Raw genomic sequence first — 132,760 nt, forward strand, 5'->3', positions numbered from 1 at the left:
TGAGTTAGTTACGGAGGCATGCACTGAGGAAGCAAATGTGGCTGTGGTACCGAGTTTGTTTCACAACATGGTTGAAGAGCTTCAGAGCAGAGGAAATTGCAGTGGGAGTTGCAGTGGGAGAGGGACTCCCTGAGATTCTTGTAGACAGAGGAGGAAAACTTCTTCAAGGGAGGCATCCTTGCAAGAGGATTCGCAATAGGGTTAAAATCAACAAGGTAAAAACAATGACTGCAGATGCTGAAAACCAAATACTGCATTAGTGGTGCTGGAAGAGCACAGCAGTTCAGGCAGCATCCAACGAGCAGCGAAATCGACGTTTCGAGCAAAAGCCCTTCATCAGGAATAAAGGCAGTGAGCCTGAAGCGTGGAGAGATAAGCTAGAGGAGGGTGGGGGTGGGGAGAAAGTAGCATAGAGTACAATGGGTGAGTGGGGGAAGAGATGAAGGTGATAGGTCAAGGAGGAGAGGGTGGAGTAGATAGGTGGAAAAGAAGATAGGCAGGTAGGACAAGTCCGGACAAGTCAAGGAGACAGTAACTGAGCTGGAAGTTTGAAACTAGGATGAGGTGGGGGAAGGGGAAATGAGGAAGCTGTTGAAGTCCACATTGATGCCCTCGGGTTGAAGTGTTCCGAGGCGGAAGATGAGGCGTTCTTCCTCCAGGCGTCTGGTGGTGAGGGAGCGGCGGTGAAGGAGGCCCAGGACCTCCATGTCCTCGGCAGAGTGGGAGGTGGAGTTCAAATGTTGGGCCACGGGGTGGTTTGGTTGATTGGTGCGGGTGTCTCGGAGATGTTCCCTAAAGCGCTCTGCTAGGAAGCGCCCAGTCTCCCCAATGTAGAGGAGACCGCATCGGGAGCAACGGATACAATAAATGATATTAGTGGATGTGCAGGTGAAACTTTGATGGATGTGGAAGGCTCCTTTCGGGCCTTGGATAGAGGTGAGGGAGGAGGTGTGGGCACAGGTTTTACAGTTCCTGCGGTGGCAGGGGAAAGTGCCAGAATGGGAGGGTGGGTCGTAGGGGGGTGTGGACCTGACCAGGTAGTCACGGAGGGAACGGTCTTTGCGGAAGGCGGAAAGGGGTGGGGAGGGAAATATATCCCTGGTGGTGGGGTCTTTTTGGAGGTGGCGGAAATGTCGGCGGATGATTTGGTTGATGTGAAGGTTTGTAGGGTGGAAGGTGAGCACCAGGAGCGTTCTGTCCTTGTTACGGTTGGAGGGGTGGGGTCTGAGGGCGGAGGTTCGGGATGTGGACGAGATGCGTTGGAGGGCATCTTTAACCACGTGGGAAGGGAAATTGCGGTCCCTAAAGAAGGAGGCCATCTGGTGTGTTCTATGGTGGAACTGGTCCTCCTGGGAGCAGATACGGCGGAGGCGGAGAAATTGGGAATACGGGATGGCATTTTTGCAAGAGGTAGTGTGGGAAGAGGTGTAATCCAGGTAGCTATGGGAGTCGGTAGGTTTGTAAAAAATGTCAGTGTCAAGTCGGTCGTCACTAATGGAGATGGAGAGGTCCAGGAAGGGGAGCGAGGTGTCAGAGATAGTCCAGGTAAATTTAAGGTCAGGGTGAAATGTGTTGGTGAAGTTGATGAGGATACTGTGTCAAAGGATGGCCAGCAGATATGTCACACAGTCCAATCGTGGCAACTGATGGAATCTGAACACAACGAAGAAACCTGTTATTGAAGCCAGACTCAGGAATGATGACCATGAAACTGTCAGTGATTGCTGTAAAAACCCAGCTGAAAGAAATCTGTAATGTATAGCTGGTCTGACCCACAATGTCACAGAGTCAGAGAGATCTACAACACAGGAAGAGACCCTTCAGTGATGAATATGGGCAACACATCACCTAATTACTCAAACTCTCTTGTCAAGATGAAGAAGAAGGTTTATGTTAAGATGAGATGGGATGGCTCAGTTAGGGCGCTTGAGACTTACAAGTTAGCCAGGAAAGATCTAAAGAGAGAGCTAAGAAGAACCAGGAGGGGACATGAGAAGTTGTTGGCATTTAGGATCAAGGACAACCCTAAGGCTTTCTACAGGTATATCAGGAATAAAAGAATGACTAGAGTAAGATTAGGACCAATCAAGGACAGTCGTGGGAACTTGTGCATGAAGTCAGAGGAGATCATAGAATAGGATCATAGAGTCATAGAGATGTACAGCATGGAAACAGACCCTTCGGTCCAACCTGTCCATGGTGACCAGATATCCAAACCCAATCGAGTCCCACCTGCCAGCACCCGGCCCATATCCCTCCAAACCTTTCCTATTCATGTACCTATCCAAATGCCTCTTAAATGTTGCAATTTTACCAGCCTCCACTACTGCATTTGGCAGCTCATTCCATACACGTTCGACCCTCTGTGTGAAAAAGTTGCCTCTTAGGTCTCTTTTATATCTTTCCTCTCTCACCCTAAACCTATGCCCCTCTAGTTCTGGACTCCCCCACACCAGGGAAAAGACTTTGCCTATTTACCCTCTCCATGTCCCCTCATAATTTTGTAAACCTCTATAAGGTCACCCCTCAGCCCCCGACGCTCCAGGGAAAACAGCCCCAGCCTGTTCAGCCTCTCCCTGAAGCTCAAATCCTCCAACCCTGGCAACATCCTTGTAAATCTTTTCTGAACCCTTTCAAATTTCACAACATCTTTCCAAGAGGAAGGAGACCAGAATTGCATGCAATATTCCAACAGTGGCCCTAAGCCACAACATGACCTCCCAACTCCTGTACTCAATACTCTGACCAATAAAGGAAAGCATACCAAACACCTTCTTCACTATCCTATTTACCTGCAACTCCACTTTCAAGGAGCTATGAACCTGCACTCCAAGGTCTCTTTGTTCAGCAACACTCTCTAGGACCTTACCATTAAGTATATAAGTCCTGCTAAGATTTGCTTTCCCAAAATGCAGCACCTCGCATTTATCTGAATTAAACTCCATCTGCCACTTCTCAGCCCATTGGCTCATCTGGTCCAGATCCTGTTGTAATCTGAGGTAACCCCCTTTGCTGTCCACTACACCTCCAATTTTGGTGTCATCTGCAAACTTACTAACTGTATCTCTTATGCTCGCACCCAAATCATTTATATAAATGACAAAAAATAGAGGACCCAGCACCGATCCTTGTGCCATTCCACTGGTCACAGGCCTCCAGTCTGAAAAACAACCCTCCACCATCACCCTCTGTCTTCTACCTTTGAGCCAGTTCTGTATCCAAATGGCTAGTTCTCCCTGTATTCCATGGGATCTAACCTTGCTAATCAGTCTCCCATGGGGAACCTTGTCGAATGCCTTACTGAAGTCCATATAGATCACATCTACCACTCTGCCCTCATCAATCCTCTTTGTTACTTCCTCGAAAAACTCAATCAAGTTTGTGAGACATGATCTCCCATGCACAAAACCATGTTGACTAGCCCTAATCAGCCCTTACCTTTCCAAATACATGTACATCCTGTCCCTCAGGATTCCCTCCAACAAACTTGCCCACCACCGAGTTCAGCCTCACTGGTCTATAGTTCCCTGGCTTGTCCTTACCACTCATCTTAAACAGTGGCACCACGTTAGCCAACCTCCAGTCTTCTGGCACCTCACCTGTGACTATCGATGATACAAATATCTCAGCAAGAGGCCCAGCAATCACTTCTCTAGTTTCCCACAGAGTTCTAGGGTACACCTGATCAGGTCCTGGGGATTTATCGACTTTTATGTGTTTCAAGACATCCAGCACTTCCTCCTCTGTATTATGGACATTTTGCAAGATGTCACCATCTATTTCCCTATAGTCTATATCTTCCATATCCTTTTCCACAGTAAATACTGATGCAAAATACTCATTTAGTATCTCCCCCATTTTCTGCGGCTCCACACAAAGGCCGCAAGTCTTGCTGGTCTTTGAAAGGCTCCATTCTCTCCCTAGTTCCTGTTTTGTCTTTAATGTATTTGTAAAAACTCTTTGGATTCTCCTTAACTCTATTTGCCAAAGCTATCTCATGTTCGCTTTTTGCCCTCCTGATTTCCTTCTTAAATATACTCCTACTTTCTTTATACTCTTCTAAGGATTCACTCGATCTATCCTGTCTACACCTGACATATGCTTCCTTCTTTTTCTTAACCAAACCCTCAATTTCTTTCGTCATCCAGCATTCCCTGTATCTACCAACCTTTCCTTTCACCCTGACAGGAATATACTTTCTCTGGATTCTCGTTATCTCATTTCTGAAGGCTTCCTATTTTCCAACCGTCACTTTACCTGCGAACATCTGCCTCCATTCAGCTTTCGAAAGTTCTTGCCTAATACCGTCAAAATTGGTCTTTCTCCAATTTAGAACTTCAACTTTTAGATCTGGTCTATCCTTTTCCATCATTATTTTAAATCTAATAGAATTATGGTCGCTGGCTCCAAAGTGCTCCCCCACTGACACCTCAGTCACCTGCCCTGCCTTATTTCCCAAGAGTAGGTCACGTTTTGCACCTTCTCTAGTAGGTACATCCACATACTGAATCAGAAAATTGTCTTGTACACACTTAACAAATTCCTCTCCACCTAAACCTTTGACACTATGGCAGTCCCAGTCTATGTTTGGAAAGTTAAAATCCCCTACCATAACCACCCTATTAATCTTACAGATAGCTGAGATCTCCTTACAAGTTTGTTTCTCAATTTCCCTCTGACTATTAGGGGGTCTATAATACAATCCCAATCAGGTTATCATCCATTTCTTATTTCTCAGTTCCACTCAAATAACTTCCCTGGATGTATTTACGGGAATATCCTCCCTCAGCACAGCTGTAATGCTATCCCTCATCTAAAATGTCACCCCCTCTCCTCTCTCGCCTCCCTTTCTATCCTTCCTGTAGCATTTGTATCCTGGAACATTAAGCTGCCAGTCCTGCCCATCACTGAGCCATGTTTCTGTAATTGCTATGATATCCCAGTCCCATGTTCCTAACCATGCCCTGAGTTCATCTGCCTTCCCTGTTAGGCCTCTTGCATTGAAATAAATGCAGTTTAATTTATTAGTCCTACCTTGTCCCTGCCTGCTCTGACTGGTTGAGTCACTTCTGTTCTCAACTGTACCAGTCTCAGATTGATCTCTTTCCTCACTACCTCCCTGGGTCTCACCGCCCCACCTTACTAATTTAAATCCTCCCAAGCCAGTATATTGGTCCCCTTCCAATTTAGGTGCAAGCCGTCCTTCTTGTACAGGTCACTTCTACTCCAAAAGGGATTCCAATGATCCAAAAATGTGAATCCTTCCCCCATACACCAGCTCCTCAGCCATGCATTAATCTACTCTATCCTCCTATTACTGCCCTCACTAGCTCGTAGCATCAGGAGTAATCCAGATATTCCTACTCCCGAGGGCCTCCTTTTTAAATTTCTGCCTAACTCTCCATAATCTCCCTTCAGAATCTCAACCTTTTCTCTTCCAATGTCATTGGTTCCAATGTGGACAATGACCTCTTGCTGGTCCCTCTCCCCCGCAAGAACATTCTGCACCCTCTCTGAGACATCCTTGATCCTGGCACCAGGGAAGTAACACACCATTCTGCTTTTTTGCTGCTGGCCACATAAACGTCTGTCTGTACCTCGAACTAGAGAATCCCCGAACACAATTGATCTCTTGGAACCTGATATACCCCTCTTTGCATTCGAACCAGTCTCAATACCAGCAACTTGGCTGTTCGTGCTACATTCCCCTGAGAATCCATCACCCCCTACATTTTCCAAAACAGCATAGCTGTTTGAAATGGGTTTTTCCCACAAAAGACTCCTGCACTAGCTGCCTACCTCTCTTATCTTTCCTGGAGTTAACCCATCTATGTGACTGTATCTGAGAGTTTCCCCCCATCCTATAACTGTTATCCATCATACACTGTTGCTGTTGCAAATTCCTCATTGCTTCTAACTGTCTCCCCAACCAATCCATTCGATCTGATAAGATTCACAGCCAGTAGCATTAAAAGAACACCGTTAGAAAGGAAAGCTGCTCAAGGAGACATTGAGCAATAGCAGAGGACGGTATTGATCCATCGACCTCTGGATTATGGGCCCAGCGTACTCCCGCTGCACCACTCCACCACCCCTAACAGGGGAAGTGAAATGAATACTCTGCGTCAGTATTCACACTAGAGAAAGACAATGTTGTAGAGGACAATACTGAGATACAGGCTACTAGACTTGATGGGATTGAGGTTCACAAGGAGGAGGTGTTAGCAATTCTGGAAAGTGTAAAAATAGATAAGTCCCCTGTGCTGGGAGGGATTTATCCTCGGATTCTCTAGAAAGCCCGGGAGGAGATTGTCCAGCCTTTGGCTTTGATCTTTATGTCATCATTGTCGACAGGAATAGTGCCAGAAGACTGGAGGATAGCAAATGTTGTCCCCTTGTTCAAGAAGGGGAGTAGAGACAACCCTGGGTAATTATAGACCAGTGAGCCTTACTTCGGTTATGGGTAAAGTGTTGGAAAGGGTTATAAGACACAGAGTTTGTAATCATCTGGAGAGGAATAAGTTGATTAGGGACAGTCAACACAGTTTTGTGAAGGGTCGGCTGTGCCTCACAAACCTTATTGAGTTCTTTGAGAAGGTGACCAAACAGGTAGGTAAGGTTAAAGCGGTCGATGTGGTGTATATGGATTTCAGTAAAGTGTTTGACAAGGTTTCCCATGGTAGACTATTGCACAAAATACAGAGGCATGGAATTGAGGGTGATTTAGTGGTTTGGATCAGAAATTGGTGAGCTGAAAGAAGGCAGAAGGTGGTGGTTGATGGGAAATATTCATCCTGGAGTTCAGTTACTAATGGTCTACCACAAGGAACTGTTTTAGGTCCACTGCTGTTTGTCATTTTTATAAATGACCTGCATGAGCCACAGAAGGTTGGGTTAGTAAATTTGTGGGTGACACTAAGGTCAGTAGAGTCGTGGATAGTGATGAAGGATGTTGTAGGTTACAGAGAGACATTGATAAGCTGCAGAGCTGGGCGGAGAGGTCGTAAATGGAGTTTATTGCGGAAAAGTGTAAGGTGATTCACTATGGAAGGAGTAACAGGAATGCAGAGTACAGGGCTCATGATAAGATTCTTGGAAGTGCAGATGAGCAGAGGGATCTCGGTGTCCATGTACATAAATCCTTGAAACTTGCCACCCATGTTGATAGGGTTGTGTAGGAGGCATATGGTGTGTTAGCTTTCATTCGTAGAGGTATTGAGTTTTGGAACAATGAGATCATGCTGCAGCTGGACAAAACTCAGGTGCAGCCGCACTTGGAGTATTGTGCACAGTTGTGGTCATCGCATTATAGGAAGGATGTGGAAGGTTTGGAAAGGGTTCAGAGGAGATTTACTAGAATGTTGCCTGGTATGGAGGGAAGGTCTGATGGGGAAAGGCTGAGGGACTTGAGGCTGTTTTCATCGGAGAGAAGAAGGTTGGGAGGTAACTTAATTGAGACGTATAAGATAATCAGAGGATTAGGTAGAGCAGACGGCGATGGCTAGCACGAGGGGTGATAGATATAGGACAGATATCAGAGATAGTTTCTTTATTCAGAGAGTAATGGGGGCATGGAACACACTGCCTGCAACAGGATTAGACTCGCCAACTTTAAGGGCATTTAAATGGTCATTGGATATAGATGAGAATGGAATAGTGGAGGTTAAATGGGCTTCAGTTTGGTTTTACAGTTCGGTGCAACATCGAATGCCTGCGATATACTGCACTGCAATGTTCTCTGTTCGAACCCCATTTTCCATCACTTGGCCCATAGCCTATATATTTTGGCATCACAAGTGTATGAAGGTTTTTGCCTTGTGACTCCAAACCCACAGCAATATAATTGACACACAACTGCCCCCTGAACTGGTCCAGCAAGCCCTCACTTTCGAGGAATTAGGGATGGGCAATAAATGCTGCCCTTGCCTATGACACTCACATCCCTTGAAAGAATATTAAAAATCCCTGGCTATGACTGGACAGATAAGTGTGGAACCAGTGAGGACAGTCCCACTCTGCTGGACACTGGAGAAGGACACTGGACACTGGGTGATCAAGTGTGTGAAAGGCTGCAGGATGGGGATGAGAAGGGAGAGTGCACCATGATCATTGAGACACAGAGTTCATCATTTACATCAATCAGACAGATCATTGAAATAAATATCCCACAAGTGGAATGACCAATCCTGCAGGATATGAATGTAAAGGCAGAAGGTTTGCTTCATGTGTGACAGACAACTGCTACGTTTGAGATTGAATTAATCTGTCAAACACATTTTTATAGAATCTCTCAATGTTCAGCAGTTGATGATAAACATTGGAATACAAAGGCAGGGAATTGATGCTGGAATTTAATAGGGTTCTGGTTTCATCATTCGAGGAAAATGTCACTTGATATCAGGAATGAAGCTCAGGAAGGATGGATTGACATTGGAGAGGGAGCTGTGGAGATTTACCAGAATGATACCAGCTAACAGGGTTACAACAAGGTGGCATTTACATTGATTTGACTTATATTCCCTCAAATGTGGAATTTAGGAGATTAAAGAGTGATTGAATTGAGAGGTTCAAGCTGATTAAAGATTCAACAGGATAAATATAGAGAAATGATTTCTCCAGTGGTGGTGGGGGTGCAGATCTTTAAATTCAAACCAGGTCATTCAGGGATGCTATTAAATATTTCTCCACACAAAGGGTGGGGGAAATCTCAAACTCTCTCCCCTGAGAAGCTGATGAAGCCGGAGAATCAAGTGAAAAATTCAACATTGAGACTGACAGCAATTTTCTGAAAGAAGCATTGAAGGATCTAGAACTGAGACAGGTCAGTACACCTCAGCTATGATCTACCTGTGAATAATGGAACAGCATCGAGGGGCTGAACGGTCTCCTCCAGGTCTGATTTTCCTCTGTATTTGAACAGAATCTCACAGTGTGCAGCTGTCGTGTTATGAGAAACAGGTTTGATATTTTAATTCAGAGCTGTCAGATGTGTGAAACTTGGCAACAACCTCAGGGCTATTTCCTTCTCTTAACGTTTCCTGTAGGAGTAGGCAGCACCACTGAAACTGAACAGGGGCCCTCCCAGAGGGAATAAAGTTACTAAAAGGAATAAGCACCGTGTTTTACATATGGAAATAAGGTTCTGATTTAGTGACTGACACCAATTCTTCATTCTTATATTTACTGAAAAGAGGTCTGAGAATGTGAAGGGTAAAGAGGGTCAAAAATGAATCTCCCTGTATGAGTGAAGAACAATCTATCCCTTGGACAGAAACAGCACAAAGAACAAAGATAATTTACAGCCCAGGAACAGGCCCTTCAGCCCTCCAAGCCTGAGCCGATCCAAATCCATTGTCTAAACCTATCGCCCAATTCCTAAGCAGCTGTATCCCTCTGTTCCCCACATACTCATGTGTCTGTTCAGTTGCATCTTAAATGAATCTACCATGTCTGCCTCTACTAGCTCTGCTGGCAACGCGTTCCAGGCTCCTACCACTCTCTGTGGAAAGTACTTTCTGCGTGTATCCCCCTTAAACTTTTCACCTCTCACCTTGAACGCATGACCTCTCGTTATTGAATACCTCACCCTGGGAAAAAGCTTATCTCTATCTACCCTGTCGATACCCTTCATGATTTTGTAGACCTCAATCAAGTCCCCCCTCAATCTCCACTTTGCTAATGAAAATAATCTTAACCTACTCAACTTCTCTTCATAGCTAGCACCTTCCATATCAGACAAAATTGTCTCTAAAGTAGATAATCTTCACCCTAAACTTGAAGACCTTGATCAAGATTTTAAACAAAGACACCAAATGAGTTTCTTTACTCAGAGAGTGGGAAGGGCATGGAATGCCCTGCCTGCCAATGTAGTGAACTCAGCCACATTAGGGAGATTTAACAATCCTTGGATAAGCACATGGATGATGATGGGATAGTGGAGGGGGATGGACTGAGATTAGTACACAGGTCAGCGCAACGTCAAGGGCTGAAGGGCCTGTTCTGCGCTGTATTGTTCTATATTCTATGTTCCAATAAACCAGAGTTTGTCTCAGATTGGGGATGGTGATTAACTGGTGAACAACAAAGTGAATTAACCTTGTGATGGAGAACAATTGAATCATCAGACAACCAATAACTCTGGGTCATTCACAGCCCATTTATAACCCACACTGTCCTGGGATTACCACCATTTAATCTCCTTCCACATTTTATGGACACACTCCCTTATCCAAAAAGTTTATTAACACCATTTAATCTCCTGAGGAAAATCTATTGGGGAATACTCTCTGGATATGAAAGACAAGTGAAGAAATCTCCTGAATTTTCATCAATGCTCACATCTCCATCAACAAGACTATGCCTGGATCCCCCACCCGACCATTCTATCCCCTGTAGTATTGATTCTCTCAATCAGAACCTGCTCCGAACCAATGTGCAAACCAGGAAAGGACAACTGGATTCCTTCCTGACTCGATTGATTACTTTTCAATGCTGACGTTGTGAAATGGATTTCAAGTTCTCAAACTGGTGGGATTTGTGAATCCAGGATTCTGGATTGTGAGTGCAGTTACTGAACCCCTCCATCACTGTGTCTCACTGTCAGGGACACTGTCCAACAGGGATGAACTCTTGGGAAACATACTTGGGAAAGAGTGGTCACTGAACCACTCCACCACACTCTGTCAAACCCATCAGTGACTGAACAACTCCCCCATACTCCTTCAATTCCATCAGTGACTGAACAACTCCCCCACACTCCTTCAATCCCCTCAGTGACTGAACAACATTCTCACACTCCTTCCATCCCATCAGTGACTGAACAACACCCCCACACTCCTTCAATCCCATCAGTGACTGAACAACTCCCCCACACTCCTTCAATCCCATCAGTGACTGAACAACTCCCCCACACTCCTTCAATCCCATCAGTGACTGAACAACTCCCCCACACTCCTTCAATCCCATCAGTGACTGAACAACTCCCCCACACTCCTTCAATCCCATCAGTGACTGAACAACTCCCTCACACTCCTTCAATCCCATCAGTGACTGAACAACTCCCCCACACTCCTTCAATCCCATCAGTGACTGAACAACTCCCTCACACTCCTTCAATCCCATCAGTGACTGAACAACTCCCCCACACTCCTTCAATCCCATCAGTGACTGAACAACTCCCCCTCACTCCTTCAATCCCATCAGTGACTGAACAACTCCCTGACACTCCTTCAATCCCATCAATGACTGAACAACTCCCTCACACTCCTTCAATCCCATCAGTGACTGAACAACTCCCCCACACTCCTTCAATCCCATCAGTGACTGAACTCCCTCACACTCCTTCAATCCCATCAGTGACTGAACAACTCTCTCACACTCCTTCAATCCCATCAGTGACTGAACAACTCCCCCACGCTCCTTCAATCCCATCAGTGACTGAACAACTCCCCCACACTCCTTCAATCCCATCAGTGACTGAACAACTCCCCCACACTCCTTCAATCCCATCAGTGACTGAACAACTCCCTCACACTCCTTCAATCCCATCAGTGACTGAACAACTCCCCCACACTCCTTCAATCCCATCAGTGACTGAACAACTCCCCCACACTCCTTCAATCCCATCAGTGACTGAACAACTCCCTCACACTCCTTCAATCCCATCAGTGACTGAACAACTCCCCCACACTCCTTCAATCCCATCAGTGACTGAACAACTCCCCCACACTCCTTCAATCCCATCAGTGACTGAACTCCCTCACACTCCTTCAATCCCATCAGTGACTGAACAACTCCCCCACACTCCTTCAATCCCATCAGTGACTGAACAACTCTCTCACACTCCTTCAATCCCATCAGTGACTGAACAACTCCCCCACACTCCTTCAATCCCATCAGTGACTGAACAACTCCCCCACGCTCCTTCAATCCCATCAGTGACTGAACAACTCCCCCACACTCCTTCAATCCCATCAGTGACTGAACAACTCCCCCACACTCCTTCAATCCCATCAGTGACTGAACAACTCCCCCACACTCCTTCAATCCCATCAGTGACTGAACAACTCCCTCACACTCCTTCAATCCCATCAGTGACTGAACAACACCCTCACACTCCTTCAATCCCCTCAGTGACTGAACAACTCCCCCACACTCCTTCAATCCCATCAGTGACTGAACAACTCCTTCAATCCCATCAGTGACTGAGTCAGTCAAGGTCAGTGTGGCCTTGGTGAGCCCTGGGTGAGGTTCCACAACAGGGTCTTACTGAGTGAGGTCTGAGGGGTAAACAGTGAAGGAGAAAACAGGAGGGAAAACACAGGAGGGGGACATTCAAGGCTTGACAACGTTCTCAGCTTAGAAACAATTTGCTGCATGTGGATCTGACACAGTCAGTGAAACATTTCGAGTGTGGTTTCCATCAATCATTGCTGATGGGGTGAGGTTACTTTTGGGTGTGTGTAACACTGCTTCTTGTTGATAAGGGCTCAGTCTAAAAAGTCATTTCCGTTGTTTAACTCGAGTGTAGCAGTGGGCCAGTTCTGTGAGCAACCCACTGACCTGTCCTGGATAGGTGTCGGGGTTGGGGATGGGGTTGTGGGGTATGGGGGAGGGGGTGGTCAGTAAAAAGTAGATGATCGCTCTGGCCTCATCCACTGCTCAGCTCTGCAAATCATAAACAAGGATTGGCCATTCAACTGTGAAGCTGAAATTGTGAATGTTCACCATCATGATTAAGCCGAAGTAAAGACACATATATTGTATATATTGATTGAGATAGAAATAAACAAGTTCACATGTTGTGAATTCATTCATGGATGTATATATACATTAGTAAATACATAGAAAGGACAAGACAGAGATATTGACAGACAGAGTGATTCACTCATACAAGGTCAGCCCTAATAGTTCAGACAGTGTTACTGGTGAGGGTGATATACAGACACTCAGTGCTGTTAGTGATATCAGTACAGTGTTATTGGAGAGGGTAACAAGGTGGTGAGGATACAGAGTCAGTCAGTGCTGCCTCTCACAAACTGACAGAAATCAAAAAGGAAGAGCAGAGGGATCTTGGTGTCCATGTACACAGATCTCTGAAAGTTGCCACCCAGGTAAATAGTGCAGTGAAGAAGGCATATGGCGTACTGGCTTTTATTGGTCGAGGAATTGAGTTCCGGAGTCCTGAGGTCATGCTGCAGTTGTATAAGACTCTGGTGCGGCCGCATCTGGAATATTGTTTGCAGTTTTGGTCGCCATACTATAGGAAGGATGTGGAGGCACTGGAACGGGTGCAGAGGAAGTTTACCAGGATGTTGCCTGGTATGGTAGGAAGATCCTATGAGGAAAGGCTGAGGCACTTGGGGTTGTTTTCATTGGAGAAAAGAAGGTTTCGGGGTGATTTGATAGAGGTGTACAAGATGATTAGGAGGTTAGATAGGGTTGACAGTGAGAACCTCTTTCCACGTATGGAGTCAGCTATGACAAGGGGGCATAGCTTTAAATTAAGGGGGGGTAGATATAGGACTGATGTTAGGGGTAGGTTCTTCACTCAGCGAGTTGTAAGTTCATGGAATGCCCTGCCAGTAGCAGTAGTGGACTCTCCCTCTTTATGGGTATTTAAGCGGGCATTGGATAGGTATATGGAGGATAGTGGGTTAGTGTAGGTTAGGTGGGCTTTGATCGGCGCAACATCGAGGGCCGAAGGGCCTGTACTGCGCTGTATTCTTCTATGTTCTATGTTCTATGATTATTTTAATGGCATGGGCTGAGGGGTCTTTCCTATTGCCCAGAAATGTAACACACTATTGTCTCGATCCCAGGAAAGACAATTTGTGATTATTGCTCTATATTTTACTGCTTGGTCATGGAATGTGAGCATCATCAGCTGGACTATTGTTCATAAGCAAAAATGCCCTTGAGAAAGTGGGGTGATCTGTCTTTTTGAACTGCTGCAGTCGAAACTATTAGGGAGAGACTTGCAGCATTTTAACTCAGTGATGATGCAGGAACAGTGATGTCATTCCAACTCAGGATGGTGAGTGAGTTACCGGGGGAACTTGTAGGTGATGGTGATCCCATACAGAAGCGGCCCCTGTCCATCCATGTGGTAGGGGTCAAGGGTTGAGAAGGGGCTGTCGAATGAGCCTTGGTGAATTGATACAGTTGATCTTGTGAATGATACACATTGCTGCCATTGTGGATGTGTTGAATATTAATGGTGGTGGATAGGTGTCGAACAACCCAGCTGCTTTGTCCTGGATGGTGCCAAGCTTCATAAAGGAGTTATCTGAACACGAACTGGCATCTCTCAGTCCTCTCTCTCTCAGGAAGATACCAGGACACTGACTTGTGTCTCTCAGTCCCTTCTCTTTCACGGAGATATCTGTACACTAACTGGTGTCTCCCACTCCCCCCTCTCTCTCAGGGAGATATATGTACACTGACTGGTGTCTCTCAGTCCCCCCTCTCTCACAGGGAGATATCTGTACACTGACTGGTGTCTCTCAGTCCCCCCTCTCTCAGGGAGATATCTGTACACTGACTGGTGTCCCTCAGTCCCCCCTCTCTCTCAGGGAGATATCTGTACACTGACTGGTGTCTCTCAGTCCCCCCTCTCTCTCAGGGAGATATCTGTACACTGACTGGTGTCTCTCAGTCCCCTCTCTCTCAGGGAGATATCTGTACACTGACTGGTGCCTCTCAGTCCCCTCTCTCTCTCAGGGAGATACCTGTACACTGACTGGTGTCTCTTAGTCACCCCACCCCCTCCTCTCTCTCTCAGGGAAATATCTGCAGCTGACTATTGTCCCTCAGTTCCCCCTCCCTCTCTCTGAGGGAGATATCTGTACACTGACTGGTGTCTCTCAGCCCCCCTCTCTCTCTGAGGGAGATATCTGTACACTGACTGGTGTCTCTCAGTCCCCTCTCTCTCTGAGGGAGATATCTGTACACTGACTGGTGTCTCTCAGTCCCCTCTCTCTCAGGGAGATATCTGTACACTGACTGGTGTCTCTCAGTCCCCTCTCTCTCTCTCAAGGAAATATCTGTACACTGACTGGTGTCTCTCAGTCCCCTCTCTCTCAGGGAGATATCTGTACACTGACTGGTGTCTCTCAGTCCCCTCTCTCTCTCTCAGGGAGATATCTGTAAACTGACTGGTGTCTCTCAGTCCCCCCTCTCTCTCAGGGAGATATCTGTACACTGACTGGTGTCTCTCAGTCCCCTCTCTCTCAGGGAGATATCTGTACACTGACTGGTGTCTCTCAGTCCCCTCTCTCTCAGGGAGATATCTGTACACTGACTGGTGTCTCTCAGTCCCCTCTCTCTCTCTCAAGGAGATATCTGTACACTGACTGGTGTCTCTCAGTCCCCCCTCTTTCTGTCAGGGAGATATCTGTACACTGACTGGTGTCTCTCAGTCCCCCCTCTATCAGGGACATATCTGTACACTGACTGGTGTCTCTCAGTCCCCCCTCTCTCAGGCAGATATCTGTACACTGACTGGTGTCTCTCAGTCCCCTCTCTCTCTCTCAAGGAGATATCTGTACACTGACTGGTGTCTCTCAGTCCCCCCTCTCTCAGGGAGATATCTGTACACTGACTGGTGTCTCTCAGTCCCCTCTCTCTCAGGGAGATATCTGTACACTGACTGGTGTCTCTCAGTCCCCTCTCTCTCTCTCAAGGAGATATCTGTACACTGACTGGTGTCTCTCAGTCCCCCCTCTTTCTGTCAGGGAGATATCTGTACACTGACTGGTGTCTCTCAGTCCCCCCTCTATCAGGGACATATCTGTACACTGACTGGTGTCTCTCAGTCCCCCCTCTCTCAGGCAGATATCTGTACACTGACTGGTGTCTCTCAGTCCCCTCTCTCTCTCTCAAGGAGATATCTGTACACTGACTGGTGTCTCTCAGTCCCCCCTCTCTCAGGGAGATATCTGTACACTGACTGGTGTCTCTCAGTCCCCCCTCTCTCAGGGACATATCTGTACACTGACTGGTGTCTCTCAGTCCCCCCTCTCTCTCAGGGGGATATCTGTACACTGACTGGTGTCTCTCAGTCCCCTCTCTCTCAGGGAGATATCTGTCCACTGACTGGTGTCTCTCAGTCCCCTCTCTCTCAGGGAGATATCTGTACACTGACTGGTGTCTCTCAGTCCCCTCTCTCTCTCTCAAGGAGATATCTGTACACTGACTGGTGTCTCTCAGTCCCCCCTCTTTCTGTCAGGGAGATATCTGTACACTGACTGGTGTCTCTCAGTCCCCCCTCTATCAGGGACATATCTGTACACTGACTGGTGTCTCTCAGTCCCCCCTCTCTCAGGCAGATATCTGTACACTGACTGGTGTCTCTCAGTCCCCTCTCTCTCTCTCAAGGAGATATCTGTACACTGACTGGTGTCTCTCAGTCCCCCCTCTCTCAGGGAGATATCTGTACACTGACTGGTGTCTCTCAGTCCCCCCTCTCTCAGGGACATATCTGTACACTGACTGGTGTCTCTCAGTCCCCCCTCTCTCTCAGGGGGATATCTGTACACTGACTGGTGTCTCTCAGTCCCCTCTCTCTCAGGGAGATATCTGTCCACTGACTGGTGTCTCTCAGTCCCCTCTCTCTCAGGGAGATATCTGTCCACTGACTGGTGTCTCCCAGTCCCCTCTCTCTCTCAGGGAGATATCTGTACACTGACTGGTGTCTCTCAGTCCCCCCTCTCTCTCAGGGAGATATCTGTCCACTGACTGGTGTTTCTCAGTCCTCTCTTTCTCAGGGAGATATCTGTACACTGACTGGTGTCTCTCAGTCCTCTCTTTCTCAGGGAGATATCTGCACACTGACTGGTGTCTCTCAGTCCTCTCTTTCTCAGGGAGATATCTGTACACTGACTGATGTCCCTCAGTCCCCTCTCTCTCTCAGGGAGATATCTGTACACTGACTGGTGTCTCTCAGTCCCCCCTCTCTCTCAGGGAGATATCTGTCCACTGACTGGTGTCTCTCAGTCCTCTCTTTCTCAGGGAGATATCTGTACACTGACTGGTGTCTCTCAGTCCTCTCTTTCTCAGGGAGATATCTGCACACTGACTGGTGTCTCTCAGTCCTCTCTTTCTCAGGGAGATATCTGTACACTGACTGATGTCCCTCAGTCCCCTCTCTCTCTCAGGGAGATATCTGTACACTGACTAGTTTCCCTCAGTCCCCCCCCCCCCCCCCAACTCTCTCTCAGCGGGATATCTGTGCACTGATTAGTGGCTCTCGGTTTGTTTGTTCACAAGCTCTTTAATTTTGAAATAATGAACCAGGACAATGTGTTACAGGATCTTTAACCTGATTATTGCTGTGGATCTGTTGCCTGTTGGAGAGAAGTGAAATCTCTGCTGGAGGCGTGGACAGGAAGCTCTGTTTCTGGTTTCAGTGGGTGGAGCTGCTGGTGAAGTTGGTGAACCTTCACTCACTTCACTCCCCTATTTAAACAGCACTGACTCCAGCTCCAGACAAAGGTGCCCTGAAGCAGCCGGATCTCTGGAGTGTCTGACTCTGTCTCTGCTTCCACACCGCGATGGGGATTACTCCTTATCTCTGTGTCCTCCTGCTCTGTCTGACAGGTGAGAGTTCCCGGGGCTTTCTCCCCACACAGTGAGGCTGCTTCTTCCCAGATTCTGGGACTCTCTGTTTATCTGACCAGTTTATTAAAGTGAGCTCTCTTCTGTTTCTCTGTTATTCACAGGTGTCCGCTCTCAGATCGTGCTGACACAGCCTGAGTCAATTGTGAAAAAGCCGGGGGAGTCTGTCAGACTGACCTGTACAGTGAGTGGGTTCAGCCTGGATAGCAACTGGATGCACTGGGTGAGACAGGTCCCTGGAAAAGGGCTGGAATGGTTACTTGATTACAAGCAAGGTCAAAATAGTGATTACGCGCCTGGAATTCGAGGCAGATTCGTCCCTTCAAGAGGCTCCACCACAGTTGCCTATCTTGATATCAGCCAGTTGAGAGTGGATGACACCGCCATGTATTACTGTGCCAGACGGTCACAGTGAGACGAAATGGGGCTGGACTGGTACAAAAACTCACTGAGAGAATCGACAGTCAGGGAAATCAGTGAAATGGGAGGAACTATCACACACACACCCCTCAGCTACCAGCACAGCTTCATTCCCATCCTGACTGTGTTGGGATCTGCTGGTCCTGGGAATGGGGAAATGGGATTATTCACTGCTGATTCCTGGCACGGGTGATATGATGAGAAAAGGAGTTCGGGACATGAACAAAGATCTCTCTGGACTGAAACAGGAGAGGGCAGTCTCTGGGCAGGGAGAATCAGAACAGCATTGCTCACTTGGAGCAGTGTCAGTGTGATCGGGTTAAATGTGAAATCTGACCGGACTCAGTGTCAGGGAAAGGGGAGGAGGTTCATGTACGGCTCCCTATCACAGTGTATACATACTGGAGTGACACAGTGAGAGAGATGGGGGGTCTCCCCATTCAAAAACCTGCCACTGGAAATCTATTTAAACTGCTCTCTCCGGGTGCTATCACTGGTTTTACTTCCTGAGCTGTGGAAATAAATCAGATCCAATTCAATAATCTGGGTATGGGAACAACTTTCTGTGAAGATATCGTTTGAAAGATGGACAGAACAGTGAGGAACAGAGAGAGGATGATGGAGAATGAAAACTCCTTGTGGATTCCCCCAGCTTCCCATACAGTCCTGAAAACCCCGGCATTGACTCCTGGAGTGTGGGAGACACTCGGACACAGACTGGGGAGTTGTTTGGGACATTTGATTTCGGGCTGGATCCTGTAGCTGTGGTTTCTGAGCCCGGCTGAAACACTGTGATGGGTATACTACCACAGCAGCACAAAACCTGACACAAACTGCCCCGCTCCTAATGACAGTGTATATCCATGGATTTCACATTCCTGTTTCCCAGAGTGAAATATCTAAACACTGACTGGGATTGTCAGGGAAAATGTCGATTCCTGGGAGAAAACAAGACAAAGAGGAGGCGATTCTTTTTATGGATAACTTGCAGGAGCTGGTGTACCACAGACAGGAAAACTGTAAAAACACCTCATTTATAGATACATTTGGGACAGGATCAGGATGGAATTTCAGATGAAAATACAGGAAATTGCTGCTCCAGGTTAAAACACAGTTTATGTTTAATTACCTGGGGATTATTATATATTGAGCTCAGGGCCAGTTATTGTATTGGGTGAATGAAGAGACAGAGCACAGTGGTATTATCTTGACTACTGGGGGAGTGGGACCTTCCTGGAAGTGACTTCAGGTAAGACAAACTTCTCAATTCTACTATTTTCGACAATTTATTGTATTTAATGTGTGTTTAGTGAATTTGATAATGTAGTAAAATCAGTGAGATATTTTGGACAATTACATGATTCCATCCCAGAGAGGTGAATTTCTGCAGAGTCAAGAATATACCCAGTAACTGGAGCTGAAACCTGAGACTAGATTTATTCTCAATCGTTAATATTAAACCTCAGAAAACCTAATGAAGGTTCTGGGATCTGTTTAACATGCTCAGCTTGATCCAGATGACATTATTGAGGATACTTGCTGGATTGGGGTAGGTTTAATGATTTTCGACTGTTGGATATTTGGAGGCAGGTTGGGATTTTGTTATAATCTCAGTTAAAAGACAGGATCCAATTCTGTTGTGATGTAAAATTGGTGTTACATTTTACATTTTTGTTTTTTTTATAGTTCATACCTTGTTGAACAGTTTTAAAAGTGTTAAGTTCCTGATTTCACTTGATAATTTTGCGAACTGAGAGAAATTATTTGAACAGAGTGAGATACAGGGATGAGTGTTTATTAAAAATCCCTCATCCCAACAAATTTGCAGCATATTCCACTGAGCTGTCCAGACAGACAGCAAACAGGCTGTGGGTGTGGAATGAAGTTGTGTCTGATTGAGACAGGATTTAGGGTGTGCTTTGACATGAATGGTTTTATTAGCTGTGAGATTTTAAACCCTCTCTCACTCTGAAATCTCTAACTAGACCCATGCTGAAAGGTTGAGAACAGAAGAGTTTCTGCTTGGTTGAAATCGTTCTTGGGCAATAATAGCATGGAATTGATTATTTTTAAATTCATGGATATCATATTTTTCTTTTCACTGTTTCAATGTTTACAATCATTGGATTAAAACATTTGACAAGGAAACTTCACCCTAATATATGAGCTGGACAGTGATTAAATCTCACCGTGAGTCTAAGTCCAAAGGGTTTAGTGTCAGTGGAACAAGGTTATTGATATTCAGCCAGTTCTGACCACTGCTCCTTTTAGTGGAGATGGTCCCTCAAATGGAAGTAAGGCTTGTGGGAAAGGAAGGGGATGATCCTTTTTCAGGGACAGGTTTATATCCACCCGAAATCAAGGAGCTTGAATTGATATTTCACAACTTTCCTGTGGAACAAGAGTTTTGTGAAGGAAACTGATTCTATCATTATTCCTGAGCACAATGATATTCTCCTGTGTGCTTTTTACAATGAGTTTTCTTCATTCTTTTAAAATGAATTTATTTTAATAACATCGTTAACTAAATGAACAGGAAGGACAATGATGATTTCAACATGTCCCCCTGAGGACATTTACCTAAAAAGATGAATTTTACAAAAAGCACACAGTAAAGTTTCCTCGATCTCCCTGGATTCACTGGGAGAGAAATTCCTCCCGGGGAGTGAGACAGAACAGGCAGTTTCCGACTTGACACTCCTCCTGCCCAGCACCTGATCCTGAATTTCAGGGACTGACCTGGAATTGAATACTGGGCACTGTGTGGAACAGGCAGGCGATCTGAATACCCCAGTTTTCTCTTACCTTCCCGGAAGGAAGTTCTTGGCTGCAGTGTAGATCTTATGTGGGAACATCCCTGATCACAAACACTGAGTGAGGGGTCAGTTTAACTGGAGTGAAACACTGCGGTCTGTGTAATTCCCATTCTTCGTCCTCAGGAAAATATAAAACACTGAACAAATATTTCTTGTACTTGGGTAATTTTAGGAGTGTCTCTGCAGTTGTCGTTGTTCAACCTCTTGTCTGAATTTACTCACTGAGTGCGCTCTACCTCCTTTCTCATCTTTCTTTTTGTATTCCACTACCTTTTCTTCCTTTGTTGTCAGTTCCTTTCCATTCTATTGGTCTCTATTTCTCTTCTTTCCTTGTTTTCATTCCATGACCTTTACCTTTCTCCTCTCTCTCTCTCTCTCTCTCTCTCTCTCTGACCTACAATGCCAATAGAACAGTGCCCCCTCCCCCCCTCCCCCCATCAATGGGGTTAAAGCTGGAACATTCTGGAAAGATGCTGAAAGGATCAGTTCAGTGTGAGGGGGTGAGGTCTGCAGTAGGATGTTGATACTGGACTGTAATATACTGGATGAGACCCAGTACACTGTATGGTGTGAGATCCTGTCAGCATTGAACAGACATTTCAAATCTCTCAGCATTTATTATTGAGGATCTCAGAGCTTTTAATCTGATTGGCTCAGTGGTGGGAAAAGGTGTTTAAAATTCTCAATGACACTGAGAAAGTGGATGGAGGATATAAGGGAATAAATTAAAAGCAAACCTATCACTGACACAGTCCAGTCAGTCTGATGGTGGAGTTGAGGAAATTTTTAAAGTTAGTAATTCAGGATAAAATTTAAGGCAACCTCATTTACTCAGGGAGTTTCTGTGATCTGTTATATTCTGGCTGAAAGGACAGAAGAATCAGATTCCATTGTAAAGATCAACATCAGATTAATATTGAAAGGAAAACATTTGACAGCCCTCTGGGACAGTAACAGGGGGGTGGATTGAGTGGTTTGTTCCACCAAAGAGCCACCATACACTGATACACGCAGCATAGACAGAGGGGTGCCAGTGGATGTGGCATCTGGATTTTCAGAAAACTTTTGAGAGCATTTTGGAAAGGCCAATAAGGCAGGACTTATCCACTTAATGGTAAGGGCCTGGGGAGAGTTGCTGAACAAAGAGACTTTGGGGTGCATGTTAAGAGCTCCTTTAAAGTGGAGTTGAAAGTAGGTAAGATAGTGAAGAAGGCAATTGGTGAAAGCATCCAGTTTCGGAGTTGAGAGGTCATGCTGCGGCTGTACAGGACATTGGTTCGGCCAGTTGTGGAATACTGTGTGCAATTTTGGTCTCCCTCCGATCAGAAGAATGTTGTGAAATTTGATAAAGTTCAGAAAAAAATTACAAGGATATTGCCAAGGTTGAAGGATTTGATCTACAGGGAGAGGCTGAAGAGACTGGGGCTGTTTTCCCGGAATGTCAGAGATATGATTAGTTTAGGATATCTGGTTGGCATGAACGAGTTGGACCAAAAGGTACATCTCTGTGACTCTCTGCCTTTAAATTCCCATACTGGGGATAATAAATTAGACTTGGGGGAATATATAAGTCTGGATGGAGACAGAAGCAGAGAGTTGGAATAAATGGATCATTCTCAGGACAGCAGGCTGTTACTGGTGAGATACTCCAAGGGTCAATGCTAGTTCCACAAATGCTCACAATCCGTATAAATGACAAGGATGTGGGGACCAATGGGGATGTTTATAAATTTGCTGATAACATCAAACTGGCTGGGAACATTATTTGTGAGGAGGGTGCAAACAGGCTTCAGGAAGATTTGGACTGGCTTTGTGAATGGGCTAGAATTGGGCTTTTAAAATATATGATACAGAAGTCTGAAGTTATTCACTTTGACAGGAAAAAACAGAAAGTCTGATTTGGAAGTGCGAGTGTCCAAAGGGATCTGGGTGTCCTTGTTCATGAGTCACTCAAACCTAGCAGGTGGGTGCCACAATTACCAAAGAAAGCAAACAGGATGTTGGGATTAATTACATGGGGATATGAGTCCACAAGGAAAGGTGCCTTACTGCAGTTGTATAGGGCCTTGGTGAGACCACACCCAGAACATTGTGTACAGTTTTGGTCTCCTTATCCAAGAACAGATAATACTTGCTGTGCAGGCAGTGCAATGGTTGTTTACCAGACTAATCCCTGGCAGGGTTGTTTAATGAAGAGGGATTGAGGAAACTGTGGAAACTGTGTCTGTATTTTTTGGAGTTTTGAAGAATGAGAGGTGATCTGACTGAATATACAAAATTCTTACATGGGCTGATGTGAACAGGATGTTTCCCTTGGCTGGCGATTAGAGCCAGGGGAACCAAAACTCTTAGGAAGAGAGGCAGGCCATTTCCAATTGAGATGAGGAGGAACTACCTCTTTCAGAGGGTGGTGAATCTTTTGGAACTCTCTACCCAGAGGGCTGTGGAAGTACGATCATTGATCAGGTTCAAGACAGAAATCAGTGTGGATCTGGAGACTGATGACATTATGGGAAATGGAGATAAAGCAGGAGAATGGAATTGAGGGGATGGTCAGCCATGATCTAGAATGGCAGGTCAGGCTTGAGAGGCTCAGTGGCCCACTCCTGTTCCTATGTTCCTGTATGTGACTGACACACACAATGAAAGGATTGACAGGCCACCGGGTGTCTTCTCTCTTGGATAGAGAAGGCTGAGGGGTGACTAAATCAAGATTGTTAATGTTCTGAAAGGTTTTGATCGAATGGAGTAGAAGGAGAAGGTTTCACCTTGTGGGGAAGATCTAAGACAGAGTAGACCATTCAGCCCATTGATTCTGCTCCACCATTCAATGAGATCATGACTGATCTGATCATCCTCCACTCCATTTTCCTACCTTTTTTCCATAATCCTTGATTCCCTTTGTGATTAAAAATCTGTCTATGCCAATATTGAATATACGTAATGACAGACCCTCGACAGTCCTTTGCAGGAAAACATTTCACAGATTCACTACCTTCTTGGCGGCATTGTGGCTCAATGGTTAACACTGCAGCCTCACAGCGCCAGGGACCCGGGTTCGATTTCATTCTTGGGCAACTGTCTGTGTGGAGTTTGCACACTCTCCCCATGTCTGCTTGGGCTTCCTCCGGGTGCTCCGGTTTCCTCCCACAATCCAAAGATTTGCAGGTCAGGTGGATTGGCAAATTGCCCATAGTCTTAGGTGCATAGTCAGAGGGAAAGGAGTCTGGGTGGGTTCCTCTTCGGACGGTCGGTGTGCACTTGTTGGGTCAAATGGCCTGTTTCTACACGATAGGGAATCTAATCTATGAGACAAAATTTCTCCTCATCTTTATCTTAAACGGCATATCTTGAGGCCATCAGTATAAGACTGTTCCCAAGGAATCCAATTGGAACCTCTTCAGCCGAAGAGTGGTGAGAATGTGAAATTGTTAAAGGATGGAGTCATTGAAGTGAAGAGTGGAGATGGATTTAAAGGGAAGCTAGACAAGGCTGTGAGGAGAAAGGGAATGGATGGTTATGATGGTTCAGATGAGGAAATATGACAGAACTGATTAGCATCCCATCCAACCCCTCAACATCTGCTCCCTCCACCATCAATACTTAGTGACAGCAGTGTGTACTATCTACTGCAACAACTCACTAAGGTTCCTTCAACAGCACCTTCCAAACCCACAACCACCACCATCTAGAAGGACAACGGCAGCAAATACTTTGGAACATCTCCACCTACATATTCCCTTCCAATCCACACAGCATCTTGACCTGGAGCTATATTATTGGATCTTTACTGTCACTGGCCTCAAATGCTGCAACACCTTTTCGAACATGCATGGGTGTCCACGCTTAAATGGTCAGCAGGGGTTCAAGAAAGATCTCACCATGATGTTCTCTGGGGCAATTAGGGAGAGGTAATTAATGCTGCCTCAGACAGTGACCCCCTCACTCCAGGAATGAATATAATAAAAGGAGGCTTGAGTGGACCAGAAATACCAGCATGGACCGGTTGGGCTGAATGGACACATCCTGTGCTGCATATTCTGTCTAGCTATCAAAGCTCCTTTATTATATTAGCCAATACTCATTGTCATGTGCTCAAAGTAGTTGCGAAGGAAATAACTTTTATTTATATTGCACCTTCCATGAGTTCAGGACATACCTGACCAGTTTATAGCTTTTGAGTAGATTTGAAGTGCTGTCAGTTTTTGGAAGCAGTGAATACGTCATTAAACCAGGACCCCATGACCAAAATGATACTGACAGTTTTTAATGATGTTAGAGGGGGGATAAATACTGGACGACACTATGAGAAGTCAGTTTAATGTCTGATAATAGACAATAGACAATAGACAATAGACAATAGATGCAGGAGTAGGCCATTCTGCCCTTCGAGCCTGCACCGCCATTCAATATGATCATGGCTGATCATTCCTAATTAGTATCCTGTTCCAGCCTTATCTCCATACCCCTTGACTCCACTATCTTTAAGAGCTCTATCCAATTCTTTCTTAAAAGAATCCAGAGACTGGGCCTCCACTGCCCTCTGGGGCAGAGCATTCCACACAGCCACCACTCTCTGTGTGAAGTAGTTTCTCCTCATCTCTGTCCTAAATGGTCTACCCCGTATTTTTAAGTTGTGTCCTCTGGTTCGGCACTCCCCCATCAACGGAAATATGTTCCCTCCTGCCAGAGTGTCCAGTCCTTTCATAAGCCTATACGTTTCAATCAGATCCCCTCTCAGTCTTCTAAACTCAAGGGTATACAAGCCCAGTCGCTTCAGTCTTTCCGTGTAAGGCAATCCTGCCATTCCAGGAATTGACCTCGTGAACCTACGCTGCACTCCCTCAATAGCCAGAATGTCTTTCCTCAAATTTGGAGACCAGAACTGTACACAGTACTCCAGGTGTGGTCTCACCAGGGCCCTGTACAGCTGCAGAAGCACCTCTTTGCTTCTATACTCAATCCCTCTTGTTATGAAGGCCAGCATGCTATTAGCCTTCTTCACGACCTGCTATACCTGCATGCTTGCCTTCATTGACTGGTGGACAAGAACATCCAGATCTCTCTGAACAGCCCCTTTACCTAATTTGATACCATTGAGGTAGTAATCTGCCTTCCTGTTCTTGCCACCAAAGTGGATAACCAGACATTTATCCACATTAAACTGCATCTGCCATGCATCTGCCTACTCACCTAACTTGTCCAGGTCACCCTGTAATCCCCTAACATCCTCATCACATTTCACCCTACCACCTAAAAGACCAGCCCCTCCAACAGTGTAGCACTCCCTCAGTAATATCAACCTAGATGTTGTGCTCCAAGAATCAGCTTAAACCCCCAACCTTCAGGTTTAAAGTGACACTGTGACCACTGAGCCACTGCTAAGTGAACAGCTATTGTCTGCATTATACCAGGGCCATAAGGGAACACGACCGTAATCAACTCTTCCAAAGAAAATAACCCCAGGCTGCTTAATCTCCCCCACACCTCACCCCCCCACATCATTTCCTAAAACTCTGAACCATCCTGGATCTGTTGCACCTGGAGCTCTCATGGACCAGAGAGTCCTTTGCCTCTGGCTGAGTCAGAATTACCCACAGACCTGACATGAGGTATCACCGAGGATACACTGAGGGTGAATTTGGTCTTGGCTGTAGAACACATCAGGTTACAGTGAATCATCTGTGTGTTTTCCAGCTGCTCAGATTTTCAATCCCATTGAGTACAGTCAGAAAGAGACCAGGGCAGATTGTAACCTGGGCTGAGATTCACTCTCACCAGAATCACTCAAGGCCAGGTTCACCCTGAATTTTATCAATTCCAGCTCTCTGCAGCCGATACAGTTACGCTCATCATTCTCCTCATTACTGCTGTTCTTCAGCACAATGCTGACAGTCTCAGGAATTTATCAAAGTTATCCCCAGATCCATCTCCTGACCCCCACTTCCCAACACTGTTTGATCCACTGATCCATCATGAACTAGACTTACTGCCCACTGGTTGCAGGATGTGAAAGACTGTCACCTGGAAACGATGTTGACTGATATGATCCTGTCACCCACACTGGAAAAGTTCAGCAGCTCCATCAGCATCTGTGGAGACAGAAATAGAATTAATACTCAGATTTCTGAAGCCCACAGTGGATTAATTTAATTTCTCTATTTTCTCAAAATGCTTGAATTTACATTGTGTCTTTGGTAAAACTTTTCACAGCCAAAGAACTACAGTTGAAGGGTCATGATCAGTGGAATGTCGGGAACACAGCAGCCAATATTTTAAAAAACAGCAATAAGATCACAAGATAATTAACCATTTTCAAACTGAGTGAATCAGACACAACATTGACTTCACACCCAAACAATATTCCAGCCTATTCAAGCCTGTGGGGTTGATGTCAATCTGCTGTTCCCCTGAATAATGCAAGATTCCTGCTTGATAATGTAGACCGTCTCTGCTTTGTCCTCCAATTCCCAGCTGTCCAGTGTTTTCCCAAGGTAACTTCAAGAATAATTTCATTATGTAATCCCTTACCCAGCATGAGCTCTCCCTTTCCTCTGACAATCACCAACTATCCATTGGCTTTTACTGGTTGTTTCCCTGATTTCACACACATTCCCAAAATCTTGCAGCATGGAAGCTCAATCTTTAACTCAAGACAGAGATTGGGAGACAATGAGTTACTCTTGACATCAAGAGATTTGGAGATAATATCAATATGTCATTGAAGGAGGTGAAAATCTAAAAGACTGAATCATAAGATTGACAGTCTGTGGTTGTACATATTTCTCTGTACAATTGAAATATTACCCTTCCTATCCTTGGCCTGTCCCTAGTGTGACAGATTCAATTCCATGAAAAACCTAAAGGGTTTGCATCCACCGCCGCTCCCTCACCACCTGACGCCTGGAGGAGGAACGCCTCATCTTCCACTTCGGAACACGTCAACCCCAGGGCATCAATGTGGTCTTCACCAGTTTCCTCATTTCCCTTCCTCCCACCTTACCCCAGTTCCAACATTCCAGCTCAGCACTGTCCTCATGACCATTCCTACCTGCCAATCTCCCTTCCCACTTATCCACTCCACCCTCCCCGCTGACCTATCACCTCCATCCCCACCTCCATTCACCTATTGTACTCTTTGTGACCTTCCCCCACCCTCCTCTCTGACCTATCACCTCCATCCCCACCTCCATTCACCTATTGTACTCTTTGTGACCTTCCCCCACCCTCCTCTCTGACCTATCACCTCCATCCCCACCCCCATTCACCTATTGTACTCTTTGTGACCTTCCCCCACCCTCCTCTCTGACCTATCACATCCATCCCCACCTCCATTCACCTACTGTACTCTTTGCTACCTTCCCCCACCCTCCTCTCTGACCTATCACCTCCATCCCCACCTCCATTCACCTGTTGAACTCTTTGCTACCTTCCCCCATCCTCCTCTCTGACCTATCACATCCATCCCCACCCCCATTCACCTATTGTACTCTCTGTGACCTTCCCCCATCCTCCTCTCTGAACTATCACCTCCATCCCCACCTCCACTCACCTATTGTACTCTTTGCTACCTTCCCCCACCCTCCTCTCTGACCTATCACCTCCATCCCCACCTCCATTCACCTATTGTACTCTTTGTGACCTTCCCCCACCCTCCTCTCTGACCTATCACCTCCATCCCCACCTCCATTCACCTATTGTACTCTTTGCTACCTTCCCCCATCCTCCTCTCTGACCTATCACCTCCATCCCCACCTCCATTCACCTATTGTACTCTTTGCTACCTTCCCCCACCCTCCTCTCTGACCTATCACCTCCATCCCCACCTCCATTCACCTATTGTACTCTCTGTGACCTTCCCCCACCCTCCTCTCTGACCTATCACATCCATCCCCACCTCCATTCACCTATTGTAATCTTTGCTACCTTCCCCCACCCTCCTCTCTGACCTATCACATCCATCCCCACCCCCATTCACCCATTATACTCTTTGCTACCATCTCCCCAGCAACCACCGTTTCCCCCCCCCCCACCACCCCCAACCCCATTTATCTCTCCATTCTGGAGGCTTCCTTCCCTCTATTCCTGATGAAGGGCTTTTGCCCAAAAGGTCGATATTCCTGCTCCTCGGATGCTGCCTGACCTGCTGTGCTTTTCCAGCACCACTCTGATCTAAACTCTGGTTTCCAGCATCTGCAGTTCTCACATTTGCCTCTTGTATCACAATCTGTCAGCTTCTCCAGATTGTGTGATCTGGTGCCAGTCCATGCAAGTCAACAGCTTTAACCATCTCAATCTGGGCAGGTTTTGAACTCACGGCCTGTTAGACAATATATTTCCACGAGTCCTGAATCCTTTCTTGCCCATATTGCTATTGCCTCCAGGTTAGAAATGTCACTTGTTTTGAATCTATGGTATTTTAATCTCTCAATCAATGTCACCTCAAAACAATTATTACTATCACCATAATTTTGGAGCTAGATTCTTCCATTTATATGAAGTACCATCTGGTGCTGTCAGTTCTAAATGAAATTAATCAATTAATTAATTAGTTTGTGTTTCCAGTTCAATTTCTCATCTGGAGGATGGTGGTTCAAACAGTGGAACACTCCAACAGTATCAGCTCAACTCTGAAATGAGCTTGAACACATGACCTTTTGATTTTGATGTGACCGTGAGACCAACTGAGCCACAGCTGATCTATAAATGTGTAAACTCTCTGTGTAACAGTGTAATTGTTTTCAGAAGTAGCTGGTTCTAGCTTTAACACAATCTCTCCAGTTTCATCTAATTGCCATGAATTTATTTACTGGGTCTATCTATTTCTGTTTCAGATGTCCAGATCAAACCTTCAGTTTATGCTTCCAGTACTTACTGTGAGACAAGCTCCAACCAAGATGAGATCAGCCTCCTCTGTCTAGTCAAGGATTTTCAGCCCAAGAGCATCAATCAGAATTGGTCCAGTGACAATAGAGTGATCACAACTGGAGTAAATAACTATCCAGCAGTCTTGGGGCAAAATATGAAGTACACAATGAGCAGTGTGCTCAAAGTCTCTGCATCGGATTGGAATGCCAACAAGGTCTACCATTGCAAAGCGGGTTACAAGTCAGATGAAATGGTGACAGCCGAGGTCAAAAAGCCAACACGTTAGTACAAGAGCTTACATACCATTCTAAACTGTACTAGGATCAGGGGATGAAGTTGGAAAGGAACCTTCAGCAACCAGTGAAGGAGGTTTCTGCCAAATAGACCACAAATGAATTCTTGTAGCCACAGAGTCTATCCTGACTTAACAGCAGTGCTGCTGGGAGCTAAGTAAAGAGCCATGAGAAATCACCCCAAACGACCCAAGGCAGGGCAACAATGTCATCGCCTGTGATGTCCCAATCCCAGCATTTAGTTCTGCTCAAGTCAGTGAAACTGAATATCGGGACTGGGGCAAAGGGGGGAGGGCTGGGGTGGTGGGGTTGTGACACACAGGAAACAAATCCCATAACTTTGTCCACTTTCTGATCCAGCTCCAATATTAGAGCCCTGCACCCACCCTTTAACATATCACCAACAAGATCCTGATTTAGAAAATCATACAGGAAAGGAGGTCATTTAGCCCAATAAATCTGTGCCTGCATTATCAAAGATGTAAAATTGTTTCACTGCTCTGCTCTTTATCCACGATCCTCCCAATGTCTTGTGTTCTCAATAATAATTTGTTTCTCTTTCGGAAAATACAGTTGAATCTGCTTCACCGGCCCCTTTCAGGAAAATTCAAACAAATTGTTATATTTCCAAAGGAAAACGTCCTCATGCCAACCTGGGTTTATTGTATCACTTATTACGAGTGATCTCCCTGGAAATGGAAACAATTCCTCTCCATCCTTTACTGGTTGTTTACCTGATTTCACACACACTCCCAAAATCTTGCAGTGTGGAAGCTCAGTTATTCAGATCAAAACAGAGATTCATAGATTTCGAGATGCTCTTGACATCAAGAGATATCTAGATAATATGATCATGGCATTGAAGGAGCTGCCGAGCCATGGCACATGAACAGGGGGAGGCCAGTCAGCTCCTTAAGACTGCTCCACCATTTCATTAGATCATGGGTGACCTCCACCTCAACTTCCAGTTACCTGCCTTTGTTCCAGGTCCCAGTAAAATGTGATACTTCACTTGGGAGACCGTAGATATGCTGCTAGCACTCTCTAACCCAGCTCACTTCACATTCATGGTCATTCTCATCAGGCTGTTTATTCCCAAGTGAATCAAAATCAATATGTGATGGTTTCTTTCGATGTTGGGGGAGGTCTGTTTCCAAAACAATCACATCATCTGAAATATTGTATCTTTCCACAGCTCCCCATGTCTTCTCTGTTGTTCCATCCCCGGAGGTTGTCTACAATCAAACTACTGCTGCCCTGGGGTGCATGCTATCTGGATTCTATCCTGACAGTGTCCAGGTTTCCTGGTTTAAAGCTGGAGTGCACCAATCGGGTACCAAATTCCCTTCCAAAAAGGGAAATGGCAATATGTTTGAAACAATCTCTTACCTGACTGTACAGGTGGCAGATTGGAAGAAAGGGGATGAATACACTTGTGAAGTGATCCATGAGGCTACAAGCTTCAATACCAGGATCAACATGAAGTACCAAGAGGGTAAGTAGAGTCTGACGGGGAGAAAGAATACCCTGTTAGAAATCTAATCTCCTATTGACTGAATGCCTGAACACTTGAATTACTGTCCTTCATTGCAGGGAGAGGTGAGATGTTTAGTATTTTCTGTTTTGATATTAAAGTCACATCTGAGTGGAGTATTGTAATGTAATGTATGAAACAGGAAGACCACCTGGGTGGGGTTGCCTGCCTATTAAATCCCTCATTCCATGTTACTCAACATAACTGCAGTAGAAAGAAAATTAGACGAGATATCAAATGGTCTTCTGAAACCATCCACAGTCCAAATCACCTTCTGTTTCCTCCCAGTGTTACCCAAGTGCTGTTTCATCACAGAAATCTTTCCAATGCTGAATTTGAATGAATTACCATGATCTGTTTCGAAGATCTCCTGAGGGAGCTTGTCCATTACATAGGGGAGGAGAGGTCAACATGTATAACATTTAAATTTGTATTTCTTCCAATTCCAGGTGAAAAACCGACATGCCACAGTTGTCCTCCTTGCTCTTGTTCTGACTTTGTGCCAGTACTGCTCTACCACACTAACCTAAATGTGACCCTCAAAAACGGTGAAAAGCACCAATATAACTGTGCCCAACAAAGGTGTCAAATAAAGTTGTGAGCTCATTGTGAATGGAATTGACTGTTGAATTTTATTACAAGTCATCTGGCAGGTTCAAATCCCCAGCCCATGGAGTCTGTCAGAATGATAGTGTAAAGACTGTGAGAAGTGACAGCCCTGGTTAATGTTTCCCACTCCTTATTGAAATGGTCACTGTTTGGTGACCTGGACTGGTTTAGGTTGAAATGTCCTGATCTCACAGTTTGACCCTCACCACCAAGTTGATAAGAATTTGACGATTATTTGTCACCCATGGGGGCCACCACTTTGATCTAATAAAGTAGGATTTGGTCTCTTACTTCAATGAGGTTGTCCTGAGGCAAGTTGGTAATTCAGGCCATAAGGACTTATCTGGTGCCCTGTACAATCCGATAGGTTTTGGGTGGAAACACAGGATAGTAATATTGGAGAAGTTCCCTTCGATCCTGGAGACTGACAATGGTCAATGAAAGGTTCTCAATGTTCACAAGGAATTCAAATTGACAAAGTTCCTTTTAATGTCTCCATGAGGGTATGTGGAGTGAACTGCCCCTTACCCTGTGATTTCACCATTTTACAATGGTATGGGGAGTGCTTCTGACCCTGTGAGGATTGATTGTGGGAAAGCAAACATTAAGACTTGGTTACTAATAGAATGATCAATGATAACCTGGAAGGAAATTGCTCAACATCTTGTCTGAAAGGTGGGTGAGGGAAGCAGAACATCTGAAGCTAATAACAGGCGTGACCCTGTCAGACACTGTCCTGAACATCAGCTCAAACTGCAGCCAGAGGAGTCGGTACACAGTTTTCATGAATGGTTTTGACCAGGACACAGACAGAGTCATCATTCTCTCTGCAAGTATTAACTCAATATGATATAGACAGAGAACAATCAGTGTGGATCAAAGCAGATACCCTAGTTGTGGGGGTTTGCACAGTGAATGTGTTTGTACACTGATTCTGCAGGATATCTGAAGTGATGGTGATCCTATGACAGATGACAAATTCAATGAATCATTATCCTCCCAGTCTAATAGCTCTTGAATGAAATTAGAGAGGATGGGGAACATATTATATATAAATGATCACCAATCTCCAACAAGAGAGGACTTTTATTACTTCCTATGATACACCGGGTTTACTGTCCCAATGCAAAAATGAACCAACCTCCTTCACAGGCATGATCATCAGTGACATGTTGCACTTACATATCCTCCAATGTGATAAAACAGCCCAAGCTGGTAAAAAGCCAGAGAGGAATTGGTACTGAGCCAAAAAATGGTGGAATTAGGATGTGACCAAAAGCTTGGCCAGTAAGGTGGTTTTTAACAGTGTCTGGAAGGGGGAGAGAGAAAGAGAGAGAACAGGTCACTGAGGCTGGGGCAGTGAGTTCCACAGATTCGGATCTGGCCACCAATGTTTGGACAAAGGGAACAGAGGATTCACACCCCGAGTTGTACAGAGTTTCCAGATTATTGTCGAGCTGAAGAAGATTACAGATAGAGGAAAGGCCAAGGCAATGGAACATTACGATGAGAATCATAAAACAGAAACTTCCAGTGCTGACCTGAATGAGAGGAAAAGTAAAGAACGATTTGCATTAATATATCGTTTTCACAACCACATGACATCATTAAGTGCTTCACAGCCAGTTAAGTATTTTAATGTGAAGTCACTCTTATAATGTAGGAAACACAGCAGCCAACCTGTACAGAATGACCCAGTGAGTGAGTGATAAAATTGACCAGAACATCAGCAGTAACCTTCCTGCTTTTCTGCAGAATAGTGCTCTGCCATATGTACCTTCCACTTGACACAGCAGTCAGGACCTCATTTTCATTTCTCATCCAAAGACAACACCTCTGACAGGGCAGCACTCCCTCTGGTCTGCCCTGAACTGCCAGCTTTGAGATTTGTACCCAAGTGGGATATGAGCCAACAATGCCAACACAGAGGTGCCAGCAACAGTGTTTGGTTGAAAGAAATGAGCTTCTTTTTGATTTGGTGTACTCGACATCAGGAATCAATCCACTGTCACACCCAGTGAAAACAAATTTGTTCAGTTGTTCATTTTGCTGAGCAGTTTGTATCTCTGTCTCACTCCATTTCACAAATCAGAGATTACATTTATTAATAGTGTTGTCTCTGAAAACTGCTCAGCCCACAACTCAATTACAGTCCTCGCAGTGGATTCTTGATCACTTGGTAAACACATTCAAAATGGATCTGGCTCTTTCTTAATGCACTGATTGTACATTCTTGGTCAAAACTTACAAACTGAGAACCACAAAACATGTTTGAAATAACCCTTGGATTTTCTAATGATCAGGTATCTGCTCCAGATGTCCTGGATTAAAAACAATTCCAGTTCCAGGCCACTTCTGTCCCTATATTTCTTGTTTCTCATGACAGCTAAGCCTTCCTTAAACATCTGACACCTGCTGATACCGGAAAATGCCAATTCTTCTGAAATTTTTCCTTTCCCTTTCCCAGAAGTGTCTCTATTTCTCCAAAATCCTTCCATGCAAGAGGTTTGGATCAACAAGACTGCCACCCTGGTGTGTACAGCAGTCTGTTCTGATCCCAGCCAGGTCCGGATCACCTGGAATGTGAATGGGAAGCAGAGAAGTGAAGGGGTTATAGCTCAACCACAGAGAGAGGAAGGTGCCCAATACATGGTCATCAGCCATCTCCGAACAACAGCAGAGGAGTGGGAGAACGGGATGGAGGTTGTGTGCTCTGCTCAAAGTGGTTCCTCCTCTTCTCCCGTGTCAAAACGAACAAGGAGCATAAAAGGTAGGCAAGAGAATGAAAAGTTATATCACTGACATTGCCAACCTCAAAGGAAAATGTTTAACACCATCTTTGTTTTGTTCATTGGTTCCAGTTCAGCCAAAAAGTCCCAAAGTCAGACTGCTGCCTCCTTCAGCCCAAGAGATCAAGAATCACAGCAGAGTTACACTCGAGTGTGTGATCACTGGATTTTACCCAGACAGCATACAGGTCTCCTGGGAGAAGGATGGCAGCCTGATCTCCTCCAACACCCGTGCTGGCCCCACTGCTCTGGAGCAGACAGAGACATTCAGTGTCAGGCACTACCTGAGTGTGAGCACAGAGGAGTGGTGGAAAGGCTCAGTCTTCACCTGTGCAGTGAGTCATCCACCCTCCAACTTTAACAGCAGGAAGGAGGTGAAGAATGTTCAAGGTAAGACCTCAGCCTGATGCCAAGATTGACATAATTCATCCTCATACAAACTCTCCTTCTGCCAGTTCAAAAAGACCAAATTCTGTCCCTGGGTGTAGTTCCATATTTCCCATCGCAGGGCAATGACGGTGAAAATGTATGCCACCTAAATCATTAAGTCTTCCAGTTTGATTTAGGAACAGAACCCTTCCTGCATTTGTTCTCACTACATGGTGAGGTTCCTGTGTGAAGCTAACTTTGACATCACTCTCTCTGAAGGCAATATAAATGTGACCAACAAATGTCTGGAATCCATTGATGGGTTGGTTGTGAATGAATCACATTGATCTGGTAAAAGACGGTTGTTCTATTGTAAAGATGTTGGTTGTCAGTGGAATTGCTGAGAGAGAACACGAGAAATCTACTGGGCCCAATACGGTCAAGTAAACTTTGAGAACAGTTTGACTGTTGAAATGTGAAGTATTCTATTCAAATTGGAATTAGAATTCGAGTTGGTTTTATTGACACGTGCACTCGAATGAGTACAGTGAAATACTTGCAATGGAGCTGCTTATGCCGCCATCTTAGATACAGGAGACCTAGGTACAGATACTTAAGTCTTTGTTATAGAATTGAAAGATGATTAAATAAAGTCTACCAGAGGAAGGGAAAGGTTTTGAGAATGGAATAGTGTAGGTTAGAGGGGCTTCAGATGGGTCTCACAGACCAGCGCAACATTGAGGGCCAAAAGGCCTGTTCTGTCCTGTAATATTCTGTTCTATGTTCTGAAAAATACTCGAATTACTCAATGTCCAGCATAAGAATAAAAAGTTTTTAAAAAGTACCCAAGCTACTTTTCTCCAAGTCAGCCTCCAGACCACACTGGGCTTCCAGTCTGCAAGGGCCTCCCCCTCCCCCCCACCCCGGGTGGTGACCTGCAGTCCAGGACTTACTCGTGGGACTTGCCTTCTCCCTCTGGTCTCCAGTCTAGGGCTTGCCCCTGGGACCTGCGTCCAGTCCTCTTGGCCTCCGGTCAGGACACATCTCCCCATGATGGCCTCCAGTCCAGGACTCATCTCCCCATGATGGCCTCCAGTCCAGGACTCATCTCCCCATGATGCCCTCCAGTCCAGGACTCATCTCCCCATGATGGCCTCCAGTCCAGGACTCATCTCCCCATGATGCCCTCCAGTCCAGGACTCATCTCCCCATGATGGCCCCCAGTCCAGGACTCATCTCCCCATGATGCCCTCCTGTCCAGGACTCATCTCCCCATGATCCCCTCCAGTCCAGGAGTCACCTTCGCCTGATGATCTCTGGTCCAGAACTCACACAAGGACTTGCTTCCCGTGCCGTCCTGGTCTCAGACTCTACCCCTGTGCCGTCCTGGTCTCAAACCCACCTCCAGGTCTCACCAACGACGCCCTCCAGTCTGGGAATCATCTTCTCCATTCCTCTGGGTAAGTTCAGAAGTTAAAAGTTTTGGAAGAAACAAAAACTGCAGCAAAGAGAAGGGAAAGAGAAAAGGAACTGGTGGAGCAGAGGAGCTCCAGCTGGAGTGTCCACTCTGCTGCCATCTTGCCGATGTACCCCATTACCCAGTTATTGACTGCAGTCCATTACACTTCAATCCTCACAAAATAGTCAGCTCGCAAAGTTTATGGGTTTTGAGGAACAAATGAAATTGAACCTCGTTTGCTGAACAGTATCACAATTTTACAACAATAACGCGTGTTCTCCACTACTCTGAGAGCTTATATGCTGAGAGATCACCGATCATTAGGGATGGTTCGATGGTGACATTTGGTCATTTATGAAGGCAGGGTTAAGCAGTTTACAAATATCAGAATTTTTCTCATTACCAACGTGAATATTAAATCCAAGCTGTCAAATTGCTGACCACACCCAATGTTTATACACACTGCCTATGGATTGTGTACATTAAACCAATGATTACAACTTACTGACAACAGACTGTGATTAACTTCAATGTAATCAATCTCTCAATTTGTCAATATTTTTGACTTGGAACTGTTCAGTATCATACGTAAAAAGTGAGGAGGGGAGAGAAACCAAAGCCATCTCAAGGGAATAAAAATCATGTTCTTGTTGGACACTGTGTGTTGAATGTCATTCGAAAATGCAGCCGGGGAGTTGATTCTCAAAGGTCATTAAGGACTTCATCTTGATGAAATAACAGTTATGTTTTACATTGCATTCAACAGTTAACATCATAATATATAAGGGAGTTGTGATTTTTGGGTGCAATGTGCCTGGAAAGTGTTCAGAACACGTGCTGAGTGTGGGATATCTGAAATGACAACGAGCGTTTGGAAATTTAGTAGCAATGGGGAAAATGTGTGAAGTGTTTGGTAAACCATCCACTTCCTACTGCCACAACTCAGACATGCCAGTGTGGGGCAGGATGTACATGCTTTACCCAAATGACTCCCAAACAGTTGCAAAAGGGGGATCTTTGACACTCCCTCTGAGTTTGTGGACTGTTCTGTTTGTTCCAAATTAATCATCTTCCTTCACAGAGTGTTACCTACAATAAGCTGCCATTCAGGAAAAGATCCTAAGGTGTTGCACTGGAGAGTTATCAATCGGAAATTGACACTCAGCCAATGGAGCAGATATCAGGGAGAAGGAATAGTTTTGAAGGAGCACCTTACAGAACTGAGAGTTGGACATGTACTCATGATTCAGGGATGGATTTCTAGAAGTCAGGGCCTCGGTGCCTGAAGGAACATCTGCCAGTACTGGAGTGAAAAGCGTGGGAGATGTAGAAAGGGTCAGATTTGCAGGAATGGAGAGTTCATTGACACATGTGCAGCTGATAAGTGTGACAGACATAAGGAGATGGGAGACTAAGGAAAGGCATAAACACAAGGATAAGCATTTTAAAATTGAGACATTCCAAGGCTGTTTCGAAAAGAGGTGAGAGGTCCTCATTGCTTCAATCTGCTCAATGTCACAAATCAGGGACTGGGCTGGAGGTGCTTTCAGTGAATAAGCCATTTTTCCGTTGTATCTTTTGCGAAGCATCTGCATTTATCTCACTGCATTTCACAAGAGTTTCCAATTTATTAACATTGTGACAGTTACATGTTGTCCAAACCCACAACTTAATCACAGTCCTCATTGTGAATCTATTGGTCATAGTCACAGCAAATGCATTCAAAGAGGACGTAGCAGGATCTTGATGCTCTGATTATGTTTTCGCAGTCAGAGTGCAAGCCAAGGACTATGTGACAACGTTTAAACAATCTTGAGATTATCTAATGTTCAATTCAATGTGAGATTAACTGGTGTGTGATTTCATCCAGTATCAGCTGATGATTTTGCACATTATAAAGTACTGAAGACAAAATTCTCCTCTGTGCTGATCTGTCACCATTTCTCATCAACAGCAAAATCTCTATTAACATTCTGAATCCTCCTGACACCTCCTGTCCTGTCAGTCTCCTACCACATTTGCTGTCCTGGCATGTCACTCCCGACACAAAACAATTTCAATTCTTCTGAACTTTTCCTTTCCCATTCCCAGAAATATCAGTTTTTATTCGCAATCCTTCTAAGGAAGAGGTTTGGATCAACCGGACTGCTACTGTGTTGTGTACAGCAGTCTGTTCTGATCCCAGCCAGGTCCGCATCACCTGGAATGTGAATGGGAAGCAGAGAAGTGAAGGAATTACAACGCAACAGCAGAAAGAGGAAGGCGCCCAATACACGGTCATCAGCCATCTCCAAACCACAGCAGAGGAGTGGGAGAGTGGGGTGGAGTTTGTGTGCTCTGCTCAAAGTGGTTCCTCCTCTTCTCCCACGTCAAAACGAACAAGGAGCATAAAAGGTAGGCAAGAGAATGAAAAGTTATATCACTGACATTGCCAACCTCAAAGGAAAATGTTTAACACCATCTTTGTTTTGTTCATTGGTTCCAGTTCAGCCAAAAAGTCCCAAAGTCAGACTGCTGCCTCCTTCAGCCCAAGAGATCAAGAATCACAGCAGAGTTACACTCGAGTGTGTGATCACTGGATTTTACCCAGACAGCATACAGGTCTCCTGGGAGAAGGATGGCAGCCTGATCTCCTCCAACACCCGTGCTGGCCCCACTGCTCTGGAGCAGACAGAGACATTCAGTGTCAGGCACTACCTGAGTGTGAGCACAGAGGAGTGGTGGAAAGGCTCAGTCTTCACCTGTGCAGTGAGTCATCCACCCTCCAACTTTAACAGCAGGAAGGAGGTGAAGAATGTTCAAGGTAGGTGCTGGACCTGACTCCAACATTGACACACTTGTCTCTTCATTACTATAACCTGTAATTGGGCCAGTCATGTTTAATGCTAACAGTAATGATGTACATTATTGTAGTTATGTGAATGGGAAACTAATCTTAAGATCAGGGTAACTGAAGAAAGAAAAACACAATTGTTCTTTGTGTAACTCCTTCCACAATTTCCGATTCCAAAGCACTTTACAATGCAGCCAACAAGAAATTTTTTGAAGTTTAATGACTATTGTGGTGCATGATACCTGCCAATTAATTGCACACACAATGTTCAGATGAACAGGAAAGGGAGTTTTACTGCTGTCGTATTATCCAGGGCATAAATGGGATCTCCCAGTTGTCATCTTCAAGTTAGTGGCTGTGGGATCTTCTTGTTTCACTTGACATGACAGACAGGGCATTGCCACATCCAACAGCACTGCCTCAGTGTTGACACTGATGTGTTGCATTGATTATACACTCAATGACACAGAGTGGGCTTTGGACACACACAACTTTCTGATCTAGATGAGAAAGTCCCACCAAGAAGGTAAAGCTGAAATGTTAGCTAATTAGCCACAGAACTGAGATCAACTCCCTCCAAAGTACTTTGATAGTCTGGCTTTACATAAAGTCTGGAAATAAAAAGTTAACATCAGTGAAAGGGACTGGGAAGTTTACTTGAACTCTTGCCTACCAAGACCCTTTGTGACTGCAGGAAAGGTAATGGGGCATGGCCTAAAACTGTGGTGCCATATGGGGAGTGTCTAAAGTTTAACTCAGCTCCTACTTGTTCCTTTTCTCATGCCTTCCAAATATTGATTTGTGAATATTGCATTTCATTGAACTGCCCTGATCTGCTTCCACAGCCTCCTGAGAGAACCAGCTCCACAGTTTGATTTCTCAGTGAAATATTGGTTCCCCATTTTAGTTCTGAATTGACCCCTGACCCACGTAAAGTGCAGGGCTTCTCCTCTAATCTGACTATTCTGGTCAAGGTCCAAAAGCTTGCCATGGTTTACATGGTGGTGTGCCTTGAATTTCCAAAATAAACAGGGTGTTGCAGAATTCAGGGGCTGGGTGGAGCTCCCACATTCCCAGCACAAGGATTGGGAGGTGAAAATGTACAAACCTTAAATCTGCAACTCTTCCTGTTCCAGGTGGAAATACAAATCTTCCCGTTCCAGGTGGAAATGCTGCTTGCTCTTGCCCTCCTTGCTCTTGTTCTGGGTGTATGCCAAGGTTCCTGTTTCAGACTAATTTAAACCTGACACTCCCTGATGGTGCACAACACCAATATAAATGCCACCAACAAATCTGTGAAATAAAGTGATTGATCATGAATCAATTGGTCCATTGAATTTTATTGCAAATTGTTTGGGTTGCAAATCAGTCTGTGGTGACTGTCTTAATTAAAGTATGCAAACATGGAAGAGATACAGACCTATCTGAAATTCTCCCAACCAATCCAATCCTTTTCGATACAGTCATTTTGTTTTGTAACCTTGACCAGGCCAGTTTGGATTGGATTCAGCCTCACAGCTTGACCATTACCTCTCTGGTCTGATTCTAGTAGCCAAGACTTACAATGTATCATCTGACTCAGAAAGACTGCAGAATTGGAAATGGGTGAAAGGGATGGACAGGGATACAGCAGCCAGATATCTTCAATTGAACCAGTAGGTTCAACCCTTTCACTGATGTGGTGCTGAGAAAGGTTAAAGAAGCAGAACACAGAAATTCAAATTCAGCAAGTGGAGGGTGAGATTCCTGTGTAGTAGAAATGAAAATAATATCGTTTGTCCGTCTCCTGGAACAATATTAGTCAATGACAGGGCATTCCGTGTCCACAAGAAAGATGCCGGTGGAATCCTTTTTTAAAATAATTTTTAGGAATGATATATTGAATTAGTTACAATCACCCAATAATATCAGCATTTCTCAATTTCACTCATTGAGGCTTTATTATTGGAGGTAACCTGTAATGGGGGGACTGTGAAATGTTCAGACATGGCCATAGTGGAAGGTAGGGATGAACAACTCATAAACATGAGAATGTTTGAATTCAACACAGTGCAAAACAAAACTCAGTCTAAAATCATTGACTGCACATCAAAATATGTTTTTAAAACTTTTGACGATATCCTATGACAGGACTGAACACAATCAATCTCAATCCATCAGTAAGTTGAAAGGAAATTAGTTTTTATTCTATGACAGGATGCGACCATTGCTTGTTAAAGCCAGCCTTTGTAGCTTAATCCTAATTGTCCTTGGTAATTGTGAGCAGCCTTCTTGCACATATGACCATCCAGTTGCTTTTTAAATGTTGTAATTGTACCAGTCTCCACCAATTCCTCTGGAAGCTCATTCCATACAAGCACCACCCTCTCCGTGAAAAAGTTACCACTCAGATCCCTTTTGAATATTTTCCCTCTAGTTCTGTACTCCCCCACCCCAGGGAAAAGACTTGACTATTGACTCTATCCATGCCCCTCATGATTTTATCAACCTCCATAAGCCTCTGAAGCTCCACTGAAAACGGCCCCAGCCCATTCAGCCGCTCCCTATAGCTCAAACCCTCCAACCCTGGCAACATCCTTATAAATATCTTCTGAACCAATAAGTGTTCAATGTATGTTTTAATAAAAGGCCAGGGGGAGAAGCAAGAACCTTGTAAATTCAAAACGTGCTTATTCCTGTCAGGCTGACACTGTGTGCTGAACATCAACTGAGGAAATCCAGTGGATCCCAGTGTTCCCTGATGGTTTTGGCCCAGACCCAAGTATGAATTGTATTTAGATAGTGCCTTGAATACAGTGAGTGTATCAATCTGCTTCACTTCAAACCTACAGAAGAAAAATGTTAGGTCACGACGCAGTGACAGCAGTGTGTTCTGTGTCCAAAGTACACTGCAACATCTCAACAAGCCTCCATCCCAGAAATGTCTACCAGCTGGAAGGTCAAAGAACAGTGCCCCGTCAATTCCCCTCCCAGCCACACACCGTCTGACCTGCAACTACATTGAAACTTCATAAATGTTGCACAGTCACAATTCAGGAACTCATTTCATACCAGCTAGACTGGAGCTCGACCTACCCCAGATGCACTGCAGCTTACCACCACACCTTCCAGGACAGTTAAGGATGGGAAGCAAATGCTGAAAAAGCACTCTCATATACCAGCATGGATGGAGGTGTGGTTAATGGACAGAAAGCAAAGGGATAAGAGAAAAGCCAGGTGGCTGCAGCTATTCACGATCTGTATCACTGACATAGATGAAGAGAGAGTTGTAGGCCTGCTAAAGATTACCGAGATAGGAGGATGTGAGACAACAGAGACATTTGAACAAAGATACACCATGTAAAATTGAGGCAATCCTAGTTCAGTGCGACTGGAAAAGAGACATTGATTCAGTATGTTCCACGTCACAACATGATGCACAGAATCACAAGAAGCCTGTGAATAAACAAGGAGAAAGTGAGGACTGTAGATCCTGGAGATCAGAGTCAAGAGTGTGGTGCTAGAAAAGCACAGCAGGTCAGGCACTATCTGAGGAGCATCGACGTTTTGGGCATAAGCCCTTCAAACAATCCTTGATTCAATTGTTCCTTTATCTAATGAGTTCATATCTGTCTCTCTTACTGCCCTTCATAAATCACAGATGCCTTGTATTAACATCGTCACATCAAAAAGTCACTCACACCCACAGCTCAATTGCAGTCCCCACTGTGAATGCACTGACCATACTTACAGAGAACAGATTACAATGATTTCTGCCGTGTTCTTTTTGCCTGCACAATGTTTTCTTGATCAAGATGTAAAATCAAAGAAATGCAAGATAATGTTTCAACTGTCCTGGGAATTTTTAATGTTGATTTACTCCCACGAAGAATGATCTCATTGCAAAATGTACAATTCAGACAAGCTGGACAGAGAATTCTGGAGCAACTCTGTAGTTCAGGCAGCAACCGCAGAGAGAGAAACAGAATTAATGTTTCCAGTCTGGGATGAACTGTTCTGAAGGAGACCAAAGGGTCATGGTCTCAGGATACAGGGTCGGCCATTTTGGACTGAGATCAGAAGAACTTTCTTCAGAGGGAGGTCAAATTCTCTGCCCCAAAGATTGGAGAGGTCATTGTCACTGAATACAGTTAACAAGGAAATAGATATTCTGGGGGCTAAAGGTGTCAATGGGTATTAGAAGAGAAGGGGAATGACATTGAGATAGAGGATCAGCATGATCAGACTGAATGACCAAAATGGCCTGATTCTGCTCCAAGTTTCTATTTCTTATATTTCAGCTTCAGTACAGATTCATTCAATATCAGCTGGAGATTTTACAGGTTAAAAAGGATTCAAAATTAAATTCCGTCTTGTCCTTACTTCATATTGATCATGATCAATGCAAAACTGTCTTAAGTAAAATTGTGAGGGTTACTGACAACAACCAATAGCCATTCTTCTGAGGTTTTTCCTTTCTTATTCCCAGAAATGTCTATATTTCTCCGAAATCCTTCTATTGTGGAGATTTGGATCAATAAGACCGCTACTGTGGAGTGTGCAGTGGTCTGTTCTGATCCAAGCCAGGTTCAGATCTCCTGGGAAGTGAGCGGTAAGAAGAGACATGAAGTGATTAAGACTCAGCGGCTAATACAAGAAGGAATCTTACCCACGGTCATCAGTCAACTCCAAACCAGTGTTGAGGAGTGGGAGAGTGGGGTCGATTTTGTCTGCTCTGCCCAAAGTGCTCCCTCCTCCTCCACTGTGTCAAAACGAACAAGGAGCTTAAAAGGTCAGTAAGAGACTAAAAAAAATACGATGACCTGGTCAACCTCAAAGGAAAGAGTTTAATACCTTCTTTTGTCTGTTGGTTCCAGCTCCACCAAAAAGTCCCAAAGTCAGACTGCTGCCTCCTTCAGCCCAAGAGATCAAGAATCACAGCAGAGTTACACTGGAGTGTGTGATCACTGGATTTTACCCAGACAGCATACAGGTCTCCTGGGAGAAGGATGGCAGCCTGATCTCCTCCAACACCCGTGCTGGCCTCACTGCTCTGGAGCAGACAGAGACATTCAGTGTCAGGCACTACCTGAGTGTGAGCACAGAGGAGTGGTGGAAAGGCTCAGTCTTCACCTGTGCAGTGAGTCATCCACCCTCCAACTTTAACAGCAGGAAGGAGGTGAAGAATGTTCAAGGTAGGTGCTGGACCTGACTCCAACATTGACACACTTGTCTCTTCATTACTATAACCTGTAATTGGGCCAGTCATGTTTAATGCTTACAGTAATGATGTACATTATTGTAGTTATGTGAATGGGAAACTAATCTTAAGATCAGGCCAACTGAAGAAAGAAAAACACAATTGCTCTTTGTGTAACTCCTTCCACAAGTTCAGAACTCCAAAGCACTTGACAATACAGCCAATCCTGGTACTTTGGAAGTATAATGACTCTTCTCATGCATGGTACAGTCAATTACTTTGCACCCAGCAATGTTCAGACAATCAGGAAAGAGAGCTTTATTGCTTTTGTTTGAAGAGTGTTGTATTATCTAAGATATGGATGAGATCTCCCAGTTCTTGTCTTCAAGTTAGTGGTTGTGGGATCTTCTTGTTCCACTTGATTGGGCAGACATAGCATTGCCACATCCAGCAGTGCAGCATTGCCTTAGTATTGATACCGATGTGTTGTACAGATTGAGAGTGGTCTTTGGACACATGTAACCTAGTAATCTGGATGAGAACGTCCGACCAAGGAGTTAAAGCTGAAATGTTCAGCTAATAATCCAGAGAACTGATATGAATGCTCTCCAAGACATTTTGACAATCTGAATTCATATTAAGTTTGGAAATGAAAAAGTTGACATCAGTAAAATAGACTGGGAAGTTTACTTTAACTCTTACGTGACTAGACTCTCTGTGACTGCAGGAAATGGGTCATGGTATGAAACTGTAGCAGCACATGATAGTGTCCAAAGTTCAAGTCAGCTGCTACTTGTTCCTTTCCTACTGCCTCCAAAATGTTGACTTGTGCAAGAAATCTTTCAGCATCTACTTACATTGTTGCCATGATCTGCTTTTGTAATTTCCCATGAGAACCTGCTCCAGAAGTTGACCACTCATCAAAATATTGGTTCCCCATTTTAGTTCTGAATTGACCCCTGACCCACATCCAGGGCAAGTCCTCTAGTCTGACTATTCTGCTCAAGGCGTGAAAGCTTGAGTTTGCATTTAAATAGTGCCTTGAATAGAATGAAGTTTAGCAAAATGCTTCATTTCAAAAAGAGAGGATAAAAATGTTGGACCAAGACACAGTGTCAGCAGTGTGTTCTGTATACAAAAGGCATTGTTGAATGGACAGAAAGCAAGGTGCAGGGATAAGAGAAATACCAGTTGGCTGCAGCTATTTACAATTTACATCACTGACTTGGAAAAAGAGAGAGTTTTAGGTCTGGCAAAGGTTACAGAGATAGAAGGACGTGAGACTACAGAGACATTTGAACAAGGATACCACATTTAAAATTGAAGTAATCCCAGTACCTGGAAAAGAGACATTCACATTGATTCAGCATCCAAGATGGAGGATGGGAAAAATTTCTGGCTGTAACAGGCTGCCCCTTTTTTGAGGTGTTTCAGGTGTTAGAGGTGATTTCCTCGAATTCCAGGAGCAGCAGTGGCTGTTTGATATGCTGTTGGATTGTTTTGGAACTTTGGAGAGAAGAAAAGTCAAAACAACAGCAGTTTTCAAAGGGAGAGGAACAGACAAAGGCAGCACATGGTCAGGCAGTGCAGGAGAGAGAGAGAGAGAGAGAGAGAGAAACCCACACCACTCCGTGAGACAGCAGTGAAACTGCGCAGTTACTGTCTTTGCTGTTTGAATTAACAAACAGTGAGATGTACAACTGATCTTGGAGGAACCTGTTTGGGAGAGGTGACAGCACAGAAACAGATAAGTGAATAGATTTAAGTGTGGTCTTACAGTAAGTCTTCAGTTGTGAGTAAGAGTGGGTTCTTTCTTGATTATATGTTTTATTGAGATATGTCTCTTGATTAAACTTAAACATAGAAGCCATAAGTATTAAGTTAGCCTGGAGCAGTGTTTTGTAGAGGAATAAGACAAAGTTATTTTCTGGATCTGTAGATAGAAAAAAGCAAAAATGGCCTTTAGTAGAGTGATGTGCTTTTCTTGTCGGATGTGGGAGTTTACGGAGAGTTTACGTGTTACTGAGGATTATATCTGCAATAAATGCTGTTGGTTGCAAATCGTATCAGATCGAATGGATCGGTTGGAGAGACATTTAGAGGCAATGAGGAATTAACAAGAGCAAGAGGGTGTGATGGTTAGCCGTTATAGGAAGGGAGAAAAGTTGCAAATACAGTCACATAGATGGGTTAACTCCAGGAAAGGTAGGCAGGTAATGCATGGGTCTTTTGTGGCTAACCCCATTTCAAATAAGTATGCTGTTTTGGAAAATGTAAGGGGTGATGGATTTTCAGGGGCTGGTAGCACAAACAGCAAGTTTCTGGTATTGAGACTGGCTCTAATGCAATGAGGGGTACGTCGGGTTCCAAGCGATCGATTGTGTTCGGGGATTCTCTAGTCTGAGGCTCAGACAGATGTTTCTGTGGCCAGTAGCAAAACATCAGAATGGTGTGTTGCCTCCCTGGTGCCAGGATCAAGGATGTCTCAGGGAGGATGCAGAATGTTCTTAAGGGGGAGAGGGCCCAGTAGGAGATCATTGTACACATTGGAACCAACGACATAGGAAGGGAAATGGATGAAATTCTGAAGAGAGAATATAGAGAGTTAGGCAGGAATGTAAAAAGGAGGTCCTCAAGAGTAGTAATATCTGGATTACTTCTGTGCTATGAGCAAGTGAGGATAGGAATAGGAGGATAGAGCAGATGAATGCTTGGCTGAAGAGCTGGTGCATGGGAGAAGGAGTCACATTTTTGGGACATTGTAATCTCTTCTGAGGTAGAAGTGACCTGTACAAGAAGGACGGATTAAACCTGAATTGGAAGGGGGATAATATACTGGCAGGGTGATTTGCTCGAGCTTCTTGGGCGGATTTAAACTAGTAAGGTGGGAGTTGGGACCCAGGGAGATAGTGAGAAAACAGATCAATCTGAGATTGGTACAGTTGAGAACAGAAGCGAGTCAAACAGTAAGGGCAGGCAGGGACAAAGCAGAGAACAAGGTAGGACTGATAAATTAAACTGCATTTATTTCAATGGAAGAGGCCGAATAGGGAAGGCAGATGAACTCCGGGCATGGTTAGGAACATGGGACTGGGATATCATAGCAATTACAGAAACATGGCTCAGGGATGGACAGGACTGGCAGCTTAAATTCCAGGATAAAAACATGATAGAAAGGACCGAAAGGGAGGCAAGAGAGGAGGGGGAGTGGCTTTTTTGATAAGGGATAGCATTACAGCTGTACTGCGGGTGGATATTCCCACAACTACATCCTGGGAAGTTAATTGGATTGAACTGAGATATAAGAAAGGGATGATCACCATATTGGGATTGTATTATGGAACCCCTCATAGTTAGCGGTAAATTGAGAAACAAATTTGTAAGGAGATCTCAGTTATCGTAAGAATAATAGGGTGGTTATGGTAGGGGATTTTAACTTTCCAAACAAAGACTGGAACTGCCATTGTTTTAAGGGTTGAGATGGAGAAGAATTTATTAAGTGTGTACAAGAAAATCTTCTGATTCAGTATGTAGATGTATCAACGAGAGAAGGTGCAAAACTTGACCTACTCTTAGGAAATAAGGTAGGGCAGGTGACTGAGGTGTCAGTGGGGGAGCACTTTGGGGCCAGCGGCGATAATTCTATTAGTTTTAAAACTGTGATGGAAAAGGGTAAAGAAGTTGAAGTTCTAAAATGGAGGAAAGCTAATTTTGATGGTATTAGGCAAGAACTTTCAAAAGCTGATTGGGGCAGATGTTCGAAGGTAAAGGGATGGCTGGAAAATGGGAAGCCTTCAGAAATGAGATCACAAGAGTCCAGAAACAGTATATTCCTGTTAGGGTAAAAGGCAAAGCTGGTAGATGTAGGGAATGCTGGATTCAGGGTTTGGTTGAGAAAAAGAAGGAAACGTATGTCAGGTATAGACAGGATAGATCGAGTGAATCCTCAGATGAATAGAAAGGCAGTTGGAGTATACTAAAGAGGGAAATCAGGAGGGCAAAAAGAGGACATGAGATAGCTTTGGCAAAGAGGTTTAAGGAGAATCCAAGGGGTTTTTATGAATACATTAAGGACAAAAGGGTAACGAGGGAGACAATAGGACCTCTCAAAGATCAGCAAGTCAACCTTTGTGTGGAGTCGCAGGAGATATGGGAGATACTAAATGAGTATTTTGCATCAGTGTTCATTGTAGAAAAGGACACAGAAGACATAGAATGTAGGAAAATAGATGGTGACATATTGAAAAATGTCAATATTACAGAGGAGGAAGTGCTGGATGTCTTGAAATGCATAAAATGGATAAATCCCCAGGACCTGATCAGGTGTTATATGATCGATAGTCACAGGTGAGGTGCTGGAAGATTGGAGGTTGGTTAACGTGGTGCTACTATTTCAGAAAGGTGGTAAGGACAAGCCAGGGAACTATAGACCGGTGAGCATGACTTTGTTGGTGGGCAAGGTGTTGGATGGAATCCTGGGGGACATGATGTACATATTTTTGGATAGGCAAGGACTGATTAGGGATAGTCAACATGATTTTGTGTGTGGGAATTCATGCCTCACAAACTTGATTGAGTTTTTTGAAGATTTAACAAAGAGGATTGATGAGGGCAGAACGGTAGATGTGATCTATATGGACTTCAGGAAGGCGTCCAACAAGGTTCCTCATGGGAGACTGGTGAGCAAGGTTAGATCTCATAGAATACAGAAAGAACTAGCCATTTGGATACAGAACTGGCTCAAAGGTAGAAGACAGAGGGAGGTGGTGCAAGGTTGCTTTTCAGACTGGAGGCCTGTGACTAGTGGAGTGCCACAAGGATTGGTGCTGGGTCCACAACCTTTCTTCATTTATATAAGTCATTTGGATGTGAGCATAAGAGGTACGGTTAGTAGGTTTGCAGATGACACCAAAATTGGAGGTGTAGTGGACAGCAAAGAAGGTTTCCTCAGAATACAACGTGATCTTGACCAGATGGGCTAATGGACTGAGAAGTGGCAGATGGAATTTAATTTAGATAAATGTGAAGTGCTGCATTTTGGGAAAACAAAACTTAGCAGGACTTATACACTTAATGGTAAGGTCCTAGGGAGTGTTGCTGAACAAAGAGACCTTGGAGTGTAGGTTCGAAAAGTTACTCACACCCACTGCTGAATCGTAGGAGAGCAAGGGGTCATGGTCTCAGCATACAGGGTAGGCCATTTTGGACTGAACTGAGAAGAACTTTCTTCAGAGGCTGGTGAACCTGTGGAGTTCTCAGAATCCTCAGAAAGCTGGCGAGGTCGTGTCACTGAACAGAGTTAACCAGAAAATAAAGGTTAAGGGTATAAATGGGAATGGGAAGAGAGAAGGGAAATGGCATTGAGATAGAGGATCAGCATGATCAGACTGAATGAACCAAATGGCATGTTCCTGCTCCAAGTTTCTATTTTTAACGTTCGAGCTGCAGTGTAGCTTCATTCAATATCAGCGGGAGATTTTACAGGTTAAAAAGGATTCAAACTTAAATTCCGTCTTGTCCTTACTTCATCTTGATCATGATCAATGCAAAACTGTCTTAAATAAAATTGTGAGGGTTACTGACAACAACCAATAGCCATTCTTCTGAGGTTTTTCCTTTCTTATTCCCAGAAATGTCTATATTTCTCCGAAATCCTTCTATTGTGGAGATTTGGATCAATAAGACTGCTACTGTGGAGTGTGCAGTGGTCTGTTCTGATCCAAGCCAGGTTCAGATCTCCTGGGAAGTGAGCGGTAAGAAGAGACATGAAGTGATTAAGACTCAGCGGCTAATACAAGAAGGAAGCTTACCCACGGTCATCAGTCAACTCCAAACCAGTGTTGAGGAGTGGGAGAGTGGGGTCGATTTTGTCTGCTCTGCCCAAAGTGCTCCCTCATCCTCACCAATGTCAAAGCAAATACGTGGAGTAAAAGGTAGGCAATCAGATCAGAACTTAAATACCTGAACTTGTTAATCCCGTGAGAAATGATGAAATAGCTTTCTCGTTTGCCCATCTGTTCCAGTTGAGCCAAAAAGTCCCAAGGTCAGACTGCTGCTTGTACCACCGCAAGAGAGCAAGAATAAAAACACAGTCACATTTGAGTGTGTGATCACTGAGTTCTACCCGGACCTCGTATACGTCTCCTGGGAGAAAGACAGCACTCTGATCTCCTCCAACACCAGCGCTGGACTGACTGCTCTAGAACAGGCACAGACATTTTGTGTCAGGCATTACCTGACTGTGAGTGCAGAGGAGTGGAGGAAAGGCTCAGCTGTCGTCTGTACAGTGTTTCATCCCCCCTCCAACTCCACCATCAGTGCCACACTGAAGAACATCGAAGGTAGGGTGTTGGGCGTAATTCCAACATGGAAATCATTTATCCTCACTGCTGTAAACTCTATTAGGATCATTCAGCTTCAACATGAACAATGTACATGTCATAGCCATAGTGGGTTTGTCGTGCCTTTCACAAAGTCAATATGTTCCAAAATACTTCACTGTTGATCAAATGTGTTTTTAGCAGTGCAGTTATTGTTCCAATGTAAGAAATATATGAACTAATTTCTGCACAATAAGGGCCCACAAACAGCAATATAATAATAACCAGAGAGGAGGGAGAGTGGCCACAGAGGAGATCTCCCTTTCTCTTGTCTGAACTTGCAGCCAGGAGATCTCTTTGGTATGTGTGATGAGGGGCCTTCTGTTTAATGTTTTGTGTAAAAGACGGCATGTCTGGCAGCACAACATTCCCTCAGGACTGGTATTGGGGAGACCTGTCGGGATGATGAGCTCAGGTCTTTTGAGTGGGGTTTGAAAATAAAACCTTTGTTGAGAAAGGAGAAATCCCTGACAATGTTCAAAGGTAGACAAGTACAGCCCGAAACGTCGATTTCGCTGCTCATTGGATGCTGCCTGAACTGCTGTGCTCTTCCAGCACCACTAATCCAGTAAGTACAGTTAGTAATCCAGAGAATATGGTTCAAATTTCAGGCAGTTTCAGAATTTGAATTCAACTAAAAATTGGAAATAAAATGTCAGAATTAGAAAAATTAACCGTGAAGCTGTGGGAATTTGAGAAAAACCGAATTGGTTTGTAGTTCTTTCTTTAGAGACAGATATTAGCTGTTCTTACTACTTCAGCCCTGTAGGAGGCCTGTCACCATCGGTGTTCCCAAGGGCAGCGGTTCTGAGTCCTCTTCTGTTTGACATTTACATAAAAGATCGAGATGAGAATATGGAAAGAATGGTTAGTAAAATTAGTAGTACATCAGACAGTGAAGAAGGTTTGCTAAGGTTTCAAAGGGATCTTTATCAAATAGGTCAATGGGCTGAAAAAATGGCTGGAGTTCAATGTGGATAAATACGAGCTATTACACTTTGGTACAACAAATAATGGTAGGGCTGATGCAATGAATGGGAGGGCCTTGGGTAATGTTGTAGAAAAGAAGAACTGAAGAGTCCAGGTACATAATTCTTTGATGTTTGCGTCACATGAGACAGGTCGGTTAAAAAGATATTTAGCATACTTGCCTTCATTACTCAGCCCTTTGAGTCTCAGAGTTGGGAAGCCATGTTGAGGTTGGATAGGACATTCATGAGACCACTTCTGAAATACCTGTCCAGTTCTGGTTGCCCAGTTAGAGGAAGGGTATTATTCAGCTGGAGAGGGTTCAGAAGAGATTTACCAGGATATTGCTGGGTCTGGAAGATTTGAGTTACAAAGAAGACTGGATCAGCAGGAACTTTTTCCACTGTCGGAGGTTGAGAGGCGACCTGATAGAAGTTTATAAAATAATGAGGGGAACAGACAGAGTTAATGATAGTTATCTTTTCCCAATAATGGGGGATTTCAAGAGTGTGGTGTATATTTAAGATGAGAGGAGAGAGATTTTAAAAGGACAAGAAAGGTAAAATGTACACAACAATGTCACTGATTCATAACTGCCCTCTGAAAGAGTTGAGGAAGTTATTAGTTGTATGTCTGGTGGTGAGCATGAATTGTCATCTTTACAAGTGGCACACACATCCCACTGGGGAGTTAGGATAATAATTGTCGTTCTCCTCCCAGATGAATGTTTGGATTCCAGAATCTCGGTCACCATAAGCAAGCCTCCATTTGAAGAGATCTGGAGGAACAGAACAGCAACCATTCTTTGTGAGGTACTTCACACTGATTTAGAGGGAGTCAGGGTAACCTGGAAAGTCGATGGAATCATGAGACAAGATGGAGTGAAGACCCAGAGTCCCAAGAAGAATGGACATAAAGAGATCATCTTCAGTAGACTTACAGTCCCTGCTGCAGAGTGGGAGAGTGGGGTAGAGTGTATGTGTTTGGTGGAGGACAGAAGTTTGCCAACGCCAGAGAAGAGGTCAATCAGGAAAGCCCAAGGTACGTGTTCATGGAACTGTGCATCTAATCTTAGCAAATGAAGTGATTTAATTCCAGAATGCTGAGTAGCCTAACTCTGGTTGTCAGACTATGTTACAAGCCCAGCGATGTGTGCGAGCCCCGTCAAGAAACTGAACAGATGAAACCTGAAATCACCACAGCAGCCTTGGTGTGAAACACACTAGCTCCTAGGGAATGGATTGATGGCAATAGGATAGACAGAGAGGGATTAGCAGCATTTTCAACATTAACATCCCATCAATCCAACACTGGACTGTAAGGGAGATTGGTCAGTCTGAGGTGTAGGCTGGATCTGAGTGAATCCACGTTGAGGAAAAGGAGAAAGAGCAGAGAGCACCACATGAGAATAATGCCTGTAACCTCCCTGTTGACCTCAGGAAGTGGTTCTCCATGGTTTATCTCAGAAACAGTACACTTTGAAAAGATGCCATTTGGTCTATCTTGTCACTGCCAGCTCTTTGAAATAGCTCTTCAAATGATCCCATGAATCATCAGCCCCATCTCAGCAACCTTACCATTGTCTACTTTTCAATTTTCTGTCCAATTCCCTGGTGAATGTTACTCTTTAATTTGCTTGTACCCTCTTTCACACTGTGCATTCCAAGTTATCATAAAGAACAGAACAAATCAAATTCAATTAATACCCCACCAGTTCATTTGCCATTCCTCTGCAATGTCTGTTCTGACTCGCTTGTCACTGGAAACAGTTTCTCCATGTTTAATCCATTTAAATCACTCATGATTTGAAGGAATTTAATTAATTTGAAGAACAGCACAGCTCCATTAATGATTTGGACACTCTTTCTGAAAAGGTGATCCACACTCATGGTGAGACAATGAACAAGATTGAAGATCCCATCCTTGCACAACCTCCCCGAAAAATCAACAGGAAAAGAAATGCTTTTAGTTCCTGATCTCAGAGGAATTCCTGGGGATGCAGAAGTTGCTTAGTTTTGTGTTAATAGACAAACGTGTCAGGTAAATACAGACTGAGTGAAATATGAAGTCTAACCTCCATTTTCTCTGTTTACAGTTGATGTTAAGACTCACCCTCAAGTCTTTCTCCTGCCCCCTTCACCGGATGAGATGGAGACTGCTCACACTGCGACCCTGGTTTGCCTGGTCACTGGATTCTCTCCCGCAGAGATCGACCTGGTTTGGATGGCCAATGATACCCATCTGAAGACAGGGTTCATGCATCAGCCAGTGACTGAGGACAGCAGAGGTGGCTGGAATTCAGGCAGTCACTTGATGGTCTCTGCAGAGGAGTGGAACAGCGGCACCACGTATTCCTGTGTGGTGGGACACGAGTCAGTTACAGCAAATGTGTTCAGAAGCATTAATAAATCTCACAGTAAACCCAACCTGGTTAATGTCTCACTTGTTCTAACTGATAGCTATAACTCCTGTTCATAACATCTGCTGATTTATACAATCACCCATTTATATAATCCCTGTAAATGGATGGTTAACACAACCAGAAAACTGTTGTGAGCACTTTGAAACCTCTCTTCTGGTAGCAATGTGCTTCAAACATGAACAAATTCCAACATTGCTCAGAACTTGAGAGTAAAAATAAATCTTTAAATCAGCCAACATTGTTTTCTCCAAATACCTGAGATCCTCAGGTTTTTTTGAAATGTTTTGTGTGCTGCCCCTGATTATGTATGAAATATGTGTGAAAGTCCGCAGAATGTTAATTGTATGTCAATGTACTGATCAAATTTCAATAAACCTGACATGAAAAGTTTCAGTGTTAGTTTAGAGTGATCATTGTTGATGGGTTTGGGAGAAAATAAATCAATAACTTGGGATATGAGCTGTGGTGAATGCAGCATGTTCAGAGTGAAAGGTATTTTTGAATCTTTACTTGACAAAGCTCTCCCACTCCACTGTGATTTCCTTGCCTTACATCTTGGTTGATTTTAGACGAATTGATGTGATCAATTGCTGTGATTCGTCCACACTTTGATTATCATCATGTCATAGCAGTACTTGCCTTTGGTCTCTTGATTTCTCCATTTCAAATTGCAGACAGTAAGTTTCTACAATAAAAGCTTGATAATAACCAGATCATCTGCTTTTTGCTGTTGGCTGAGAGATAAATGATGACTGGCTGAGACACTGAAGAGAATCGCCCAACTCTTTTGAAATGGCCATGAGATCATAGACATCAACCTCATCAGGAGGTACCTTCTTCTCCACTCGCAACACTTTCTCAATCTTACATTGGAGTGTCAACTTAGCTGAGGATCACAAGGATCAGTGATGAAACTTGAACCCACGGTCCTGTCACCCACAAGCAAAAGTGCTCACTACCAAACCACATCACGGTGATTCATGAATTGTAGGCTTTCAGACTCATTTCATCCCTCACATCACCACCGACAAGTCTTTGTGTCATTGAGCAGATGTTCTATTCTACAATTGATATTACAAGGTAGTTTTGTGTCTCGTATAATATTAGGTCAAATAAAACATTCTCTCGAATCAAAAAGAAAGACGTATTTGAAGTTTTCAAGGATATCATCCTGACTGTGGGGATAATCTCAGAGTGCTGCACAAGAGACTTGTTTGTTTGCTGGTCATTGAGTGTTATTAGTGCCAAGGAGGCAGAAACTTGAGTGTTACAGCCTGTAGATTAGATAATGCACCAGAGAAACCGAGAACTGACAGAGTTGGAAAGATTAAGATTTTGGAAACAATTTAATGTTCATGTTGTTTGTTTCTGCATTCCTTTGGGACAAACAATGAATGTGATGAAGAGAGAGAGAGAGAAACAATGAGAGTGACAATGAAACAAAGAAGGGAGAGAATCAGCGAAGGCCAGATGGAAGGCAGTGAAAGAGGGAGGAAGATAGAGCCAATGGTCGAGACAAAATCAGACAGATTGAGAATGAGAGAAAGCTTTTCTAAAAGTTTCCTGCCCCTAGTGCAGCTCTACCATGGTTTCCTCCTTAATTGTATTATCCTCAGATTATTGAGATGCTGGTGACCTTAATGAAATGTTCACAGTCAACTTTAACAGCCACAATATCTCTCTGTTTTAGCAGTCCCTCCCGATGTGAAAGGAGAAGAAGGGAAGGAAGAAGTGGAAGATATGGATGGAGATGACAACGCACTAACAGTTGCTGCCTTTGCCATTCTCTTTATTCTAAGTTTTCTCTACAGCACCTTTGTTACTGTTGTTAAGGTAATTGGAACTTTCACTACCAAATGAACAATAACATATCCTGCCTATATGTGTAAGGTTTATGTTCAGTTTATCACCATAATATCTCACCTGACTCTGAGATTCGAGCTCACACATTAGAAACAAACTCAGAGTTGAATGTTGATCCTTTCATACTTTGAAGTTTTTCTCATCACTGGGTCTGTGGGTCTTCATCCCCCCAAAGAAGGGGGTCAGGCCCATAGGTCTTGTGTTCCAGAATAAGCTCAGACATCAAAGCACTTAAGTCTATCTCCCACAATAAGGTCAGATGATCTGACCTAAAGAACCCATCTCTGAGAATAAGGACAGCTTGTTCTGTTGGGTTACACAGCATATTCCATCATCTGAAAGATAAGTCAGCAGTTATGTACCTGAACAACAGAGTCCTGCATAACTATGGCCCTGATCACAACCAAGAACTTAATCTGTAGCCATCATCTCTTCGGATAAGGGCAGATGGCCTCAAATTTATCCATCAAATTCTTGAAATGACAGACATTTAAAAAAAAATTCATGGATCCGATCATCGCTGGCTAGACTATTCCTAAATGCCCAGGGGGCACTTAAATATCAACCACAATGCTGTGGGCCTGTACTCACTTTCATACCAGACCCAGTCAGGATACTAGTTTCTTTTCCTAAAGAGCATTCGTGAACTCGAGGGATTTGGTCCCTCAAACCTGCTCTGCCGTTCAACAGGATCATAGTTGATCCAACACCCCTCACGTTGACTTTCCTGCCCTTTCCTCGTAATCCTCAATTCCCCAATTGATCAAGAATCTATCGATCTCAGCCTTAAGTACATACACGGACTCTGGCCCCATAGCTGTCTGCAGTAAGGAGTTCCAAAGACATACAACCCTGTGACAGAAGAATTTACTCTTCATCTCAGTCTTGAATTGGCATTACTTTAATCTGAGACTGTGTCCACTGCTCCTCGACTGTCCCATAAGGGGAAATATCTTCTTAGTATTTACCCTGTCAAGCCCCGGAAGAATGCGACATGTTTCAATAAGATCACCTCTGAATCTTCTAAACTCCTGCGAGTAGAGTCCCAACTGTTTAAACTTTACTCAGAAGAGAATCATCCAAGTGAACCTTCTCTGAACGGCCTCCAATGAAATAATCTCTTTACTTCAATAAGGAGAGTAAAACCATTCAAACTACTCCCGATGCGACCTCAGCAGCACCATGTACAGTTGCAGTAAGACGCCCCTACCCTTCCACTTTAACCCCCCCCCCCTCCTGAAATAAGGGCCAATATTTCATTTACCATCCTGATTACCTGCTGAACCCTATGTGGTGGTTTGGAGATAGTAAGGACTGCAGATGCTGGAAGTCAGAGTCAATGAAATGTGAAGTTGGAAAGGCACAGCAGGTCAGGCAGCATTGGAGGAGCAGGGGAGATGATGTTTCAGGTTGGGATCTTTCATCAGGAGTGACTGTGTTAGCTTTCTGTGTTTCATGCATAAATATCCCCAAGTCCCTCAGTGTTGCAGCTTTCTGCAGTTTTTCTCCATTTGCTTGATCTTTTGTTGTCCCTTCCAAAACAATAACTTCACATTTTGTCAGATCATACTCTATTTGCCCATTTACCTAACTGATCAATACTTTTCTTTAAACTATTTGTAACCCCCTTGCAACCTGCCTTTCTCCCCATTTTTGTGTCACCTGCAAATTTTGCGACATTACATTTGCTTTCTCCCTCCAAGTCATGAATATATATTGTCAACAGTTGTGGTCCCAGCACAACTATCTCCAACATGATGGGCACTTATTTTATGACCTAACCTTTTGTGGGCTAATTTGTCCATCTCCCAGAATAAGGAAAGACCACCTGTCCCTTTAGGGACAATCTCCCAGAATAAGGAATGACTATCTCACTTTTGGGGTCTGTGTCCCACAGTAAGGAAAGTCCACCTGTGTTTTTGTGTCTATCTGTATTTTTGGCTCAGACTGCCTGTGTCACACAATTGTACCTTACCCTACTGTCTGTATTACAGGTTCAGCAGTGACCAACAGATGGATAAGACTCACATTCAGACGAATTCAAGATGTGAATAGTCCAGAAATGTCATTGTCATGTCTGAGAATGGTGCTTTCCAACTTTCAATGGAAAATACTCAGCTACTGCACTGCAACAGCTCATTCAGGGAGATAAAACTTCAATGGACTCAGGAGAATTGAAAGGGGAATTGGGAGAAAATAGGAGAGTTGACGATAAGGTGAGGGAATGGGGATTGGGAGCATGGAATGGGGGAGAGTGGAAGGTGAATCAGGATGGAGTGGAAGAATGGGATGGATGGTGGAGGACTGATCCCTTGGGTCCTGTGAAAAATATTGTAGAAATAAAAGTTATTCAGATTACGGCCTGCAGCTTTTTAAAAAGTCTTTTCATTGATGTAAAAGTTTTGATGTGAAATGAAATCAATAAAAATGAAAGGTGAAATGAAATAAGTACTGGACTGAATGACTACAGTCACTGGGCAAATATATCCAAGGACTTGATGTTGGAGGAGAACTGAAACCCCGTGTATGAGCAAATACCCCAGTTATTGAGGGACACAGTCCCCAGAACCAGATATCGGAGATCCACAAACTGATGAAGGAGTAAATATTCTACAGTGTAGGTCACAGACTGAGGGTTTGTGTCCAATGCAGTCAACAAGCTCACACAACCAGGGCAAGATATTGGCGGGAAACCCCTATTAAGAAAAGCTATGGGAATACCACAGCTTTATAACCACAGGAGTTTTATATCCCAGAAATCGATATTTGGTGAATTCTTCATTCATTTGTTAATGGGGTATGTGTGATGCTGACTCGGTCGGTGTTTTTTGCCGAACTAATTGCTCTGGAGAAGGTGCAGATGAATTATCGTCTTGAATCACTGCAATTCTTTGAGTATCAGGGCTGTTCGTAAGTCGGTTCCAGGTTTTGGACAAAGTGACGGTAAAGGAAAGGTGCTTTGACTCCAAATAAGGATGGTGTGCACCTTGGTCACTGCATTGCAGGTGATGACGCTGCCAGGCTTCTGCTGCCTTTTTACCTATAGCTGGTAGAGGTTGTGAGTTTACAAGGAACTGTCAAAGGAGCCTTGGTGCGTTGCCACAATGGTTCTTGTAGATGGGACACACTGCTGCCACTGTGTCTTGGTTCTGAAGGGAGTGAAGGTTGAAGATGGCTGATGAGGAGGGAAGGTATTGTCCCAGTGGTATTATCGTTGGAGTATTAAGCCAGAATCCATATCTGAGGATATGGGTTTGAATCCTATCATGGCAGGCACTAGAATTAAGGGTAGAATGAGAACCAGGAAAGCTATGAACTCAGGGAAAAAGAATCCAGTATCAGGGTGTTATTCACCAACAGGACTCAGGTGTATTGCAAAGCAGTCACCCAGTCTATGCTTTGTTTCCCCAGTGTAGAGTAGACCACATTGTGAGTAGCGAATACAGTCGACTAGATTGTATGGAGTCCTGATAGTTAGTCTGGTCCAGATAGTTAGACTCAAGATCTGGATGTCTGTAGCACCCACTTCAAGGCCAAGTATTGGTAGGCATTATGGAACAGAAGAAAATCTGGGAAAATCTCATCTATGTGTGACAGGAGGAACATAATCAAGAAATAGATATCATGGGCCGTATTATAGCACAAAGAGATCTGGGGTACAGGTTCATAACTCCTTGATGGTGGAGTCACAAGCAGATAGGGTGGTGAAGAAGTCTCTCAGTATGCTTGCTTTCATTGGTCAGAGCACTGAGTGTAGGGGTTGGGACATCTTGTTGCAGCTGTACAAACATTGGTGAGGCCACATTTGGAGTACTGCATGCAGTTCTGGTCACCTTACTATTGAAAGGATATTATTGAACTCGAAAGAGTGAAGATAAGATTTACACAGATGCTACCTGGACTGGAAGGTTTGAGATAAACGGACAGGTTGGATAGTCTGGGACACATTTTCCCTGGGGCATAGAAGACTGATGGCTGACCTTGTAGTGGTCAAGAAAATCATGAGATGCACAGATAAGGTAGAGAGCGAGCAGCATTTCCCCAGGTTACATGAGTCTAAAACTAGAGAGCTAAGGTTTAAGCTGAGAGAGGAGGGATACAGATGGATGCAGAGGGACAGTTTTTTCACAGGGAGGGTGGTGAGTGTTTGGAATGGGCTGTCAGGGATAGTGGTGCAAGTGAATACAATTTCATCATTTAAGAAACATTTAGACAAGGACATGGAAGGGATAGGCAAGGAGGGATGTGGACCAAAAGCAAGTAAATGGGACTTGTTGAAATGTGAAAACTGGGCAGCATGGACAAGTTGGTTAAATGAAAGGGCTAATTTCTCAAAATAGAGATATTTGGGAAAATGGAATAAACATGGAAAAACATGGGTTGACCAGAACAGTCAACATGGATTCCCATAGGGAAAATCCTGTTTAACTATCTTGCTGAAGCGAAAGGTTTTGGAAAGGGAACAGCAAGATTTGATAAGGGTAATGCTGTTGATGTGACGTACGTAGACTTTTAGAAGAGAGTTTTAGACACATACACACCTCCCCTCCCTCGTCAGCTTTCTGCAGGGACTGTTCCCTCTGGGATACCCTGGTTTACTCTTCTTAAACTCCCACCACACCTTCACAGCCTCATGGCATCTTCTGCTGCATCCACAGAAGCTGTAATATCTGTCGGTTTACTTCCTCCCTCCTCAGTATCCAAAGGCTCAAACACACCTTCCAGCTGAAGCAGCACTTTACCAGCAGTTCACACAATCTAGTCTACTGCATTCACTGATCACAATGTGGTCTCCTCTGTCTTGGGGGAGTGAAGCATAGACTAGCTGACTGCTTTGAAGAATACTGGCGTTTTGCTTGCAAAAAAGACCCAACCACTTCAACACACCACCCTGTAACATTGCCAACATTTCTGTCTCAGGCTTGCTGCAGTGCTCCAGCTAAACTCACTGCAAGTTAGAAGAACATGGGGACCCAGCAGCCTTCTGGACTCAATATTGTGTTCAATAATTTTCCAGCTTTAACTCTCCCATGTCCTTATCACACAGCCTGTTATTACACACCACCCATTGTTAACCACGAACAAACCCTCCGAGCCAGATCGTTATCAACTCCTTTGTCTGGCTTACAGTTCTTCTCTCTCTTTGGGCGCTCTACCCACTTATTGCACACTCCTTACCCCCTCCCTCCACTCTATCCTTGCCATATAAACCAACATTTTCCTCGCGACTATCACTTCTGTGGAAGGGACACTCAACCTGAAACATTAGCTCTGATTTCTCTCCACAAATGCTGCCAGACCTTCTGAGCTTTCCCAACAATTTCTATATTTTTCTTTCAGAAGATAACTCATACAGTGACACATGACAGATCTATCAGTAAAGTTATAGGTCATGCAATAAAATTGTCAGGAACAACACGGAGACAATGTTTGCCTGAGTGACAGGGAACTGAGAGTCATGGTCAATAGATGTGTTTCAGGCTGGAGGATGTTTGTAATAGAATCTTCCAGGGGTCTGATTTTGAACACTTGCTTTCCCTGACATATATTAATGATCTAGATCTTGGTGTGCAGGGGGCAATTTCAAAGGTTGTAGAGAACACAAAACCTGAAAGAATTATAAACTGTGAAGGGGACAGTGTAGAACTTGAAAAGGACGTGGAAAGGTCAGTGGAGTGGGCAGATGGGTGGCAGATGACTTTCAATGCAGAGAAGTGTAAGCTGAAGCAAGAACATTAAAAGACAACACAAAATCGGGGATACAGTTCTGTGGGGGTGCAGAAGCAGGATTACCTCAGCGTATATGTATGCACTGAAGACTGAAAGTGCAGCTCAGGTGGAGAGAGTAGAAAGGACAGGAGGCATCATCCTTCGCTTTATTAATAGGGATATTGTGTACATGAGGAAGGAAGTGATCTTCAAAGTGTATAAGACACTTCTTAAAGCTCAGCTGGAGATCTACATGCAGATCTGTGTGCCACATGTGTGGACAGATGTGAGCACATTGGAGAGAATGCAGCTTTACAAGAATGGTTCCAGGGATGAGGAACTTCAGTTATGGGGATAGATTCAGGAGACTGTTCTCCTTCGAGAGAAGAAAGTTTAGAGGAAATCAGGTCGAGCATTTCAAAATCATGAATGAGCTTAACAGAGTAGATAGGGAGAACAAGTTCCAGTTTGCAAAAGGGACAAGAAAAGGGAAAGGGCACAAATTAAAAAGATCTGCAAACGAGGCAAAAGTGAAGTGAGGAGAAGTTTCTTTCACTCAGGAAGTAGTTGGGGAATAGAATGAACTTGCTGCATGTGTGGGAAAATTGAGGCATTGAAGGGAGAAATGAGTAACTTATTGGAAAGATATAATGTGGAAGGAATGGGAAAAATAGCAGGAGATTGGCACTTGAGCATGATCATCATTTTGTGAGCTGGTGCAGGCATGAAGGACTGAATGACCTCGTTCTGCACAGTAACATATCTCTGATTCTGTGATTCCTAGTTTTTGGAACAATTCTTGATCATTTCACTCCATGGTTATTAAAGAAACACAAATTAAAATATACATGGTCTTTACAGGCGTCCAGGTTTCAACCCTGAAGACAATGAAACGTCATTCCATAAAATGAGTTTCCATTGTAAAACATATGGTATATGCTAATATTGTGCTCAAAGATGCACACAATACTTCAGCTGAGATCTAATAAGGGCATCCACGAGGAAGCTGCATGTTTTGAAAGCAAGTACTTTGCTATCAGTTGTGAACCATGTTTGTGCAGCTGTGGGTTACAGGAATGTGTAGATGAACTGGAGCCAGGGACTTGTTCCCAAGTGAAGCTGACTGGATTATGGATGAGTAACAAAGGCCCTCTGCCAGCCAATTTCAGATTCTGGGTAATCCAAGATGGAGGATGGGAAAAAAAATTGTGGCTGCAGAAGCTGTTCATTTTTTCAGGTATTTTCAGTGTTGGAGCTGATTTCCTCACATTCCAGGAGCAGTAATTACAATTCTATAAGCTGTTGTGTTGCTTTGGAACTTTGGGGCAAAAAAGATCAAACAGCAGCTTTTTAAAAAGGAGGAAGAGAGAGGGAAAGTCAGAAACCACATGGTTAGTGAATCAATTGAGAAAGATGACATTTAAAATGCACTTGAATGGATATATGAATAGGAAGTTTTAGAGGGGTATGGGCCAAGTGTTGGCAAATGGGACAAGATTAATTTCGCATATCTGGTCAGCACAGACATGTTGGACTAAAGTATCTGTTTCTATGCTGTACATCTCTATGACTCACTGTGACTCAATGTGATTGGTTGTCCGTTAGCTGAACATACTGGGAGTATGAACAAGACAGAGAGAAGTTGGTTCAGATCAGGAGGAAAACTACCAGGTCTGTAGCAATCAGGAGTTCCTTCTCTCATTTCTGTGCAGTAAACCACTTGAAACATCAAGAAACCTAGTTTATCTTCTCTTTAACAACTGTTCCAGCAGCGATTTCTGAAAATGGCGGGGGGTTGGTTTCTAGTACATCACTACAGTGAGTTGTGATAAAGTTTGAGGGCTCTTGGCCATGACTGGAATTAAAACAGTGCAATGAGGATTTGGGTGTGATATCGGTAGATAGAAATATGAAGGAAAACAGCAGTTTCTGTGCCTGTGTTTCAGACAGGGCACTGGAAATGGCAAAGAATGTCCAGCAGGTGGCAGACATGCCCCGGCAGTGTCTGTGGGATTTTCAAAACCCAGGTTGATTGACCTGATGGATCCGTTGGAGGTCGTAATACTTGACAGAGCAAGAATGGCAGAATAATTCAGGTACTCAAAAAGCTCTTAGGTTGAAAGGAAATACAGAGGAGGTGGGGGATTTTGCACAATCAAACACTGGTATCAGGACATATTCAGTTACAGTGGCTGGAGCATCAGAACAGAATGAAGAAACGAGAGATGACAGAAAAGGACAAAGAAAGAGATAGAAAAGAAGATTGAGATGCCGATGGAAATGTAAACAGATATTCCACTGCTGTTGCTGTAGCTGAGGCTGAAGAAGTTCAAGAGAATTATTGTATTAAAAGTAGAGGTTTGATGACCAGACCTGCAGATGAAGAATTGATGGTTGTTCATCAAATAATGGCACTGCCCAGGTATCACGAGGAGATATTGTGAATAGTACATGGAGTTCTTATGGCATGGCATAGAGGAATATGGAAAGCACAGGTATCAATAATCAGGTATTTTACATGACCAGGACTTCAGAAAGACATAATGCAGTTTTGTAAAACATGTCTCATATGTCAGACGGTAGGAAAATCTCAGCAGTGCCTTTGATACCTGTACCAATTTTGATGAACTTCAATAAAGTGTCAATAGATTGTGTAGGATCATTACTATCATAGTCTAGTCAAGGTTCTGAGTTAATTCTTGTCTCCTTCCTATGCGAAGGATGTTGTGAAACTTGAAAGGGGTCAGAAAGGATTTACAAGTATGTTGCCAGGGTTGGAAGATTTGAGCTATGAGGAGAGGCTGAGTAGGCTGGGGCTGTTTTCCCTGGAGGCTGAGGGGTGACCGTATAGAGGTTCATAAATTCATGAGGGGTATGGATAGGGTAAATAGACAAAGTCTTTTCCCTGGAGTGGGGGAGTCCAGAACTAAAGGGCATAGGTTTAGGGTGAGAGGGAAAAGACATAAAAAGGACCTAGATGGGCAACTTTTTCATGCAGATAAATGTGCGTGTATGGAATGAGCTGCTAAAGGAAGTGATGGAGGCTGGTACAAATGCAGCATTTGAAAGGCATCTGGACGGGCATATGAATAGGAAAGGTTTAGATAGATATGGGCCAAGTGTTGGCAAATGGGACTAAGTTACGTTCGGATAACTGGTTGACATGGACGAGCTGGATCGAAGGGTCTGTTTCCGTGCTGTTCATCTCAACGACTCTATGACTCTCTGTCTAAACCTTTCCAGCAAATCATGAACAGCTTGGGAATAAAATAATTCAAGTCATTTGTGTATTATCTGTAAACACAGTGAGCTCTGGAGAGGGATCATCAGACCCTCAAAAGCATAATCAAGGCATACTGTCATGGATACCCACAGGAGTAGGATAAAGAATTAGATTCTTGCTATTTGCTCCCAGAGAGTCACAGATCAATCCACTGGTTTTGAATAGGTTTGGGTTGGTTGCTGGTCTGAGATTAGAGGTCTATTGAAGTTAATTGGGAGAAATTCTTGAACAAATAAGATGATTCCTCAATAATGGTTAATGTGTCTATGGTTCAAGGAAGACTCCCAAGAGCATGCAGGGTAGCAGAAAGGCATTTGAATGTTTGACAGGTGAAAATGAAAGAATGGCCAAGGAAACATTCAGCAATTGGAATGTTTCAAGGATAGCGAAGGCTTAGCATTGATGATGTTACAAAATGAACAACTGAAAACAAAATTCTGTGGTTCATATAAAAATGTTCAGAGGATTAGGAAAGTAATTGATTGGATAAATAATCCCGATCATAGGAAGAAGAATTGGTTATGTTACACAAACATTCTGAAATGGGATTATCATTGAGAAAAGGATAAGTGATGTGGGAGTTGGCACGGTGCAGTGTGACATTAGGCACACGGACACACAAGATGGCCGCTGAGCCATAAGTTGGCCACTTGACACACAAGATGGCCGCTAAACCACAATATGGCGAGAGGCAGCAGAGCAAACACAGACACTGCCTGGGGTCACCAGAATGCCAGCACAATGCACTCACAACCTATCTGATTAGTTTAAGGCGGGTGGGGGACAGAATACACATGAGTAGCGCATAGTGCCCGCCGAAGTGTCCGGGTCCACCAACACCTTTGATAGAAATGCTAACAGCTTGATACAGACTCAAGACAAAGTGCTAATAGCCAGGGCTGCAGTAATTGTCCTTCTCAGGAAGAGCAATTAGTGTCAATTACTACAGCAATGGACTTCTGCTCAGACATTGAAACTGACAATGTCTGTACTGAAACTGACAACGATTCTGCAATGTTTACAATAAACAAACTATGTTACAGAGACAAGGACCTCATCACTGACCTATTATATTACAAAATATATAAAAGTATCTTGACATGTGCTCCAGGTTGAGAGAAGACTCACAGCTGACCACTGTGCTGTTGGTGTCTTTCTCTCCCCAGATCTCTTGTATTTCCTTGTACAATACACTCTGTCGTTGAACCCTGACTCTGACGCTGAGGCTGGTGATTGTCCCCACAATAATGGGCGCTGCAAGCAGGTGCCCTGGTCAAAGGTCACGATCAGGGAGCCAGGGTAAGAACCAATTTGTACCTGCAAACAGGAAGAGTCTGACCGGGCCAAGGACACAGTTTAAAAGGTATACCAATTGCAATGTCTAACTTGCTACAGTACTGAGTTAAAACAAAATTAAGTGCATGTCTGTGGAGAATAAGTGGTAACTGTATTAACTGTTATAAGAACCTGCTGCTTGTGCTGAAACATCCAGAGGACAAGGTAGTGCCTGTCTCAAAAACCCCACCCTAAACCAGTTGTTACGAGGGTTAGCCTCCCCCACGCGAAGATTGGGATTTGAAATGGGAATTGTAGCGTCAAAGGTACTCAGAGTTGTGAAGCACAAGTGGCAAATCCAGGTAACATTGGACTCTGTAGGGGTGAGCAACGCAGAGTCCAATTAGAGTTTAAGTTAAAAGTTGGGTGCTGTTTAAATTTGCAATTTACAATGTGGTGAGGAAGAGGAGCTGATCACTCTGACCAAGAGCCAAATCTTAGTGGAGCCAATGTTACCAAGCTGAGAAACATGGACACTCTGAGTAACTATGATACTCTGTCAGTCCATGGTAGAACAACAGAGCTTGAATAGTGACGGTGGCCGGGAGGGTAAAGAGTCGCACCAATAGGGAGCACACCTTGTTAGGAGGCTGTTACAGCCGTACGGATGGCACTGGGACAGTATTATCGGCCACGGGGTAGAGATGTTCCCACTGGTTAGGAACACTTCACTGTTGGTGTTATCTGGGCTACAGAATCTGCTAAATGGCAGATCAAAGTTTTAAGGGGGATACTGCAGTTTCCCTTATTGAGAAATACAAGGCAGACAGACAAGGGTTTGACAGAGCAAATGAAGAAAAGGGTTTGGGATCCATCCCAAACATTAGGATAACAGAGAGAGTGGATAGATAGATAAACAGAAACGAAATAAAACTAAAAAGATAGAGGTAATGTTAGTGTACCAATTACAGGCCTAATTGAACAAGTAGGTGCCTCCACTCGCAGGTGGAGAAAAGGCCAAGAACGAATTGAGGATCTGGAGGACAGGATAAAGGAGCTAGAACAAAGATTAGAAAGAGTACGGGAGGAAAGGGAGATTGACTCTATCCCCTCCTACAAGATGGCCGCTAAACCACAATATGGCGAGAGGCAGCAGAGCGAACACAGACACTGCCTGGGGCCACCAGAATGCCAGCACAATGCACTCACAACCTCTCTGATTAGTTTAAGGCGGGTGGGGGACAGAATACACATGAGTAGCGCATAGTGCCCGCCAAAGTGTCTGGGTCCACCAACATCTTTTAAAGGGGAAGGAGTCTCTGAATATGGAGAATGATTATTTAAGGTCTATCAGGAATGCTTAGGGCAAGCAAACTCAGATCGGGGAGTCCAGGTATTCATCGAAGCTTTTCGAGATAGGGTCTGGACGTCCACCCCACTCCCTGAAAATGGGAGTAATAATGTCCTAGGATTATGATGATCTAGTTGAGTGGGCGAGCAGGGTGCAGGAGGCAGAAGCTCATGATAAAGGCAACACCTGACAAAGCAGCCGACCGGAATGGAGGCAAGAGCAGAATAAAACGATCCTGCCACAACTGTGGTCAACAGGGTCACTTTGCTAGAGAATGTAGGGTCGCACGAGTAGGGAATAGAGCAGGGAATAATGTAAAATACTGCAGCCACTGCAACAGAAAAGGACACATAGCAGCAATGTGCTAGGAATAGAATGGGACACCCCCAAACACCATCCAAAACACTGCAGAACCATGGGGATTCCGAGGTCAGCAGAGCTGACAACCAGCTGCCCCTATTTGTGAGGAGAAGGGAGAGGGGAATATTTACGTACCTGCAGTAATAGAAGGGAGGAAATATGAAATACTAGAAGACACAGGAGCGGATGCATCCATCACAAACTTACCCTTACCCCACACAAATAAAATAGGGTAGGAGGGGATAAAACACCAGCTTCCCTAAGTAACACTACCCTCGTAGAAATAAACAATACATACAACAGGTATTACTCAAATACAGAAGGGCCAGCAGTCACCGAGTTGCCCAGATGCATAGCAGCCTTCGACTGTGCTGCTTGGGCCATTAGGGTTAGTGAGCCCATCGTAATGACAGGGAATGTCATCCTCCACACCAAACACACCCTAGTAGAGATGCTGAACACAGGGAAACTGAGGGCCGTCTCCAATATGAGAGGGGCAAAGTGGGAGGCAGTTCTTTTATCCCCAAGTCAGTCCGTGGTAACACTTAGGGATATGGGAGAAAACCCAGCTGAGGGAATTCTCGACATCGGGGAACTGCACAACTGTGGGGATATAGATGGGGATGAAGATAGGGGGAGAATAAAGGATACCCCCCCCCCACCGAGACAGAGTGGGGGAGACCCTCTTTGTGGACAGGTCATGAAAATATGTAGCAGGGTCGCCCCAAATACGATGGGCTGTGGTAAATGGTAAGTTAGAAACAGTTATTTCCAGGAGGATTGATGGAAGTCAGTCAGCGCAGGTAGCAGAACTGATAGCACTCACCAAAGCACTAGAACTAGCAAAAGGAAAAATCGTGAATATACATATGGACAATGTGCCTTCAGTGTAGCCCATGACTACATGGTGGCATGAGGTAACAGAAGGTTCACCACCGTAGGAGAACCCCTATCAGACACCAGTTAAGAATTCAGGCACTATTACGTGCCAGTGAACAGCCTGAAGAGGCTGCAGTTATAAAAATAAAAGCCCATCAAAAGGAGCCAGCAAAAGCGAGTCCTGGTTGGCTAAAATTCAAAGGAAACCAGGCAGCAGACTGAGCAGCTCAGAAAGCCCTAAAACAAGAAGCCATTGTCAAGGCTGCAATAGTCACTACTGAATTAGCAAAAGACGCTATCCAAATTCAGCAGCTACAGGAGGACACCCCGCAGAAAGAGAGCGAGCAATGGAAACTCAGGGAGACCCATAAACGTTAAGATGGGACACCAGCCCAGACCTAGGGGACCCTGGGGAGACCTTCAGATAGGGCCACTACCACATGCCCATGGAAAAACATACTGCCTGGTCATCACAGACCAATTTACCCGGTGGGTAGAGGTATTCCTGACCAAAAGCTGCACTATGACCACTGTAACCAGAATATTAGCGGAAGGGGTAATCCCGAGGTAGGAGGTAGGAGGTATCCCTCAAGAGCAACTCCAACCAAGGGATGCATTTTACAGGCAAGGTCATGAAGACTGTCTGCAAATTACTTGGCATTAGACAAAAATTTCACATTCCCTCTCACCCCCAGAGCTCAGGGATGGTGGAGAGAATGAATAAAACGCTCAAAAATACTTTAGCTAAGACTATGCAAACCTCAGACAGAACATGGGCTGATGTACTGCCAGCCAGACTAATGAAATTAAGAGCCACCACAAATCAGGCAACCGGGCCAACACCATATGAATTAATGACCGGGCAAGCAACACAATTCCCAGAGACAATAATAACAGGTGGCACTGGTGTGGGTCCACTAAAAGACAAAATTCGGCCGTACGTAATAGAATTAAGTGCCCACTTGAAAGGGATGTGGAAATCTGTAATTGATAAACAGGATAAAAAGAACAAGGCGGGGGAATTTCAAATCTTCCCTGAGGTCCCAGCAGCAGGAAGCTGTGTCCTGGGTACTGCCCGACAAACCAAGCTTTGCACCAAAACGGAAACGTGGTAATAAGTGGGGACACCTGTATCTGTGTAGGTATTAAAGGAAAAGGCACATGGAAGCACTGGACCCAACTAAAACCGTTAAAGATTCCTACGACCAAAGTACTGTCATTGACCATTCCCCAGGTACAGACAGGAATGGCGGACAAGACGGTCATCCCTGGGGGAATACCGAAAACACAATAGAACAAACCACACAGAAGCACGACTGCACCTCCTGACAAAAACAAAGACTTTGACTGATAATTTTCGTTTTACTGCTAAATGTTAATACCTGTACATATTTTAATGTGTTTAAGTGTCGTGACTGTCAGGAGCCTGTCAGGATTTGAAGATAACCTCTTGTATAAAACCCACCTAAGTTTACATGGGAACTGAACTGTCTGCTACCCACTGGCGCGATCAGTAGAATCCCTGTTTGTGGCCACCCCGGTGTGGACCCCTTGTGACCTGTATACAGTAGACACATCAGGAGCGCTGTGTAAGGGGCAGTAAGGGGACTCCAGGGTAGATGTGTGCAGCTGGGCAGGACTACCGGCCCATGGGACTGGGTCCCCCAGCCTAGGGAAGGGAAGAGCCAGTTGAAAATCCGGTGATTACCCACTCTGTTTCACAGGGCAGGGATGAGGATGTGTTTATGCCCCGGTTCCTCAAGATAACTCATGCGTCCAGACACAGTGCACTTATCAGCACTGTACAGTCACCAGGGGACAGTTTGCCTGCACCTGCAGTGAGCAGGCATGCTTGAATGTGACCGTGGTCAGACTATTCATATGTGGTCGGTGCAATGGCACCCATGTCAGCTCTGCCACATGGACATACCCCTTCGACACTCACCAGCTGGGGGGGCACCCAAAGAACCAGTGGCAACATGTTGGACAGACAGACGGAAAGACAGGACAATGTATGTTACTGAACGGTGAAGGGTTTTGCTTTTCTATTTAAGTGGACTTATGCGACAGACACCCCACACCTCCCAAACCTGTTCACGATGGGGACAATTGCACCCCTTACTGTACCATTCCCCAGAGGGGACATGCTCGGAGAAGGATTTCTGTGCTGACTGGCAGGTCCCCACCACTTTGGGGTCATCATTGGGATATTGATTGTTGGGATCTCTATCTTTGGGGGCACAGCAGGGGTCGTCAGCGCTAAAAACGGAAATTACCTTGTATGTGGCCTCATTATCTTAGGCAATAATAGCTCAAACATTCTGGTAACAATTAATACAGAGCTGGCTGAACTCAGATCTACACACAGCAGACAAGTCACACGTTGGATTATAAACTAGCACAGCAAGGGAGAGCTTGTACAATTATTGGTGACAATGTATCACCCATGTTATTGATGCCTCTTAGAACATTACAGAAACCATCAAGAATATCCGAGTCCAGCTCGAACATTTTCGACAGGGACCCACAATTACAGACAGCTGGCTAAATTGGTTGACAGGTAAATCTTGGGTACCCAATTTGGCACACGTGATAGTTCTCCTCATTGCACACTTACTGGTATTCTGTGTGGGCCTTGGGTGTTTAAAGCTCTGCTGTAAGGTGCTACTGACTGTGTCAGCAGCGAGTGTCACCACGGAAGACCCCCAATGAAATTGGTACTCCACGATACCCCTCGGGAGGAGGAGCTCCTAGAGATGACGTACCTCCACATGTAAACAGGAGGAACAAGTGTATCAGATAATAAGGATAGTGGAAGATGGTAAAATTAGAAGGAGATATTTCTCAAATCAAACCTCCTACAAATGAACGAGCTTATTATCACATTTACAGACAAGACAACAGGGAAATCTTTTAAGACTGTTAATGACGTGTGAGGTAATTTGTAGAGAACAACCCAGACTTACCACAATAGCTGGATATGACATGGATGTGCAGGAAATTCAGGACTGGTGAGACTACATCCTTGAACCAAGAAAAAGAAGCTCACATGGAAACAGAGATTCAGTACATGCTGGAAAACCCATGATTGAACTGAATCAGAGCAAACCAGTAGTGTTCTTTCCTAAACTGGATGGATTAGCTAGACTTTGTGGATGGATTATAGAAATGTGAATGCTGTCACAAGGACAGATTCACACCAAAGTCCGTGGTTGGAAGCCTGCATTGATTGGACTGACAGTCCCTCAGTCCTCTTGAAGATTTATCTAATGCCCTGTTTACATTGCTGAGGCACATGAAGCAAATTGGAGCTAAAGTTCATAACTCCATATTTAGAATTATGGAACCCCTACAATGTGGAAGCAGTCCATTTGGCCCATTGAGTCCACACCAACCCTCCAAGTGCATCTCCCACCCAGACCTAACCACTTCCACTATCCCTGTAACCCAACATTTCCCACAGACAATCCACCCCAAACCTGCTATGGAAGGAAAACACATCCTGTGGAGAAAATCCATGTTGACGCTTGGAGAATGTGCAAACTCCACACAGACTGTCACCTGAGGATGGAAGCTTAGGACTGGGATAATGTAGGGGGAGGGGAAATGACGAAGGTGATGAAATCCACATTTATCCCTGTGTGGTTCCAAGATGGAATATGAGGCACTCTTCCTCCAGGCGTCGGGTGGTAATGGTTTGGTTGTGGAGGAGACCCAGGACCTGCATGTCCTTGATGGAGTGGGAGGGGGTGTTGAAGTGTGCAACCACGGGGCAGTGGGGTTGGTGGGTGTGGGTATCTGAAACGATCCACAAGAAAGCATCCTGTCTCCCCAGTATATAGAAGAGCACACCGGGTGCAACGGATGCAGTAAATGACATTGTTGAGGTACAGATAAATTTCTGATAGATGTGGAAGGATAGCTTGGGGCCTTGGAAGGAGGTGAGGCGAGTGGTGTGGGCACAGATTTTGTACTTCCTCCAGTGGTAGGGAAAGGTGCCAGGAGTGGGGTGTGGGCTGCTGGGGGGTGCAGGCCTGAGAAGTTATGAGGGGTAATGAACATTGTACAATTATTTCAATGTGAAAGGGCAAAGTGTGTCAGAGCAGGCTTAGAGGGCCAAAGGGGTTGTTCCTGTGCTGCACTGTTCTTTGTTCTAATCCTGACTTATGCGATGTCCTGAAGAAGGGTCCTGCTTAAAATGTCGACTCACTTGCTCCTCGGACGCTGCTGTGCCTTTTCTAGCACCACGCTTTATCAACAATGTCGAATGTGGACAGGCCTTGGGGAGCCAGGAGAGATCCCTAGCACCTGAACTCATCCGGTAGAGTGCCAGAGTGATAATGTCACTTGACTAGTAATCTAGATGTCCAGACTAATTCGCTGGGGCAGGAAAAGTAAAATAATACAGACGCCAGGAATCTGAAATAAAACAGCAAAGTGTTGAAGGAACTCAGTACGTCTGGCAGCATCTGTGGAAGATGAACAGAGTTTACATCTAAAATCCGAGATACAGAGTCTCTCCAGAATTTTCTGTTTTTAATTCTCTGGGGACATGGACTCCAAGTTGCACTGCAGCACCTGATGGAACTCAAATTCAGTGAGTTAAATCTGGAATTAAAAGCTGGTTACGGTATTGTTATACAGTTGTAAAACCCCATCTTGTTCACAACTTCCCTTCAGGGAAGGGAATCTGCTCTCTTTACCTGCTCTTGCCTACATGTGACTCCACACCCACAGCAATGTGACTGATTCTGATGTGAAACGGATAAACAAGCCACTCAGGTCATGAGCAATGAGGAATGGGGCAGCAAATGCTGTCCTTGGCAGTGATGCCCATATCCTATGAATTAATAAATCAGATATAATATACTGTGTAAATTCATGGCAGTGCAATCCAGGCACATATATCTCCCTTCTCTCAATCGCCACCTCTTCTACTCTGTAACACCACATTCAATTCACTTCCTCTTGTGATCTCTCCCAATCTATCACATTCCTGCCCTTATTCCTGCTTTATAACATACTATTCTCCTCCACCTCATTGTACTGCGTGCAAACACGCAGCTTCAGCAATGTTCCCAAGCGAGAAACAATACCCCGCCCACTGCTCCCACAATTCGCCCATCGACAAACCCACTCTCAGAGAGGAATAAATGATTCCCTTACTGTGTCACTGCAGTATATTTGAGTCAGCTCCCAGGCATGGACAGTTCTTTTTCTTTAACTCTCCTTCAGTGAGCGAATGCTGAAACCCTCTGTCCTCAGTATAATTTTCACACTCAATGACTGCAAATAACGGCCTGGGCCTCTGTTTCCTGTTTTGAGACTGTTCGCTTCTCTCCCATCAGTCATTGTCCAGGCAGCCTGTTTGCACAAAGTGCAGCCAGCATCTGAGAGACAGCTTCTACCCTGTGCAGGGTCAGCTGGGACAGGAGGGAGAAGGGAGAAAGCGGAATAAGGAAAGGAGAGAGAAAGGGGAACAGGAAGATAGAGTGGGAAAGGGGCAGAGTATTGAGGATCAGATGTGGGGAGATGAGACCACGAGGCCATCGAATCCCCTTTTTTAGCCTTTATCCACTGTTTTTCTCTGTCTGCCCTCCCTCTCCACCTATTCACTCCCTCCTCCACCTTCCCGCCCCTCCTTAACTCCCCATGATCAGCATAAAAGTCAGTTTTCCCTCGCTATCAGTTCTGAAGTAGGATGAATGGACTTCAAAGATTAACTCTGCTCTTTCTCTATACATGCTGCCAGACCTGCCAAGTTTGTCCAGCAATTTCTGTTTCCGAGTGCCTGAGAGCTTCATACTGGAGAGCATACCCAGGGTGTGGGTAAACGGTGTGTTCCCTGGTTACTGACAGCTACAACACCAGTAAATTTTCTGTAAGAATATACACCCCAGGACTCGATATTGAGGGAATTTGAACAGATAATTGAAGAGATTTCTTCTGCCAGGTTATTAGGGAACTGGTTCTACAGTTGGGGCAACATCCTGAATGTAAGTTTTTGGAAATATGTCAGAACCGGACACTGAAGACATGCATCCCAGGACAAGACATTATGTGAGTACATCCCAGGAACACAAGTAGATACTTGGGGGAACACAATTATTAGATCAGTGATGAGGGGATTTTTACTGTCATTTAAGACTGAAGTATGAATTAAGAAATTGAGGCATAAATCACAGACCAGAGATTCCACATCACATGAGAAAGAACACCCCCAAACCACTCTGGAAAATGCACAACTCAACACTTTCCAACTCTTAATGTCATCACTGAATCTTTCTCTCTCCGACACTTACTCTTTTCCTGTTTAATTCATTTCTCCTTCTATCTCCTTTCCACTTATTACAGAATGTTACTACAATTCCTGTTCTTTCTCTGTCCCATTTCAAAACACACTTTTACCCAATATTTCCTCTCTTGCTCTCCACATGCAGTTCCATTTGATCCCTTTTCCAATTACCCCGGTATCTCTCCCACTCCAGAACATACTCTGCCCCTCTTTCTTTTCTCTCTCTCTCTCTCTCTCTCTCTCCCTCCCATATTCTCCTGTTTATCACAGCAGTCTGTGTACCATGCAGCTGCAGAATTTCTACCAGAAAACAGAATCTGCTACTAACCAACAGAAGCTCCTCCCACCCCTGAGGTCAACCATCTGTAAATTCACTTAATAGAGTTACCTTACACACACAATTGCTCATAAGGAACAGGCTGGTCCTCTGCTTCCTGTTTGAGCTGCTTGTTTCTCTCCTCTCAGTCAATTGTAAAGGCTGTCAGCTCAAACAATGGGCAGACAACCTGGAAGTGCCAGCTTCAGTTTCTGTGCAGCATGGAGAGGGAGGAGGGAGAAAGTGGGAGAAATGGCAGTCTGTTTGTATACAGTGCAGCCAGATTGTGTGTCAGATTAAGTGGCAGACAGACGGAAACAGGGAGAAAAAAAATTCAAACCTAAGAAAGTATGAAATATTGTAAGGAATCAGCCATTGACTCCTGAGAGCTTGTCTCATGTTGCAACAAAAACTTGTTTGCTTTCTCCCAAATCTCAGTTTCTCACACTATCATCACATCCCTTCATACCCGTAAACCTATTGAGGCAATCTTGAATTTATTCAATAACTCAGAATGCACAGTACTCTCAGGAAGACAACTGAAAAGATCAGAATACTTTAGATGAAGACATTTCACCTCACCTCAGTTGTAAATAAACAGCTCCTGAAGCTTAACCTGTGATTCCTCATTCTAACCTCTTTAATGTCATGTTGAGGTAGTGGGGTTGCCACTCAATCATTCAACAACCCAGTTTAATGTTCTTGGAGACAAGTTCAAATATCATCATTTTCGTGAAGTGTGTTTAGTATGACACCCAGGCTCAATTCCCACCTCAGGCGACTGTGTGGAGTTTGCACGTTCTCCCCATGTCTGCGTGGGTTTCCTCCGGGTGCTCCGGTTTCCACCCACAATCCAAACAATGTGCAGATTTGGTGAATTGGCCACGCTAAATTGCCCGTAGTGTTAGGTGAAGGGGTAAATGTAGGCGAATGGGTCTGGGTGGGTTGCGCTTCGGCAGGTCGGTGTGGACTTGTTAGGCCGCAGGACCTGTTTCCACACTGTAAGTAACCTAATCTAATAATGATAAGCTCGGCTAATAGTGACCATAGATTGATAATTATCATACAAATTCATCTGGTTCACAAATGACCATTTGGGAATGAATATCCATGATCCTCTGTAATGACTGGTATGTCATTACAGATTCATAAAATTGTCCTTGAGTTTTCAATGCCCTCTGAAATGACCAAGCAAGACATTCAGTTGTACCTTAAGACCTGTGCTCCAGTAGTAATCTGCCCCTAATCAAGCTTTTCGAGCACAGTTACAGTACTGCCATCCCCTGACAATGTGGAAAGTTGCATGGGTATATCCTGATCACAAAAAGCACAACAAATCCAACTCACAAATAAAGCCCTATCAATATACTCTCAATCATCACCAAGGTGACGGAAGGTGTGGTCAACAGTTCTACCAAGTCACACTGACTCAGCACTAACAGCCTCACCCCTTCTCAATTTGTCTTCAATTTGGACTTACTCAGCTCCGATCTCATTGCAGCCTTGGCTCAAACATTCACAAAACAGTTGAAAAGAAGAGGGGAAACTGATGGGGTCTGCCCTTGACATCAATCCTGCATTTTACTGAATGTGATATCACGCATTGGTGTCAAACCTACAGTCAAAGGGATTCAAAGTAAGCAATCTCTTCCACGAGTTGGAGTCATCATTAGCACAAAGGAAGATGGATAAATGGTTGTTGGAAGCCAGTCACCACATTCCGAGGACTTAATTATTGAAGTTTCTCAGAGTAGATAATGTATAATAAACCTGTTGGGAGATGTTATTACACATCTCTGAGTAGGTGACACTTGAACTCAGGTGTCTTGCCTTCGAAGAATGGACACTAATCCCCTCGGCCTACAATCTTCAACTGCTTCATTGAAAAACTGTCCTCCATCATAAGGCCAGCGGTAGGAATGTTCTCTAATCATTGCATAATGTCAGCAGCATTCACAGCATCTCAGATACAGCCTGTGTTCATTTGCAACAAGACCTGAACAAAAATTCAGTTTTGGGTACACAGTACATAGAACAGTACACCACAGTATAGGCTCTTTGGACCTCGATGTTGTGCCGATCTTTTAGCCTACTCTGAGATCAAACACACCTACATTTTACGATCATCCATATGCCTATCCAAGAGTCACTTAAGTCTCCATAATGTATCTGACTCTATGAACACTGCTGGCAGTGCATTCCACTTTCTGTGCAATGAACCAACCTCTGACATTGGGCTTTCATTTTGGCAGTGGGGCTGAGTGGGAGTGGTCAAACTGCACTCTGGGAAGGTGAGTGAACTGATCTCTTTGGGCAGTGGTGAAACCCTGAGACACTACACATGCAGTGTCTCTCACCCACCCTCCTCCTCTAACGGAAAATAAAAGACTCTGGTGTATGGTCAGGGAAGGGTTTTCTTTTTTTCTTTTACCATATGCTGGTAAGTACTGTGATTTATTTATTTTATTTAATTTATCTATTATTTGATATTATAGTTGGGCTAAATTAAGCTCAATCATAAAAATGGCAGGAGATACCAGACCTGTGTTGTGCTCCTCTTGCTCTGGGACACGGCTGATATCCCTGACTCCTTCACGTACAGCAAGTGTGTCCAGCTGCAGCTCTTGTGAGACCACATTGATGGCTCTGGAGGTGCTAAGGAGGTCATGGATAGCACATTTACTGAATTGGTCACACCGCAGATTAGGATTACTGAGGGTAAAAGAGAAAAGGCAGAGGAAGAGCAGGAAGGCAGTGCAGGTATACCCTGCAGTCATCACCCTCCAAAACAGGGATACCATTTTGGATACTGTTGGGGGAGATGGCTCACCAGGGAAAGGCAGCAGTAGCCAGGTTCACGGCACCGTAGCTGGCTCTGTTGTACAGAAGGGCAGGAAAATGAGTGGATGAGCTATAGTCAGAGGGGCTTCAATTCTAAAGGGAGCAGGTAGGTGGTTCTGTGGTTGAAAACAAGACTCCTGAATGGTATGTTGCCTACCAAGTCACGAGTCAGGGATGTGTTAGATCGGCTGCAGGACATTCTGAAGGGGGAGGGTGAACAGCCAGCTGTCATGTTGCATATAGGCACGAATGATAACGGTAATAAATGGATGAGGTCTTCCAAGCAGAAGTTAGGGAATTAGGAGCCAAGTTAAAAAATAGGAGCTCAGAGGTAGTAATCTTAGGATTGCTACCAGTATCACATGCTAATCAGAGTCGAAATGGAAGAATTAATGAGTGGCTCGAGAGATGGTGCAGGAGAGAGGGATTCAAATCTTTGGGAGATTGGGACCGGTTCTGGGGGAGGTGGGACGATTACAAATCACAGTCTACACCTGGGCAATGTCCTTGGGGGTGCTTTTGATAACGCTGTCGAGAAGGGCTTAAACTAATGTGACAGAGGGATGGGAACCAAATGAGGAGGTTAATGGACAGGAAGGAGGTAGTAACTAAAGCCTGTAAGGAACTAGCTAATGAAGTCAGCAAGACTAAGAGGACGAATAAGCAGGGAGCAGATGATGAACACAAAGTGACAGGTGGTCTGAGGTGCACTTATTTTAATGCGAGCAATGCAGTAGATAAGGCAGATGGACTTGGGCTTGGATTAGTACCTGGGTGTTGGCTCAGATATTCTCAGAGCACATGTAAGTTACAAATTAAACACACTTTTTTGTAACAAAGCTGGTGAGAGATCAATAGTCTAGAATCCAGAATATCAATCAAGATATCCCTGAATGTATTAATCATGTAATCTCTGATGTTTAATAAAAAGGCAGCATATTTTATAGCCCTTATGTGCATAACAATTTTTTTTTCCCAGTTCCACAATATAACGCTTCTGACTTTAATGACGTTCCCATAATTTGAATTAGGTGATTAATACATTTGTCAATGTCTCCTTTTAACCTACAACAGCCCTCCACACTATACAACTCCATCAACCTTCGTGTCATCGGCAAACTGACTGAGCCATCCTTCCACTTCCTTATCCTAGTCATTTATAAAAATCATAATGAGAAGAGTTCCCAGAACAGGTCCATACAGAACATCACAGGTGACATAGCTCCAGGCTGAAAACTTTCCATCAGCTACCACCCTCTGTCTTCTATGGGCCAGACAATTCTGAATCCAGACAAATTTCCCTGTGTCCCATACCTCCTTATTTTCTGAATGAGCCTATCATGTGGAACCTTATCCAATGCCTTGCAAAAATCTATGTACACTCCTCTACCTCCATGTACACCTCATTCACTGCTCTACCTTCATCTCTGTGTTTTCTCACATCCACAAATAATTCAATAAGACCTGCTCCTCGCAAAGCCATGGTGACTATCTCTAATCAAACTATGGCTTTTCAAGTAATCATAAATCTTGTCTCTCAGAATCCTCACCAATAGTTTGCCCACCACAACGTAAGACTGGCTGGTCTGTAATCCCCTGGATTATCCCTATTATGCCTTTCTTGACCAAGGGAAAAATGTTTGCCACCCTCCAATCGTTTGACACTATTCCAATAAACAGTGGAGATCATCACCAAAGGCACAGCAATCTCTTCCCTTGCTTCCTGAAGTAACCTTGAGAATATCCAATCTGGCACAGGGGACTTATCTATCGATCCTCTTGTTTTTCAAAATGTTCAGCATCCTCCTTCGGCATACCAGTCTGTTTCATGCTGTCCTCACAAATGTCAGGTCCCACTCAATAGTGAATACTGAAGCAAAATATTAATTAATTACTTCCCCTACCTCCTCGAACTCCAGGCACATGTCCATTCCAATATCCCTGATTGGCCCTACCCTCACTCTGACCATCCCCTTGACCCTCACAGAAATATGTAACGCCTTGGGATTTTCCTTAATCATACTCACTAAAGCTTTTTCATGACTCCCTCTAGGTCTCCTAAGTCCATTATCCAGTTCCTTCTTGGCTACCTTGTAACTCTGTCAAACCCTGTCTGATCCTTGCCTCCTCAACTTTAATTAAGCATCCTTCTTCCTCTGATGAGATGACCCACATCCCTTGTTACCCGAGGTTCCTTCACCCTAATATTCCATCCCTGCCTCAGTGGGACAAACCTATCCAGCACTATCAGCAAGTGCTCCATCAACAAGCTCCACATTTCTGTCGTGCATTTTCCTGAGCAAATCTGTTTCCAATTTAGGTGCCCCAATTCCTGCCTAATAGCATTGTAATTCCCCCTCCACCAATTAAATACTTTCCCATAGCGTCTGCTCCTATTTCTCTCCGTGGCTATAGTAAAGATCAGGGAGTTATGATCCCGATCACCGAAATGCTCTCCCACCCAGAGATCTGACACCCAGAAATCCAATATGGTCTCCCCTCTCCAGTTGGCCGATCTAAATTTTGAGTTCAGAATCCTTTCTGGACAAACCTGAAAAAAACTGCTCCATCCAGACTATTTGAATTAAGGAAGTTCCAATCAATGTTCGGGAAGTTAAATGGCAGTAACCCTGTTACTTCTGCACCATTCCCATCTGCTCCTCTCTGTCTCTGTTGCTATTGGGGGTCTGTAGAAAACTCCAAATAAAGTGACTGCTCTTTTCCTGTTTCTGACTTCCACCCTTACTGACCTTGTAGACAAACCCTCCACAATGACCTCCCTTTCTGCAGCTCTAATAATATCCCTCATTAGCAATACCACTCCTCCTTCTCTTTTACCTCCCCCCTATTCCTCTTGAAACATCTGAATCCTGGAATTGCTGTCCCTGTAATATCCAAGTCTCTGTAATGGCCACAACATCATAGTTCCAAGTACTGCTCCATGCTCTAAGTTCATCATCATTATTCCTGATACTTCAAACCATCACACTGACTGCAACTTTGCCCTAACAACTGTCCATCCCTCCTCACAGACTGTCTGCACGCTGTATCTGGCTGTTCACTAACTACCCCATCCTCAAATATGTAGCTCCAGTTCCCACCCCACTGCCAAACCAGATTAAACTCTTCCAAAGAGCTCCAGCAAACCTCCTGGATATTGATGCCCCCTCCAGTTCAGGTGCAACCCATCCTTGTTTTACAGATCCCACCTTCCCCAGAAAGTAACCCAATGATCCACATATCTGAAGCCATCCCTCCTACAGCAGCCCTGCAGCCTCGTGTTCATCTGCACTCACTCTCTGTTCCTAGCCTCATTAGCAAGTGACACCGGTAGCAATCCTGAGATTACTACTCTGCTCATAATGCCTTTTAGCTTCCAACCTAACTCACGATCTTCTTTTTCAGGTCCCTATCCCCTTTCCTACCTACATCATTAACACCGATTTATGCCACGACTTCTGGCTATTCACCAGTGCCCTTACGAATCCTGTAGATTCGATCTGCACCATCCCTGACCCTGGAATCTGGGAGGCAACATCCTGTCTGAGAGTCTCGTTCACAACCACAGAAACACCTGTCTGTTCCTCTCACCATTGAATCTCCTATCACTATCGCTTTCCTCTTCTCTCCCTTCCCTTCTGAGCCACACAGCCAGGCTCAGTGTTAGAGACCTGGCCGCTGAGGTAGTTGCCTGGTAGGTCTCCCCCCCCTTAAAAAAAAGTATGCAAAACAGTAGATAAGTTATAGGTATTGTTCAATCATGTGCCAAGCAATAGCCATCTTTAACAAAAGAGAAACTAAGCTTAACTCCTTGATGTTTAATGACCTTCCTATCATTGGAATTCTCCACTATGAATATCCTGGGATTAACCCTGATAAGAACGTAGAACAGAGAACAGTACAGCACAGAACAGGCTCTCGGGCTCTCCATCTTCTGCTGACTTTTTATCGTACTCGAAGATCAAACTAAAATACAAACCCTTGATTGTACTATCTTCCATGTGCCTATCCAAGAGTCGCTTATATGACCCTAATGTGTCTGACTCTCATTCCACGCACCCATCACTCTCTGTGTAAAGAACCTTCCATTGACATCTCTCTTTAATCTTCCTCCAATCACCTTAAAATTATGCCCCCTTGTGATCGTCACTTCCATCCTCGGAAAAAGTCTCTGGCTATCCACTCTATCTATTCCTTTCATCATCTTGTATACATCCAAAAAGTCACCTCTCAGCCTTCTTCACTCCATTGAGAAAAACCCGAGCTTTCTCAACTTTACTTGACAAAACAGATCCTCCAGTCCAGGCATCATCCTGGTAAATCTCCTCTATACGTTCAGGATTGGAAAATTGCTAATGTGACACTCATTTTTAAGAAGGTGGGGGGAGGCAGAAGACAAAAACAGTTCAAGTCGGTTAGCCTGACCTCAGTCATTGGGAAGATTTTAGAATCCATTACTAAGAATGAGATTGGGGAGGACTTGGAAGTACAAGGTAAAATAGGGCTGAGTCTGCACAGCTTGGTCAAAGGGAGGTCATGTATGACAAGTATGTTACAATTCTTGGAAGAGGCAATAAGCAAGTTCAACAAAGGAGTACAAAGGCAGAATTTGCAGGGAAAACTCAGCAGACCTAGTAGCATGAAAGGAGAGAGAAACAGAGTGAACGCCTCAAGTCCAGTGAAGAAAGGTCACAACTAGGCCTTCTGTATTTGTCCAGCAAACTCCCTTTTTTGAGGTGGAGATGTCAGTGTTGGGCTGGAGGAGACAAAGTTAGAAGTCACATGCCATCAGGTTATAGTCCAACGCGTTTATTTAAAATCACAAACTTCTAGAGTGATGCTCCTTTGTCAGGTGAAGTGACTTCTGACTTGGTCTTTTTTTCCTGCAAGCAACTTAGCTCATCCATCTCCCCACAGTGCTGCAAATCTCTTGAAATAATTATCCAATCCCCCGCTGAAAGCCACAACTGAATCAATCACCAACACATTCTTAGGCAGTGTAGTCAAGATTGTAATAATACCATTCTTAAAAAAGTATCCCCCAAATTCACCTCTTATCTTCCATTTGTGAAAACAGTTGTGTTCTGGCCACTGATCTGAGTTGTGAAGCACTCTGCTCAAACCTGCACTTAACTACTTACTTGTCATTCACTCTCCTTTTCTTGGAGTCAGCATGAATCACCAAACTCAAACATTCATCTATCTCCCTCTGTTGGACAATCACTGTATCACTCACACTTGTCTGCCATGCCTTCATTTATTTCCTTTTATTCGGGTCCCAATGAATCACTGAACTCAAACATTCATCTGTCATTCATCTATCTTCCTATATTAGATATTTTTTGTATCACTTGGTCTCAGCTACAAGGCAGGTTGAAATAAGACCCAAAGATGTTGAAGTAAGGAGGCCATTCAGCCCCTTGAGTCCAGTTCACCATTCACTGAGATCATGGTTGATCCGATAATCCACAACTCTACTTTCCTACCTTTTCCTTAAACCCCTTGATTTCTTTACTGATTAAAAATCTGGCCATCTCAGCCTTGGATACACATAGTGACTCAACCCTCTGTGGACAAGAATTTCATAGATTCACCATTCTCCCAGTAGATGCTAAACTGCAGCAGAAGTAACCAATGGACATACTGAGCAGTTCCATAACAAGTGGATCAGATCAAGTCTGTAATCCTGCCACATCCAGTCCTGAATGGTGGTGAACAATTAAGCAACTAAACTCCTCGATATGTTCAGAGGAGAAAGTTCAATGAATCTTCCGACCCTGAAGCCTGGAAGTCCAGTACAGCTGGGAAAAGACATGATTTTTAATTTTTTTTGCCTGGAATATGGGTGTCACTGGCAAGACCAGCATACATTGCCCCATGTCTACTTTCCTTTTAACTGAGTGACTTACTCAGGTATTTCAGACGTCATTGAACGTCAAAAGTTTTGCTGTAACAGAAACAGAAATTGTTGGTGAAACTCAACAGGTCTGGCAGCATTTGTCGAAAGAAAGCAGTTAACATTTTGAGTCCAGTGACACTTAATCAGAACGAAAACAAACTGTGTCTGGAGAGATTTCCTTCTCTAAACAAATTCTGTGAACTGGATGGCTTTTCACAAAAATCAATAAACGTTTCACAGTCACAAAGACTGAGACTTGCTTTCGATTCCAGATTTTATCAATTAAATTTACATTTGACCAGCGGCCATAGTGGGACATGAGCCGCTGTCTCCAGGACATTAAGGTCTGCCAGAAACCTCGCTCTAGTTGAAAGAGCTGACTTTGACTGAGTGTTGCAGACCGGCAAATTCCAAGTTCAGGACCACATGCTGAGGGATGCACTAAAGCCAAAGTGAAATGGGTAAAGACCAATTATCTAAGGTATTTCCATCAAAATATAACAAGTGTCTGTTAAAATTCATGATATCATTATCACCGGAGTGGCTTCCATGATTCAGAATTGCATTTTTGTTGCAAAGGGTTTGAAGCTTTAATGAGGAAACTGAAAAATCCCACAAAAATCCGTGTGGACATGTTTGTACTTTTGTATTTTCCAATAATTTATGAATAAAGTATATTCTGAAATTTAAAAATAAGTAAACCTGGGCTGGTGGATTACTCATCAAGTTATTTAATCACCACTCTCCACCATCTTCTCCCTCACATTTTCGAGCCATTTTCTTCCACCATTATCAAGCAAATAATCCATCTCAATCTCATCTGATGCTCACAGAATTCCTCTCACCATATTTCAGCCACTTCAAACCATTTCCCAGAGTATGAAGAAATTACTGAATGTACGGGTTACAATGATAATGATGGGGTCTGATAATATTCCACTTGTGATACTGGAGACTCTCATTCTCGTGGTGCCCTGAGCCATGCTGTTCCAGTGCAACCACAAAACAAGCATCTGTCTGACACAGTTTCCTTGAAAGGGTTTTTCTTTCTCTTCCCAAGGAATGCTGACCATTTGAAAGAACAGGACCTGGTGGGGGTGATAGTTTTTTTTTGGACATCCATCCAGAGTGGCCATTCCAATAAAGTTGATTTTAAACTAGTTGTGCCTGAACACCTGTCGATCCATTTTCAAGAAGACCACATGCATTTTTTCATTGGTTCTCCCACTGAATCCCACTGATGGAAGCATTGCTGACGGAATTTCTGTTGCATTCTTCTGTATCACTGATACACAGTACAGCACAGTACTGGAACACGTGAGTGTGGTGATGACAACTGCGCAATATGTCATGGTTTTCATTCACTTGTCAAAGTCCTGCTGTGAAACATTTGTTGCCTTACTTGGTGGAAGGCTGAATTGGTCAGATTTGTTCTCCTCATTGATGGCAGCCTTTTTGAGATAGGGAGCTGCCAAGGTATGGGAAGTCTTAACATAGTTCAGAGTCTCTCCTTCAACTTATGTCGGGGTGATCAGTTGTCGGTTGATCTCAGTTTTATTTTGACACTATTCAAGAACAGGGTTATTGTTGTAGTTTTCTAAAGAGGGGACTTTGAGGAATCTTTGTTGTAAGTCACTTATCATTGATTTTGGATTAGTGGTGCTGGAAATGCATATCAGTTCAGGCAGCATCCGAGGAGCAGTAAAATCGACGATTCAGGCAAAAGCCCTTCATCAGGAATACAGACAGAGTGTCTGAAGGGTGGAGGATGCTGCCTGAACTGCTGTGCTTTTCCAGCACCACTAATCCAGAATCTGGTTTCCTGCGTCTGCATTCTTTTTACTTATCATTGATCCTCAATGGGTGTAGTTTCAAAAAAAACTACTTCTACACAACAGTGGCCAAACCCCATGAAACTATCTTGACAGACGAACAAATCCACATGACAGTAGCAGCTATGTCTCTCCATTGGTGAATTAGGATTCAACTAACCCTCCTTTTTAAGTTTAATCACCAAAGTGAGTGGAATAGTTCAACACAAATTCATGGCTATCATGCTACTGTGTAAAGCTGAAGCATTAGGTGTGTGGTCAGGTACACAAGTTCCAAAAATCATCCATTATTTACAGAATGATCTCTAAACATCGCAATTTAATCCAACCACTGAGCTCAGACATACCTGGAAGGGCAAGTCAGGGTGACACTGTGGAATGATTCCTCACCACAAACGAGTCACCACAGTACCAACCAATTAATTCATCATACTCCTTTCATGGGGCAATGAGTGTTCAATGAAACAACAGACATAATATACTGTAACCACAATCTAGCACATCAACAGCTCAAGCCACAGGACCTTCTTCCATCAGACTGAAGTGATGCTGGACTATGGTTGCCTCCTGAGTGATGAAGTAACCCTCTTCAGGATCACATGTCTCACCACCATGACTAGATGGGGCTGTTAAAAATGCTCTCCACATTATCTGCTTCAATTGTCCAGGCCAGTTTACCCTGAGTAATTGTAGTGTTCAGCCAATTACTGTAAAGAAGACAAGCTCATCCTTTCGAACATCAACATAGAGAATGTCAAAAATCTCATGACTATTCCAGAGCAGGAAGATCAGAGAAACAAAGAAAACGGAGAGGTGATACAGTGTTTTAGGAAGATAGGAACAGGAGGAGGCCATTCAGCCCCTTGAACATGTTCAGTGTTTCAATAACCTAATCTGTGGCCTAACTCCATTTGACTGTCTTGAGCCTATATCCCTTGTAACTCTTGCTTAATAAAAATTAGTCCACCTCACATTTAAATTTTACAATGGACTTTGCATTCAACGATGTTTGAGGAAGGAAGATCCAAAGCTCCACTACCCTTTGCAAGCAGAAGTGCTTTGTAATATCTCTCCTGAATGGCCTGAATTTAATTTTTAGACAATGCCCCCTATTCTAGAATCTTATCTGATGGAAATAGATTTTCTTTATCAACCCTGTCTTTCCCTGTTAACATACTGAAGGCCTTGAATAGTCACCCCTTAACCTTTTAAATTCTAGACTATAAAGAATAATTTGTCTCATCTCTCCTCATAACTTAACCCCTGAGGTCTAGGTATCATCATTGGAAACCGGTGCTGAACTCCCTCCAGGGCTAAACATCTTTCCTTAAGTGTGATGCCCAGAACTTGAAGTGGGGTCAAATTAGGGTTTTGTATAACTTTAGCACAGCATGCATCTCTGTACTCCAGCCCTTTAAACATGAAGGCCAACATTCCATTAGCCTTCTTGAATACTTTCTGTACCTGTTCGTGGCATTTCAAAGAGCTATGCACCTGAACCTCAAATCTCTTTAGACCTCCACTGTACGTAACTTGGAACCTTCTAAAAAATACCCTGATGTATCTTCCTTCAGTCCGAAATGGATAATGTCACACTTACTTCAAATCCATCTGCCCCTTCATTAAACCTATCAATAAGCTGTTGCAATTCTCCGCTGTCATGAACACCGTCTACAATGCTGCTCAATTTTGTGTCATCAGCAGGTTTGGATAGTTGACATTTTCTGCTATTATACAAGTTGCTAATGAATATTGTCAATAATTGAGACCCCAACACAGATCACAGTAGGACAACACTCGTCATGTCATACTAATTTGAGTACTTACCCATTACTCTCTGTTTCTTGTCACTCAACCGATTTCCAATGCAAATCATTAATTTGTCCTCAATGCTGTTGGCTTCCAGTAATAGTCTCTTCAGTGGGACTTCTGATAAAGTCTTCTGAAGATCCATTGAAACAGCATGCATTGACTCACCCTTCTCCACCAGCTTTCAAAAACTCTCTGACTAACCTTCATCAGTCCACACTGACTCTCTCTGATTAACCAAACTTTTTCAAGGTGATCAGTTTCACTATCTTTGACTGTAAACTCCAACAATTTTCGCATCATAGATGTTTGGACAACTGGTCTTAAAACCCTAGTTTCCCTCTGCCACCATTCTGAAAGAGCAGGGTGACATGAGCAAATTTCTAATCCAGAGGTCCAACTCCTGAATCTAAGTAACTGTGAGAAAATATGGTTATGGCAATAGCAATGTGTTCTCCTACCTGCTTTAAAACTGTGGAAGAAAGTGGCAAGGAGAGTCCATGACACCATGAGTCTGCATGATCCATGCAACTAGGGATTTTTTTTTGCTGAATGAGACATAGGGAGAAGTGCATCCAGAAAAAGAAAGTTGCATGCATTTTGGTTTTGTCTTGTCAATTTGAACACTTTGCATGTTGTACAACATTTGATGTTGATGCCACTTTCACTGGTACAGAATGCTTCAGAAAGCATGGCAGAGAAAATCCTGCTGAATGGAATGACAGCCAACTCACAGCTCTGCTTCATTCGCTTTGTGAATTGGAAGGTGTGAGAAAACTGTCTACCAATCAGGACATGAGCATATATGGCATCACAGAATTACCTCACCACAATGATGATAGCTTTAATCAGATTAACAATATTGATGACAAGATGCTGTCATGCTCTTATGACCTCTCCAGAAGCTGCTGAGAAGCTAAAGGCCAACTGTACCATGACTTTTTCTGGTATTACATTCACTCGTTGGTCGAAGGTTCTGTTTAAGATGTAGTTCTGGATTAGTGGTGCTAGAAGAGCACAGCAGTCCAGGCAACATCCAAGGAGCAGCAAAATCGATGTTTCGGGCAAAAGCCCTTCCACCCCTCATAATTCCTCATGCATCTTAAGATGTAGTGTCAAATTACTTAGCAGGACACTTGCAAATATTTTCTCAACATTGCACAATCCTGCAATGGTTGCTACTAACTCAACAACTTTGCTTCCTTTTGTAAAAATGAGAAAATGTTGCATCTTCAAATTCAACAGGAATGGTTTCCTGGTTCCACACTATCTGGAACAATTCAGTGGTATTGTTAGTGAGTAGAGAGATTGCTCTCTTCTATATTTTCCCGAGTTTTGATTCTGATAATAATGCTTCACCACTTGACAGGAATATGGCTGCTTTGATGGTCTCAGCTTTCTTGGCCATGGGAATTCTGTGACAAGTAACTCACATCCTGACTCCCTAGATCCTGACCAATATCTTCTAGGCAGAAGTCAGGAATATGATAGAACACTCTTCAATCACATGCTCGATGCAGCTCACCAACACTCAAAATGATTCACACAATCCAAGAGTTTACAATCCATTTGATTGACATCCCCGTCAGTTCCTTAAATAATGATACAAAGCAGCAGCAATGTGTCCTATTTATAAAATTCACTGCAATACCTTGTCAAGGAAGCGTCTGCAGCACTTCCCAAACCTGCAAAAGCTACCACCTAGACAAAGGGCAGCAGGTTCCCAAGTACACTATCACCTGCATATTCCCATCCAAGGAGCATATCACTGACTGGGAACTATATCACCAGTCCCTTCAGTGTCGCTAGGTCGATGACCTGGAACTCCTACCTGATCTATAATGTGAGTGGAGCTTCACTAAATGAACAGCAGCAACTTGATCATTTGACTATGATCAAGTGTGATACCCGTCTGATCTGAGTTGAATCCTCTTTATTTTATTTTGAACATACCCCCACCTCCCTGGGTCTTCAACCTAATGCTTCAAAACCATTTGAGTTCTCCTCTGATTGGTGAATATTCCCTCTAGTTCACACCTAATGCAAATAAAGAAACGACTTAAAAATCCAGACTGACCAGAAATAACCTAAATCCCAAGCCAAGGGGTTCACATCTCTGTGGTGGTAACTGTGAAGAAGACAGAATTCATGCCACTGAACTGAGGCTTCCTTATTCAAATGCAATCAATTTCAATCTGCAAAATCTTATACCTACAGGGATTTCTCAACACAGAAACTTAAAAACTATGTTCAAAAACATCTAAGGATAGCTGGAATGTCTGAAAGCATTCAAGGACAAGGGCAATGGGTCATTACTTTCAATCTTTACTGTGGAACCACTATATTCACTGACATTGCAACAAAACCACATTGTGACCATTCATCTGTCCAACACGATATCCCTCATGTCAATGTCAAAAGACTGCAGGTTGGCAAACATGGTGCCACTATTTAAGAAAGGTGGTAAAGCCAGGGAACTATAGACTGGTGAACTTGACACCAGTGGTGGGAACGTTGGAGGAAATCCTGAGGGACAGAATTTACATGTATTTGGGAAGGCAAGACATGATTCGGGATAGTCAGCAAGGCTTTGTGCATGGGAAATCATGTCTCAAAAAATTGATTGAGTTTTTTGAAGAAGTAGCAAAGAGGATTGATGAGGGCAGAGCGGTAGACGTCATCGATATGGACTTCAGTAAGCCATCCAACAAGGTTCCTCATGGGAGACTGGTTAGCAAGGTTCGATCTCATGGAATACTGGAAGAACGAGCCATTTGGGTACAGAACTGACTCGAAGATAGAAGACAGAGGGTGGTGGTGGAGGATTGCTTTTCAGACGGGAGACCTGTGACCAGTGGTGTGCGCAATGATTAGTACTGGGTCCACTGCTTTTTGTCATTGATGTAAATGATGTGAGTGTGAACACAGGAAGCATAGATACTAAATTTGCAGATGACACCAAAGTTGAAGGTGTAGTGGACAGCGACGAAGGCCACCTCAGAGTACAATGGAATCTTGATCAGATGAGCCAATGGGCTGATGAGTGGCAGATGAAATTTAATTTAGATAAATGTGAGGTGCTGCATTTTGGAAAAGCAAATCAGAACTGGATTTACATCCTTAATGGTAAAGTTCTGGGGAGTGTTGCTGAAAAAGGAGACCTTGGAGTGCAGGTTCATACTTCCTTAAAAGCAGAGCCACAGGTAGATACGATAGCGAAGAAAGCATGTGGTATGATTTCCTTTATTGGTCAGAGTATTGAGTGTCAGAGCTGGAAGGTCGTGTTGCGGTTACACGGACAATGGTTAGACCACTTTTGGAATATTGGGTGCAATTCTGGTCTCCTTCCTATCAGAAGCATGTCGTGAAACTTGAAAGGGTTCAGAAAAACTTTACAAGATGTTGCCAGGATTGGATGATTTGAGCTATAGGGAGAGGCTGAATTGGCTGGGTTTGTTTTCCTTGGAGCTTCGGAGGCTGAGGGGTGACCTCATAGAGGTTAATAAAATCATGAGGGGCATGGATAGGAAAAACTGACAGGATCTTTTCCCTGGGGTGAGGGAATCCAGAACTAGAGGGCATAGATTGAGGATGAGAGGGGAAAGGTATAAAAGGGACCTAACGGGAAAGTTTTTCACACAGAGGGTGGAACATGTATGGAACGAGCTGCAAGAAAAGCAGTGGAGGCTGGGACAATTACAGCATTTAAAAGGCATTGAGATGGGGAAATGAATAGGAAGGGTTTGGAGGGATATGGGCCAAGTGCTGGAAAATGGGATGAGATCAAGTTAGGATATCTGGTCATCATGGACGAGTTGGAACGAAGTGTCTGTCTCCATGCTGTACATCTCTATGACTCTGAGATTTTTTAGCAAGTGCATTGAGGTGATTGGAACCAGCACTGAGGTCAATGAACTGTTCAGGATATGGAGCAGCAGGCAACACACCAAATAGACCTTGAGAATGAATGCTGGAGAATCCATCCGTCGTACATATATCCCTCCAGCTTTACGACTGCAAGAGGTTAGAGCTTCCAGGTCTAAAATTGTAAACTCAGGCTACTTGTTGCACACATACATTTGGGCACTTGTTGGTCAGCAGTCAAGCAAAGGGAGGTTGCGGCGTTATGGTAACACTACTGGATTAGTATTCCAGAATCCCACACTAATGTCCTGGATCAAATGCAGTAAATACTGAAGAAACTCAGCAGGTCTGGCAGCATCTGGGGAGACAGAAACAAAGTTAACATTTCAAGTCCATATGGATCACTTTGTTTCCTAATGTACTGAACTGTTCACCTCAAGGATTAAACAGTCGCATTACACAAACTAGTAAACAACCTCCAGGGAACCATGCAGCGCTCACAGAACAAATGGAAAATGAAACTAAAACTACGTAGACATACAGATCAAATTTAAAATGATTCATCACTCCTACACTTTAGAACCCAAGGTCTGAAACGACAATAGATTATAAACTTCATAAGTTATATATGGTCACAGTAGGCACTAACTTTGTCTGTGTGCTGGACGATCTGGTGGGATCGATGGTTACCTGGGCACCACATACACAGTGTTGACAAAAATTGGGAGAAGATGCCAAACGCCACGACGTCGTCAGCCAGAGGTCCTGCAGATAGTGCCCCTAAGGGGTCATTCCCTCCAGCTCTTTGGGGTTTTCCTTTTAGTTTTGACCAGGAATGACGATGTCATGCCCCACCCCACCCCCAAATTCATTCCCCTGTGTTTTTTTTTACCCCCCCTTGTCCCTGTGTGGTATGGGTGAGTGACCTCCCTCTGAGTCCTCCCTCCCTCCACAGACTGACTGCAGGAGACGGAAAGATCGCGCAGCGTCACCCTCAGCCCGCGCGAGCTCGGGCCTTTTCAAACCGCCAACGGCCGGAGCGCGAACAGAAACGCGAGGCTGTGATTGGCGGGGCCGCGCCCCTTTTTGGGTTGGGCGGGGCGAAGCTGGCCGCGAGGAGCCGGGTTTCAATCCCAACAGCGAGAGCACGAGCAAAAAAGCTATTCTGTGATTGGCGGACCCTCCTCCGCCCTCGCGAGAGGGGCGGCCGCGTGGCGCGGGAGATTGGGGGTTTAAATCCCAACGGCCAGAAAAGCGATTCTGTGATTGGCGGACCCTCCTCCGGGGGAGGGGCTGCCGCGTGGCACGGGAGATCGGGGGTTTAAATCCCAACGGCCAGAGCGCGGGCGGAAAAGCGAGGCTGTGATTGGCGGGTCCCGGAGGAGGATGTGGCGCCGCCTATCCCCCAAGAGGGTATACAGCGTGGAGGACGGAAAGGTTGGAGGACGAAATAGAAGCAGCAGCTGCAAAGAAAAATGATGAAAATGCAGATGAAGAAATGCACAAGTTGCTCTCATCGAGTGAACTCAATAACCCCCAAAGCCATAGATTGTAGTTCAGTCCAGTTTAAAATCCTGGATTCATTTGGGGGGAGAGCAAAGAATGGAAGTATTTTCTTATTCTTCCAATCAATGATGTCAACGAATTACGATTTTTGAGAGAGACTGGAACTAATCAGTCACCAATGCTGGATGGTGATGATGCAAGTGGATTTCCAGAGGAATCAGTGAAAGGAAAATATAAATTGGAGGGATATACTGGTCCCATTATGGAGAGCTGGATTGAAGAATGACTGAGCAAATGTTGAGACGTTGGGATTGGAATAGTGTACCAACAGTGAAGAGGAGGAATTGATTTTATCCTCGTCTACGACCTGTCTGGTTCAAAGATATTGGTCTCATTGAGGATGGTGCAGTAACCAGAAAAAGTAACAGCAACTGAGATGCTACAGGAGGAACATTCTGTGCTTTCTGACTGTGTTGTGATTAGATCTCAGTCTCTCAGATTTAGAGAGGAAGAGGAGTCAATGAAATGGGAGATGTCATGGAAATGATGTTCCAAGTTGCAATTTTTGAAAACTTATACAATAGGGTCAAAGGTAAAGCTAAACCTATTTAGACCACCTTCTTGAAATGCAACAAAATGGCAGATCCTAACTGAGAGATCTGTATCAAACAGGCCACACCAAAACAGGATCAAAATCAATGTCTGAATGTCATGACTTAAACAAAAAATGCCATGACGAAATGGAAACCATCTCACATAGTAGCCAGTAAGGAATGGGCAGTCATTCACTGGGTGGTCATTCCGTGTGAGTATTGGAACAATATTTCACGCCTGACTCAAAATTCCAATAACCAGTGAAGATGCAAACTAAAATAACAAAACATTTTTATTTCATAATGATGTGGTTACATTTTCCAGACATTCCTTACAGGTCAGGTCGAAGGTGTGAGAAACAAAGCCCACTCACTTCAATAATTTCAGTCCGAGACAATATCTGAATCAGTAGTGCCATTTATTTTACACTTGCAAGTGGGTGTGATGTCCAGTGCCTATAAGGTAGAGGACATACACACCCCAAATTCAATTCATACACAACTTTTATGTGATTTGATGTCTATTGTTTTACACTGCTCCCTCCCCTGTTTACATCGTCCACTTCCCTAAGACCGGCCCCCATTACCCCTGTTTATCTCTTGCCTTATCCGGCCTTGTCTGTGACAAAATGCTTATTCCTGGCCTCACAAGGCCGTTTGACCTCATCATGCTGTAGGTCATTGTTAGGCATATTCTTTCTTCATCATTATCTACCCCCTTCATCTGTGCCTTTCCCGAGGCCGTTCTGATCCCTATGACCCTTTTAATTGGGGTTTGTTCCTGTGTTTTTGTAAAAGTGGGAAGCACATGTTTATATCTACTGTTTGTACAGGCGTATCTAGCTTAACTTCATCCCCTCACAACATCTTATCTACTTGCCCATAATGCCTACCTTCTGACATACAGTTTTAGCTAATACAAAAACAATTATATATTTCCTCCACATCGTTTCCATTCTTGTTGACTCAGCTCTTGGCTAAAACAATTACACACTGGTGTGAGTTCATTTTACTTTGTAAGATGGAATTGCAGAAGTAACATTAATTTACCTATATCCCACAATTTCCCCCTTTTCTTTAATTACTATTTGTTATCTTCTGCATTTTTCTTTTCGGGGCACCTGTTTCATCACGGCTGTTTCAATCAGTCTTTGGGTGAGCCCTCGTATACAGGGTATGATCATTTTTATTAATTGTTACCCACCAAAAGAGAGCTGACTCAAAGCCTGCTGCAATCTGGTTACAAGCCTTGAATTCATCAGGTACCCCCCAGGGACTCCTACAGAATCGAGATAAATCCTGTCATCGAAAGAAGTGTCTAACAGTAATCTCTTACCCCTTCCCTTTTTCCCTCCTATCTTTTCCTTCTCAAATGCCAGGGTAAATGGAATTGCCAATTGTACAATTGCACATACCCCTCTCCAATCCGGAGGGAGGGTGGGTCTCTATATTTTGCCTCCACAGTCCCACCACAGATCCGCTCGGGGAACATTTAGTGCTGAGTAGTTCCCTCCCTTCTCCATTTCGGTTACATTCTTAATTTCTGTACATAATTTCAGCTCCCCCAAATCTTTCGACTGACTTGTACCTCGTCTACACACACGATGTGTGATTTCCAACTGTGGCAGAAAACGGGGGGGGATCTTTTACATCTTTCTTCTCCAAGGGAGGGAACATCAGAGATAGGGAGGTACAATTCCTATCATTCCATGCAGTCTCATCCTGGTACAGGGCTATCATACATTTCATGCCCTTCCTGTCTCGCTTCCACCCGAGCGGAAAGGGAACCACCTGGGCCACTGGCCGACCGGAGGCACATGCATAGCAATTGCTTTTGTTTAGACTTTTCACAGTATACTTTACCCATTCAACCCAGGCATTTGCATTCCCGTACCCAGTTTCTATTTCAATGGTCTGTTTCAAGTCCTTTACCTCTATAAATTTTACTACTTTAGGATCAGCGGGAGGGGTGAAAGATTGTATCTTATAACCCAGTAGTACTACCCGTTTTCCCTGTCCTACACTAATTCGAAAACAATAGCCCAAGAAATCCTTCCCATTTACTTTCATTTCTATCCCAAACATTTCATTTCATTGTATCTCATAGGTGCCCCCCCCCTCCCCCCCCACCAGGATTGTTTCGTGCCATGTGGTTTTCCTTATCGTTAGGTATATTGGGTTACACTTTTTATCAGGACAATCACGAGCTGGTCGGAAGGGGGCCTGGTGTACTGTGACGAGACCATTATACTAAGTACCATCCCCAAGGCTATCCCCATAGGACTTAAGATGTATCTCAGAGCTGCGGTACTGTCTCTGATTATCTACATCCCCACAATTTACTAAGCTGCATTCATCAGTGTCTATTACTTGTGGATTATCAGACTTGGGGACCGTTAATAATACATATGAAAATGATATTTGACAAAATCCCAATACTAAAAGGGCTAGCATCATATCTCTAGCAGCATTCCCAGTATTCTAACCATCGTGCTGAATATACAATCTTACAGAAATAATCCCGCGCTCGCGTCGCCACTGTATAATCAGTTACTCAAAGTCTCTTTAGCCTGAGTTTCAGCGAATCTTGCGTTGATTCGGCTGTCCAGACTTCTTCCTCAACTGGAGGGTCCACTGGCCCTTTGATCCGAGTGTAGTGAGTCCAGCCTTTCTCTGCTGTCCTTATCGCTGTTTCAGGGGTCAAAAGAGCCTGGTACGGCCCTTCCCAGTCCGGCTGCAATTTAGTCTCTGTCCATGATTTTACTAAGATTCAATCGCCCGGCCGGATGGGATGAATGGTGCATTCAAGGGCTGGAGTCTGTGCCAATAAACCCTGTTTCCTGAGGAAAAACAAAGAGGAGGACAAGCCCAGTATGTACTTCTTTAAAAACAAACCTTTAGTTTCGGGACTTGGCAATTCTCCATTCGTTCCCAAGTAAGGTAATCCAAATAAGATTTCATAGGGGGATAGTCCCAAATCTTTCCTTGGGGCTGTTCGTACTCGCAAGAGAGCTATAGGTAAACATTTGATCCAAGGGAGTCTGGTTCCTATTATCAATTTAGAGAGCTGTCGTTTGAGTGTTTGGTTCATTCTCTCAACCCTTCCCGATGATGGCAGGTGCCATTGAGTATGGAGCTCCCAGGAAATTCCCAACCCTTTCATTACCCCCCCGTAACACTTTAGAGGTAAAGTGAGTTCCTTGGTCGGAATCAATATGGTTCACGAGCCCATATCGGGGAATTATGTGCTCCAATATTGTTTTAGACACTCCACTCACAGTGGCGGTAGCTAGGGGGTATGCCTCAACCCAACCAGATAAATGATCTACTATGACTAGCATATATTTTAGTCTCCCTACCCTGGGGAGTTCAGTATAATCTACTTGTATACTCTGGAAAGGTCTCAGTTCTGGGTCTCTTCCTCCCGGGGTCTGTTTTCTCAAGACTTTCTTATTTACCTTTCTGCATATGACACATCCCTCACATATTTGTTTAGCAATTGTATATATTCCTTTACATCCATATTCCCTAAGAACCAAATCACACATTGCTTGTACTCCCCAATGGCTGCCTTGGTGTAGGACAGCCATAATGTCTCGCATCATCATTTTGTTCAACATTCTCCTTCCATCAGGTAACATCCAATGCCCGTCTGCTGTTTTTATAGCCGCTAAATCTCTCAATTCTTTTTCATCGCTTTCAGTAAATATAGGAGCTTCCCGAGGACCTGGGACAGTAGGTATTAGGGAATGAATCACCAGTTCTTGTGGGTTCAGGGCTGCTTCCTTAGCCACTTCATCGGCTAATCTATTTCCCCTAACCTCTGGTTCATTTCCTTTCTGATGACCATTTACATGCACTACTGCTATTTCTCGGGGAAGTAATAGGGACTCCAAGACTCGTTTAATCAATTCTTCATGTACTAATTCCTTCCCCCACCTCTGGGTCAATACTCCCAAAACCGCTCCCTTATCCACGGTAGCAAAGAGGTGGAAAGGTTTATCTAGGGAAGGTAAGGCTAACACGGGGGCATGGATCAGATCTCTTTTGCCTCATCATCCTAACTTAGACATTTTGGTTCCCCCTCTAATAGTTTGAGATATAATTTCTTAGTCTTCTGTCCATAGGAATCAATCCACAATCTGCAATAACCCGTGATACCCAAAAACTTGTGTAACTCCCGTTTAGTGCTGGGCAGCGGCATTCCCATTATTCCCTCTATCCGTTCCGGGCTTATCTTTCGCTTTCCCTCACTAACTAAATGTCCCAAGTACTTCACTTCTCGCTCCACATATTGTGGTTTGTTTTTAGATACCCTCAGTCCCTGCTGGCCCAGGAAATACAATAATTTGTTAGTGGCTTCTACTACTCTTTCTCTTCTTTTTCCTGTTACTAAGAGGTCGTCTACATCCTGCAACAGGGTAGTCCCCTTGGGGCTGCTAAATTTCTCCAATATTTGTTCCAACATCTGTCCAAATAAATTCGGGGATTCCATAAACCCCTGGGGAAGCACAGTACATCGGTATTGCTGTTGCTGTCCTGTCTTCGGGTCTTCCCACTCAAAGGCAAACAAATTCCTACCGTCCTCTGCCAAGGGACAAGCCCAAAAGGCATCCTTTAAATCTATCACACTAAACCATTTGTGGTCATGAGGGATCTCACTTAATAAGGTATAGGGGTTTGGCACCCTGGGTGCCTGATCTGTACTATTCGATTTAATGTTCTCAAATCCTGCCCCAATCGATAAGTTCCATCAGATTTCCGCACTGGTAGAATTGGGGTATTATAAGGAGACATACATGGCTCCAACAGTCCATCTCTAATCAATCCCTCAATTACTGGCTGCAGTCCTCGTTTACCTTCTATGGAAATGGGATATTGTCACTCACAGACAACGTCCCCTTTCCTTTTTTTTAAAATTTACTTCAAGGGGAGGGATCTGTAGTTTTCCACAATTCCCTTCCCTAGCCCATACAATAGGGTCTATCTCTCTCTCCACATCCTCTGTCAACATTGCCTTTTGTACAACTAATTCTTTTTCCTGAATTCCAATCCCCAGTCCTAAGAGGATAATTAAATCTCTCCCTAATAAGTTACTTCCTATATCAGGGATATACAACAGTTCCCCTGTGACCCTATCCTTAGGACCTTCTATCATCATAGGTTCAAATACTGGAACAGTAAATCCTTCCCCTTTTTACCCCCGAAACAGTAACTGACCGTGTTGACATTCCTACTTTCTTTGGTTTAAAATTCAGCGATGACCGTGCTGCCCCCGTATCTACTAGGAAGACTACCTCTTCCCTACACGGTCCCACCTTCAGGTTTATCAAGGGTTCCTGGTGGGTCCCCGGGGGCAGGAACCCCTGACACCCCTATACTTCATCAAAATTCATAAGCGGAATTGCCCTCTCTTCCCTTTTCAGAGCAGGACACTCTCGCTTAAAGTGCCCTATCTTTCCACAATAATAGCATCCTGCCTGTGGAGACCTCCAGCTCTGCCCCTGTCGCTCGAACCCTCTATCAAACGCTCCCCCTTGTCCTCTCTGTCCTACATGCTGCCACCCGCCCCTCCGCTTGGTCACTATTGGTTCTACTCTTTTCTTAACTACCTCATCAACCGCAGCTACCATCATTTTCACCTTCTGTTTCTGTCTCTCATCCTCTCTCTTTACAAACACTTTCTGTGCCTCTCTTAACAATTCATCTAATGGCTTTTCACTCCACCCTTCTATTTGCTGTATCTTTCTCTGTATGTCTGGCCATTCCTTTGTCACAAAAATGTACTTTCAAAAGACCCTGTGCCACTGGGTTCTCAGGGTTCATTCCAGAATATTTCCACATTGAGTCTCTTAATCTCTGCAAAAAAAAGCTGAAGGAGTCTCATCTTTCTCCTGTCTAACTTCAAAGACTTTAGTCAAATTCTGTGACTTCGGAACTGCCTCTCTTATACCTTTTAGAATCAGGTCTTTCAATTCCCTCATTTCTTCTCTATGCTCCGGATTTTGGTTTTCCCACTGGGGGTCTCTGAGGGGAAACTTCACCTCTCCCTGTCCAGCATCCCCATCTCCAATGGGGTGTTCCCTGTCCCATATTTTAATGGCTGCTCCCCATATAAGTCCCCTTTCTTCCCCAGTAAATAGTATATTCAAAATAGACATTAACTCAGCCCAGGTATACAGACTGCGCCCCAAAAATTGATCAGTTTGTTCAGACAACCCTACCGGATCCTCAACCAGGACCTTCATTTCTTTTTTAAATATTCTGACCTCCCCACTGCTGAGGGGGACATTACAAACCCAATCTCTTTGTCCCCTATTGGTACCTCCTGAAGGGGATAAGTCATTACGTTCTTCCCCTTTTTCTTTTTTTAAAGAAATATTGCAATATTTCTAGCTCCCCATAACTTCAAACACCAATTCATCAATTCATGCTTGACTAACTTTAAAGCCTGTTCCAAACTTGTAAATATATTTATATATTTACATTCATTTATTCAGTATTTAATATTCAAAATATAAAATGCATACAGTTCTCAATTTTGAAATCCACTGTAATCACCCAGTTTTAGTCCCTTAATTTAAATCCAAAATTAGTTTTCTTAAGTAGTGCTGACCAATCATTGCTCAATTACAATACTATAGGTCTTGAAATAATCAGAGCTGCCTTAAAATTATTTGTCTATTCAAATTTAAAAAAAAAATTCTAATGCATGAACAATGGCCGAATCCAAGGTCACAGATATTAACCATAGGATCTTGTTTTTACTACAATCTAATGTTGAACTGAAACTTCAACTGTCCTCCATAAATCGCTTTCATGGAAAGATAAAAGAGATTAGTTAGAAACTGATAGTAAGGCAGTCATGACCTGTAAGAAGAACAGGAGTTATCATTCTTTTTTTCATAATCTCTACAGAATCCTTAACCTTAAAAGAAATCATGTTAAGTTTCCATAATATAAATCAGATTCAAAACAGTCCCGGAACTCAAGCTCCAGGGAATAAAACACAAACATTCAATCACCAACAAACAAATGTGCATTCAAACCAAATCACAAAGGGTTAAACTTTCTACCAGCTGTACAGCTCTCTTCATTCTCTCTCTCTCTCTCTCTCTCTCTCTCACTCATTGACAAATAAATTCTGATATTTACAAACCCAGTCTTTGTCCGACCTGAATTTTGGCCAAAAGTGGCGGGACAAAGAATGGATTCCTTAGTCCACACGAAGCAACAATATTTAATCATCTTTTTCCCCTGTACAAGTATTATTTTGCCAATTCCACAACATCCTCCCCAAAGGACTTTCTGGAGGTATGTTGTAAGGGACCCCGCCTCCATTTCCATTGCTTTTTCCTTCTTTTGTTTTCCCGGAGGCTTTTTCCTTACCCATGGCACAACCCATATTGAGTTCCTTCGTTAGTCCCTTATTAACTACTAAAACTCAATCCCGGCCACCAAGGCAATACTTAAAAGTCAGGTTTCTTACCTTGGTCTGTGCACAGAGTTGCCTGGCCCCTTTGTGCCGTATTGTCTATCGAGCTCCTATCACTGTCTGATTCAGATGTCTCTCTTGTGGGACTCGTACCAGTTGCCCAAGGGAGCAGACCAAACCAGGACACGAGACCGCTCCTCAATGGGGAACGGGACGCGTCTTCCCAGTGTCCAAGGCCAGCCACTCCCCCCCGGTGATGGAAGAAAATCCCGGACAGCCCCCAATTGTGAGAAACAAAGCCCACTCACTTCAATAATTTCAGTCCGAGACAAGATCTGAATCAATAGTGCCATTTATTTTACACTTGCAAGTGGGTGTGATGCCCAGTGCCTATAAGGTAGAGGACATACACACCCCAAATTCAATTCATACACAACATTTATATGATTTGATGTCTATTGTTTTACACTGCTCCCTCCCCTGTTTACATCGTCCACTTCCCTAAGACCGGCCCCCATTACCCCTGTTTATCTCTTGCCTTATCCGGCCTTGTCTGTGACAAAATGCTTATTCCTGGCCTCACAAGGCCGTTTGACCTCATCCTGCTGTAGGTCATTGTTAGGCATATTCTTTCTTCATCATTATCTACCCCCTTCATCTGTGCCTTTCCTGAGGCTGTTCTGATCCCTATGGCCCTTTTAATTGGGGTTTGTTCCTGTGTTTTTGTAAAAGTGGGAAGCACATGTTTATATCTACTGTTTGTACAGGCGTATCTAGCTTAACTTCATCCCCTCACAACATCTTATCTACTTGCCCATAATGTCTACCTTCTGACATACAGTTTTAGCTAATACAAAAACAATTATATATTTCCTCCACATCGTTTCCATTCTTGTTGACTCAGCTCTTGGCTAAAACAATTACACACTGGTGTGAGTTCATTTTACTTTGTAAGATGGAATTGCAGAATTGCAGAAGTAACATTAATTTACCTATATCCCACAAAGGCAAACCCCAACCACCAATACACCTGCATCTTTAATTGCGATACCAGCTTTTGAAAAACTGTTCAGCAGGCTCTTAACAGATTGTGGAATGTGCTGTGTCAGGAACATTTGACGAATTTCTGCAGTGCATCTTGTAGTTGGTACACACTGCTGTTACTGTACATCATTGACAGAGCTGCAATGTGGTGTCAACCAAGTGTTTTGCTGAGTCCTGGATGGTGTCAGGTTTTTTGATGGTCACTGGTGTTACACTTATCAGAGCGATGGTGCAGCTGTACAAATCTCTGGTGCGGCTGCACTTGGAGTATTGCGTGCAATTCTGGTCACCGCATTACTGAAAGGGTGTGGAAGCCGAGGAAAGGGTGCAGAGGAGATTTACCATGATGTTTCCTGTTATGGAGGGAAGGTCTTCTGAGGAAAGGCTGAGGGACCTGAGGCTGTTTTCGTTAGAAGGTTGAGAGGTGACTTAATTTAGACATATAAGATAATCGGAGGGTTAGATAAGGTGGATAGTGAGAACCATTTTCCTTGGATGGTGATGGCTATCATAGGAGAGATCGCTTTAAATTGAGGGGTGATAGATAAAGGACAGATGTCAGAGGTAGGTTCTTCACTCAGACTAGTAAGAGTGTGGAACATCCTGCCTGCAACAGATGTAGACACGCCAACTTTAAGGGCATTTAAGTGGGCATTGGATAGGCATATGGACGAGAATGAAATAGTGTAGGTTAGATGGGCTTCAGATTGGTTTCACAGGTTGGCCTCAGACGTTCCTTTGCGTTTTGTATGGCTTCCTGATATACCTTATTCGCTTTCAGACGGCTTTAAGTTTACCCTACCTATTCTCATCCCTTACTTCGAGGTTTCCAGATATTCTACTAGGCCGCACCCCGAGATTAAAATAAATTCGTATTTCATTCTACTCAGTCCGACTCAGCCTAGAATAGGGCGGTATCGTGGTAAACCTCACAGTGCCAGGGATTCGGGTTCAATTGCAGCCTTGGGAGACTCTCTCTGTCAGGTTTGCACATTCTCCACATGTCTGCCTGCCTGGGTTTCCTCCAAGTGCTCAAGTTTACTCCCACACTCTGAAAATGTGCTCAATGCTAAATTGTACTGTGGTGTAGAGTTTACCTGGATTAGCAATGATAATGGGGATAGAATAAGATGCTATTCCGAATGGCCCACTTCTGTACTGTAAGGATTCTATAATTCTATGAGTCCTTTGGTACCACAACTTACACTCAGTAACTACACGGTTATCCCCTCTAACTATGGGCAGTGAAATGAATGTACTCACCACATATCCACTCACCACTTTGCTCACAACCCCAACTGGTAGGAGGTTTTCAGTCCCAAGTTGCTCTTAAGAACACGTACTATGTTTTTGTGGGACAGCCTCAAAGTCTGGCTCAGAGAGGTTTTGCAAGTTCCAGTCCAGAGCAGCATATTTATACATTTTTGAGTTTCAATGGTTACATGCAACGTCAGAATAAATTAAGCACCATGTCAATTAACCTCTTGTCAGTTCCCAATTATGGTTTTCATGTTTTCACCAGACCTTCCGATTCCCTTCTTTCTTTGCATGGCTAATCTGTTTTCCCCATTTATCCTCCATGTCCTGTATTCCTGTTCCTAACTGACTGTACTGTGTGATGCCAATAACCCATGGTCCAGGGATCAATATAGCATGACCATCTTGCTCAACACAAATAACAGCTACTCCTTCAGTTAGATTGTTCCCTTTCTCTGCCCCTGCTGTTAGATTGTCAAAGCATGCACTAACTATTTCCTTATATGGATATATTTCACTCAGCACTACCACCTACCGCTTACACAAGTTTATTTTCTATTCTGCTACTTTCCTTGGGTTTTCCCTTTTTACTCTCTCCTTATTCTCTTTCAGGATGTTTTAAAAGAGACTTGGATATATATTTGAAAGTGATGAATTTAGAGAGCTGCAGGAGTAGGGCTGGAGAATGGGACCAGCTGGGTAGCTCTTTCTGCACCGGTTTGAATGGCCTATGTATTGTAACATTTACATGATTCTATACACATACAACATTAATGTGTTCCGTAACCAGGAAACCACTCATTTAAATGGCAGGTATTCCAGTGCTCCTTCTACAGTGATTATTAAAATTAAAAGATCATTGGAAATAAGAGCAGGAGAAGCACATTTGCCTCCTTGAGCCAGCTCCACTTTTCGATAAGATCGTGGTTGACCTGGGCTCAGCATTGCTTTCCTTTCTGTTAGGCACAACTCTCAACTCCTTCAATGAAAACTCTGTCCAACTCAGCCTTGAATGTGCTCAGTGGCCCAACCTCCACTGCTTTAAGGGAGTGGGAATTCCACAGAATCATCATCCTCACTCCATGATGAAATTCATCCTTGTCTTCAACTTAAATGGACAAACACCTCAATTTTAAACTGTGATCCCCTCGGAGAGTCAAACATCTTCTGACCATCAGTCGATACTGTAAACCCCCTCAGAATCTTATTGGTTTCGTGAAGATCATCACTCATTCTTCTAAATTTCAATCCATAAGGTCTCAACCTGTTTAATCTATCCTCAGAACTAAACTCCCCTCATCACAGGAATCAGCTGAGTGAACCTTCTCTGAACTGCTCCAACTGCAAGTCCATCCCTCCCAATATGAGGAGATCAAACTGTGCACAGTACTCCAGGTGTGGTCTCACCAATGCCCTGTACAGTCATTGCAAAATATCTCTGTTTTTACACTTCATCTCCTTTGCAATTAAAAAAAAAACAACTTTCCAGTTCCTGTCCCAATCACTTTGTATGCTTACATGCTGACTTTTTTGTGATTCATACACAAGGACGCACAGTTCACAAGGTGGAACATGTATTGGTGAAGATAAGAAATGCCAAGGGTTCGAAAATATTGGAGCCTGTTACATACAGGACCCCATCCAGTCCCAGAAATGTAAGGGAAGACATTCAGAAAGAAATCAGAGATACATACAACAAGGAGCAACTGTAATTATGGTCCACTCAAATTGACATGTAGATTGGACAAATCAAATTAGCAATGATATTGTGAGGGAGGATTTCCTGGAATGAGTAGATGGCAGGTTTTTACACTAGTATGTTGAGGAATTAACTCGAGATCAGGTTTTTCTGAACTGGGTATTGTCCAAAGAGAAAGAAATAATTAATAACGTTGTTGCACAGGATCTCTTGGGGAAGAGAACCATCATACAATTTTTCATTAATGTGGAAAGTAAAGTTGTCGAATCTGAAACTATGGTCCTGATTCTAAATTGAAGGGAAATACAAGGATATAAATTGCAAACGTGCAAGAACAGATTGAAGAACTTTACTGAAAGGTTTGATAGTGGAGAATTAATGATGAATATTTAAACAACTTGTGGATGAATTACAATAATCATTCATTCCTGTCTGGCACAAAAATAATAGAGAAAAGACAACTAAGCCATAGCTTCCACAAGAAATGAGGGTCAGTATTAGATCCAAAGAGGAATCATATAAAATGACCAGAAAAAGCAGCAACCTGAGGATTGGTAGCTTTTAGCAATCAGCAAAAAAGGACAAAAAAGTTGGAGCTCCAGTGACATGCCATGTTCCCACACCAACATTTCTGTCCCAAGCCTGCTGCAGTGTTCCAGTGACCCTCAGTGCCAGCTCAACAAACAACATGTCATTTTCTACTAGGGCTCAACACGGAGTTGAATAACTTTAGAGTCTGATTTTGTCCTTCCATACTTTCTACCCATCTCCACCCTCTGGTCCTGTCATGACACGGGTTGTTTTCAGCACAGCCTTCCCATTCTTTCCTGCTCTCAGCTCTCCTTATCACTTATTCAGCTCCCTTCTGTATTGGCCTATTGTCAATAATCCCCTTGTTTGTCTACCCCTTTCATATCTCTCTCTTTCTCTCTCTGGTCTACATGTCCACTGACCGGCTTACCTCTCCCTTCCCCTAACCCCATCTCATCTTCAGCATAAATCCCACTTTTTCACAGCATTGTTCTAATGAAGAGCTGCTGATCTGCAAAGGGTAACTGTAAAGGGCAGCTACATAAAAATTGTGGCTACAACAGAATTCATAGGACAAGAGCACTGCAATTGGTGAGTCGTATCTTGACTCTCCATAATTTTCTACAATAAATAAGTCCCGAACCTGGACTGTGATGGGGGAATACTCTACACCTGCTTGGATGGATTCAGCTCCAGTGTATATTGATAGACAATGGCATTGGGGAGGGGATTTTAAGACTTTGGCCCAGCAACAGTGAAGAAATCTGAGTGAGGACGGTGTGTGGGTTGAATGGGAGCTTGCAGATGATCGTGTTCCCATATATCAGCTGGCCATCTCCTTTTCATGGTGGAGGTTATGGATTTGGAAGACAAGGACTGATAGGGCCCTAACTATGATAGGGCCATAGGTAGTGTTTTAGAACAGAGAGACTTCGGGGTTCAGGTACATAAGTCTTTGAAGTTTGTATCACAGATAAACGAGGTGATTAAGAAGATATTTAGTACCTTTGCCTTCATTGCTCAGACGTTTGAGTATCAGAGATGGGATATTTTGTTGAGGTAGTATAGAACATTGGTGAGGCCTCTTCTGGAGTACAGTGTCCATTTCTGATCGTTCATTTGCAGGAATCATATCATTAAACTGGAGAGGGGTCATAAATGATTTACCGGGATTTTGCCAAGAATTGAGAGTTGAGACTGGAAAGGCTTGGATATTTTTTTCCACTGGAGCAGAGGAGGTTAAGGGTGACCTTCTTAAAGTTTATAAAATCATAAGGGACATAGATAAGGTGAATGACAAGGGTCTTTTCCCTAGGGTGGTGTTGTTCAAAACTAGCAGGCATATTCTTAAGACGAGAGGAGTAAGATTTAAAGAGGATATGAAGGGCAACGTTTTTACGCAGAGAGTGATTTGTCTGTGGAATGAACTGCCAGCCAAAGTGCTGTATGAGGATACAGTGACGACATTTAAGAGACATTTGGCTAAGTGAGTGAATAAGAAAGGTTTGGAGGGATAATGGGCCAAGCCCAAGCAGGTGGGGCTGGTTTAGTTTAGGAACTTGCTTGACATGGACTAGTTGTACCGTTGATGCCCTCAGCGCATCTCATCCACTTCCTGCACCTCCGCCCTCGAAACCCACCTCTTCAACTGATGAAGGGCTCTTGCCTGAAACGTCAATACTCCTGCTGCTCGGATGCTGCCTGACCCTCTGTGCTTTTCCAGCACCATACTCTTGACTCTGATCTCCAGAATCTGCAGTCCTCACTTTCTCCTTGTTGTACCGAAGAGTCTGTTTCCGTGCTGTATGACTCTTCGTAAGTACAAGGCAGCCGATGAAAGAATGAAAAAAGAGGGATAACTCAGGAGACATTATTAGAGATGTTGGAAATCCTGGGTGTGTGAAAACTATCATGAGGGCACTTTACCCGAATGGTCGTAGCATTTTTAACAAGGTTGATGGGTTAACAACACAAATAATTCAGAATGAATATGATTTAGTCGCCATGATGGAGACATGGTGACAGGATGGTTACAACTGGGAGTTAAACACCCAGCTATCAGACTATTCGGAAGGAAAGACAGGAAGGGAAGGGAGGTGGTATAGCTCTGATCTTCAAGGACAACATCAGGGCGGTGCTGAGAGATGTTATAGGTTCTATGGAGAAGAAGGTTAAATACATTTGGGTGGAAATGAGAAATTCTAAGAAGAAAATGGCACTGATAGGTGTAGACTATAGGCCACTAAATATTAACATCATCTTGGGGCAGGCAGTAAACAAGGAACTAACTCATGCCTGTAAAAATGGTATGGCAGTTACCATGGGGATTTTAATCTACATGCCAATTGGTCGAACCAGCTCAGTCAGGGTAGCCTTGAGGAGGAGTTCATGGAGTGCATCCGCAATAGTCTTCTTGAACAGTATGTAATGGAACCAATGAAGGAGCAAGCTGTCCTAGATCTGGTGCTGTGTAATGACACAGGAATAATTAATGACCCCATCGTTTGGGATCCTCTTAGCAAGAGCAATCACAGTATGGTTGAAGTTAGAATACAGATGGAGAGTGTGAAGATAAAACCCAATACCAGGGTCCTGTGCTTAAACAAGGGAGACTACAATAGGATGAGGGAGGCCTTGGCTAAAGTGGACTGGAAACAAAGACTTTATGGTGGGAAGGTTGACAAGCAGTGGAGGACTTTCAAAGCAATTTTTCAAAGTGCTCAGCTAAAGTATATTCCAGTGAAAAGGAAGGACTGTAAGAAAAGGGGTTATCTACCATCGTGTCTCAGGAATTAACGGAGGCTATCAAATTGAAAGGAAAGGAATACAAAGTGGCCGAGATCAGCAGGAAACTAGAACATTGGGAAACCTTTAAAGGTGAGTAGAAAGTCACAAAAAGAGGTGTAAATATAAGTAAGATAGAACATGAGAAAAAAATGAGCACAGAATATAAAGATAGATAGCAAACGTTTCCATAAATATATAAAACAAAAAAGAGTGGCTAAAGTAAACATTGGTCCTTTAGAGGATGAGAAGAGGTTTTTAGTTATGGGATATGATGAAATGGCCAAGGCATTGAATAGGTTTTTGTGTCAGTCTTCACAGTGGAGGACACGAATAACATGCCAGTAATTGACAAAGAGACAAAGGTAGGTGAGGACTGGGAAACAATCTGTATTACAGAAGAGGTAGTGGTGGGAAAACTATGGAATGCATCCAATGGAACTAAGGATAAACAAGTCTCCTGACCCTGATGGAATGCATCCCAGGATACTAAAAGAGATGGCGGGAGAAATAACAAGTGCACTTGTGGTAATTTTCCAGATTCGCTGGACTTTGGGGCAGTTTCAGCGGATTGGAAAACAGCAAATGTGACGCCACTGTTTAAAAAGGGAGGTAGACAAAAGGTGGGGAATTATAGACCAGTTAGCATAATATCTGTAGTGGGCAAGATGCTTGAATCTATTATCAAGGAAGAAATAGCAAAGCATCTGGATAGAAATTGTCTCACTCGGCAGACACAACATGGGTTCATGAAGGGTAGGTCTTGCTTAACTATTCTTTTGGAATTCTACGAAGACATTACGAACAAGGTGGATAAGATGCCACATGTGAGTCTACTGCATAAGATAAAGATGCATGGCATTCCAGGCAAAGTATTAGCATGGATAGAGGATTGGTTGACTAACAGGAAGCAAAGAGTGGGAATAAATGAATGCTATTCTGGTTGGCAATCAGTAACTAGTGGTGTGCGTCAAGGATCAGTGTTGGGACCATAATTATTTACAATTTATAAAGGTGATTTGGAGTTGGGGACCACGTGTGGTCTGTCAATGTTGCAGATGACACGAGGATGAGTGGCAGAGCAAAGTGTGCAGAGGACTGTGAAACTTTACAGACGAACAGAGATACTTTAAGTAAGTGGGTAAAGGTCGGGCAGATGGAATACAATGTTGATAAATGTGAAGTCATCCATTTTGGTCAGGGTAACAGTAAAAAGGACTATTACTTGAATGGTTAAAAAGTTGCAGTGTGCTGCTATGCAGAGGGACCTGGGTTTCCTTGTTCATGAATCACAGAGGGTTGTGCATGAATCACAGAACGCACAGCAGCTAATTAGGAAGGCAATTGGAATTTTGTCCTTCATTGCTAAAGGGATGGAGTTTAAAAACAGGGAGGTTATGTTGTAGCTGTAACGGGGTGCTAGTGAGGCCACACCTGGAGTACTGTGTGCAGATTTGGTCTCCTTACCTGAGAAAGGATAGACAAGCAGTAGAGGGGGTACAGAGGAGGTTCTCGAGGTTGGTTCTGGAGTTGAGGGGGTTGGCTTATGAGGAGAGACTGAGTCGACTGGGATTATATTCTTTGGAATTTAGAAGAATGAGGGGGGGGAATCTCAGAGATACCTATAAAATTATGAAGGGATAGGATAAGACAGACGTAGAGAGGATGTTTCCACTGGCAGATGAAACTAGGACAAGAGGGCATAGCCTCAGAATTCGGGGGAGCAGATTTCGGACTGAATTGAGAAGGAACGTCTTCACTTGGGGTTTGGCAGCTCAATTTTAGGTCATTAAATGAATAGGGAGTTAAATGGTATTTTAGCTTTTGATACAGGTGTCAAGTTCTTTTCTTCCATCTTTCCTCTTCTTCCCCCCTTCAATGTGTATGATCTATCTGAAGGAAGTGCAAAATAACGCACACCCCTTGTAGGTGTTGCTTTCCAGTAAAATATTCCTTTTGTTGTGTTGCTGCAGTTCCTTGTCTGAAACTGTTTCTGGTTTGTTCCCTTCTCCCATATCCAGAAAGATTTTCACTCACTCTTTCCAATACAACAGGAGACAGTGTAGTTTTGTGCCTGGGCTCCTATTTCATCCAGTCTCTCAACATCTTGTGCATCAGAGCTGTTAAGGGCAATCAGAGTTGGTCCATTTGCTGACGTTTGCAGTCTATGAACAGACATGTGCCTCCTTCATTCAATCTCTTCTGAATCCACAGTTCCCAGAAGTAAAACATCTCTGCACGGGACAGCTTGTGTTTGGGAAAATCTCACCACTTTCCTTGCACAATTCCACCTTTGTAGGATTTGACCCCTAATCAGCACACTGATAGGATTACATTGACATGGCCACTATGCTACCATTTCCCCTTTCGGATGTTTAGTGTAAATGTCGAGAATTCTTGCTCCAATTACACAGAGCCCTGGTGAGGCCCCACCTCGAGTACAGTGTATATGTTAATCTCCTGACCTCAACAAGGACATTCCCAGACTAAAGGAAGAGCAACAGATTGGGATAAGAGTATTGTCCAATGAGCAGAGATTTAATAAGGTTATAATTCCAGGAGCTGAGAGGAATGGGAGTTATTCTAATTGAAACATAACTTTAGTTCAGCACCAGATAGAATACAGTGTACAGTTCTGGTTGCCATACTAAAGGGAAAATGTGATTGCACTGGAGAGGATACAGAGAAGATTCACCAGGATGTTGTTTGAGCTGGAGCAATTCAGCTATGCAGAGATAAAAGGAAAGTCACCACCGAGCTACTCTCTCATTTGAAAGAGATGACTGGTGGTGGTTTAACCTCAGGGTCGCCACATCTCAGGTGAAGGGAGAGCTTAGCCTGATGTAGGCACTGAACCCACATTGTCCCCGTCACTCTACTTTGCAAAGAAGCCATCCAGCCAACTGAGCGAACCAAACCCCACAGATGGGGCAGGTTGGGATTGTTTCCCTTCGAGCAGAAAGGGCTGAATGGCCTTCTGATTGCAGTGTACCAGGTTCTGAGAGGCTTGGACAGGGGAGATGGGAAGAAGGTTTTCCTGTTTGAAGAAGAGTCAGTCACACAGTGGTACAGTTTTATGGTAAAAAGCAGGAGGTTTTAAAGGGGAGTTTTCACCCAGAGGGTGCTACATAAATGGAATTCCCTGTGTCGTTCAGTATATTGAAGGCTGAGATATTCAGATTTTTTAATCATGAAGGGGAATTGAAGGTTATGGGGAAAAGGCAGGAAAATAGAGTTTAGGGGTTATCAGATCAGCTGTGATCACATTGAATGGCAGAGCAGGTTCGGTCGGCCAAATGGCCTGATTGTGCTCCTATGTCCTACTCAGCAGCCCTCCCCTGACCTGGAAACATTGGCTGCATTTGCTGCAGAGGATACAAGCTTCCAGTCAATCCTTCTTCAATGTAGGAATGGTGCCAAGGGCTGCAGAAGAACAAAGGACACATCAACATGTGAGGTCAGTCCATGACCAGTGATCTGATGAGTTCTTTTGCTTTGGGTTTATAAAACTGACTGAGTCCAGGTAATTTACAAAATCCAAGTTCTTGTATGAACTTTCGAGTGAGTGTGGCTGACAGTCACACTGCAGCTAGCTGAATGTAGTCAGTCATGCTGATCAAACTGCTGCCTTTTTCTGCCATTTGGTCCTTTTATGTCCACCTGAAAGACTTTGCACTTGGTGTTCATCTTTCCAGTTTAAACCCTTCAGTGAGCCTCAGTGAGAATAGTGCGAGTAAGTCTGTCTGGTTGTAGCTCCAGCTAGTTGCTGTCTGATTTCAAGTCCTGCTGAAAGGGTTGTGCTGACTAGTCAACACCACCCCCCACCCACTCCCCCGACCAACACCCCACCCCTGTCACAATTTTCAATCCTCTCATATATTGTTTTATGAGAATAGGGGACCACAACTGCTTTCAATATAAGTGCTGTAATATGCTTGATTGGCACCACATCAACAAACATCCACTCCCTCCACCAATGACACTCAGAAGTAGCATTGTTCACCATCTACAAGATCACTTCAGAAATTCACCGAAGATTCTCTGACAGCACCTTCCAAACCCACAACCACTTCCATCCAGAAGGACAAGAGGCAGCAGATACATGGGAGCACCAGCCCCTGCAAGTTCCCCTCCAAGCCAATCACCATCCTGACTTGGACATATATCACCGTTCCTTCAGTGTGGCTGGGTCAGAATCCAGGAATTCCCTCCCGAAGGAACATTGTGGGTCAACCAACATCACGTGGACTGCAGCAGTTCAAGAAGACAGCTCACCACCATCTTCTCAAGGGGACAACTAGGGATGGGTAATAAATGGTGTCCATGCTACATGAGTGAGTAAGAAAGGTCTCAATCCCAGATTACAAGTCAGACAAATCAGTTTTGCTATCAGTTGTTTAATGTGACTCACTGTCTCATAACCAGGTTGAATGCCTTCTGGTCTCCATGGAGTGTCCATACCACTACAGCAGGCTTCCTTGTAAGGTCTGATGGATCTTTTAGTATCAGGTTTTGATCAATCGGGCCAGTCACAGGCCCTAGTCTACCAAATCTGATTATAGCTGCATTGTTAGAAATGTCTTTATCAAGCTGGATTTTGGATCAATGCCCAGACTTTGACTCAGGACATTATAACTTTACAGCTGGGACCAGGAGCTCAGAAGGTTGTAGTGCCTGCCCAGTGCCAGGGTGAAGGGCATTTCCTGGTTAGCAGAGACAAACCTGAACAAAGTGAGATGGATGTTTCTCTACATGGACTGATGTTATCAAGGGAGAGGAAATGGAACCAAGCAGTGGGAATCAGGATGCAAATCAGCCAGGATCTAATTGGGGAACGATAGACTAGTGAGCCTGATGTCGATGGTGGGCAAGTTGTTGGAGGGAATCCTGAGGGACAGGATGTACATGTATTTGGAAAGACAAGGACTGTTTAGGGATAGTCAACATGGCTTTGTGCATGGGAAATCATGTCTCACAAACTTGATTGAGGTTTTTGAAGAAGTAGCAAAGAGGATTGATGAGGGCAGAGCGTTAGATGTGATCTATATGGACTTCAGTCAGGCATTCGACAAGGTTCCCCAATGGAGATTAGTTAGCAAGGTTAAATCTCATGGAACACAGGGAGAACTAGCCATTTGGATACAGAACTGGCTCAAATATAGAAGACAGAGGGTGGTGGTGGAGGATTGCTTTTCAGACTGGAGGCCTGTGACCAGTGGAGTGTCACAGAGTGGGTGCTGGGTCCACTACTTTTCATCATTTATATAAATGATGTGGATGTGAGCATAAGGGGTATAGTTAGTAAGTTTGTAGATGACACCAAAATTGGAGGTGGAGTGGACAGCGAAGAGGGTTACCTCAGATTACAACTGGATCTTGATCAGATGGGCCCATGGGCTGAGAAGTGGCAGATGGAGTTTAATTTAGATAAGTGTGAGGTGCTGCATTTGGAGAAAACAAATATTAACAGGACTTTTTCATTTCATGGTAAGGTCTGAGGGAGTGTTGCTGAACAAAGAGACCTGGGAGTGCAGGTTCATAGCTCCTTGAAAGTGGAGTCGCAGGTAGATAGGATAGTGAAGAAGGCGTTTGGTATGCTTTCCTGTATTGATCAGAGCACTGAGTACAGGAGTTGGAAGGTCGTGTTGTGGCTGTACAGGGCATTGGTAAGGCCACTGTTGGATTATTGCGTGCAATTCTGGTCTCCTTCGTATTGGAAAGATGTTGTGAAACTTGAAAGGGTTCAGAAAAGATTTACAAGGATGTTACAAGGAGGATTTGAGCTACAGGGAGAGGTTGAATACGTTAGGGCTGTTTTCCCTGAAGTATTGGAGGCTGAGAGGTGACCTTATAGAGGTTTATAAAATCATGAGGGGCCTGGATAGGATAAATAGACAAAGTCTATTTTCTGGCCCTAGAGGGGCATAGGTTTAGGGTGAGAGGGGAAAGATATAAAAGAGACCTAAGGGGCAACTTTTTCACACAGTAAGTGGTACATGTATGGAATGAGATGCCAGATGAAGTGGTGGAGGCTGGTACAATTGCTACATTTAAAAGGCATCTGGATGGGTATATGAATAGGAAGAGTTTGGAGGGGTATGGGCCGGATGCTGGCAGGTAGGACTAGATTGGGTTAGGATATCTGGTCGGCATGGACAGGTTGGACTGAAGGGTCTGTTTCTGTGCTGTACATCTCCATGATTCTATGACTATGTGCAGTCTCGGTGGATTGAACATGCTGAATTGTCCATAGTATCCAGGGATGTGCAGGTTAGGTGGGTTAGCCATGGGAAATGTGGGTTATGGAATGAAGCGGACCTGTGTAGGATGCCCTTTGGAGGGTCGGTGCAGAATTGATGGGTCAAATAGCTTGTACTTGCACATTAGGGATTCTGTGACCCATGTTCTGGATAGCAGATCATCAAATTCACAAGAACACAATATGTCTCTTTGGGACTTCGCAAGAGTGCTGTAGAGGACAGATGGTATAATTGTTCTCTCCCACTCAGGAAGAGGTTTTGCAGGCAGTCTCCCAGAGTCTGTTCCAACAGATAAGGGTATAAATGGTCTGTTTCTTCCCCAAAGGTCTGGGCAGCATTCAGGATACAGGGCTACGGTCCACTTCCCAAATTCCCACAATGACCGCAAATTTCCTGTCCATCTGTGGCCAGGTGGTAACCACAGCCCGATCTGAGAGGATATTATCTGATTTTCACAAAGACAATCTGTCTTGGACTGAAAACAAAAAAAATGCTGGATATCACAGTGGGTCAGACATGCATCCATGGAGAGAGAGAGAGAGAGGAAGCTAACGTTTCGAGTTGAGTTGACTCTTCATCAGAGAATGCCGACAGTGTGGAAACAGGCCATTCAGCCCAACGGTTTCATACTGACCCTGTGAAGAGCATCCCAGACAGACCTCCATTTCCCCTCCCCAATCCCCGTAACACTACATTTCCCATGACCAACCCACCTTGAGGCGAATGGTCCAGGGTAAGTAAGGAAATGGAGGGATAGGGCAGTGGCAGAAACCATGCAGATCTGTCTCCCCATGGAACAGACCGAGTCCTTTCCTCCATGTGGGGCCTTGTGGGATGGCCCAGCCTCCCTTGTGTGGCCCCCTCTCCTGCCAGTGGCTGACCAACCACCCAACCTGTGGGGGGAAAGCTTCTCAGGTGGGCTCCCTGGGATGCTGCAGACCAGCCAGCACCAGGAACAGCTTCCTTGAGCCTGCCCTACCTTTGATGGTCATGGGTCATCTTATTCAAGGAAGGATGTAAATGCCATTGGAAGCTGACTGGAGACAGTTTACACCTGGAATTGGCAGATGTTTTCATGATTGAACAGATCGGGGCTGTTGTTTAGATGGGTAAGAGTCAACTTCACTGAGGAGTCTTGTCAGGGTTAAACATCACACAACACCATGGTATAGTCCAACAGGTTTATTTCGAGGTGCTAGCTTTTGAAGCGCTGCTTCTTCATCAGGTGGTTGTGAAGCAGGATCATAAGACACAGAATTTATAGCAAAAGATTATAGTTTGGGAACTAAGTCGATTGGTGAACTCCACTCGCTCTGGCTCAGTTCAATGATATCATTATTGAGCATGGCCTCCACCTCCTTCTGGACCGGTCTGGCTTTGAAAGGATTAAGTCAATAGGGGTGTTGTTTTATCAGAGCAGTATTCCCTATGTCTATTTCATGTACAAAGCATGAGTCCTCCCCATCTGATTCTTACATATGTCCTTGGACTGCAGTAACAAACCTTTTAACTGCGTTCTGTGCTCCTGAGACAGATAGTTTACTAACTTATCCCACTCCTCAAGGACTTCTTCATTTTCATCTATTTTGAGGCACACCCCAATCCACCCCATCTGGATTTGATTCTTTACTCTGCAGTGCAGCTCCTAACACATGTTTCTCCAGTTCTTTCTCTCGAGTATAATATGGTTTCAACATGTTCACATGACATACCTGATACTGTTTTTTCCGATCTGACATCTTTAGTAGATAGTCCACCTGACTCAACTTTTTCTCAATTTGATAGGGACTACGAAACCTGGCTTTGAAGGGACCTCCTATCACTGGTAACAGTCCAACACATCTATCATCCCCTCAGGAAAACATCCGAGTCTCGGAGCTTGTATCTACCACCTGCTTCATTCTATGCTGTGCCCTCTTTAGATGCTGTTTAGCTAACTCACCTCCTCGATTTAATCTCTCCCTCACCTCCGATACATAATCTAAGGGTGAGATCTCTGACTTTGGTCCTGTCAACTTTTCTTTAATTAATTTCAAAGGGCCTCTTACTCCATGCCTGACTATTAACTTGATGGGACTGAACTGAGTAGATTAATTTGGGGCATCTCTAATGGCAAACAATACGAGTGGGATAAAGGTATCCCAATCATTCGGGTAATCCTGACAGTATATTCTCAACATGGTCTTCAAGGTCTGATGCTCCCTGGGATTCAGGATTTAAAGTGCTGTAAATCTAATCTACCCATAACCTCCTTAAACAGCCGAGCAGTAAAATTTGTCCCTTAGTCCGACTGAATCTCTCTGGGCAGCCCATACTGTGTGAAGAAAGCTACTAACTCCTCTACCACCCATTTTGCCTCGATATTCCGTATTCGAATTGCCCCCAGATATCTGGTAGACACATCCGTTACGGATAACAAGTACTGGTTCCCACTTTTAGTTCTTGGGAGGGGAACCTGCACAATCAATTATAACCCGTGTAAAATGTTCTTCAAATGTGGGAATTTGCATCAAAGGTGCTGTATTATTACCGCCTGTGGCTTACCCCCCATTTGGCATGTATGACAATTACAGCTAAAGTTAACCACCTCCTTATGCATTCGAGGCCACGAAAAATATGTTAGTACCTCAGCCTGAGTCTCTCGTACCCCTCGGTGACCTCCGACAGGTAGTTTAAGTATTACCCGTAACACCACATCTCTGTATGCTACCGGCATCACAATCGGGTGCACTTCAGCCCATGTCTCCTCTGCACTAACCTGCTGTGGTCTCCATTTCCATCTCAGGATTCTATCTTTCGGATAATAACCCTCAGGAATGTTCTCTGCATCTTTTTCGGAGTACACATCCACATACAGGGGAACCTCGACTATCCGAATACCAATTGTCCGAAGATCGGATTTCCCGAAGGAGATCTCGAGGTCCCAATGGCAATATTACATGAAATACATGTTTCCAGCAGTGATTGTGTCTTTTGTTTACAGTGAGTAAACAGGCACCGTCTCTAAATGACTGACCTCCTGCCCTCTCTCTCTCTCCTCACACTTTCCCTGGAGTTCTGCAGAGGGGTGTACCCTAACTATCCCCCCGCTTCCCAGGAATAATCTCTCCCACATTGTCCTGTGCTGGGCAAACGTGGAACTGGTCCACAATTCGCAGTCAAATGTTGTGTGTGTGTGTGTGTGTGTGTGTGTGTGTGTGTCTGTGTCTGTGTATGTTTGTGTGTGTGTGTGTCGTGTATGTGTGTGTCTGTGTGTGTATGTGTGTGTGTGTGTCGTGTATGTGTGTGTCGTGTATATGTGTGTCTGTGTATGTGTGTGTGTGTATGTGTGTGTCTGTGTGTGTGCGTGTGTCTGCATGTGTGTCTGTGTTTGTGTGTGTCTGTGTGTGTATGTGTGTCTTGTGTGTGCCTGTGTGTGTGTCTGTGTGACTGTGTGTGTGTGTCTGTGTGTGTGTATGTGTGTGTGTCTGTGTCTGTGTGTGCCTGTCTGTCTGTGTGTGTGCGTGTGTCTGTGTGTGTGTTTGTGTGTCTGTGTGTGTATGTGTGTGTGTGTCGTGTGTGTGTGTCTTGTGTGTGTCTGTGTGTGTGTCTGTGTGACAGTGTGTCTGTGTGTGTGTCTGTGTGACAGTGTGAGTGTGTGTGTGTATGTGTCGTGTATGTGTGTGTCTGTGTGTGTGTGTGTCTGTGTGTGTGTGTGTCTGTGTGTGTGTGTGCGCGTGTGTCTGTGTGTGTGTATGTGTGTTTGTGTGTGTCTGTGTGTGTCTGTGTGTGTATGTGTGTGTGTGTGTCGTGTGTGTGTCTTGTGTGTGTGTCTTGTGTGTGTCTGTGTGTGTGCGTGTGTCGTGTTTGTGTGTGTGTCTGTGTGTGCGCGCGCGTGTGTGTGTGTGTGTGTCTGTGTGTGTGTATGTGTGTGTGTCTGTGTGTGTGTGTGTGTATGTGTGTTTGTCTGTGTGTGTGCGTGTGTGTCGTGTTTGTGTGTGTGTGTCGTGTTTGCGTGTGTGTGTCTGTGTGTGTTTGTCTGTGTGTGTGTGTGTGTGTGTGTCTGTGTCTCTGTGTGTGTGTGTGTCTGTGTGTGTATGTGTGTGTGTGTGTGTGTGTGTGTCTGTGCGTTCTGTCTGGAGACTTACCCCACAAAGGCAACTACAGCAGCAACAGTCTTGTTGTTACTGTGCTCTCCAGATGCCCCGGAGAGGGGCTGGGTCTGGACGGGGTCGGGGAGGGGGGGTGGGGGTTGGGCGGTGGCAGGGGGCTGCGATGGGGGCAGGGACTCATGCACTTTGTGCTGGGGGGCAGGGTTGGACCTGGTTTCAGGGTTGGACATGGTTCTGTGAGGCGGGGGTTGGATGGGTTGGAGGGACTGGGTTGGACAGGGCTCTGGGGGTAGGTGGGCTTGGGGGTGCGGGAAGTGGGGTTAGACTGTGTTGGGGGGCAGTGCAGGATGGGAGGGCAGGTGGGGGAGTGTTAGACGGGGGAGCAGCCAGGGAGCGGTGTTGGGGGCGGGCGGGGGCTGCGTTGTCTGCTGCTACTAGTCTCTTGAACATGGGAACAGACTTTTAAAACTCCAAGCTCCTGAGGAAAGGCATTTAATGGATTTTCCGAATATTCGATTATCCAAACGAAATAGTGCCCGCCCATCTCGTTCGGATAATCGAGTTTCCCACTGTATATCTCCTTTATCGTCTTGTCTTTCCATTGCACGTCCCTCAGCCTTTCAGGAGTAAACACTTCTGTCTGACCCTCTCCCTGTTCAGGTCTTTCCTGCACCATTCCCTCAAACAGGCTGTCCACGAACTGAACCTCAACTCCTTCATCTTTCTCTTTAGTTTTTGCTTCATGCTGTGATTTATGATCGTGGGATCTGGTTACTACACAGACTGGGAAAATACCAGGATAGTTCTGTTTCAACTCCTCAGTTTCTTGGTCTTCCTTGGGCTTCTCTATAACAAGGGATGTCACTCCCACCTTGGATCCTGCTAAACCATTCCCAAGAACAAACTGAATTCCTGGAACTTATATTTGTCAATGACTCCCACTGTTACTTGCCCAGTCTGGAGTTGGAACTCCAACCTGATCTTACATTGGGGAGCGCTAAATTTCTGTCCATCTGTCCCACAAATTACCACATTCTCGGGTGAACAGATGAGCAGAGTGTGAATTAGCTTATCTCTTACTATCAGCGACTGGTTAGATCCTGTATCTCTCAAAATGATAACTTCTTGCCCTTCTCGCCCTGTTCTTTGAGTAAATTTTACCCACAGAAGCAAATTCTTTGTAGAGATCAGGTACTAACCCCATCCCCAGCCCCTGCCTAGGCTGGACACTCTCCTGCAGCTCCTCAGGTCCAAGTGTTGCTGCTGACCCTTAAAGGTGAGAACAAACACATGTTGAGACTCAGCTGCCAGGGGGAGAGCAAAGAAAGTATGCTGCAGGTCAGTGATGGTGAAACGCAGGCACTGACAGGGATATTGCTGAGAATGGTCACAGGGTACAACACGGCCGGGTGTAGTGGCTGCACTATTCTGTCGATCTGTCAGAGATCCTGGACTAACCTCCACTCTGGGTGTCCTAGCTTTGGGACCGGTGGAATGGGGGTATTTCAGGGCGATTGGCAGGGGACTAGATCACCCTGTTGGAGGAACGAGTCTATCAAAGCTAATGTCCCCTCTCTGGCTTCTGGTCTGAGGGGGTATTGAGGTATCGAAGGCAATTCTACTCCTGGTGTAATTTGGATCTTGATAGGATCCACAGAGGTGCACCCCACTTCATGCTTAGAGGCCAACCAGAGGTCGGGAAAGGGTCCTTCTGAGGGGTCATGTCGGGGTTGGTAGTGGTGAAGTAAACCCACCACAGTGTAAGGGTTAGAGAAACAAGTTAACTTCCTGTTGGTCAGCATTTGGGTCTGGTCAGTGATCCCGGGATCTGACTGTTGCCGTGTCCTAAAAATCCCAGGGCCTTTACTTTGTTGCCCTCGTTTCCAGATAAGGTAATGTGGGGAGAAACCAGTCCTGGTTGGTACAAGAGGTGGACAGGAACGTCTACTAAGAAGGCGGTTCCCTGCTTACCTTCAATGTGTCTTGTTACAGTAACAGTGACAGTGGACTCGAGGAAGGGGACAAAGGTGTCTGCTCAGTGGAGGCTCCAGTGGAATCATAACAAAGGGTTACGTGGGGATCAGGGACTTGGAGAGGAGGTGGAAAATCCTTTGGCTGTAATGTGACAGCCCACCATTGGGGGGTGCAATAGACCCAGAACTGTCTGTTGGTCGAATTCTGTCTAATTGTAACGCCCTCATTAAGGCAGAGAATCTTAACCTGAAGGGCACACAACAAATCCCTCCCTGCTTGGTTAATGCCTAAATTAGGGGTTTGAGTGAATTGGACAGCACAGGTACGGGGGGCCCCAAACTGAATCATGAGTGGTGCTGTTTGGGGACACTGCCTTTCCTGTCCAGTTAGACCACTCAGGTGTACAGAGCTGTATGTGAGCCCACACAGGAAGTCTCAAATGTTGAGGCAGTGGTACCGGTATCAATCAGGAAGGGGATTTCTTTATCCTCAACAGTCAAGCAGACGACCGGTTCATCCTTGGGGTCTTTAGACAGGACAGGGTAGAGCTGAAAGGAGGATAATCAGGGGCTGGGAAGGGGGCAGCAGAGCAAACTCATCCCCTGTCTGGGGTTCTGTATCGCAGGTGTAACAGTGGGCAGTCTCACCGCCAATGACCATCCACACCACAGTGAAAACAGGTCTGCATTGGCCGTGTCATTGTCCGTGAAGTGGTCGGGGGGGGGCGGGGGGGGGGGTAGCCACCACAGGGTCAAGGGCTAGTTTGGAAAGTGGGTGGAGGGGTGTCAGGGGAACGATGAAACATTGCACTGAGGCCATTCGGGTGAGCAGCATGTGTATGGTCACATCCATCGACCCACTCCTGGGACAAGGATGGGGGTCCATTGGGTGGTTCCTGAGGGAGTCAGGGCCTGTAACAGGGACATTAGAATCTTTGTGAGGGGGTGGGCGGGGGGGGGGGGGGGAGGGTGCTGTATAATTTCATGCTTGTCTGTTGCCTGTTTAGGGCCTTTCAGACTATGTCAGTAATAAGTGAGCGCTCTTCTCATTTGTTGGCGGGTGTTATCCGGCCAATCCATATTATTGGTTTGAACAGCAGTAGCTACCCGCTCTGGGATACATTGTAATAGTAGTGCATTAAAGCTGGGGCGAGGGATTTCCTACATGACAAGTGGTGTCCCCTACATGGGTGGAGTATGTGGAGCAAAGCCGATCTGAACTGGCCTCCTCCTGCTTTGGGCTGCACTCCAATACCCTAATTATATATACCTGGTGTTGTTGCAGACTTCTCTGGAGAACCCCCGCACCCCCAATCACCAGGATCTGGTCCCCGAGCTGGGGAACGCCTCTGGAAAAGGCCTCCCAATCATTGTAACCCCCAACTGGGGTTTCCATCTCGAACCCTCGCTTGGGGCCAGAGCCAAGCAGCACAGACTGAAGAGGTCCTGAGGTGTGGCTAGATACATTTGAATTGTCCCTGTAATATAATCAATGAAATCCTCTGGACTCGTCTTTCGGTTTTTGGGGGGGGCGCAGGGGGGGGAGGTGTGTGGGACATAATCAAGCACATCTCTTGGGCTTTCCAATTTAACCCTAGGGAGCTCTAACCCTGATTTAACCCTGGGGGACTCTAACCCCGATTTAACCCCGGAGTCTCTCACCCCGATTTAAACCTGGGGGACTCTAACCCCGATTTAATCGTGGGGGGCTCTCACCCTGATTTAACCCTGGGGGACTCTAACCCCGATTTAACCCTGGGGGACGCTCACCCCGATTTAACCCTGGGGGACAGTCACCCCTATTTAACCCTGGGGGCTCTCACACCGATTTAACCCCGGGGGACTCTCACCCCGATTTAACCCTGGGGACTCTAACCCCGATTTAACCCTGGGGACTCTTACCCCGATTTAATCCTGGGGACTCTAACCCCGATTTAACCCTGGGGACTCTCACCCCGATTTAACCCTGGGGGACACTCACCCCGATTTAAGCCTGGGGGACTCTAAGCCCGATTTAACCTGGGGGACTCTCACTCCGATTTAACCCTGGGGGATTCTCACCCCGATTTAACCCTGGGGGACTCTAACCCCGATTTAACCCTGGGGACTCTCACTCCGATTTACCCTGGGGCACTCTAACCCCGATTTAACCCTGGGGACTCTCCCCCCGATTTAACCCTGGGATCTCTCACCCCGATTTAACCCTGGGGAACTCTAACCCCGATGTAACCCTGGGGACTCTCTCCCTGATTTAACCCTGGGGGACTCTCACCCTGATTTAACCCTGGGGGACTCTAACCCCGATTTAACCCTGTGGAGTCTAACCCCGATTTAACCCTGGGGAATCTCACCCTGATTTAACCCTGGGGGACTCTCACCCCGATTTAACGTCGGGGACTCTAACCCCAATTTAAGCCTGGGGACTCTCACCCCGATTTAACCCTGGGGATTCTAACCCCGATTTAACCCTGGGGGACTCTAACCCCGATTTAACCCTGGGGACTCTCACCCTGATTTAACCCCGGGGACTCTAACCCCGATTTAACCCTGGGGGCTCTCACTCTGATTTAACCCTGGGGACTCTCACCCCGATTTAACCCTGGGGGACTCTAACCCCGATTTAACCCTGGGGGACGCTAACCCCGATTGAACTCTGGGGGACTCTCACCCCGATTTAACCTTGGGGGACTCTAACCCCGATTTAACCCTGGGGACTCTCACTCCGATTTACCCTGGGGCACTCTAACCCCGATTTAACCCTGGGGACTCTCACCCCGATTTAACCCTGGGATCTCTCACCCCGATTTAACCCTGGGGACTCTAACCCTGATTTATCCCTGGGGGACTCTCACCCTGATTTAACCCTGGGGACTCTCACCCCGATTTAACCCTGGGGAACTCTAACCCCGATGTAACCCTGGGGACTCTCTCCCTGATTTAACCCTGGGGGACTCTCACCCTGATTTAACCCTGGGGGACTCTAACCCTGATTTAACCCTGTGGAGTCTAACCCCGATTTAACCCTGGGGAATCTCACCCTGATTTAACCCTGGGGGACTCTCACCCCGATTTAATGCCGGGGACTCTAACCCTGATTTAAGCCTGGGGACTCTCACCCCGATTTAACCCTGGGGATTCTAACCCCGATTTAACCCTGGGGAACTCTAACCCCGATTTAACCCTGGGGACTCTCACCCTGATTTAACCCCGGGGACTCTAACCCCGATTTAACCCTGGGGGCTCTCACTCTGATTTAACCCTGGGGACTCTCACCCCGATTTAACCCTGGGGGACTCTAACCCCGATACAACCCTGGGGGACTCTAACCCCGATTTAACTCTGGGGGACTCTCACCCCGATTTAACCTTGGGGGACTCTAACCCCGATTTAACCCTGGGGACTCTCATCCCGATTTAACCCTGGGGGACACTCACCCCGATTTAAGCCTGGGGGACTCTAAGCCCGATTTAACCTGGGGGACTCTCACTCCGATTTAACCCTGGGGGATTCTCACCCTGATTTAACCCTGGGGGACTCTAACCCCGATTTAACCCTGGGGACTCTCACTCCGATTTACCCTGGGGCACTCTAACCCCGATTTAACCCTGGGGACTCTCACCCCGATTTAACCCTGGGATCTCTCACCCCGATTTAACCCTGGGGACTCTAACCCCGATTTATCCCTGGGGGACTCTAACCCTGATTTAACCCTGGGGACTCTCACCCTGATTTAACCCTGGGGAACTCTAACCCCGATGTAACCCTGGGGACTCTCTCCCTGATTTAACCCTGGGGGACTCTCACCCTGATTTAACCCTGGGGGACTCTAACCCCGATTTAACCCTGTGGAGTCTAACCCCGATTTAACCCTGGGGAATCTCACCCTGATTTAACCCTGGGGGACTCTCACCCCGATTTAACGCCGGGGACTCTAACCCCGATTTAAGCCTGGGGACTCTCACCCCGATTTAACCCTGGGGATTCTAACCCCGATTTAACCCTGGGGGACTCTAACCCCGATTTAACCCTGGGGACTCTCACCCTGATTTAACCCCGGGGACTCTAACCCCGATTTAACCCTGGGGGACTCTAACCCCGATTTAACCCTGGGGACTCTCACCCTGATTTAACCCCGGGGATTCTAACCCCGATTTAACCCTGGGAGACTCTAACCTCGATTTAACTCTGGGGATTCTAACCCCGATTTAACCCTGGGGGACTCTCACCCCGATTTAACCCTGGGGATTCTAACCCCGATTTAACCCTGGGGGACTCTAACCCCGATTTAACCCTGGGGACTCTCACCCTGATTTAACCCTGGGGACTCGAACCCCGATTTAACCCTGGGGGACTCTAACCCCGATTTAACTCTGGGGAGCTCTAACCTTGATTTAACCCTGGGGACTCTAACCCCGATTTAACTCTGGGGTGCTGTAACCTTGATTTAACCCTGGGGACTCTAACCCTGATTTAACCCTGGGGGGCTCTAACCCCGATTTAACCCTGGGGGACTCTTACCCCGATTTAACTCTGGGGAGCTCTAACCTTGATTTAACCCTGGGGACTCTAACCCTGATTTAACTCTGGGGTGCTGTAACCTTGATTTAACCCTGGGGACTCTAACCCCGATTTAACCCTGGGGGGCTCTAACCCCGATTTCACCCCGGGGGCTCTAACCCCGATTTAACCCCAGTTAAAATCAAAGTTTCACTTTGAGCATCAATTCCAATCTGTGAGGGATAGAAACTGGGGAAAAGAGAAATGCTCAGGTCGTAAAGGAGGATGAGATGTCTTTGAAGATAATGCAGATCGTTTATAACAGGGTGAGATTCTCTAATCCAGTTTATCCTCAGGTATGATACAGCTGGATCACAGGTGGGAGTGATACCTATTGTGGTTGAAAGGCCAGTGGAAAATCAGGCAGTAAGATGTTACAGGCAGTATATCCTGGGAATTCTCCTGACTCTGTGGTAAAAAGGTCACAAAGCCACAAGTTAAAATAGGAGGGAAATCAAAGAATAAAGATAAGGAAATTAAAGTTCAATTATCAGAAACGTTGTTTGATTGAATGGCTGAGAAAAAAAAACAGAAACAGGTGGAGGACAAAGTGGATATTTTTAGTTCAGAGAGGTTAGTCAAATTACAACAAAGCAGTTGTATCAAAAAGCGTACACAGAAGCAGGATCTGAGTGTGTCCCAGAATGTTAGGATCTTAAAATGGAAGTTTTAATGATGAAATGGAGACCATCACGTGTTCAGGTCGATATCTGGGAACACCACCAACTTCAAGTTCCCCTCTAAGTCACTGACCATCCTGACTTGGAAATATATCACCGTTTCTTCAGTGTCGCTGGGTCAAGATCCGGGAATTCACTCCCGAATGGCATTGTGGGTCAACCACAGCAGGTGGACTGCAGCGGTTCAAGAAGACAGCTCACCACCACCTTCTCAAGGGGGCAACTAGGGACAGGCAAGAAATGCAGGCCAGCCTGGCAATGTCCACATTCCACAGAAAGTATATGAGGGAGGATGGGGATGTGGGAGGATGGGGATGTAGGAGGATGGGGATGAGGGAGGATGGGGATGTGGGAGGATGGGGATGTAGGAGGATGGAGATGAGGGAGGATGGGGATGTAGGAGGATGGGGATGTAGGAGGATGGGGATGAGGGAGGATGGGGATGTGGGAGGATGGGGATGTGGGAGAATGGGGATGTGGGAGGATGGGGATGAGGGAGGATGGGGATGTAGGAGGATGGGGATGTAGGAGGATGGAGATGAGGGAGGAAGGGGATGTAGGAGGATGGAAATGTAGGAGGATGGAGATGAGGGAGGAAGGGGATGTAGGAGGATGGGGATGAGAGAGGATGGGGATGTAGGAGGATGGGGATGTGGGAGGATGGGGATGTGGGAGGATGGGGATGTGGGAGGATGGGAATGTGGGAGGATGGCGATGAGGGAGGATGGGAATGAGGGAGGATAGTCATGTGGGAGGATGGGGATGAAGGAGGATGGGGATATAGGAGGATGGGAATGGGGTAGGATGGAGATCCAGGAGAAATGGGATGACAGACAATGAGGATCTCGGAGAAGAAGAATGAGGGAGGATGGTGAGGGAGGATAGTGATGAGGGAGGAATGGGATGAGGGAGGATGGGGATGAGGGAAGAAAGGGATGAGAGTGGATGGGAATGTGGGAGGATGGGGATGAAGGAGGATGGGAATGAGAAAGGACAGAGAAGAGTGAGGATGGGGATGAGATGAGGTGGGAATGTTGGAGAATGGGGATGAGGAAGGATGGGGATGTGGGAGGATAAGGATGAGGGAGGATGGGAAAGAGGGAGGATGTGTATCGCGGTAAGTGTAACAATATGGCTCCAGTTTTATCCTCCACCACCTGGCTTTCTCAAATATAGCATTTAGTCGCAATCTCTAACATTCTTTTAAACATGTTTTGTTATTTTCTGGAACTGATGATGATATTTTAATTATCTATGTGTATGAATCCCTATGAGTCTTTGTACCATCAGTGTTCCTAGCTTATCACTGTTTTGAAAGTATTCAGATCTACCCGTTCTGGTTCTGAAGTGGATGACCACACAATTGCCAACATTGGAGTTTATTTGCCACAGTTTGGTCAATTATTTCTTGCTAATTTGATGCTTCCTGATGTTTTATTTCCAGTGCTGCTTATCTTTCTGTGCAAAGAATATTTGGATCTGGTGTTTTTGATCCCATTATTAAAATCGCTGATCACCATAGTGGGATCACATATACTGGGAGGAGGTGGGGGTGATCATACCGGACTTGTATTTTTATATTTGTATTTGTTTGTGGGATGTGGTCATCATTTGCTAGGCTGGCATTTACTGCTCATTCCGAATTGCCCTGGGGTCAAGGATGGCAGATTTCCATCACTAAAGGCCATTAGTGAACCACATTGATTTTTACAAAGGACAGAGGTTACATGATCGCCATTGGTATATTATAATGATAGATTTTTAATCATTTCAAATTTCACCATGTCCCACGGTGGGATTGGACCCCATGTCCTGAGAACATTAATAATGGATTTCTGGATTACTGGCCCAGTGACATTACCAATATACCTCCCCTGATACAATGCAGAAACCCAGTGTAATGTTTTCGGGTCATATAATCCCAGATACCATGGCAGACAACCCCAAGAAATATCTGGAATCAAAATCTGACCTAATGATGACCATGTAACCACTGTCGATCCTCAGAAGAAAATCCATCTGGTTTACTGATGACCTTTGGGGAAAGAAATTTGCTATTTTCCATGACAGCTCCTCGTGAGGGAATTCCCATCATCTGATCTTGTCTTGGAGACACAGTATTGAGATGGATGGTCCAGTGGGTTTTGGTCAGTGGTAACTCCAAGACATTAATAGTGGGGGATTCAATGATGATAATGAGATTGGATGTGAGGGGGAGATAGCTCTGGTCTCCTTTGTTGGAAATGGTCATTGCCTGGCACTCATGTGAAAGTTCCTTCCTACTTCACGACCCAAGAGAGAATGTGGTTCAGATCTTGCTCCGTAAGGATATGGACTGCTGCAATGTATGAGTAGTTATGAATGGTTGTTATACATTGTGCAATCAACTGAAAACATTACCACTTCTTTCCTAACGATGGAGCAAAGGCCATTCTTAAAGATGGTTGGGCTTGAGACACTATTATGAGGAACTGCAGCTGCGAGGTCCTGGAACCAAAGTCATTCACATCACACAGCAATAGACAACTTCTTTTGTGCTAGTCATGACCTAAAATGTATTTCTGTATCATCCCCTCAGTCTGTGGAAAGCACCACACTGGTTTCTGTTATGCTTGTATACAGTTTCCTCGATATCTGTACAGTCCCACAATACAACTATGGTTCTGTGGAACCTCCTTACTCTGTGTATAGTTCCACACATATCTGTGTTTCTATGTATTGGTCTATGGACTAGTGACCAGTTATTCATGGCAAAAGCCTTTTGCCTACCAACAATTGTGTCATTAGTTTTCTGGGAACTGAACCTTTTGGGGTGGAAACACATCACAGAGAGAAGTCGTTTGATCTCCATGCGAGTTGATTCTCTGGTCTCTTCAGTTCCAACCCATTTTAAACATGAAAATCTGTTCCTCTTTCATTCAGCGGTTGTTGTAAGCTGTGACTTTTAACTGAAACGTCACAGCCCTTTTATCAGTGAACCATGCACTTTGTGTCTCGTGCAAAACAGTGGAAACTTTTGCAGAAATATGATTGAAAAGCAACATTCTAACTGGTATAATAATCATAAGGATCACCTCAACAATCTGTTAATAGGAACCACTGAAATGTTTACAGGTATTCCTATGTCTGAAACCTATTTTTCCCTGTCTGTTTTTCTGACTGTGAGTTAAAGGAGGAGTTTATAAGGGGATTGGAGTTTTAGTTTGTTGTGTTATACACAGATGTTTATCTGTAGCTACAATCTTTCTGACTTCTTGCTCAGGACAAAAACTTGGTCCATGCTTTCTATCTATTTGGATCTGTTAATAAGATGAAATAGGAAATTCTGTGTAGTTATTTTAACATTTGGAACTTTGTGCTAACTCCAGTAGAGGGCTTGATATCCACTACACACTTGAGTGAATCCTGAAAGTATAGTCCCATCTTCAAACTGTGTTTCTGTTGACTTCTCGCATTCCGATTGGGGTCTGACACTGTAACTGTGTTTTTGTAGAGCCCCTCACTTTGTGTACAATTATGCTGTCACTGATATGCTAACGAATCCCTCACTCTGTGTGCAGTCCCACATTGTAAATGTTTCTCCATAGTTCATTTACTCCGTGCACAGTCAGCACTGTAACCATGTATTTGTACTTCGCTCTCACTGAACAATCTTGCAACTGTGTTTCTGTTCAGCTTTCTCACTCGGCATACAGTCCCATACTAAGTATTTCTGGAGCATTCTTTCAACCTGTATAAAGTCCCACTGTGTAACTGTGCTCCTGCATAACGTCCTCAATTAGTGCACAGTTCCCATACTGTCACCGTGTATTGTCTCCCACGATAAATGTGTGTTTGTGTTGTTCCCTCAGTCCGTGTACAGTCAGACACTAATTGTGCTGACACATTTTTCTGAGAACCTTCTTTACATAAACTAAAAATCTTGAACTTAACAGACGATAAAATTCTCTGTGCAATAGTCCAATTTCCTATTCATACCTTCCTCGTGGACATGTTTCACAAAAGAATCTGAATGTTCATTGCAGGCTCTAACCATTCTGATGTGAGGTTAAAACCATGATGTTGGAGGTCTTTTGCAATTAGTTTCAGTTCTGCCGGTCTGACACCTTTCAGTAAATATATACCTGTTTGTTGGAGCAAAGAATAAAATCAGAATTTGATTTTCATATCAGTATCAATGTACTTATTCCTTTTAGTAACCAAGTCCCTCTGGGAGATCCCCCTGCTCAGATTAAACCTGACTGTGATCTCTGAGAGGAAGTGGAAGGAGAAGGAACTGATCTTGATGTTATCACTGAGTTTCGGACATCTGTCACATATTAATCATAAACAATCATTGTGCTGCTAGAAAGCGGGAGCAGGTCCTTGAGAGGTTTATGAAGCTTTCAATCTATCTCCAGTCTTAAAAATACTAATCACATCAGCTTTTTGCTCAATCTCTGAGCCTGTTCCCTTTGCTTGAATTTATAAACCTATATTTGTTGTCGTGTATTCTTATCATTTCAGTAACTCCTTCAGAAATCTAACAGAAACATGTCAACTAAAAATATCACTAAGTGCAGTCAGCAAGGAATAAAATAACGAAACTCTTAACCAACCAGATTGCATTCTTTGAAGAAGTCCCAGAAAGTGTCGACAAGATTAATGTACTCAATGTAATACATTTGGAGTTACAAAAGGCCTGCGAGATGATACAAAATCGCAAAGACCAAATGGTGTAAATCAAAGGACAACAACAGAATAGAAAACAAGTTGGCTACAAAACCAAACCACGAATAGTGGTTAAAGGATGTTACTCAGATTGACAAATGCTGGGAAGTGATATTCTACAAGGAACGGTGCTAGGAACACTGTTGTTCACCATTTACAGAAACAACCTGAGTTTGGGATTTGGAGAATATTTTATCACTTCTGATAGTGTAATATGCTAATCAGACACAGCACACATCATCAAAGGAAGTGATGCTGCATCACATGATCGTGCTGTTGCTTCCACAACTTTGGGTAAAATGTTGATAGCACAGTAAGAGATTGGAAATAATTGTGGGTTTCAGAGTTAACATCGAATCGACAGTTCCCTCGAATAGATTTCTGCCTGTAACTCATCCCTGTAAGTAAACCACCCAGAACCCCTCGATTGGGTTTTTGTCATTGTATACAGAAACCACCACAAAATAAAAATGTTGAGCTTGTGTAAAACACTGAGAGCACACACAGACATACACACACATACTCGCTTTCACCCTTACAGCCAACAATGAGGCTGTTCAATGGTGAGCTTGTCTATATTGTTGGGGAAGGAGGGCACAACATTGAGGGAGTCTTGCTGTGATGATTAAGGCATTTAGTGAGACAACAGCCAACATGCGTGTGAGACTGAGTGTATGTGGGTGTGTGTGTTGAGAGTGTGTGTGGGGTTGTGTTTGAGAGTGTGTGTATGTGAGATATAGAGTCAGTGTGTGAGAGAGAGTGAGTCAGTGTGTGAGAAAAAGACATGGAGTGAGTGTGTGACTGTGCGCGAGAGAGTGTGAGTGAGGATATATGTGTTCTGAAATTGAAAACATATACTGTACCTTGAAGAAAACACTCTATCAAAGGGACCTTTTCATGTGAAAATTTGCCAAGGATGTTTAGAAAGACAAAGGAAGGATATTCTTTTAGAATTCGCAAACAGGTTAGAATTGGGTGTAACCAGGGACAAAAGTAAAGCTGACATTGTAATGGAGTTGGTCAAGCACTGAGGGGTATCAGAGAAACAGACAAGTGCAGTAGAGTTAGAAAAACTTCAATTAAAACTGAGGCAAACGGAGTTAGAAGAAAAAGAAAAGGAATGAAGAGCCATGTTAGAGGAAAAAGGAAGGGAGAGAAGGGACTTAGCTGAGCAAAGAGAAAAAGAAAGAGCAAAGGAAAGAGAATCTGAACTTCCAAAGTTGTGAATTAGACAGGAAAGTCATGTTAACAGGATGGAGATGAAGAGAGAAGGTAGTGATGTGTACAAATATGTTAAAACATTGCCACATTTTGATGAGAAAGATGATGAAGCCTTCTTCTTTATTACTTTGAAAAATTGGCGAGGCCGATGGAGTGGTGAGAGAACTTGTGGGTAATGTTCATTCAGACTATGCTGATAGGCAGAGTTAGTGAGGTGTATGCAGTGCTGTCAGATGAGGGGTCAAGATATGATGCAGATGTCAAAAAGACTATTTTGAGTGCTTATG

General features: G+C 44.4%; 1 protein-coding gene across 1 annotated transcript; it reads left to right on the top strand.

The window, feature by feature from the left end:
• The first annotated feature begins 17,479 nt into the window (after positions 1-17,479).
• LOC140461030 (uncharacterized) lies at positions 17,480-54,949 on the top strand. The gene is made up of 14 exons (XM_072555814.1): positions 17,480-17,598; positions 17,721-18,027; positions 19,221-19,285; positions 29,687-30,001; positions 31,209-31,508; positions 35,018-35,335; positions 38,865-39,167; positions 39,259-39,576; positions 44,075-44,377; positions 44,463-44,780; positions 50,416-50,718; positions 50,809-51,126; positions 52,855-53,175; positions 54,230-54,949. Exons 1-14 carry the CDS (start codon positions 17,553-17,555, stop codon positions 54,610-54,612), a joined length of 3,918 nt encoding a protein of 1,305 aa, XP_072411915.1. The 5' UTR covers positions 17,480-17,552; the 3' UTR covers positions 54,613-54,949.
• The last annotated feature ends 77,811 nt before the right edge of the window (positions 54,950-132,760 follow it).

This window comes from Chiloscyllium punctatum, chromosome 36 (assembly GCF_047496795.1).
Source record: "Chiloscyllium punctatum isolate Juve2018m chromosome 36, sChiPun1.3, whole genome shotgun sequence".
In the NCBI taxonomy this organism is placed as follows: Eukaryota; Metazoa; Chordata; class Chondrichthyes; order Orectolobiformes; family Hemiscylliidae; genus Chiloscyllium; species Chiloscyllium punctatum.

Bases quoted from the DNA above. Each gene is read 5' to 3' on its own strand.
- LOC140461030 (XM_072555814.1), top strand. From the start codon at position 17,553: ATGGGGATTACTCCTTATCTCTGTGTCCTCCTGCTCTGTCTGACAG. The intron at 30,002-31,208 runs GTTAGTACAAGA...ATCTTTCCACAG, and splicing joins CGAGGTCAAAAAGCCAACAC to CTCCCCATGTCTTCTCTGTT. The intron at 50,719-50,808 runs GTAGGCAATCAG...CATCTGTTCCAG, and splicing joins GCAAATACGTGGAGTAAAAG to TTGAGCCAAAAAGTCCCAAG.